This window comes from Halichoeres trimaculatus, unplaced genomic scaffold (assembly GCF_033239565.1).
Source record: "Halichoeres trimaculatus isolate MK-OKI-2021-1 unplaced genomic scaffold, fHalTri1.1 fHalTri1_scaffold_21, whole genome shotgun sequence".
Taxonomy (NCBI): Eukaryota; Metazoa; Chordata; class Actinopteri; order Labriformes; family Labridae; genus Halichoeres; species Halichoeres trimaculatus.
This window is the reverse complement of record NW_027437199.1, coordinates 4,161,135-4,295,000: the sequence shown is the minus strand read 5'-3', so window position 1 is coordinate 4,295,000 and position 133,866 is coordinate 4,161,135. Positions and strand designations below refer to the sequence as shown.

The 133,866-nt window shown below is 38.3% G+C and overlaps 6 protein-coding genes across 8 annotated transcripts in view; 2 read left to right on the top strand and 4 right to left on the bottom strand.

Moving 5' to 3' along the window:
* Positions 1-17,159: 17,159 nt before the first annotated feature.
* On the bottom strand, positions 17,160-43,198 carry LOC141810669 (F-box only protein 15-like). Of its 2 annotated transcripts, XM_074698423.1 has the most exons (16): positions 42,998-43,198; positions 40,930-41,034; positions 40,602-40,838; positions 40,300-40,500; positions 40,093-40,216; positions 39,831-39,913; positions 39,318-39,460; positions 38,706-38,836; positions 38,071-38,217; positions 20,936-20,998; positions 20,287-20,406; positions 19,861-19,935; positions 19,312-19,407; positions 18,108-18,221; positions 17,833-17,916; positions 17,160-17,522 (listed from the first exon to the last, which is right to left on the bottom strand). In XM_074698423.1, exons 1-16 carry the CDS (start codon positions 43,120-43,122, stop codon positions 17,439-17,441), a joined length of 1,932 nt encoding a protein of 643 aa, XP_074554524.1. In that variant the 5' UTR covers positions 43,123-43,198; the 3' UTR covers positions 17,160-17,438. The 2 variants fall into 2 exon arrangements, with proteins under 2 accessions (XP_074554524.1, XP_074554525.1); XM_074698424.1 differs by lacking the exon at positions 38,071-38,217.
* On the top strand, positions 32,343-36,203 carry LOC141810773 (uncharacterized). Its single transcript, XM_074698578.1, has 3 exons — positions 32,343-32,483; positions 34,519-34,807; positions 34,993-36,203. The coding sequence occupies exons 2-3, from the start codon at positions 34,528-34,530 to the stop codon at positions 36,084-36,086; spliced, it is 1,374 nt and encodes a 457-aa protein (XP_074554679.1). The 5' UTR covers positions 32,343-32,483; positions 34,519-34,527; the 3' UTR covers positions 36,087-36,203.
* A 2,958-nt stretch (positions 43,199-46,156) lies between the features above and the next one.
* On the top strand, positions 46,157-76,522 carry dyrk2 (dual-specificity tyrosine-(Y)-phosphorylation regulated kinase 2). The gene is made up of 7 exons (XM_074698070.1): positions 46,157-46,251; positions 59,256-59,359; positions 64,475-64,817; positions 64,914-65,077; positions 66,725-67,114; positions 67,190-67,280; positions 69,188-76,522. Exons 1-7 carry the CDS (start codon positions 46,212-46,214, stop codon positions 69,835-69,837), a joined length of 1,782 nt encoding a protein of 593 aa, XP_074554171.1. The 5' UTR covers positions 46,157-46,211; the 3' UTR covers positions 69,838-76,522.
* Positions 76,523-92,168: 15,646 nt separating this feature from the next.
* On the bottom strand, positions 92,169-96,694 carry LOC141810756 (interferon gamma-like). Its single transcript, XM_074698554.1, has 4 exons — positions 96,519-96,694; positions 95,528-95,599; positions 93,214-93,456; positions 92,169-92,342 (listed from the first exon to the last, which is right to left on the bottom strand). The coding sequence occupies exons 1-4, from the start codon at positions 96,636-96,638 to the stop codon at positions 92,190-92,192; spliced, it is 588 nt and encodes a 195-aa protein (XP_074554655.1). The 5' UTR covers positions 96,639-96,694; the 3' UTR covers positions 92,169-92,189.
* Positions 96,695-105,976: 9,282 nt separating this feature from the next.
* On the bottom strand, positions 105,977-109,218 carry ifng1 (interferon gamma 1). Its single transcript, XM_074698605.1, has 4 exons — positions 109,006-109,218; positions 107,889-107,963; positions 107,167-107,394; positions 105,977-106,262 (listed from the first exon to the last, which is right to left on the bottom strand). The coding sequence occupies exons 1-4, from the start codon at positions 109,123-109,125 to the stop codon at positions 106,164-106,166; spliced, it is 522 nt and encodes a 173-aa protein (XP_074554706.1). The 5' UTR covers positions 109,126-109,218; the 3' UTR covers positions 105,977-106,163.
* A 23,163-nt stretch (positions 109,219-132,381) lies between these two features.
* LOC141810751 (uncharacterized) overlaps positions 132,382-133,866 on the bottom strand; it is a 4,349-nt gene continuing 2,864 nt past the window's right edge. For both annotated transcript variants that reach the window (XM_074698544.1, XM_074698545.1), the window contains 2 exons: positions 132,752-132,811; positions 132,382-132,666 (listed from right to left, as the gene is read on the bottom strand). In XM_074698544.1, coding sequence (XP_074554645.1) covers positions 132,562-132,666; positions 132,752-132,811 — 165 coding nt within the window. In that variant the 3' untranslated portion in view covers positions 132,382-132,561. The remainder of the gene's footprint in view (positions 132,667-132,751; positions 132,812-133,866) is intronic.

Genomic DNA, 133,866 nt, shown 5'->3' with positions numbered 1-133,866 from the left:
ATCCATCCTATATGGGGCAGCAGTGTTAACCACTTCACCATCATGTTGCACTTGTTAATTAATTGCTGTAATTTCTGAAACACTGTTCTGGGAGGAACCAATCAGATCGGCCTGAATCAGACTGAACATGAGAGCGTGTCACAGACTTCAGGGAGAGTCCACGTCTCTCAGGAAGGAGAGAAGTCTGTGTCCAACCTGCACAGTGGGTTTTATTTCAGCCCAGGTTTGAATACGTGATGCAGGAAAATGTCAAAATAAAGTATGTCTGACTCCACCTGCATCCCCTGCTCGGCTGCTGCTTCCTAACACAGGTATTTTACACAGCCAGGCATTATTCAAACCGTATTCAAACCTACAGACCCTCATTTCAAATTCAAGCCCAGGCGCCAAAGTTTCCAGCAACAACAGCACAGCTGCGATGTCGAGCTGAATGTATGTGCAGGAAACAAAACCCAGGACATTTGGAGAGCTGCATTCTTTGCAGAGCCGGGACGGCAGAGTGAATATTTAATTTTATGTTGAGGGAGCAATGGCAGCGCAAAGCAAGACTGAGGAAAGTTAGTTTGTTTATGTCTTTGAGTTAAAGCTGCAGCTCAAGGTGAGACTTTCTACCTTCTGAGGAAAAGATCAGCACAAACTTTCTCTTTCAGATGAATCCGTCTTTCTGGGATAAGGAGGATTCTCCTGCACCGTAGAAATCTGTAAGGTTCTGTTTTCAGTTTTAGAAATCTGGGGTTGTAGAGGGCACGAAAGGTCAACAAAATAATGTTTTTATCCTTTGAGAATGTTGTTTTCATCAGGAAATGTTTGATAAAAACTCATTTTCTTTTTTTGAATGTAAAAAAATCCAGAGACCAGGACTCCCTTTGCTCAGGGAGGAGTCAACCTTGGGTCTGGTGTCAGAGACTGCTGGGCCATCATGACGTCTTTCCATCGATCCATCCAGAATCTGATCATCTCTCTCTGTCAGTGAATGGATCGATCTACTCGTCTATCCGTCTATCACTCTGTGCGTTCATCCATCATTTCTTTTTTTTTTGTGTGTGGACCACTTTCTCTTTTCTTCCATTTCTGAATCTCTCCATTTCTTCCTAAACTCTCTCAACTTTCAGACACACGGTTAACCGTCCATCTGTGGAGAAGAACTCAATCAGCTGATTGATCAATCCAAGCATTAAGTAGTTCATTTATCCATCCATCCTTTACCAACAAATTCATCCATCCATCCAGTCATCCCATCGTCTAATGATCTGTAAATCAATAAATTCATTCATCGTAATGTCTATCCATCGAGACATCCAATCATCTATCCAACCAAGAGTCCAGCAATTCATTTAAAAATCTGAATTTGTTCTACCAACAAATTCATCCATCCATTCATCCATCCATCCATCCATCCATCCATCCATCCATCCATCCATCCATCTATCCGTCCAATCATCTATCCAACCAGGCGTCCATTAATTAATTTGTCAATCTGAATCTGTTCTACCAACAAATTTATCCTTCCATCCAGTCATCCCATCATCTAATCATCTCTAAATCAGTTAGTTCATTAATCAGAATATCCATCCATCCATCCATCCATCCATCCATCCATCCATCCATCCATCCATCCATCCATCCATCCAATAACCATTCATCTGCCTATCCGTATGTCAATTCAGCTATCTATGTAGCATCCATCCATCACGCATCCTCTCATCCATCCATTAGCCACCCAAGCTTTGTTCTACCAACACATCAATCCATTCATTCATTCATTCATTCATCCATCTATCCATCAATCTAGTCATTGTTCCATCCATCCAGACAGCTATCCATCCATTAATACATTTATCTCAACATCCATCTGTCTATCTATATAGCCAGCCAGCTAGCCAGCTAGCTAGCTGGCTAGCTGGCTATAATGCATCCCTTCACACATCTATCTTTCCTCAAACCAAACACCCACCTCTCCATCCATCCATTTATCCATCCATTCATTCATCTTAATATCAGTTTATTCCTTCATCCTTCCCTATCTATCTATCTATCTATCTATCTATCTATCTATCTATCTATCTATCTATCTATCTATCTATCTATCTATCTATCTATCTATCTATCTATCTATCTATTCATCCATCCCTTTATCAGTTGATTCATCCAGGTACAAATGTTGCATCCATCCATCCATCCATCCATCCATCCATCCATCCATCCATCCATCCATCCATCCATCCGTCTCTTGAATCAGTTAATTAATCCAAGTGCATATGTCACATCCATTCATATATACATCCATTTATCTTAATACCCATTCATTCCTTTACTTTCCTATCTATCTATCTATCTATCTATCTATCTATCTATCTATCTATCTATCTATCTATCTATCTATCTATCTATCTATCTATCTATCTATCTATCTATCTATCTATCTATCTATCTATCCTGCATCCATCCATTGAACCATCCATCTATCATCAATTTTTTTCATTCACACATCATCCATCCATCCATGCATTGCTTCATCCATCTATCCATCCAACCATTTTCCAGCATCTGTCCATCCTTCTTTACATCCACAGCACTCTCGGCCATTTCTGACCTCAGAGATGTTTTTAAACAGCTCATTATTACATCACCCACAGGTGTGCGTGTGTGTGTGTGTGTGTGTGTCTGAGAGTGTGTGTGTCCGTGTTTGTCTGGGAGTGTGTGCATCTTAGATAGAGAGATGTCAGATGTGAATGATTTATGAGTATGCAAATGAGAAAGCTGAACTGTTGAAGGACAGTGAAGAGCACAACCGCACACACACACACACACACACACACACAGACAATTACACATAATATTCTGCTCTGTCAAAGCTGCCAATCTGAGACTCTGTTTTTTTCTGCGTTTCATATTTATAATAAACATTCGCTGTTTCTCAGGCAGTCAGAATTATCATAATCTAAATGATGTGTTTACATTACAGCCAGCCAGAGCAGACAAAGGCTGAATCTAAATGGGCTTCTATGGAGGAAACACTGAAGACGCTGTGTTATGAGCAGGAATATAGACTCATTTGAGATTTGAGACGAGAGGAACGAGAGTGTGAAGCGACAGCTGCACAGAAACTGTTCAGTGTGTGTGTGTGAGTGTATAAGAGACATTACGGTGCGATCCAAACCAGCAGAGATACATTCGAGACTGAAACGAACATAAAAAGCATTAACAATGCTGCTGCATGAATAGAAATAAGAGCATCTCCACCCTGAAGACCTTCCCCAGGGTCAGATAAACAGATCAGAGAGCTCTTTGTGGAGGGGCATTCACCAACGCAAAGGATGCATTCACGGAGAAAACACTCATCGCCACGAGGCTGCCTGAAGACTCTCCCTGTACGATACAGTTTAACCACAAGGTCACCGCGCCATGGTGCATGATGGGGCCTTCACTGCGTATTTCCAGGCCTTTATCTGGAGAAGTACGTTTATACAGACTTCACCAAAAGAAGCATTTTCCTCTTCTTCGCTGACAAATGCTGCCTCACTTTCATCACACACCACAGAATAATCTGCACCGACGCTCTCAGAGCTGCGTTTCACCGCCTCCGGCTCTGAACAGCGTAGGTGTTTTTTGTTATTGACATATTGTTCAGTTTTTGTTGAGAGACGACTGCACGGGTCGAAAATAATGATAATAATGATTGAGAGTTTAAACGCCGGCTGCCAGCCGCTGCTCGCTGTAATTCCAGGGCAGCAGCATTGACCCCTTTATTAAATCACTTCTTCATACTCGTGCGCTCGTCTCTCAAAGAAAACACAGAGACACAGCGTGTTTTAAGAGCAGGAGCCACAAAAGGGCTTGAAGGTGACTGCGTACCAAGAGGAAGTCGACCCTGTCTGCAAACAAACGGCGAAAGTTGAGCCGAGTTTGGAAGGACTCTTCGTTCAGACGGGACGAAGTTTCCAAAGAGCGAGAAAAGTCCGAGGTCAGAAGTGGTGAGAAAAGATCGAATCACAGAGAAAAGATTTCTCACATAACCTTCAAAAATATTGACATTCTGTTACATTCTTTACAGAGAGACTAACTTTAATTTCATGTAGTTTTTAACCCACGCACCATTTTTCCTTTCAGAAGTCTTTTTATTGGACATGAATACCAATATAAAAAAGTTGATCATGCAATGACAACTTTTTCTCCTAATGTATAACAACACTGTTCACAAAAAAACAACAACCAAACATAAATGATAGTGTAGATACTCTTTCACACACCCAACAACCCGCAACATCAAAAAGTAGTGAGGGGTAAAGTCATATGAACAAAATAGCGTCATAATAAATAATAAAAACCAAATACATTTTAAACAAATGATCAAAATAGGCAGAGAAATTTTCCAGAAAGTAGTAAGTGCACAAATAACAACAGGAAAACAAACCAACAAATAAATAAATAATAAAAAAAAACCCACAAAACTTTTCAGAAACCAAACTTCAGATTTTCAAAACTTTAACCATATCATCCGCTGAGGAAAATTTGCTTTACAGGCAAGAAAACAAAACAAAACAAATAAAAACAGAATAAAAAACAAAAAACAATGAATTAATAAATGAATTAAAAAATAATTAAAAAAAACACAAAACTATGCTTTACGGGGCACGAAAAAAAATAAATAAATAAATAAATAAATAAATAAATAAAAAATAAATTTAAATAGAAATTAAAATAAAAGTAAAAAATAAATAAATAAATAAATAAATAAATAAATAAAATACATAATACACACTTACGTTCAGGCACCACACTGACATGGAAAAATACTCAAAAACCCTGAAGGACAACCGAAGGCAGGACCATCATTACATTCCTGAGAAAACAAATGCCTCATAACTGTCATCTCCAAAATTTGAGTTTTGTTGAGCAAAGTTTTGGTAATGACTGAATTTTTCATCCTGTTGGATTTAGCCTCTGGCGATCTAAATCTGCCAGAGGGTAGGAGCTCAAACTCAGCATGGAGGGGATGATCAGGGCTCTGAATGATGTGCTGAGCCTCAGAGTTTACCCTCCTGCAAAAAAGGTTATAGGCAGATCAGGTAGTAACACCAGCAAATCTATTAGCAAGTGTAACAACAACAAAAAACATGATTAACAAGAGGACACATCAACAAAAAAGGGTCAAGGTCAAAGTAAACTTTACTATCCCTGAGGGGTAATTTGTTCAGCAGTATCACAGGGGCAATAAACCAACAATAAATACACTAAATATTCCATTAAAGACATTCAGCAGAACAACGGCTACTGAAACCAAAGACTTCATCATCTTATTGGTCTGACATATAGGAACGCTGTATCTACAACCTGATGGAAGCAACCTGAACTCATCACGCAGGGGATGACAGAGATCGCCAAGGACTGACTGAACCTTCTTCACAACAACAGAAACATAACAAAAGTAAGAACATGACAAGAAAAAAAAAATGACGACAGAAGCATGAACAACGAAAAAGGCTGAAAAAACAAAAACCATGACAACCCAAAAGACAAAAAAGCAAAACAAAACAAAAAATAAATAAATAAATATATTAATTAAAAACATGCTAATAAAACATGACAATGAAAAAAAAAATCAAACAAAAAATTAAAACATGATAATCAAAAAAAGCAAAAGCAAACAAAAAAACACACAAAATCAAACAAAAAAAATTAAAACAAAAAAAAACATGACAACCAAAAAAAGCAAAATCAAACAAAAAACAAACAAAAATCAAACAAAAAAAATTAAAACAAAAAGAAAACGTGACAACCAAAAATAGCAAAAAAAAAAAAAAAAAATCAAAGAAAAAATCTTTAAAACATAAAATAAACATGACAACCAAAAAAGCAAAGGAAAAAAAACTAACAAAACATTAAAAACAAAAAGAAAAGATGATAACCAATAAAAGCAAAGAAATAAAAAAAAAAAAAAAAAAAAAAAAATTAAAACAAACAAGAAAAATTTAAACATGACAGCCAAAAAAAGACAAAAGCATAAACAAAACAAAAAATTATAAACAACAAAAAAAGAACATGAATATATGGAAAGATAGCAACAAATAGAAGAAAAAATAAATCATTAAGTAAAAGATAAAAAATATGAAAAGAAAACTGAAAAATAAAAACACAAGAACCTCATATACATTTGACATTAAAATGACTTTTAGTTTCAAAGTGTTTGGGATTAGTTGAGTAGATTACCACTGTGACACGTTGTAATCTCTAGAGAGCCGATGTACAGAAAATTCCTTGACCTTTGCAGCCTCAAGTGGACACTGATGGTACTGCATTTATTATTATTTTTTGTTCACTTCTCAGCTTTTATTTTACCACACCACTTGAATCCACTGAATTATATCCCCTCAACATAAATCACTGTCAGTTGACATATTTGATTGGTCATGTTTGTTTTTCACGTATGAATCGTATTAAACGCTGGTGAAAAATTCTTCCACAGCAGTTTGAAAGCGTTTGGTTTCTGTTCGTCACTCACGCAGCTCCACATGTAAAAATACTCGCCCCAGGTAACAAAAATAACCCTCTAAAATCTGTCGTCACCGCGTGTGAGGAGTGAAAAAGAAGAAGAGAACTCCATCCTGACACCGCCTGCCTGCTTTTAAAGGCCAAATATTGCCCCCATACATCATCAGAGCGATACGGAGCCCATCAATCTGCGCGGGCCACGTGTCACACTCTGAGGGAGTAAATGAAAAAAGGTAGAAGGTAACACAATAAAGGCAGTGGGATGCAAATTGAAACGTATGTGACAGTGGAAGGATATAATGAGGCGTAGTGCTTTTACTGTAGGTTGTTATTTAAAAACCCCCGTTTGCTCCTGACGTTGTTTTCATGCCGCACACCCACTCCCCACTCTTCATTTCTTCCTGTGTGAAAACCCTTTCCTCCTCACGTCAGAGTAATGAAGCCTTGGAGGAGCCTGAGTAACAGCGTGCTGTTTCAGAGACGAGGCAGCGATCCAACGTGGCGGCCGCTCAAACCAGAAAACCTTTAGTCCGACAAAGTCAGAGCGAGACGTTGTTTTTATCACAGGTAGAGGATTTAAAAGCTTCAGCTGACGTCTAAAATCAGCATAACATGAGATGAATCACCCGGGAATTAAGATTCCCAGCAGCAGACGGTTGAAGCCTCGATGAACTGTATTCACCGACGCACCAATCCATCTTCCTGTCTGTGAACACGGAGCAGGACTGGAAGTGCGTATTGATCGGAGGGAATCATACAAAGCCAGGTTCATCTTCTCCGCACTTATGGATGAAACACATTGAGTCCATTAAGGGGAAAAAAAGAATATCTCACTTACGTCGATACGGGACTTGTTAACAAGTCGACCAATAAGCTGAGAGAGATTGATTAGGCTGAGCTGCGAACGCCTTCTGAAGATGTTCCTTTAAACGATCCATACAGGGCTTCACTTATGGAAATATGTAATGTTTTAGGGGGGAAAATACTGAATAAAAGCATTAAAATTATCTTTGAAATCTAAAGCTAAGTTGACAGATCTGCAGTTCCTCAAACAGCCACTAGAGGCTGTCTCCAAAAACAAGTCAATCCACATAGAGCCCCACATTAAAACTGCAAAATTTACCGAGGATTAAATCACATTTTTAAGTTATAATTCAGTGTGAAAATACCACTTTTTACCCCAAAGAGTTTTGTAATCTTTGTACTTGAAGCGGATCATTACTTTGTATAGCTAATTTTTTTGGTCGTGGACACCAAACTGGTTTTGTCTTCAGTGGTATTTTTTTTTACTTTTGCTCCTGTGTTTGTCTGAAGATCCTACATGTAACCATGGCTGCATTGAGTGAAATCAGCTGTTAGCAGCCTGCAGCCTGTCAGTGCTAACTGGTGCTAGGCCGGATGTTTCCCCTCAAGGTGAGGAGAAAGAGGTGAGGATGACGTGCTGGTTCTCAGGTGTGAGCTAAGAAGTGACAACATCGTTATTGGGAACGTAAGATCTATCTCCAATAAGATGGACGAGCTAGCCGTGCTAACCCAGCAATAGAGGGAATACCAGAAGGTACAGTAGCATTATGCTATTCACAGACATGGCTAACAGGGCTAACGCCAGACACCAAGGCCACATTGGAAGAGCTTCACCTGCTGTGAGCAGACAGGATCCAGGAGACAGAGACTGAACAGACTGCTGAAGAAGCTCAGTCCTGGACCCTGTGGAGGTGGAGGCTGGCTAAACTGGTCCATGATGGACAATCTATTTGATCTATTTTCTTATGGAGCTTTTTACACTTTCTATACACTTCCTTACTTTTGTTTTCTTGATTGCTGCTGCGACTCCTGAATTTCCCCTCAAGGATAAATAAAGTATTTTCTATTCTATCCTAGACAAGAGCAAGATTTCCTGTCTGCTGTTGCATCTGGAAACAAATTAATCTAAACTTCTTTTTGAGTCCGCTGAAGTAAAGACTATAGCCCCATTTCCACCAAGCGGTTCAGTTTGTTTTGTCTCAGTGTGGCAGATCCTCTAATTACCGACCCATACCGTCCCAGTTTTTGGTTCCCTTCTGTCGGGGTGCCAGTTACACCAATCCTATCCCAGAATAAGGAGCTGAGCTAGAAACACTGCAGTCCGTTGATTTGCCAAAAGAATCCTCACTTCCTGTGTAACAGCTTCATTGTGCTTTTTAACAAAAAGCCACAAAATTCCAAAGAAGACAAAATGCTGGATGTCTTCCATCGTTGCTCTTTGTTTACAATGTCGGCTTGAAGGTGAGTTCACCACGAAAACTGCTCCCCCTGGTGTCTGGCTGCAGTATTGGTCAAAACATCCATCTCCCCAGTCATTCCAGATGGGCTGTGGTCAAACTTTAAAATATTAATACACCTGGTAGAAATGTTTCTCACGTCCGATTGTTGTGGTTATTTGAAGATAGCATTTGGCTGCCTTGTATTCAGGTCCTCTTGTTTCAGAAAACTTTTGATTTCATTAGTTATGGGAGGTTAAATGTCACGTTTATCGATGATTGACAGCTGCTGTTGTTGTGTATTTTTTCTGGGATTGTAAAATATGTCGGGAGGTAGAGCCAAGAAGTGATTAGACTGGTGAAAGACCAAACCGTACTGATCCAAACAGGACCACTTGGTGGAAATGGAGCTTATGATTTATACATGGACTGTAAAAGATGCATCTCCAGTCGTGTCAACTTGCGGTCCAGCTGTGTCCGATACAAAAGGCTCTGATTTTGCTCCTAAACTGGGCATGGAAACCATCTCAAAGCACCCTATGACTTTCAAAATAAAAAAAAAAGTGTGTCCAAACACAGAGGGTGTTCCTCTTGACTACAACAACAAATCGACATCATGAGTGGAGCCAGACCAGGAGCCAACAGGTTTGAGGTTTTACAGCCCAACATGAAAAAAGTGAGGATCATTATTGGGTTGGGAATCAAGTGACTCGGACTCGGACAGGTCTTGATACATGCTGGACTAAGCTGACGGTGTATCTATGCTCATGTTTCGAATTGTGTCGGCTAAAAAAATCTACCAAACACACGTCTCCTTACTTTTCACATCAAGTTTATGTCGCTTGTTTGCACACGTCAGTCGCTGTGTGACACATTTCCCTGCGAGTATCAAAAACTATACGACAGACTTGAAACAGTGCAGATGCCAAATATGAAACACAAAGCAGCGAGCTAATGAGCTACAGCTCTGCAGGGAGCCAAAGCTCAGAACAGAGGATGTTTCCTGCTGCTCTGTGAGCTTAAGAAATGTTTTGTCCTTTCACAAATGTTTAATCCAACACAATGTGATCTTATTTTGGCTCACAGATATTCAAAACCTCAAACAAAATGAAAAGACATGTCAAAAACACTGATCCATGTTGCGTCTAATCTAACTGGAGCTCTGACGTCCTGATCAGGGAAATGAACCCATCACTCTGCGCATGTTAGTGCCTTGCTCTACACACTGACCCACACAGGCAGGGGGAGGAACCATCAAAAGTCGCCCAAGCGGAGCGTTTGAAGGTATCTGGGAGAAATGGCGGGGGCGACTGCAGAGGGCTGTGAAACAAAGAGCAGGTAGATTGATGATTGATTAGCTGTGGCTGTCTGGCTGACTGAGACTCATTGGCAGCCGTCACTTTGATGAATTACACTGCTGAGAAAAACACACTGCACTCTGATTACTGCCAGTAAAAGTGTGTGTGTGTGAGAGTGTGTGTGTGGTGAGGTTGATGGCCTGTGTATATGCTCTGTTAGGCCATGTTTGTATGAAGAATGCATGCTCATGTGTGTGTGTGTGATATACGTCCCTGCACGGCGGTGAATTGCTCTGCTGGGATTGTTTTTTTGTTGCCGCTGTTGTTTCCATGTTAATCGCTCTCCTGTGCGTCCACGTTCACACACCCCAAAAATCCTTGTTTAGTATTCTGCTGGAGGAGGAAGCTCATCCTCACTTGTCTGGCCCAAGGTCCTACACCACCCGTATACAGAAGGCGATTTGTTCATATTTAACAAGCTGGATGGCAGGAAGGTACGTATTCATCGGCCCTCAGCTCCACCTGTCACGGTATGCTCTGAATAATTTAGCCAGATAAAGAGCAAGCTGTGTCTTTTTGATCCCACAAAGAGCAAGATCTGAATGAAGCATTAAGATTACAGGCAGTTTGTTCAATAAAACATTTCAGAGGACGGTAAAAAGGTGTGTGACGTCTGGAGGTAATGTGGGGGAGGGAGGCTGCTGACGGATGATATTTAGAGCAGAAAGTGTTTTTTGAATGTGCTGATTTTTTTTTTGACTGAAAGTAACATACAGCCATGAAACAATTAAAGTTATTATATGGTGGCCCTGAAGTGCAAAACACAACAACAACAACAAAAATCAAATCAAATCAAATAAAAGAGAAGAGCACAACAGAAAAAAACGTGACACCAAAAAATAACCCGATAACTAAAGGGGAAAATGAAACAAGAAAATAAATTTAAAAAAAGCTGAAAAAGACAAAATCATGTCAACAAAAAAAGGGAACATAAAAAATGTGAATACTACAACAAACAAGCAAACAAAAAATAAACACCACCACAACAACAAATGATGATAGCAGACAAGCAAAAACATCAACAAAAAAAGAAAACACAATGACAAAAAACCAAGCTGTGATAACAAATAAGAAAACAACAGTTAAAGGAAATAAAAAACTAAAACTAAAGCATGACAACAAAGGGAAGCCAAAACAGCCAAAAAGTGAAAATGTGACGACAAAAGATGAAAAAAACAAAAACAAAAAAACAACAGCAACAAGAAAATTTAAAAAAGAACCTGACAAAAAATATAATGTATCAAAAAAGAAAAAATGCACAAAAACAAAAAAAAAATGCAAAAAAAAGAAAAATACTTAAAAAAAGGAAAAAACATGACATCAAGGAAAATTCAACAAGAATAATCAAAACAGGACAACAAGAAGAGAAAATTTGCCAAAGAAAGAACAACAATAAAGAAAATACAAAACTACAAATCAGAAAACATAAAGTAGAAAAAAATGTGACACCTAAAAATAAATTAATTAATAAAAAGAAGAAAATAAATAAATTAATAGCCAAAAATCAGTAGATAAATATTAAAAATAAATAAAACTAAAGCAAAAAATCAGTAGATAAATATTAAAAATAAATAAATTAAATTTTTTTAAAAAAAGTTAAAAATAAATAAATAGAAAGTAAAATCAAATAAATAAAGAGTTAATAAATAAAGTAAAAATAATAAATAAAAAGTAAAATAAAATAAATAGAAGGTAAATAAATAAATCAAAAGTAAATCATAAATAAATAAATAAAAGTCAGAAAAAAAGGAAACATGACACCAAAATAAGAGAACATGACAGCAAGAAAATGAAAGATACCAATAGATAAAAGAAAAACATGAAATCAAAAGATGTTCACAGATTGAAAAATGAAACAGTTAAAAGAAAAACATCAAAAGGGCCTGGTGTGATTAAAACTTTGTCCTTTTCCTTTTGAAATATTTTGGTTCCTGGTTTCAGTAGACAGGCTTAAAACACTTTTCAATATAGAATATTCAAGATGGGACATATATAAAACAATGTGTTCAAGCTGTTTAAAACAAAAAAGAGAGAAGAGTAAAATAAGTTTTGCCCTTACATTTCGCTGCATTCTTCATAAGTTGAACCTCCAATATGATAAAGTTTCATTTTCACTTTCTGCAGCAGACATATAGATAACATTACTGGGTTTTTTGGTTTCTCTTTCTCCGACTGTGAACAAAGTTTGGCTGAGACCCAAACCTCTGTAATCCCTCCTCTAGACGTCCTTGATGAAGCCCGAGTCTGCCAGTCTGAACCCAGAGCGTCCTCTCTGGCTTCCCGCCTGAGGTCGCCTCTAGTTTTTGCTGAAAACAAGAATCCACGCTCAGCAGCGCTTCCTGCAGAAATAAATAACTGCACGTATGATATTACAGCATGTGAGGACGCTGCTTTCATCTGTGACCTGTCCTCCAAGCTCGGAGAGATAAACACGATGAAGCAATAAATCAAAGGGAAAGTGTACAAAGAGGCGCTTCAAGCAGAAAATACAGTGAAAGGGCAGAAAAGTGTTTGTTTTCTTGTTAGCAGAAAGCACAAGCAGAATTAAAATGAAGTCTAACACAACTTCTGTAGCCTCTGGGGATGAGAAAGAATAAAACAGTCACAGCTTATGAAGGGGGAAAATGAGAAATAGGCACAGTGTCTGTTAGACGCATTATAAGCAGCTACTGTGCTGGAGTGACTCATGGAAGTTCTTCATATTTTATGGATGTTATATGAAATATTATATGCTGATGGTATGTAACATAAAACACTCTTTGTATGAAAATACACTAGGTTTCTGTTTGTAATTTTTTGGAACAGCATGTTCAAGTATGGCAAGTTTGATTTCTGCTCAGCTTACCAACTAAATCAAGACAAGGCTGCCCTCTGGTGGTCAAAGTGATCCTTCTGTGAACCTTACATACAGCAATTTAAATCAAAACTGCTCTCTTTACAACCTTGAACTCCCTCTGGAAGGGGACTGAGAACAGATACGGCGGCGGACACACAACAAACATAGTTGGATAAATAGATAACTAGGCTGTAAACCTGAAACATCAGGGTGCCGCCCCGTTGGCTACGGCTGCCTTTTGCAGCTGTTCTCTCTTTTCTTTGTCCATTTCTTGTAATTTTTCCGTCTCTTTTTCATAATCTTTATATTTGGAGTGGATCATTTGTTGGTCATAGACACCAAACTGGTTTTGTCTTCAGTGATATTTTTACTATTTTTGCTCATGCGTTTGTCTGGAGATCCTACATGCAACCGTGGCCGCATTGTTTACATGTGAAATCAGCTGTCAGCAGCCTGTAGCATGTCAATGCTAACTGGTGCTAGGCCGGATGTTTCCCCACAAGCTGAGGACAAGGAGGTGAGGACGACATGCTGGTTCTCAGGTGTGAGCTAAGAAGTGACGACATGGACCTGTCCTTCCATCCATCGTTATTGGAAAGTGAGATCTATCTCCAATAAGATGGACGAGCTAGCCGTGCTAACCTAGCAACAGAGGGAACACCAGAAGGTACAGCTTCACCTGCTGTGAGCAGACAGGATCCAGGAGACAGAGACTGAACAGACTGCTGAAGAAGCTCAGTCCTGGACCCTGTGGAGGTGGAGGCTGGCTGAACTGGACAATGATGGACAAGCTGTCGCCATTTATTTTCTTATGGAGCGTTTTGCACTTTCTATACACTTTCTTTCTTTTGTTTTCTTGATTGCTGCTGTGACTCCTCCTGATTTTGTTGTACTTGTTACAATGACGATAAAGTTCTATTCTACTCTATTCTATTCTATTCTATTCTATCAACACAAAAAACTCAAAAATAACTTAAAAAAAATCCCCTTCATCTGTGAAACACAAATCCCTCCATAAACAGAAAAAAACTCACTCACTGACACATCATCCCAGTTCTGACGATAAATCCAACGAAAATGAAACTTAAGGATTCCTAGCACATGGTGATAGCCCTGCCCATCCCACTCATACGGCACGCGATCACTGAACATCGAACATCAAAAAACTAAAAAAGTTATACACTATTTTGAGTTTGAGATACAAGTATGCAAAACACAAAACTACTTTTCTGAACAGCAGAATAAAAAATATTAAACTGGATATTTAAATTTATGTTAAACTTGAAACATTCGCCTGCTTATCAATCTCTAACTGCATAATCAATCAATAAATCTTGGATATAATAAAGAAATCCTGAACCTTGAGCCACGGTTGAAGTGAATTTGTAGAGAGATGCTCTCCCCAGCTCTGGTGTCTGTGTCTGGATTGCAGGACGTTGCTTCACTTTTCTCTATCAGAGGTTTTTCTTGCTTCTTTCACTATCCTTTTTGCCACAGCGTCAACAGGCAGAGAGGAAATAGACCCGACTCCTGGATGAGACACAGGAAGAGAAAAGTGACACAGAGATGAGCTGTGGCTGTACACACTGACAGGACAACAACTGTAATTTGATGTTTACAACTTCTGACAACCCTGAATCAAGCGTATCAGAGATGTGACGCTTCATGTGTTTGACTAATTACGATGAAATGACCTTTGGATGTGTATCTTCATTCATTTCTGAGCATTAACTATCAAAATAAACTCAAACTGACCTTAACGGCAAATTTCTCTGACCTAACTCCACGCGAGCAGGTGAGATAAATGTTCAGCAGAGTTTGTCAGTAAGGAACCCGAGCAGCATCTCCTCACACACTTTGTTTTCCGTCCCCCTTCCTCTCCTCCTCATCATCAAACCTGCCTGTGTCTCATCTGTTTGAGATAATGATTAAAAATGGAACTAATTTCCTTTAATCCACAGGAATTACGCTGCGCTCAGATTGGCGTTCTTTCATTAACGGCAGGCTGCCGTCGAATAACAGGCTTCGCCGAGCAGAACAATCCAATAAGAAAAAAAAGTTGGGATGGTTTATTAAATGTTTCCTGCCTCCTGCTGTCTTTCCACTAACCTTCAAGTGTCAGAGGGAAATAAGAATGCAGCATCATCTCTCGGCTGACGGAGGAAAATGTGAAACATTAATGAAGGATAATCAGGTTTTAAATCTTTGTTCATTTAAGTTTGGATCTTAATTTTGAGTTATCGCTTTGTTGCTGAAACATGACACCAACTTTTCACATTCAGAGTCACCAACAGGTGGCAGCACCAAACCAAAGTGTGAGGGATGGTGTGTTTGTGTGCTCTTTTCTTTCTGTCTTTGTGAGGACACATGAACTTTCTGGAAATAAAAAAGATTAGCGACAGTTTAAAACTTCTGCTGAGTGACTTTCTGCTACAGAAAGTTAATGCTTTAACTTTAAATATAGGTGTCCTCAGATTTCAGCTCCGACCACGATTAGTCCCCACTAAGATAGAAATATAAAACACACACACACACACGGTGGTCATTTTCTGCCACATTTTGGGGACTCTGTAGTAAAAACTAAAATTAATACTTCATAAACTTAGAAGTCAAATTTATGTTTTGTGCTACATTAAATGTTTTCTGTGTGAAGGAAGTCAAACTTTTTTTTTAAGTTGGGATTTACTTTTGAAATTTGATACAGTTTGAAAAAATCTGACATTTTTATTAAAGGAGTATAGAGAGAGAATAGACTGGTCCTGAATCCAGGCGCATTACCAACCATCCTCCAACAAACCTGGGACCCTGGAAATGTGAGTATTTTAAATGCTGTGTGCTGTGGAGCAGATGGAAGAGCTTTTCCTCAGTGTCTCCCTTGTCTCTGTGTTAGCTTCAGGATGCTAACTTTAGCTGCGGTTAGCCTGTTGTTTTAGCCTGTAATGTTACGGTGAACGAGCTTCGCTGTTTTCTAAACATTGTGCACTCGGAGCTCGTGGCGCCGCTCTCAGTGACGTGGAAGAGCGGGGCGGTATCAGCGGTGGCTCATTTACATATGAAGGCCACGCCCACTAAATCAGAGCGTTCTGAACAGAGGGGCTATGAGAGCCTGGAAACAATGCTGCTGTGCTTGATTTATTGGCTTTTTGGACCAAAACATGTAACTACCATTTCATGAAGACATCAATGATCCATATTAAACTGCAGAAAAGGAGCAGAAGATGGGACCTTCAAAATCGTGATGTTCTTATTATTCCTTGATTCATCCTGAGGGAGACATATTGTATAGTTTATTACAATAAAGCACGCGGACACACAATAACTGTAACTTCCTGAGAACTTTAAGGAACATTTTCCATAAATAGATGTTTGAGATAGACAGCTACAGCAGTTTGTGTTGTCAAAAAATGTGTATGGAAGACCATTACTGCAAGAAATCCTAAATTGGAAGGAAAAATAATAAGTGAACTTCTAGAATCTTAAATTCTGAAATGTAACTAAAATCCTTGATTGTGACTAGAATTCTGAAATACCACTAAAAATCTAGAATGTTGCCTGGATTCTAGAATTTAACTTGAATTCTGGAATGTTGCTGAAATTTCAGGATTTTACAGAATTCTTGAAGGAAACAGATTCTGTGGAATTTTCCCTTAAAATGTGGAAATTCTCAATTTTTACCAAAATTCTAGAATTTCACTGAGATTCTAGAATGTTACTGTAATTGTTGAATGTTACCTTAAATGTTACTGTATCTCTTTAATGTTGCTAGCCAACAGTGTCACAAAAGGAAAAAAATATGTTACTGGAATGTTGCTCAAAATCATACATCAGATTTGACGATACACAGAAAAACTAAACCTAGAGGTAGGTTAATGCTCTGTTGTTAACATTAAATGTTGATAAGGGTATTTTCTAACTTCAGCTTGCCAAGTTAAGATGAACCCACTAAACTGAAGTTTTGGCAGTAAAAGGCTTCCATACAAATAAGCTCTAGCCATAACAAATCAGATCATAACACGTTTCTGACACGATTTTGTTCCTTGAGGCCACAGCATGAATAGAAACAGACTAGCATTATCGTATCACTTGCTAAAAACAAAGAGATATCCATCACAGATTGTTTTCTACATTTAAAGAAACACTCTGATATTTTGGGAATGCGCAAAAAAAAGTATAAAAAATACACACACAAAAACCTTATGGTAAAAACACTTTTTAATTCTTATTTTACAGGAACTTTTACATCTAATTTCTTCTGGCATTCGTTAATCTATAATATTCTCCACATGCATTATTCATATGTTTAACTGTTTCCGTGTACATTCACTACACACCAGTTTGGGGATGAGCTTTATTTATGGTGCAGAATATCATCCAAAATATCAGCGTGTTCCTTCACAGTAAAAGTTAAAGTCATGGTGGCACTGAAGATACATGGTGCTTGTTTAATTGGTCATCTGGTAACTGCTGATTGGCCTTCGCCGGGCAGTAAGGGGCGTGGTTAAATGTGGATGTTCAAGCGTTGGTGGAGGGACTGGTGGCGCCTTCCTTCTTGCCGATTTGACAGTAGAGAACCATAGAAAAGGCCATGCCAAAAATCTGTAGAAGAAAAAAATGATCAGATTACCATAACACATCATAATCAACAGTTTCTGTCTTATGGCGTTCCTCAGGGCTCCGTTCTCGGTCCTCTTTCCTTTTATTTTCTCTTACTATGGCTCAACCCCCCAAACAAGTCATCAATTCTCTTGTTACGCAGATGACACTGTGTTATATACCTGCTTCTCCTGATTATCTTAACCCTGTTTCCCATCTTCCAATTAAGACTGATGACATTTCAGCTCTTTGTTGGCAGCAAAGAGCCTCAGTTATCGTGTGTGTAGGTGTGTTTGTGCGTGTGTTTGCTAACCAGCAGGACGGCAATGGCGAAGGCGATTCCCACCACAATCTCCATGTTTTTCTCCATCAATTCCACAATTTCGGTGGTACAAAGCTGCAGGAAGAAAAGTGACACAGTTACTCAGAAGCATACTTGCTTTGTGTTTTGTTTTCTGAATTTCTGAATAAAGTTTTAACCAAAACAAAAACCTGCAGCTAATTTTTCATTTTTATGATTTCACACTGGCCTGAGTTTAATATCACTGGTTAACAGCCCACAGAGAAGTGTCTGTTTCCTGATCTTACCGTCTGGTGGATGGCACCAGGTGTGCAGCCTGTTGCTAATGTGGCATTGCAGCGGCAGGAGCTGGGTACCGTGTCCCAGTCCGATGGTCCGTTCACGAGACCACAGCATTGCAGCTAAAAGAGAAAACACAGCGCCACGTCAGAATCAACAGCTTAAAGGATTGAAGCTTCAACCCAAGAGCAGAGTTTTTCACTATTGGTAACTAACCAATCACTTTATTGACAGTATGTAATCAATAATATTTGAATTTAATTAAAAGTTTTATTTCTAACATGTAATATGAAAATAAAAAGAAAAGAAATGAAAAAAGCAAACAGAAATGGTAATCACAGACGACACATGCGTCCACAAAAATAACCCAAACAAACAAGGCAAACTGTCGACCATTTCCTGCATGTGCTGTAAGTCTGCACGTTCAAAAAGGAGAAGGTAGAGGTCGACACATATTTAATCCTACCCCTTTAAAGAGGCTGTGAGGAGTTTGAAAGTGATCTTGAAAAAGTCTCCTTTCTAGATATCTGCCTGATCGTAATCCACACTTTAAAATGAGATTATCAACATTGCTGGTTAGAGGTTTTTTTAAAATGCTACTTCTTAGCTTTGAGATAAAACACAGAGATCAGTGTGCCAAACTGTCAGGCAGAAAAAGGACAGAAGAGCAGAAGAAAGATAAACAGGAGAGTGATACAGCCCGAGCTAAAGGTTAATTAGCCTTTAGCTCGGGCTGTATCACTCTATAACACAGGGGCTAAACTGTTTGTGCTAATGTTGACTCCAACCCACAGTCAGCAGTTATTCTGCAGTGGTCTGTTCAAACTTGAGAGTCTATCAATAAAATGAAGAGTGAGGTTACGTTAGCTCTGATTGGTAGATGACTGGTAGGACATAGCTAACCTGGATTTACTACTGTTACACATTACGGACATGTCTTAGAGCACCGGGCTGCCGGCTATGCTAAATATAAACAGGTACTAAACTACTTACAAACTGACAGTGTTTACTTGTTGTCACATTTGCCTACAGATACATCAGAGCACCATTTAATTCCCCCCCAAAAAACACACCTCACTAAAAGTAATTTATGACAGTGTGTGAAGACTCCGGGCCACAAGGTGGCGAGGGAGTGCAATCAAAACAGATCCTCCTCATAGCATCTTTAAGTTTCGATAAATGCTCCTTTAACAAATAAAACATAAAACACACCTCTCGCTGTAGTTTCTCCAGGTCATCCCTCACGCTCTGCGGTTGATCCGACAGTGGCGTCAACTTCTGCAGACGCTCCTTCACCCAGTCCTTCACCTGCACCAAAAAAAAAAGATATTTCAGTAACGACCGTTATCAGAGACTTCAGTCCTGCAAGGATATAAAAAATTAGCATGCATTATGAAAATACACAGCACTTGTTCAGGTTCATGTGGCGACCACACCCTGAAATCAAATGTAGATCTATAAAAGAAACTTTCAAAAAGCAACCTAAATATCAAATTCTACACATAAAAGAGAGCAGAAAGAGTATTTTTGAAAACAGACATTTCAAAGGTTTGTGTTTCTTGGACAAAGACAATAAAAATGTGAAAAAGAGAAAATAAGCGTTGAATCTAATGGAAAAGCTCAAAACTGGTTTTTGACCTATCCCAAGACAAAAAACGACAAAACGAAATCAGCACTTGGAGAAAAAGAGGTGTGCTCGGTGCAATAAAGTCAGAAAGAGTTGTCGATCAAATAAAGCCACAGAGTAAAGTCTTCTCTAACCTTGTCTGTGCCCACAGCTCCCAGGATTCCTGCTGCCAGCAAGAGGATGAAGATGATGAGGAGGCTGATGAAGAACTGAGAGGAAAGACAAGTAGGGTTAAGAATTAAAATGTGCCATTAGGTGAAGATGACTTAAAGTCTTCTTTAACTTTTTTTTCAACCTCAACTAAATATGAAACTTCAAACTTTGTGTGCAACATCTTTGGGTTTTTCTCACTTTAAGTCTCATAAAGCAGCAAAAAAAGGTTTGAAACTTCACTGTTACATTCAGAAGCTGTTTAAATGACAAGCATGACTGTTTTTAACTGGAGGAAAACTTGTGACTTTGCTAAGTCTTGTTCATAAAAAGTGAAAAAAAATAATAAAGACAATTGGTTTTCAGTAAAATAATTTGACACAAATAATCAAAGTTTCTGTTTTCCCCACCAGCAGCAGCATGCAGCGGTTCTCCCTGATGGCTCCACAGCAGCCCAGGAAGCCCAGCACCATGACGATGACTCCGATGGCGATCATCAGGTCGATGCCAGGAATCGATTCGTTTGTGATCTGAGGACGGGAAAAGGCGAGAGACGGCTTGTAATTACTCATAAATATTCTGACTGCAGGAAAAACAAAGATTACTGTGAGATCAGAGGAGCTAAAGCTGGATTGTTGGCCTGATGCTAACCTGCTTTCAGTGCGCTAAAACCTTCATTATATTACAAACAAAAAAAAAAACATTAAAAAAAATAATTTAGTCCGGAAAAATGTTGATTTAAGTGATCAAAAATCAAGTGGAAAATTGCTTTTACTTAAAACAAAAATAAAAGTAAGTTGAGTTGGAAAAATCTAGACTCAAAGGGAGACTAAAGCTGAGAAGGTGTGAACAATTCTTGTTAAAAAAAACTCAACCAGAATAAAAGAAATAAAAAAACATCTTGAGAAGCTAGAAACAAAGAAAAGACAAATAACAGAGGAAAAATCGTAACTTTTTTTTTAATCTGTTTTATCCGGTTTAGTTTAAAAAAAAAACCTTGACTTGAGAGACACTTGCAAAACAATCAAATGATAATGATAAAGAAACCATAAATCTCACCGCGTTCCCATCTTTGTTCACTTTCAGGTAAATGAAGACGCCCAGGATGATGCAACCGCTGATCTGTAGAGACAAAGAGACAAAAAGTTTCAGCGCAGAATGTGAAACAGGCAATGTCATAGAGAGCCTTTATACTTTGGCGACAACTGGTGGAGAAAACCTGCAGTGCAATCATTTTTTTTTACCAGAAGTAAAAAAGTAAAAGTAGTAGACTGTAGAAAAACTGGGAGTTACTTCGCTCAGCTTTCACTGAGGTCTCTACAAAAACTGCTCCCCCTGGTGGCTGGCTGCAGCATAGGTCAAAAACTCTGTCTCCCCAGTCATTCCAGATGGGCTGTGGTCAAACTTTAAAAATTTAATACACCTCATAGAAATGTTTGTCTCATCTGTACACTGTGGTGATATGAAGATATTATTGGGCAGTGTTGTGTTCAAGTCATCTTTTTTGCTGAAAAGTTTTGTTTTCATTAGTTATCTGACATGAAAAACGAGGTTTCACGACACGTTTAACGATGACTGACAGCTGACTTTCTTGCATAAGTTTTTTGGGGAATAGTAAAATATGTTGGGAGGGAGAGCAAAGAAGAGATTAGATTCTTCAAAGAAAAATAAACTTATTTCTGTTGCTTGGCTCCACTCAGATTCTGTGAGGGGCGTATCATGGCTTTTAGAACATACAAAGGCGGAGCCTCGCTGTCCATAACATACACAGTCGATAACAGATAATTGGCATTTATTATTCAACACCCTGACAATTAGCTAACACACACACACACGCAGCTGTGAGTAAGTCTTCATCAATATTTCATCCTCAAATCATCAGAAAGAAACAGAGTGCAGTGAACGAGGCAGGAAACAGAAAGGTCAAAGGTCACGACTGGATGCTCGTGAAACAAACAAAAGCAGCTATTTTAAACTTTTATTTTCATAATAAGAATTTATCAAAAAAGTAATCTTCAACACTTCAGGTGTGGTTATTGAATTTAGAGAAACTGATGGATCATTCAGATTTCTGAACGAGCGGAAACGAAGCAGACAAGCAGAGAAAGGTCACGACCTCTAAAACACACTCAGCTCCTCCATACCCGCAGCCTGTTTGTTACTCATTTCCAGGAAAGCTTAATGAGCATGTTGAACTTCCTCCTGTGTCTTTGACCTTCACAGACACACACCTGACCACAGAATCATGCAGCCATGACTTTGATGATGTTTTTAACCAATCAGCATCAACCTCGGCTAAGTGCCAGAGACTGTGTGTTAATGGAAAATCGACGAAAATCAACTTTAGTGATTAAAACAATAATTCTATAATATTTGAGCCAAAAAACGTCTGAAAATGAGAAGAAAAATAAAAAAACAAAAACAAATGAAAAGAATGTCAAAAAATAAATAACTCATAAATATCAAGATTAATCAAACTCAAGCTTTTTTTTGGCAGCTGCAGCTAAAATTTGGTTTGTTGTAACGACAAACACGCACAGCGTGCTGGTAGAAACAGAGTTTAAGAGCCAAACCGCCCCCTGGGGTTTGTTTTGGAGACGTTTGCCCTCATAAATCAAAATTATTAAAGACAAAACTCCTACTACAACAGCTGTGCAAAGCGAGTGTTTTTTTGTCCAGTTAAAAAACTCAGGTCCAGAAAAACTGTTTATTTTTGTGATATGAAGGAAGGAAAGCCTGAATCAAAAAAAATATATAACTGCAAATAGCTAAATTAAAATAAAGGTTAGGTTTCTTGAATTAGGAAATCATTGTTAGGCAAGATACTTGATGAGTAAATTTTTTTTCGACATACCACAAAGTGCTTTAAGTTGTTTGGTCACAGGTGCTGCCATCTAGTGCCAGAAAGAGAGTTTTTTTTCTTCTAAGTCTATAAGATTGTCTTGAATCAGAAACGACCTCAACAAACATCTAAGACAACAAACGTGTCAAAAATAAAGCTTCCTTGATGTTGATGTTTAAGGTTTGATGAATCAAAGCAGAGTCACTGTACCGTATCATAAACTGAGAAAACCTGCAGAGTGACATAGTGATCCCTGAGCTCAGCAGGGCTGAAAAGCAAACACACCCTCTCTGATGTCATGGTTTTAACGACAGGGGGAGTTACAGGACGGCGCCTGATTCAAGTTTATTAGGTCATCTCTAATTCTCCAGCTGATAAACTTATTTAATTTTCCCACACAAACTAGATTGATGCTCATCCTGTCAGGTCAAGTGTAGGCGGGTGGTCAGCTCCTCTGCAGTGACTCACAGGAAGTAAGTCACCTAATCTGTCCTTTAACCACTGGATCCCTTCAAAACCACACAGGACGGGGTTTTACAGTCATAGGGTTCAGTCTCTCCGGATCGACAGGCAGCTGAGAAACTTCTAGTTTAACCGCACTGCAGCTGAAGTCAGACACATTAGACCCTGCCTGTTGACACTGTGGTAAAAACACAACATCCTATATCAGGGTTCTAAGTACGGAAGCCCCAAAAGGTCACGAATCAATACATTTTAATTTTTGGTATTTTCTCTACATTTACTTTCATCGTCATCTTGTGTTCTCAAGTTAACGTTACAATTTACCTCTTAATCTCACGGAAACAAATGTTGAGTATGGAAGCCCAAAAAGGTCATGATAAACTACTGTTGATTTGTTTTTTCAAGACAACTTAATCTTGTTTTTTTCCCTGTGATCTCAGCTTATTTTGCTTAAAATCTCAAGATAAAGTGATAATTTTCCTCAGTCTTCGAGAAAACAAAGCTTGAGTAAGAAAGCCTTGAAAAAGTCAATTTAAATGCTTTTTTTTCCAATTTTTCCTTAAGATAGTGATTTAATTTATGCCGTTTTCCGTTTATCTTATCTTAAATATCGTCGAGCCTGAGTACGGACGCACAAAAATCTCATGATTAAACACATTTGGTCTTATGTCTTCAAGACTATGATTCCATTTAAGTTATATTCCCTCAAAAATATTTTCCCTAATTTTCTCAAGAAGAAAGAAGCTTGAGTATGGAAGCCAAAAAAGGTCACGATAAAATACCTCTTTCACAGAAGTAGTTTTTCAAAATGAGTTTATCCCAACAGCTATCTTTAGAGCTATTTTGAGAAAATAATTCTTGTTTTTTTTCAAGATAACTGGATAATCTGTCTTCTTATCTCGTTGAAACAAAGAGTACAGAAGCCCTAAAGGGCCACGATAAAATGTTTTTTTGTTGTTGTTGTTTTCTGTTTTCTCAAGACAACTACTTAATGTGTTTTTTTTTTAACTCAAGAAAACAAATCATTTTGTAAGGACATTAGGGTAGTTTTTGTGGTTATCTTGAGACAAGAAACTTGTTTTCCAGAGTCAAAGAATTTTTTGAGGTAATGAGAAAATTTGCTGGGGTCTTAAAATTAAATCAGTGGGGTTGATTGCAATCATTATCGACGTGCCAGACTGCTGATCTGATTTTTAAATTACCTACTGTGGACAACTGAAATTGACTTGTGATCTGAAGAAAACTGACATTCAAGGGCTTACGTATCTGAGATTCAGGGGAAATAGCAGTTTGTGGACTGTTTTATACTTCTTTAAGATCATCTGAATGTTTTTAATTTGCACAGAACTTGGTATGAAAATTTCCTTCGGGAGTAACTTCCTCCTTCTGTCTTGTTTATGTCTAAAAGTTTAATAAAACATAAAGAGTCCTGTTTTACAACTTCAGCTGATGCATTCAGAAAGGTAATACATATTTATTTACTGCCCAACTGTGAACTACTCCAGTGCTAAGATGTGTTTTTGTACCGTTGAGATCATCTATTTCCGCTGCAGGGACGGTCCCTGAACGCAGCATCTATAATTCATGGTGTAGATGACCACTCTGTTTCTGTGCATTAATGCCGTTAGCAGAAAGCAGAGCTGCACATAATTAGTTAGTTCTCCTCCATCATCTGTCAAAGATGCACTACATAAATGTTCTGTTAGCATTTAGCCACATAAACCACCGCAGACAGAGAGACTGCTCAGGAGTGAAGATTTTCTAAAGTGTCCATGTTTGACTCATGCTCCTTTTCCTGCACTGAAGCCTCATTACGGGGGATTATTTCAGGGATAGGAAGCATCATTTCCTAATCAGACTGCCCCAGCAGATCCACAGGTCTGAAACTCCAGCTGAGAGGTTTTACAGTAAACAGAAACACAACCCCACCCACACCATCATCATCATCATCATCATTACACAAACACATGTCCATCCTGTCCTCTGAGCGCCGAGAATCAAGTTATCATTGATTTCACTTTATTTCAGGTAGCATGAGGGAGGACTGAAATAACTGCAGCAGACAGTTTAGAAAACACAGAGCTAGAGGTGGATTTCTGATCTGGATCATTTGTAATATTTAAATCAAATGTTGTTTGTGTCACTTTTGGAGTTCAAAAAAACTTCTCATAATAAATATTTCTTAATTTTACACTGAAAAAAACAGAAATCCTATCAAGTGTTTTATCTTATGTTCAGTAGAAAATGCCTTTTTAGACTTAATATGAGCCACATTCACTTACCAGTCTAGAAAAATATCTTGTTTTAAGTTATTTAAAGACAAAAATGAGGTCTGAATTGCTTATACAAGTAAAAAAAAATCTGCCAATGGAACAAGGGAAAGTTACAAAATTTAGCAAATTTTCAAGGGAATTATTCTTGTTCTATTGGCAGATTTTTGTACTTGTTAAAAGCAATCCAGACCTCATTTTTGTCTTCAATAACTTAAAATGACACATTTTTCTGGACTGATCAGTTGAATGTGGCTCGTATCAAGTCTAACGACAATTTTTTTTTTACTTAAAATAAGACAAAAACACAAATGAAACCAATGGTGACGACTTTGTAGCATGGCAGCAGCGGAGGAGGACTCTAGAATGCTACTGGCAGCCTGTGGACACTTCTGTAAATGTTTGTCCTCAGCTTCTAATTTTATGTCGTTACAGACTTTGGAGAGATTAACCAACATCTGTTTTTACGATTACATTATCATCAAATCACAACTTTAAGATTCAGATTTAAATTTTATTATTTTATATACTCAAAAGTGTGGGAGTTTATTCTTACAAATTATGATTTTTTTTCCTCTTTTGACTGTCTCAAAATAAATTCTTAAAATTTGCTTTAAAAAAAAAGAAAAGAAAAAGACTTTGTGAGGCTCTAATTCTCCTTTTTAAAGCGGTAAGAAGCTTGGGCTTGACAGTTAGCTCCCAGTTAGCTTGTTAGCTAGCCTGTTAAACCAAATGTAATGGTAGTCTGTATTGATTAATTTGTGCCCTATACAGCCTTTCAGTAATCCTTCAAGCACTTCTTCCTAACTTGATAAAATCCATCAGTTGAAAGACAGGAGTTAGCTGTTGGAATGTTGTATCTACGTCATGCTAAGCTAATGAGCTATTCTGACATAGTGTAAACAATTTTCTGTGTAAAAGATTGAGTTTCAGGCTACGTTTACATGGCTAACTTGTGCTAACTTCACTTACAAGCTGTTTGAAGTAAATCAGATGACTTAGCCTAGCCTAGCATACAATTTCAATGATGATTTGATGTAAAATGTGACTTTTACTTGTATTGGCAATCAAGCTAAGCTTTAAAGCTAGCTTGTTATCTCAGTGCTAGCTTAATTACGCTGAGTCATTCCGCTTCTGGAATGTAACAGTTCACTTATTCATCCTTATAAGCTTTAGCCTAGCATGACTGTAGCCTCACAGGCTTGAAGTAAATACACCACCTGTAAATCTGAGGCAGTTTGTAAATCTTTCTGTTGGTTTTTCATTCAGAGCTGTGAGCAGATAAAACCAGCATGGCTTGTTTGATTAGCTGCCTCTGGTTTGTGCCACACCTTCACCTTTTTAAGAAAGATAACGTATGGATTTCTAAAGCCTGAGACAACAAAGCTCCAACAAGTACTGTCAGGTTTGTGTGCGCAAGAAACCATAGATCAACCTAAAGCAGGAGGTTTAGTGTATCTTTAAAACACTGCTCTTCTTTACATTAAAGTTTTAATGCCGTATGACTCCAACCACAGGCTGTGGAGTAACATGAAGCTGCAGGAGTGGCGATGCGTGTGGCTGAGCGTGGAGCCACGCCCTGAAACTGGACAAATGTTTGTTTTTTTATGGAGGGAGAGGCATTAGAGAGCCGACACAACCTGTTCTGCACTACGGAGCGGTTGACTGGAAAGACAGAAAGGACTGATTGTTTGTATGCAGGTGGTTATACAAGAGAGGAGCAAGAAATGAGTCCCAACAACCTGAATTCAAACTGGTTGATTAGAATGAACAAACCAGTGAGAAATGTTGGAAACAAAGGAGAGAGGTGCAAACATACAGGACAAGTTGAAATGGAAGTAATTGTAGCTGCAGGTACGGTGAAAAAATTGAAGTTCAAGTCAAAACAGACTGAAAAAACTCACCTGCATTGAGAGAAACAGAGACAGAAATGCAGGAATAACAAAAGATAAGTTATTCTATAGCATGCAAAAGTTCTAAAACTAGAAATGGGTTTACATATAAGAGCAAAAATTACTGGACAGTTTTTTGATTTGAAGCTAAATCCAAGCCCCCGAGGCACACCCACAAGCCGAACCATAGTGTAATGAATGAAAATGAACCAAATTGAGGCAAATTCAACAACTTCCCTGAACATTTGCAAACACATAAACTCAAATATGCAGAATTTAAAAGTTTGAAAATATAGATTTTCTAAGACTTCAGTATGTTTACACATTTTCTTTGTTTATCTGTGAAGTCAAAGAGTTAAAGATGCACAAAATACCACAAAACCCATCATTTTGTTTTCCAGACTCACCCAGAACAGGAGGTTGAAGAAGAAGAGGAGAAATTTGATGCATTTATTCACAGCCATGGTTCGGTTTCTTCCTCAATCTGTCTCTCCTCAGTGACTTCCCCGTCTCGACCCGGCTGTCTGTAACAGATGCAAACTTTCCACACAGCGACACACAGAGAAAGACTCCCACAGGCTGGTAAACAGACCAGCCTGCTCTACCTGTTTCCTCTTGCTGGGGGTGCGTCCCATTAGGCTCCTTTTCCTCCTCCTCCTCTGTCTCCTCCTTTTGTTCCTGCTTCTGTTTCTTTCATGTTTCATCCTCTGCTTTCCTTCCCTGCTTCCTTTTGTTCCTCCCTCCCCTCTCTTTCCTCATTTCTCTCATAAAGCTTAAGTAAATAAACCAGAGGATGAGCCTTCAAGCCTCGAAACTAACCTTAAAGCTCACTTGTTTGACATATTTACATGTGTTTTGTACTTTTGTTGTTGTAGTTTAAGAGCTGTTTTGGGAAAAGGCAAATCAGCTGTGGCTGTGGGGCATTTGTTTACATCCTTGATGTTTTTGTCCCTATGCAAATTAAAATTTCAACTATTGATAACAGCAATGCCAGACACAATGATCACACAATGACAGGAGGATATTTTTTCAGTACAAAGGTTAAACTCATCTGACAATAAAGGCAAATACCTTCCTTTGGAAAAACATTGGGAAGAAATGGTTCAGATCAACTTGGACTCTCGGGACCCTCATGATCTCAAATGCTAGCTTTTTGCTAATTCCAACAAAAGAATCAGTTAGCATAAAATAAATTCCCTCAATAATCTGTGTTCACATCCTTAACCTAAACTCAAATTAACAAGTGATTATGTCCCTCAGAGGATGGCTTGTTCATCTGTTACTGTAGAGTCTCAGTTTCACAGTAAACAGTAAGTTACACAGAAGCTTCATGACTTCCATGGTATGAACCTGTGATAGAAATCCCTTCTAATGTAGTAAAGGGGTCTTAGGTTTGCTTAATTAACCTCATAAAGCCGATTTGGAAAGAGATAAAGATCCATTGTCACTGGTGCTTTCAATGAAGACAGGAAATCGAAACGCTAATTGTTGGGGATGGGTATTGAAAAGATCATATTGATCCCAATTTCCCTATCGTTTCTGTTTATTGAGGCGGTTCAAAACTGTCAGATCATCGCTGCCAGAAGCCAGGATGTCATTAACCTCGATTGTGTTCTGCCTGCTTTTGCTCTCCATACAGACTGTTCTCCTGCAGACGCCAAAACCTGCTAAAATCCACCACCAAAACAAGTATATAGTGTTATTTTGATGTCAAGGGCCCAACTGTTCATCAGGTTTCATCAGGATAAGAACAAACTAAATTCAGATATCCACTTTGTTTTTCTTTTGAGGTATTTTGGGGTCATTTTTGCCAGAGACAGCGAATGTAAGGAGTAGAGTGAAGAGTGAGACATGCAAGAAATATCCATGGTCAGATGACGAGGATGGGCAGTTGAAAGGCTTGGACAAACTGCACAAGAGAAATCCACTTTCTTAACTTAGAATCAGGTAAACCAGTTTACTTTAGATCTGGGATTTGAGGTTAATCCTGACTGAGCAGTCCAGTGTAGTTTTGCATACTCTTTAGGGATGTTCGATTCCACTTTTTTCAGACCAATACCAGTACAAGTACTCCCTCTTGAGTACTCACCAATACCGAGTGCCGGAACTACTAGTACTTTTTATACATAAAATTTTAATTAACAGTGACAGATCATTTTGAACAAAGACAGCACAGTCACTCTGACACTGAGTCCAAACAAAACACAAAAAACTCTCTCTGAGTTTAGAACTTTTTTGATAAATATTTGAAAAAAAATTATTAAAAGTGCACAATAAAACTAAAATCTGTCAGAGTTTAAGTATTTTTTAAAGTAAACTAAAGTGCAAAATAAAAAAGTTTAATTGTTAACTCTCCCTGGTTAGTTCATGTTGTCTGAACAGGCCCTGGCGCACATTTCAATTAATGGGGAGGAGGAATTACTCGACATGAGATTTTCTTGCCTCGAATATCTGCTGCTGGTATCTACAGCCTTCACAAGTACTGATACCTTGATAAAAAGGCTGGTATCAGGTATACCGATACCTGGTATTTGTATTCGCCCATCCCTAGTACTTTTAACTTATAGCTTCCAATGACATCTGTAAATGTCTATTATGTTCCTCAGTGGGTCTGGCGAACAGATAGTCCATCAATATCAGGCTTCTAAGCTAGCGTACTGACAAAGTAACCCCTGTAGGTGACTCTAGGGGTCATAATCATTAAGGAAAGATGACAAAGGGATGGAAAGGATGGAAACGAGGGTTAAAAATCAATCAAAGTGAATTTTCTCTCTCTTTTTTTGGTGGTCGAAAAAGGTGTTTTTGGTAAAACCACCCAATGTTCTACATAGAAAAAGTCAGGAAAAAAAACTGTTTTCATGATGACAGAAAAGAGCCTACTCTTTCGTTTGGTAGTTCCAGAATTTACATAATCAGAGATCACAAAATTTTATCTACACATTATATATATATATATATATATATATATATATATATATATATATATATATATATATATATATATATATATATATATATATATATATACAAGGCTCTTGGCTCTGAAACATCTGGCAGTAAATGAGTAAAGGATCCCCAAATCCAGATTACTTTAGATTACCTTTAAATGCTGCATACTTTGTCCACAGGGGGTTGACCAAGGTTACCTTAACCTCACCATTGTTTCTGATTAAATATCTTATTTATGAAATTAACAACTACTTCTTTACAATCTGTAACTCTAATTTAACATCTCTGTTCATGGTTAAAACTGAAATGTTATACTTCTACAGTGACAATGTCTACAGTGTCATCATTTTAAGTTTTTACACCATTCCTTAAGTCCAGATTGAGTCCAGATCTCTGCAGGAACAATGAGTCTTAGTTCACTATCATGTGTTAAACCTTCACCAAATGAAAGCAGTGGAGCTCAGGAAGTTAAATAGCATGAAAAGGACAATCAGTGCAAGAGCTCTTGAGCACCATCTAGTGGTGTCAGTAAGAAACTACAAACACAAAGACACACCTTTCCACAGTCTCCTCCCTTTATGACGTGACTCACCTCCGGTCAGGTAACAGTTAAAGCTTTCAGAGATAAGAGGATACACAAGGTCAACGTTCAGTGTTTCTACCTGGCTGCACACCTGCACAGGTAAGTCACATGATCACTTTCAGGTTCACTTTTCTTATGCATTAACAAGCTTTAAATGCTCAAGCGCTATTAAATGACTTGATGGAGTTTGTTGACACAATTCTCTTTTTTTTAGAGTGACTGTTTGAAAAAAATTATGGAGGTGTCCACAAAACGATTTAACAAATAAAAAACGTTTGAGCTGCACACTGGAGACTGGATCTTAATGGTTGTGATTAAGTTTCAGTTTCTAGTTCTATGGAAACCGAGTGGTGTATCATCCAATCAAGTTAATTAATTTGGCCTCACAAGTCAAAGAAGTAAAACATACAAAAAAAACCAAACAAAAGAGAAAAGGCAGAGATGAAGAAATTAAAGAGGCCACGGTGCTTTAATCTGATGTACTGTCATGTATTTTTTATATATAGATGTGTCTTTCAGAGAGTGGAAACAGAGGAAGAGGAGGGCTGAGTGGAGCAGATACAGAGTGTCCACGTGGCAGAGTGAGTGGGTGGAGAAGGAGGGGATGTTTACTGAGTGAATGGATGCAGCTGCAGGAGAAAAAGAAAGCGTGTCTGGAAGAGTTTGGGGGTAATGTCCTTATCTGAGAACAACTGCATCACATTCTTCAAACTTTTTCAGTGTTGTCCCTTTTCCTTTTTGTCGGAATCAACTTTATCTCTGCTGCTCTGCTGCTTTTGGGTTATTTTCTGTGGATGATCACTTTTCATTTTCACTCTTTCGTTGTGGAACTAGTTTTTTTTTAAACCCTGGAGCTTTGGCAAGAAAAAAAAAGACTGATGCTGTGGAGCGGTAATGTTTTTGTCATGAACAGATTATTTTTGTCAAATCTTTGGTGGTACTAATGTGAATTATTATATAACTAGAAACTAAATTAAGTCTTGTTTTATGCTGCTGATCCATCTCAGCAAGGACTCTTAACCTTGCAAGGAGAATTGTTCCTTGATCACAATATTCCCAGTAAATAGAGGTTCAATGAAATAAAGCAGCATCCAGTCGTCTGACAAATCCATTTGGTTTCAGTTTCACTTTCTTCCTCTCAGGCTGTGGAAAGGATGGTTTGCCATTGCAATTAAACAGATGTAAACACTATGAAACAAAACATTTAAAAACAGGATCTTTCAGTTTGGAGGATTTCAGCGCCCCCTAGTGGTGTACACTCCTATTTCTAGCACTAGAACTTTGGTCGTCTTTAGACTTCTGTTTCTGGATAGGGTTGAAAAACACTAAACTTTAATTAAATCAGGATTAACTAATATTAGACAGTAAAAAAAGATCATTCTTGTGAAGGCTCCACTTTTTGAAAAAACAGGTCCAGACAAGTGTGTGAACCTGTTCTTCTAACACCTCCGTTAGAGGGTAAGCTCATTGGTTAGTCTGGCATGATGTCACATTTCCGTTTCGTAGGCTGAAAAGAGGAAGACTTCTCAGAAACTGAGGAGACTGAGAAGAAGAAGAAGCAGCACTGGGGGAAAAGAGAAAGTAGCTGTGACCTCATCTGCACAAGAAGGTAAGAAAACTTTCAGGCAAAGTTACTGATCTGTACTCTCTCATAGCTCGAGGTAAATTAAGTGCAGCTGTGTTTGTTTTTGCTGCACGTGTCTGTGTGTGAAGTGCTCTTGTGAAATAATGCTTGTCTGAACTGGCCTCAGAATATTATGAAAAGCTGTAAGGCAACAACTTTTCCTTTTTTTATTTTCTATTTTCTGTATGAGCACAGTTGATGAAAAAAAAAGCAAATGTTAATGCAGAATCTACGTTATCATATAAGCAGAGTTTCTAAGAAGTTTGATTTAGGTTTTGCTAAATGTCTTCTGTTGAGTCAAATGTTTCCGTAAATGAAATGTTTGAACACTTACACCTCAAAGCCACCGTACGTCACAGGCTCTGTGAGGACTTCACAAGTGGTCTTGAAATAGTTGGGGCAGTGACCGCTAAGGGTTGGCATCAAAAATATGCTTCAGACTCGTTAAAAAAACTTGTTCGATGTTTTTTTTTATTGTGTAGTTTGCATTTCAGTTGGTATCATATTTTCTTATGACTTTTCTAACATTTCTAACCATTTTTCACCAATAAAAGACAAAAAGTTATGCAAGTTTACTGATGAAATAGTATGTCATGAAATAGAATATCAAGGTTTATATAAAATATTTCATTTCTAAACTTGATAACATGGGTTTTGTTGTACTGAGTGACTCAGTATGCTATGTGTTTTGTCAAGCGTTAAGTAAACATTTTGTAAGAAAAGGTCAGATGCAATAAGATCTTTTTCTTTCTGCTTCTTTTCATTCATTTCACATTTGTTTCCCTTATATTTATATTCTATGTGTATATCTTTTTATATTGAATGAAATAAAGATCAACTTACTAACTAAGGGGACGACAACATTTCATCCAAAAACACCAAAACGCAGTGAAAATAAATCTGCGTTTACAAAGAAAGGCAGAGTGACTGAAAACACTGTAGTAAGCACTCCAGACCTGTGGTTGGCGCTCTAATTGTCTTGTCCAGAAGCAGCTTTTCAGGTCTACACTCCTTCCCACTACGCTCTGCTTGTGAAAGACGCCTGGTGCTCCTTCCCTAGTGCGGCTCCAAATCTCTAGCCAGACTCTTCTCCTCTGTTGTTCCCAGATGGTGGAATAAATTACCAAACTCTAAACCATCCACAGAGTCCCTTTCTACTTTAAGAGATGTCTGGAGACTCATCTGTTAAGGGAACACTTAGGCCCTTAACCTGAGCCTTCTCCTCTTTGTCCTCAGAGGTAGAATGAGTCAGAAGGTCTCAGACCCAGCTCTTAGTGAATTTTCAGCAAAAACTACTGAATGTTGTTGAAGGTTGACGCATATTGTTGCAGCAATTGATTTTGCACTAACTAGTTTTTCCTTCTGTCTGAATCCTTGCTTGTGTTGAACGTCTCTTTGGACAAAAGCCTCCTCTAAATGAAACTGTACAACTGTATAAGTGGAGAAACGATGCACATTTTGTTGAAAGACAGAAGATTCAGCAGCACAAGCAAAACATGGTAGTCCCAGACGATCGTAACAACAGTACTGTTGTTCTGTTGTATGCTCGTGCGCGAGGCGGAGTGTGAGGTCAGCGTTTCCACTGAAAAAGCCGGCTTACTGTTTACACAGCAATGGTGTTGGCAGTGTTCCAGAAAAATCCCAGTCTGGAGGACGTTTTTGAAAGTTTGCGTGTTAGGTTGGCTAAAATGCCATTTCTGTGTCAATGCAAGGCCAAAACGCAACGATACTTCAGCGTTTCACTCTAAAACCATTGTCGTGCAAACAGCAACTATACCGCAAAACGAGTAAAAGCACCACTGGGAACAAAAATAGTTTGGTGTCAATGGCTAACAAATGAGCCATAAGAAGTAATGGCAGGCTCCAAATACAAAAACCACAAGAAATATCAGAAATCAAAGGAGAAAAAAAACAATGAAGAGAGAGCTGTTGCCACTCCAGCGGCGACTAGCTTCAACAAAATGAAATGTCCTGAATCGATCGTTTAGTACTCCCATACTGTTTTCTTTTTCTCACACAGGAAGCCCTGATGGCGAAAGTGAAGGAGCAGCTTTGGGAAATTCTGCAAGACTTAAAAGAAGAAGAATTTGAGATCTTCAAGTGGTTCCTGAAACAGGATGACAATGTGGAAGGCTTCTCTGGAATTAAGGTTGCTCAGTTGGAAAAAGCAGAGAGGCAGCATACGGTGGATCTACTGGTGCAGAAATATCAGGGTCACGGAGCTCTGGAAGTAACCGTGGTGGTTTTAAAAAAGATCAGCAGGAATGATCTAGTGGAGCGTTTGCAAAACTCTACCTCGGAAAAAAAAGGTGCGTCCAAGTGTAATTCTCTGCCAAATTTCAGGGGAAGATGGCGGTTAAGTATCTTGTCTTGACTAACATTGGGTTTACAAATTGGAAAAGCCATTTCTGAATGTAAACAGTCATCTCCATTAATGATATAAGACGGTTTCTCGAAGGCTAACCAGATGTTTGTGTGCTCTGCTTCGTTTTAGACTTCAAGTCCCATCAGTCCAGTGCTCTGAAAGGTGAATTTGAAAAAAGGAAAACCCAACTGGGGGCTAAACTCAAGCTGATGATCCAAGAGAGACAGGCGAAGATCAAGGAAATCAAAGATTCAGCAGAACTAAGCGGAAAATCTGCAGACAGACAAATCTCAGACAGTAAGAAAGCTTTTTCTGAGCTGCTGCAGACTTTACAAGAAAGTCTGGATAGTCTAATTAAGTCCATTAATGAAAAGAGAAAGACGGTGGAGAAAGAGGCTCGAGAGCACATCCAGAAGCTGGAGCAGGAAATCTCTGAGCTTTCCAAGAAGAGCGCTGAGGTGGAGCAGCTCTCACCTACAGAGGACCACCTCAACTTCATCCAAAGCTTTACTTCCCAGAACATTTCTCCTCCTGCTAAGAACTGGACAGAAGTCAGCATCGCTCCACCTTCATACGGTGGAAGTTTGGCCACTGCTATACCCCAGCTGGAGGAAAAACTCAAGGAACATATGGAGAGGCTCATCGCTAAGGGGAAGCTGAACAGGGTCCAGCAGTTTGCAAAGGATGTGACGTTAGACCCTGACACGGCACATCCATCCCTCATTCTGTCCGACGATGGGAAGACAGTTTGCTGTGGTGATGCAATACGCTTCCAGCTAGAAAACTCGAAAAGATTTCTTTCTGCTGTTAACGTTTTGGGAAAGCAGTGTTTCTCCTCAGGGCGATTTTATTTCCAGGTGCAAGTCAAAGGGAAGACTTCCTGGGATTTAGGTGTCGTCAACGAGTCCATTGAAAGGAAACGATCGATTACAGCAAGTCCTGATAACGGATACTGGACCATCTGTTTGAGGAAGGGACAAAACTACCAAGCTTCTGGAGTCCATCTCAAAGTGAAATCTGAACTGAAGACAGTTGGTGTGTTTGTGGATTTTGGAAAGCGCTCAGTTTCTTTTTTTGACGTAGATTCAGCAAACATCATCCACAGCTTCACTGATTGCTCCTTCACGGAAAAACTGTACCCATTTTTGAGTCCGGGTCTTCTTCAGCTTCATCTTGGTGGTACAAACTTCCCGCCTCTTGTTATCACTCCCGTTAATTACTGATTAGATTCCCACATTTTCCAGAGTTTATGGAAGGTTTACCGTAATCTATCATGATTAAAATGGTTTTAAAATCAAACTGTGAAGATGTATTTCACATTTGGACTGAATTATTTTGTGTTGCCAAGGTTTCCTCGTTTGCAGATGATGGCTTAGTCTCATTTCCAAGCTATACTCCCTCATTTGAGGTACAAAGTACCCCAAAAAGGGGGGTTTGTTAAGAAGGGCATTGATGAAAAAAGTTTGCCAAATTCACTTGTGAGACAAAATTCATAATTGGCTATCAGCAGGGCTGATTATTCACGCTGATATTCAACATTTTGAAGCATATCAGCATCAACCTTTTTTTTAATCCAACGGCATATACACAACAATTTAAAGGAGGTACTGGAAACATTCCTCAGAGAGTTTGGTCCATATTGACATAGCATCACACAGTTGCTGCAGATTTGTCGTCTGAACATCCATGATGAGAATCTCCCGTTCCACCACATCCCAAAGGTGCTCTATTGGATTGAGATCTGGGGACTGTGGAGGACATTTGAGTACAGGGAACTCATTGTCATGTTGAAGAAAGCAGTCTGAGATGATTCCAGCTTTATGACATGGAGCGTTATCCTGCTGGAAGTAGCCATCAGAAGATGGGTACACTGTGCTCATAAAGGGATGGACATGGTCAGCAACAATACTCAGGTAGGCTGTGGACTTTAAACCATGCTCAGTTGGTACTGAGGGGCCCAAAGTGAGCCAAGAAAATATCCCCCACACCGTTACACCAGCAGCAGCCTGAACCGTTGATACAAGGCAGGATGGATCCATGCTTTCATGTTGTTGAGGCCAAATTCTGACCCTACCATCTGAATGTGGAGCAGAAATCCAGACTCATCAGACCAGGCAACGTTTTTCCAATCTTCTATTGTCCAGTTTTGGTGTTGCTGTGTGAATTGTAGCCTCAGTTTCCTGTTCTTAGCTGACAGGAGGGTCACCCGGTGTGGTCTTCTGCTGCTGTAGCCCATCTGCCTCAAGGTTGGACGTGTTGTGCGTTCAGAGATGCTCTTCTGCAGACCTCGGTTGTAACCAGTGGTTATTTGAGTTACTGTTGCCTTTCTATCAGCTCCAACCAGTCTGTCCATTCTCCTCTGACCTCTGGCATCAACAAGGCATTTTGTCCCACAGAACTGCTGCTCACTGGATATTTTCTCTTTTTGGGACCATTCTCTGTAAACCCTAGAGATGGTTGTGGGTTAAAATCCCAGTAGATCAGCAGTTTCTGAAATACTCAGACCAACAACCATGCAACGCTCAAAGTCCCTTAAATCACCTTTCTTCCCCATTCTGATGCTCGCTTTGAACTGCAGCAGATCATTTTGACCATGTCTACATGCCTCAATGCATTGAGTTGCTGCCATGTGATTGGCTTATTAGCAATTTGCGTTAACGAGCAGTTGGACAGGTGTGCCTAATAAAGTGGCCGGTGAGTATACGTTTTGAAGGCAAGTTTAGGTAGCAAAATCGTAGTAAACATCCCAGTCCCATTTTTTTAAAGTTTTCATTTAACGTCATACTTTGACTTCACTTGTATCATTCAAAATTTTGACGCCAATATTTTCACTTTTACTGCAAATGTATACCGGCCTCCTAAATTACTAACAACTGGTATCAACCCTGAAAAAACTATATTGGTCCATCTCTAATAGTAATCAACGATCCTCTGTGGTGATCCCGAAAAAGTAAAATCAGAAAGAAGAATAGTGTTGTCTCAAGCCAGATACTTCTGTTCGTACACTTACATGAAGTACTGGTATTTTCAGAAACTGGGAACAAGAACAAGAAACGTGAGAACCAAAAACTAAACTCTGAGCAGCTTTGCACAGTTTCAGTACTCCGTACGGAAATGTTTATTAACTTTTGAAACAGGAATGTAGACGTTGAGGTTGATGATAAAGAATTGTCTCTGCTCCTTCCACAACACCAGACTCATCTTTACCTGACCCTCCAGGTCCTTGTACTTCATCAGGAAGTGCTCATGACTTTCGTCGTAGGACACTGCCATCTCGATGCCTATGGGCGAGCTGACGCACCAGAAGGGTTTCTGGGACTCGTCCAGCAGAGTCAGCGTCATGATGCAGCAGTTCTATGTGGCGAAAGAAATAACTATCAGAGCAGTTGAAAGGGATGTTGCCCCTTTTTCCCTCCATTGGCTGAATTCACACTTAGACTGTGACGATTTTGCTAAATTTTGCTTCTGATGGCTACTTCCAGCAGGACAACGCTCCATGTCATAAAGCTGGAATCATCTCAGACTGCTTTCTTCAACGTGACAATGAGTTCCCTGTACTCAAATGTCCTCCACAGTCCCCAGATCTCAATCCAATAGAGCACCTTTGGGATGTGGTGGAAATGGAGATTCTCATCATGGATGTTCAGCCGACAAATCTGCAGCAACTGTGTGATGCTATCATGTCAATATGGACCAAACTCTCTGAGGAATGTTTCCAGGACCTTGTTGAATCTATGCCACCAAGGATTAAGGCAGTTCTGAAGGCAACAGAGGGTCCAACCCGGGTAGCAAGGTGTACCTGATAAAGTGGCCGGTGAGTGTATTGATGTGGTTGAATGTACCTCCACTGAGCACTCCAGCCCCCCACCGCTCCAGCAAAGCCCGATGTTCCCAGGAAGGGGTCTGTGCTGGGACTGGTCGGCCTTGTCGATGGCTTTTAGCTTTATCATGCCCGATCCATATCTGATCCGACCTGGACGCAGCAACACATGAGGTATTAACCAACACTCGTCAAAAATGATTACACATCCTCCCTCCAAGAAATTTTGAGATTTTTTTATTTCCCAAGTGCTGTTGAACAGATCACTGGATTTCAACCACAGCTTCACCAAACATCCTAGTTTTATTTTTGAAACAAAACAAAAACTACCAGGGTCAAAGTCATGAGCACCCCTGATGCCAACAGTCAGCTGAGTGTCCTTTTTGGTGGATGACAGCATGCAATCATTTGTTTGAGTTTGTAACAAGTCTCTGACCCATTGGCATTGCTGTTAACCAATATATCCACCAGGGGGCACAGATCAGAGTCAGGCTTTTACACTGTGAGTAAAGTGTCAATATATTTTTTAAAATTTGTAACATTTCAAAGAAGGAGCTCATCATTTTGACCTCAACTGTAGCTTGAGGTTAGATGGAGTAATTTATATAAAATGATGGAAATGTAATCAGATTACCTCTGTGACAGCAGAGCGGGTGGAAACATCCTGACATGATCTCAGTACTGGTTTGGTGAAGGGTGAAGTTCAGAGTGTAGCCATGCAGACCGCGCTCAGGGACCGAGGTATCCACCAGTCCATGGTCAAGCTCAGTGTACGGGCTGCAGGGAGGGACAAACAGTATTTTCTATATCAAAAACAAAAAAATATATTCATAATTTTCTTCTGTTAACTTAAGAAATATCTCAAACTTGCAGAACAAAACAGAAAAAATATTTAATTTTATCCAAATGTGTAAACTATTTGTTTAGATCTATAGTTTTATTGGTCAGAAGTACTACTCTTGATGCATAAGTCTGCAGTGCTGTGTTTTGAACAGCAGGTGGAGCTCTCACTTCACACTTCAGGTGACCACAGCGAATCCACTCAGCAGTTTGCACAGATCATGTTTCACAAAATCAGTACTCTGGATCAAAATAAATTTAAATTTTGTTCCTTTTCCATAAAAAGCTTCAAGTCAAACTGTTTTACCTGGATGGGAACCCGAGCAGACTTCTCTCCACCAGCTTATGGAAGTGCAGACAGACTGCGATGAAGACCACCGTGTTGTCAGCCTACAAAACAAAGGGAACAGTAATTGTATCATTGTGCAGAAAAAAGACTAATTCCAGGCAGAGACTCAATTCTCCAAACATACAATTATAACTCTGCTAAATGAACCTGGCAGTGATACCTCAGTGTGTATAAAATGATGCACGAGCCATGCAGGTCATTTATTCTGCTGGACACTCACCCTCCAGATGACGACCATTAAGCCAGGTGCCACATGCATCACTTTGATCAGATTGTCTGAGCCGATAAGTCCATAAGACTGAGCTTCGAGGTCCACCTTAAAGATCAGGGAGTGCCAGCCCAGCCTGAGGGAGAAGAAGAGGAGGAAGGAAGAGTGATGATTTGTTGGAGCCTGACTGGACTCGATGAAGGATGGAGTGTGCGTTACTTCTTTTCCTTGAGGCCCGTCTGTGCCTGCACCCTGACTGCGTGCACCTGGAGGGTTCTGATGTGATAGTATTTGAGGAGCCCTACTCCGCTCCAGCAGACGATCATGGACGACTTTTGGAAGAACAGCTGGCTCTGCATCAGCACGTGCTCCCGTCCGTTTTTTTCACTCACTGTGAGCTCCCAGTTCAAATTCAGGGTCCTGAAATAAAATACCACACAGATATGGAATTCAGCTTTTGAGATCAGAGGCTCCTTTTTCTTTACAGTCCTGAGTGTTGTCCCAGATAAATCATACCACACCTGAGGACCATCTCTGTCAACATCGGCAAACCAGTGAGTGGGCTAAGTATTCTCAAGTGCTTCCTAAATTTATACATTTCTCGTCCAGTGACAGTGTTGAGGTACATCCTCCTCCAGTGACCGGCTGGCAGATCCCTCGGCTCCTCAAAGTCAACGTCTTTTGCTGCACAATGCGCCAACTTTGGCTTCCATGTTTGACTCCCAAACTCTGACGTGTAGAGCTTGCGCCACACGTCACTTCAATGAAAACCAGAGAGAACATCGTTACAAATAAAAGCCAAATAAAACTGTTCCTCTTCAGGTCTTGAGTGGATTCTGTCAGACTTACTTCTCACTGGCAATCTGGTGGAAACGTTTGCTGACGAAGATCACGTTTAACAGCGATGAGGCGTCCAAGTAAGACAGAATCTTCATCAGGAGCTCTGGTGGTAACCTAAAAACAAATTACCAACTTGCTTTAAAGATTAGCATCAAAGTTAATACTCTACTCATAATCATACCTCACAAACTCAAATTTGAATTTGGAGAAAGAAACTCTGTGGCCCAGATTTGCAAAAGCTTCCATCCAAGTTTTATTATCTTATAATCTAGCTTACTTCTGTCCTAGTTTTTAAGATTTCCTGAATATTAAAGAAGACGTATTTCAGCCACCGGATCTGGATACAGACTTAAGGGTGACCAAATCCAGATTCATATTTCTTTGTGAGAAAAGAAGCCTCTTTTTTTCTTTCACAGTGCAGTTAGACACTATTCAAAATTGACATTAAAGGGGACATATCATGCTGATTCCTGATTTAATACTGACATATAATATAATTAATCTGAAAACAAGACCTTACACCCCCTGCATTTTCAAAAAATGAGATATTGTATTTTTTCTGATATCATAGAACGAGATTTGATGCCTCTGAAAATAGGTCATTGACATTTGGCCGCGAGATTTCGACTGTAGTAACGACACGAGGATCCTTTCTTTTTATTGGAGTAATCTGATAAAGCAGCTCCTCCTCTGTGATGTCAGTTAGTCACACAACCGCCACCAAGGGATACACCCACCAAGAGCCGAGTATAAACATATAAACTACATGTTACAGTACCAGTTTGACTCACCACACTGAAGCGTCCTGAGATGATCTGTGTCGTGGTGGATTTTCTTCCTCCTGAGCTGCAGAACCGTCCGGGTCTGACTCGGGGTCCAATACAAAAGGACGTATCCTACACTCTTCCATTTTATTAGTGCTATCAATGCCTTACGGTGAAGTTTTGGCAAACAGCAAACTCACTCGGTCTGCCCCATCCTATGTGGCGATTTTTAAAATACTGCCATGCTGCAAAAACTGCCCCCTGGCTCTACCCCCTCTGCCCCTCTGATAGAACTGACCAATCAGAGCACAAAGGGCTGTGACATTGCAAGGTTACTGGAGGTCATTCTCCAAACGAAGCGTTTCAACGAGATCTTCAGAATGGCCTAAAATGAGGATATTGAGAACGCTATTGTGGGGCAATGAAGGAACTAAATGACTTGTACTGAGGGCAGAAATGCTTTACAGGCATCCTAGTCTGGCATAGTGAAAAGGAGAAACAAGCATGATATGTCCCCTTTAAAGATGCGATGAGGGGGAACTGTTTTAATTGGACTGCCGCCACCTTCTGGCCTGGAGTCTATCATGAAGACATGACTTTTAGAAAGGTTTGTGATGTTTTGGAATTTAATGAAGATTGTTCAAGCCAACTTTTTGCTGGATACAATGCAACAAGGTACAGTATTTATGTAGTGGTACAGTTTAAAATGTGACAACAAGAAAACGTTATAGCTGCTATATGTATCTCTACTGGCAGCCCAGTGCTCTGAGACATGTCCATTATGTGTAATCTTAGTGAATTCTGGTTTTGTCCTGCCAGTCATCTACCAAGCAGAGCTAACATAATCTCACTATTCATTTATTGATAGACTGTAAAGTTTGAACAGACCACTGCAGAATAACTGCTGACTGTGGGTTGGAAAGAACATTATCATAAACAACTTAACCAGCGTTTCAGCCTTTAGCCCGTGCTCTATCACTCTCCTGTTTAGCTTTCCTCTGCTTTTCCGTCCTTTCTCTGTCTGACAGTTAGGCTCCAGTGTCCATTATTAAAACAAAATTAATAACAGAAGTTACACAGATATCTCTTCTCATGACTAAACTTTGTCATTTAATTATTCTTAGGTCTTTTTATCAATTAAACAAATTATATGCAAATAATGTCTGAGCAGTTAGAATGACGTTGTGGTTGCAGGATTACGGTGGAATAAGTATTCACTTACGTTTTGTGTGTAAACGAAAAAATACCACTACGAAGAAAACCACTCAGGGTCAGGATCGTCACATTCCAACGTTAGCTGCTAGTCACTTTACCTTTCTATGAAGTTTTCCCGATTTACAGAAGCTTCTGGCGGTGGTCGTTCCTGCAGTTGTAGTCTCCTCAACAGATCCGATGGTGGTCGTCGAGGTTGAAGAAACTCCACTTCTCTAGACGCCATCGTTCCGGTTTTCGGCTGCTAGCCAAAATATGCTACCATTACGGTTTCTCCCGGTCTGCACGAGGTAGTTATTGCGCACGCGCAGAGATTACACTCGCGCCTACATGTCTGTTAATTATTTATTTATTTATTATAACTGTTTCTTACTCAATAATTATAACGGCGTATTAGGGCCACCTATTTTTTTAATATTGTTATTATTTTTTTAAGATTTCAAGAAGAAAATCTCGAAATTTTTCAGTTTTTGAAGTCTCAAATTCACTAGTTTGTGAAGTCACAAATTTATGACCTAAAAACTAGTAAATCTCCGACTTTACAAGTCCATTTTTCCTTATTATTTTGTTACAATTATCATTATTCTAAAAGTCTCTAGTTTGCCTTAATACACTGTCGTAGAAGTTTAGAAGATAATCAAATGTACAAACTCCTGTCACTGTACTTGTCAAAGGCAGAAAATCCTAAATTGTAATCAAAAATATTTATCACATTATTGCCTAAATAATTCTCAATTCATTCTAATAACTCCATTAGCCTATTTTTTATTGCCCAAATCAATATAAAAGCAGCTTTCCAAAAGATCTCTAGGCATGATGTAAAAGTCCAGGACAATGTTTATACTTTCCTCAAGCTTGAAAGAAATACAGTAAAAGAAATATGTGTAAATAGCAGGTCCATTAAGGTTCTCCCGGCGAGCAAGAGGTAATTATTGCGCATGCGCAGAGATTACACGCGCGCCTAGATGTCTTTTTATTTATTTAAATATTATTACTTTTTCTTACTCAGCAATTATAACAGCGTATGAATATTTTTAAAAAAGATATTTAAAGATATATATATATATTTTTAAATATTTCAGTAAAAAAAACTCGAACTTTTTGGGCTTGTAAAGTCTCAAATTTTCTAGTTTGTTAAGTCACAATCTTCCCTATGTTTTTTATATAGCATATTATATAATATTATAGTTGGATCAGACTTGCCCTGTTATACTAAAAATTGTGCTTCAAGACAACAACGTGTGATGGCAAATTTTTAAAAAAGATTTCAACAAGAAAAACTCGAAAATTTTGAGTTTGTAAAATCTCAAATTTACTACTTTGTGAAGTCATAAATTTGTAACTTAAAAATTAGTACATATGTGACTTTACAAGCCCATTTTTCCTATTTTTTTAATTATGATTATTAGTATTATCATTTTTTCATTTTTTTCGAGTTTGCCCGTATACACTGTCGTAGAAGTTAAGAAGATAAAATGTACAATGTACAAACTCCTGTCACTTGTCAAAGGCAGAAAATCCCAAATTGTAGCTAATCTTAAATATTTATCACATTCTTGCCTAACTAATTCTCAATTTATTAGAATAACTCAATAAGCACATTTTTATTACCCATATCAATATAAAGGCAGCTTTCCAAAAGTCCAGGACAATGTTGATACTTTCCTTAAGCTTGAAAGAAATACAGTAAAAGAAAAATGTGTAAATAGAAGGTGTGGTAATGTCCTGCAGATTCAGTTACTTCTGTGAGTGCATGTGTGTGTTACATAAGCCTGCTTCTCTTTGTAATTTAACTAAAAGCTGTGAAACCTGAGAGCACACGCATTACACACACTTACACTTTATTGACATCACTCAAGAAGCAACAGCAGAAGCTCTCAGGTGTTTACATGTTGTTCGTCTCTTAGCAGCCAAATAAACAGAAGTAGAATGTAAATGATGATGATCTGACTACGGAGGAGGCAGAGCTGGACCACAACTTCATCATCAGCCAGGCCATGACTATCTTTGTCCTTTGAGGTTCCAGGATCATCAACATCACTTGTCTGAGATTCTTCTAGATAAAGTGAGTATGAGCACTCTAACAGTCATAAATGGAATAAAACTTCTCTTTTGCTTGCATTGTTTCCAGTAGTGTTTGATTTTTAAAACCTTTTCTTAAGATGTGTAACAAAATGTTTGTATTAATATCTGTGGGTAATTGACAAAAAGATCTTAAACCAGTTTTTTTCTAGCTTTAATTTACCTTTTTGAGTACTATTTATAAGAACTTTTGAGTTACAAATGCTCACAAAACTGAGGAAAATTGATCCCTGGAGTCTGATGTGGTTTAAAGAGTATGTCTGGATAAAATTACAACATTTGCTGCATTTATGGGTCTTTTTTTCTTTTTTTCCTTTTTTACATTTCCTCATCTAAATGTTGCAACATTATCCATTTTTGTTCAATATTTAATCAATGAATATGTAAGAATATATCACAGCTCAGGTTTAAAGAAGCTCTGCTGCCCCTGAGTGGCCAAAACATTTATAGCTCTTTCAATTATCATACAGTTTGATTATTCAATAGTTTTAGTATCTATTAATGTATATGTAGGCTACTTATATTGTACACAGGGATATGCAGTAAAACACATATGTAAAATGTGTATGTATTGATTATATTAATACAAAGACACTTGAAAAAGAATAAAAAACGAATTCACTTACCTAGCTATGAAATACAAAGGCTTTACTGGTCAAAATAAACCAAGGGATAATAAGACTAAAATTACCAAAATAAAAAAAACAAATATCCCTTTTAGCACTGCGATACAACTCTAATGCCAATTATTTAAAATTGAAAAATACACAAGTAGAGGTATGTTAAAAAGCAGTTTGTTGCAACTCTATTAAGATTTTATTCTGAAATCATTAAGCAAAATTAACTAAATAAAAGAAAAATATGGTAAACTAAATGTTATGGTTGGATCAGACTTGCCCTGTCATAATGAAAATTTCGCTTTAGGACAACTTATGATGGCAATATTAGTAATATCCTATAAGTACAGCCTGGTTTAAGGAATAAGGAAAGGGAAACACACGTTTTAAAAAACAAACTTTTTTTCACAATACAGACAGTGACATGAATGAGGAAGTAGATTTTGAAAACAAAGGGTAAAGGGTTTGTTTTGAGGTTTCTAAAAGCAGTGAAAGGAACAGGGGGGATTAGTTGTTAAGAAAGAAGGAGGAGTACTGAGGAGGAAGAGGAGGAGCTGCAGATGGAGGAAGAGGAGGCGTCCTATCCGTCTGTGTCCAGAGGAGAGGAGCGGCCGCCATGTTAACCAAGAAGCCCGGAACCTCGGTCTTCCCGACGGGTGAGCACAGCCTCTCTAGCCGGCCAAAGGGTCGCCTTAGCCCGGACAGTGTTGCAGGGACACACCGCTGATCCCCCTGCTTCTGATCGACCCCTTTTGATCCATGTAAATGAAAGCAGTAATGCGTGAGAAAGGGGTGAAAACACAGAGGGAAGGAAGGGCTGGAACAGAAACAGCCTTTCTTCTGGTTGTTTATTTGATTATGAGTAATCTTGTTAAAAATAGTGGGACGGACAGAGGAGAAGATTTGGTGTAAATGTTCAAATTCAACGTATGAGAAAGAAGCAAACTAAAAGCAGCTCCAGACGTCTCCCTACCCTGTCTGTCAGGTTTATTTTTAGCAGATGAGAAGTGACAGCAGCAGAAGAAGCAGGATTCCCGGTGTGTTTACTGCATGTTTATTCCGGGGTTAACCCCCGTAATAAGCCTTAATAACAACACTAATGTTGTCTTAGGTGAATGTAAGCTAATTCGCCGTGTTTAACGTCTCTGTGTTGTGCTAGCAAGTGATGTGTTGCTCGCGGACGATTCTGCTCCTTTGAACGGCTCCTTTACGCGAAATTCCTTATCTGCTGTAATATTATTTGTTAACAATTTCAAAACGCGAAAGTCATTGAACAGAAAAGCTTTCCAGGATAAACAAGTGGTGATTTTTGGATTTTGGTTTGGGCTAAATGAGCTTGAACCCCCAACATGCCCTGGAGTCCTTTCACAAATGGTGATCACTGTAGTGGCAGTGTTCTGTTTATATCTGCCATAACAGGCATATTAGAGTACTGTTTATTAATGATAACACTTATACATTTGATTTTGTAACTGAGCACTTTTTTATGTTGACAGAAGAATCCTTTGTTTGAACAATGTTGACTATGAAGATATAACATTTAACTGATAAAAGGAACTTGTTAATGTGAGATGAAAGAGGACCATTTGCTAATAAGAGCTGCTAGATATTTTATCTAGGATCTTTTAGGTAAAAAAACAAGAAACATAACAATTTGTGCTTTAAAGCATTTTAAGAAACCTGTAAGGACTTGGGCAAATCGCCTACAGTTTTTTGGTAAGAGCCGAAAAGGTTGGGTCCCAAAAAATGCTCATATTTCCCATCACCAATGTTAATTATGGTAGCAGTGGTGTTCTGTGTGTGTGTGTGTGTGTGTGTGTGTGTGTGTGTGTGTGTGTGTGTGTGTGTGTGTGTGTGTGTGTGTGTGTGTGTGTGTGTGTGTGAGTGTGTTTTCTTGGGTAATTTTGGCCTCTAGGTCTGGCAACAGAAATACAGCTCAGTTCAGTCAGAGGTCAACATGTTTTTCCTTGTAAGTGAAATGCAATTTTGCCAGCTGTTTTTTTTTTTTTTTGGAGTTCCAAATTAAGTTTCTTGTTTAATTGAAATTAGCTTGACAAACACGCTAATGCTGATGCTAATTATGTGATTGTTTATTATTGGTAGTTATTCAGGCTGCTTTGTGCTAGCATAAAGTTGTGGGGACTGTTACGGTTTTTAGGATTAGCTGATTAGCTTTGGCCTTCAGTTAGTGGTGTTTCGTCAATTGGTATCAGACATTTTTGGAAGGTTATTAACATACCAACATATGAATTTGACATAGTGTGATCATGGGTGGTGTTTGTCACTCTAAGCCATAGCTCAACAGGTAGATAAATCAATAGCGTGTGTCCTACAGCTAATGGCTGAGTATTGGCAGCTATGGTTATTAATCAGCATTTTGAGTACAGCTAGCTTGTTGTTACTACTTGCTACTGCCAGTGTTCTTGTAGTATGGAAATGGGTTGTTTTTACATAAATGCAGTATGCCAACGAAGCTTTATATTCATCATGTGTTTCCTGAACAGTGTTTGTATGTACATGCAGACAATATTATTATGATGTGGACTTAATATAAGAGAAATGAGAACATCCTGTATTATTATGTGTAACTAAAACCCAGCGTTAGCTTCACTAGCTAGCTGTTTGCATGATGGACTTTGTCAGTATAGCAGTTTGTCTAATAGCCTTTCTTAGCTCAACACTATTAGAGTAATACTTGGGCCGCTTATGATCTTTTTCCTCAATTGTGAAAAACATGTTCATGTGAGATTTTGACCTTGTGGTATTTCAGCTCAGGTTTGATCTTTACAGCAGGTTTTTCCTACAACTTTTTGCCTGTAATCCCTGCCTTTAATCCCTTTACAGCATTCATTCACATGTCTGTGGCTTTATAATCAGTTCATTATCGGCTTGACTCTGTTGGTGTTTTCTTCTGTAGGCTGTGCGGAGACAGTTTGTGCTGCTTCAGGCTGCACTTTCAGTTCTGTTCCAGTTTATGTGTCCCAGTTTAATGCCACACTCTCAGCTCTATAAAACATGCATTTTATGTACTTGCATCAAGATAACAATCAATACATCTCTGTGAAAATAGCACTCAAGAAAAAAAAGCAGAGCTCCATTCTGAAAGCAGAACACACATCGAACGAGTGGGGAGTTTTCTCAGTGGAGATATAGTCAAGCTTTTGCTAGAAGCACACCACCACAGTCTTGCAATTTTTGACTTTTGTCCAGCTGTGAGGAGCTCCTCAATTTAGCCTCAGCAGTGGGAAGAATGTCCAATAATACATCCAGCACAAGCTATTTTTAAGGCCTCAGCAAGCTAAAAGCACACTGGTGTGTAGACGTTTCACATTTCTTTGTATTCCTGAAATATTCAGCGCTTGGAATGGGGAATCCAGAGCGCATTTTTAAACTCCTTCAAGGACTTTTATGATGTTTTGAAAGTTTTTCGAGCCACTTACTTTCACACCTCTACATTTGGCGAGCTGCTGCATCTGTGGGTGCAACTGTCAAACTGTCTGTTCTTGAAATTGCAAACATTTCTTCATGTTATCAGCATGTTTAAGTGAAGTTGTTGTCCCTGCCAACTTTTTGTAAGGGAAAGAATTCAGAGGATGTTTCTCTGAAACCAAACAGAAGTACAAGCATAATTAGTGGTGGTGTATTTATTTCAGGGCTCTAATATATGCCACAAAAGTTTGTCTTCCATGCTCGCAGCAAAATACAATTTCAGAAGACAGTCAGAACAAACTGTTCTCCATATATCCCCCAGACTTCATAGGAAAAACTGTGACTTAATCTTCCATACTTAAGGAGTTACTGATCTGTTTCTGCTTCAATTTGTGGGGAAATTTATGTTACGTTTTGACATTTTTACCCATGTATTTGGATTTATTTGGCTTTGAAGAGAGCGATGTTATAGCTGTTTCTGGTTTTAGAAAAGCAGCTTATGTTAGAATGAAATAAATATCTTTTATGGGACCTTCCTGTGATTTTGTTAGGCACACCAGTTTGGCTAAAACCAGACTTTTTTGGGCAAATCTTACATGTTGCAGCCACAACAGCCTGTTCAGAGCTGCAGGCCTGAGCAACCTGCTGAAACAGTCCAGAGTTATTCATTAGTTCATTCATTTAAGTCCCAGAGATATTAAATAAGAGAGCCAAGATTAGAAATGAAAACCAAGACCAATAAATATTATGCAACCAGTTCTGCTACAGTGGCCCATGAGGGACAGAAATAACAACATCAGCAGTTCGGAGTGGAAGAAAATGAACTCCTCCCACCAGTAGTTTCCTTTTCTCTTTTCCCTGAACTTTTATTTAGCCTTCTTTTAAACTCGCCACCTCTGTTGGTCTGTGACCTCGCCGAGCGTCACATCACTGAACGCAGCGGTCACGTTGTTGCAGGTTTTCCCCACTCGCCCTGTCGAGCAGCATGCCGGGCGTGCTCGCTGCCGCTCTGGCATCTCCAGCTCGGTGTCAGGTTCACATTCAGCATGCTGCTTTTCCACTCTGCTAGCATGCATCTGTTGGGCCCGCAGTGAGGTTTTACTGCATGTGCTTTCTCTGCAGTATGGATCTGTGTAACATTATCATATGTCCTGTTAAGGCAGAGCTCAGCGTCACACACTGCAGAGCTGTAGGCCTGTGTGCAACCCCAGACTGATTTAATCAGGCTCTAGTGATACTGTATCCCTCACTGAGGTTGTCATTTACAAAATTGATTCTTAGAAGAAACTTTATTTATAACCACACGAGAAATGCAGCTTAAAAACTAACATTAAGGCAAAGTTAGAGAACCATCAAAACATGAGATTAACTATGTTAATTGAGACAGGAAAACAATGAAAATTTAAATTTAACATAAAAAAACTTAACTTGAAAAAATGATGAGGTGGTTACAAAACATGAAAAAAAAATCTGCAAATTTGAGTTTGTGAAGCTGAAACTGGAACACATTTGTCCCTTCCAAGTTGCGTACATGCTCATATTTTTACAAAAACATCTATAACTGCCATTATCATAGAGTCAGCTCAAATATTATCAGTTAAACTGTTAGCCGTGTCTTTGAATAGCATGATGCTACTCTCCCCTCTGGTATTTCCTCTGGTGTCGTCCATCATATTGCAGATAGATCTTACATTCCCTATGATGATGGATTAAAGGGCAGGTCGTTGTCCTCTCTTCTTAGCTCACACCGCAGCACCAGCGCATCATCCTTCCCTCCTTTTCCTCAGCTTGTAGGGAATATCAGGCCTAGCACCAGTTAGCACCGGTTAGCACTGACATGCTGCAGGCCCGCAAACAGTGGCCTACTTGTAAAAATGATGAGGTGGAAATTGTTCTGTTACAAAACATGAAAAAAAAATCTATAAATTTGAGTTTGAGCTGAAACTGGAACATGTTCCTCAATGTTTGTTGAAAATTTCCATTAACTATTCTGATTCCTCACAAACAGTCCCTTCCAAGTTGCACACGTGCTCATATTTTTACAAGAACATCTTTAACTGCCATTATCATAGCGTCACTTCTACAGTTATCTGTTATACCGTTAGCCATGTCTGTGAATAGCATGATGCTACTCTCCCCTCTCGTATTCCCTCAAGTGCTGTCCATCATATTGGAGATAGATCTTACGATGTCCCTTCTTAGCTCACACCCCAGCACCAGCACGTCGTGCTTGCCTCCTTCTCCTCAGTTTGTAGGAAACATCAGGCCTAGCACCTGTTAGCACTGACATGCCACAGGCCGCTAACAGCTGAAGTGTTGTGTGTAAACAATGCAATCATGGTTACACGCAGGATCTCTAGGCACATGTAGTAACAAGAAAAGTGAAAACCACCACTAATGCAACTATATTAGTGTCAATAGAAAAAAAATAGCCAAAAAAAACAAGACATAAAAAGTGACAGGCTCCAATAACGAATGTAAATAAAAAGAGAAGGCGGTGCTATGATATGATTTGCTAAAATAAAATAAAATAAAATGTACTGCTATGCTATGCTAGGATATGATACACTACTCTAGGATATGATACAATAAAGTATTTTATGATACAGAAGGAAAAAATGCAATATGATATGATTCACTCCCTGGCTGTGATAGAAAAAGCATCACAGTACACTCTGGTTTTGGATGATGTCCTGCACAGACTTGAACAAATCAGCTGTTCTTGTTTTCTTTGAACAGCCATTAAAGTTTTGAAATTCATGCCCTGAGAGACTCTGGATGTAAAAAAAAAAACTCATGGTTTTGAATTTCTTTTGTTCTTCGATGTTAAATAGCATTTTCAATTGTTTGTATTACTCTTTAAGTGGCTGTCTGAAGCCTTAATCATTATAATATCAGAGAAAATATGTATTTATTGATGTATTGATGGATATTTTCCAGGTTAAGTGATAAAAAGTTTAGGCTATAGTGCTCGCCACAGCTCAGATCAGTCTTTATTTTCTGTCCTGTTGATCTGATGAGTGTAAATATATTCGATTTAAAGTGTCAAACGGTGAAGTCAGTAAGAATAAGGAACCAGCTGTCACTTTTTACGACTTAATAAACAGAATTATTAGACAGTTAATCAGTAAAACTGCTTCTGTACTGGTCTGTGGGGCAGTAAATAAACTCTCCTGGATCAGGATGGCAGCAGAGCAGATGGAGCTTATAATCAGGTTTAAAGTGTATTGATAACACTAATATTGATTGTTTGTGTGGGTCATTAGTAGGATTACAGCACGGCTTCATGTTTCGCTGCAGAGAGTTTCTGCTGACTCCCTCGTACATGTTATCCCTCTGCGTGTTTTGGGTCATGTAAATGTTGTACAGTGTGTCTCTGTGAAGCTGCAGAACGTGCTTTGTGTATCTGAGTAGTCCTCATTAGCAGGATTACAGCGAGCGTTCAGATTAGAGACCATCTGTCTGTTTGAACCTGCACGAGAGCAGGACGGTGGCCTGTGAGGGTCCATTCATTCATTTAATCACTTTCATATATTTTATTCCAGCACAAAACCTCCAGATGTGTGCAGCAGATTCAGAAAGCAGGGCTGAATTTTGATGGGGGGATGCAGCTTAACTGTTTTGTAGCTGATGATGAAAAAGTCAGTTTAATGATTTTTAAAGCTTTGCTCAGCCTCTCACTCTGACTATTTTATCTCTGTTGCAGCTGTTTGTCTTTTTCATAGCAGATAAAGTGTGTTTTACTTTTTAAAGGCCTTGTTAAACAGCATTAGCAGTTCAGCTCCTCTGGTGTGAGTTTTTATTTGTGGCTATTTTAAGGGATGAAAATAAAAGTATTGTAATGAAAAGGTGTTTTTTAATCTCCTTTAAAAGATAAAAAGCAATACATTCTTAAAAAGATATTTTAAAGGGAAAGTAAAGTAATGAAAATGACTCACAGCTCTGCTTTTGACGCAGATTTGACATCTTTCTCTCCCACCAATTCGGAGGTTTAATGAAGATTATAGTCGCTGTCTATCTCCTCAAGATTTTTGTCATGTGCAGCTTAAATTGTTCTGTACATCCTAAAAGAAGTAATCCCCCTCACGGCCTCTGTCGCGAGCAAAGAGAAACAGCTGGAGTCCGACTGACGCTGAGGGAAAGTCGGTCGAAGAAGAAAAAACCCAAACACCCCTGTTAGACATTTATGATAGGGGTCTGCTGTGACCTGTGACCTTTGACCCCCCCGTGCTGTGTCTGTTGTCATGTAGCTGTGAAAGGAGGTGAAGCAGCAGAGGGAGGGGAAAGGGAGGTAGGCGGTGTATGGGGATTATCAGTCTGTATTAAAACCTTCATCCTCCTTAAACTGGGTCAACCTGCTGGATTCACAGACTCCAGACTGGACCAGATCTCTGACCCAGGTCAGACGGGTCCAGGACTGTGTCAGCTCAGTTATACGCTCCGTTACACCTGTGGCATCATAACACAGCAGCTCAGCTTGTTGCTGATTTAATTTTGTGTTTCGATGACGTGTGGACTGATATCTGGAGCCTGCAGTGTCTGCAGACGGTGATTGTTTGTTTTTCTTTAATCAGCCACGTGAGTGAAAATATGTGACTGTTAGCTTCCTGCTAGCTATGTTGGCTCTGATGACACAGAACATGTGTCACTGCCTGAGCATGGATTGGCTCAATAGACCAGACCTAGAGAATAACATCACTTATTATGTATGATTACATTATCAGTTAACATTTACAGATTATAATAAAATATCAAGACCAAAACTTGTCAATAAACAAGAAAACTCCCCAAACCACAGACCAAAAGTCTGAAAGCTGGGTCATAATAAAGGATCCAGAAAACTATTTCCAGTAGGGATGGGAATTGATAAGATTTTGTCAACACTGATGCCCTTATTGATTCTGCTTATTGATCTGATTCTTTATCGATTCCCTTATCAATTCCTGTTGTGAATTTTCTTGGTCCAAAAAGTAGCTTTACAGTTTTTTTGTGTCAACAACAAGTAGGCTATCCAGTGTCTCAAAGTGGTTATAGCAATGGTTTAAGTTGTTTGGAACCTTTCCATAGTTATGAAGTCAGCCATGTGCCTTTCATTAGCCTGTTAGCTTTTGTAATTTGTAATTCTCAGTGATATGTTTCTGTGACGAAAGTTGAAATCCTATTCTGAAGCGGAACTTATGCTAACTGCTAGCATATCAATGCAGTTTCCCATGTACGTTAGCATCAAGCTATTTTGTTATATTGGTAAATAAGGTGATTTTTACCATTTCAAATGTACTGAATATGAATCTCCTGAGAGAGAGTGATGTACATTTCTTTATGAAGTCAGTTCTTCAGTAAAACTTCAAGCTGAAAATCCTGAATCAGTTTCTGGGGAAACGTTATCTAACTGCTAAGCTAAGCTAGCTGCAGCAGACTAGTCGACATAAGGCCTGGCGGCTCCGGCACAATGTAGAGTATTGATAATGGAAATGTTAAGCAGAAAGGCTAATGATATCGATGAATTGAAACATTTCTTATTGATTCTCAACAGGAACCGGTTTTCGATTCCCATCCCTAATTTCCAGACAGATCAAAATATAACATAATAGTAATGATTTAGTAATTTGGGATTGATAACTAGAATAGTTAATAGTTTGATAACAGACTGTAGTTTTACTGAGAACATGAAAATGTGTTCCTGTTGATCTTAATTCATATGCTCACTTAATATTTGGTCATAACCTCGACTCCAAACCAACTTTTTCATGAAGATCACAAAATAAGAATTTCTTATTTACAGTCAAACCTGGTTAACTGAGGCTGATACACAAATGTATTTAATAACTCACAGACACAGATGTTAGTGTTATTTTAGTAGTTTGACCACAGCCCATCTGGAATGACTGGGGAGATGGATTTTTTTGACCCATACTGCAGCCAGCCACCAGGGGGAGCAGTTTTTGTGGCGACCTCACTTCGAGCCGAGCAAGATGACGTCCATTTTTTTTTACACTCTATGGGTCATCAGCATCATCCACTTTGTCTCGAGTATAGATTTCCTGTTTTAATTGAAATGTCTATTTTATTTTGTCTGTACTGTTTTCCAATGATTATGAAGTATAATACATGTATTTAGATAGTTATTTAGAGATTTAGAGGGGTATTTAGGGTAAAAGTTCGACACGCCGTAGGAACGAACTAAGTGTAACGTTATAAACATTTATATTATTATCTCGCAAGCCTCAAAGTTAAATGAAAGCTAAAACCGGTTCCTGTAAAGAATTGATTAGACATGGTTCAATCCATTAACATCATTAGCCTGTATGCTTAATGATTCCTTTAATGATTCTTTACATTACGTCAGAGCAGCCAGACCTCGTGTCAGCTAATATGCTGCCCCAGCTATCTCAGCTTAGCAGATGGCTAACAGTTTCCTAAGAGAACTCTGACCCAGGATTTCCCACCTTAAGTTTTACAGTCAACATGTTATGACTGCATCTCCTTATTCACCAAAAAGATAGACAACATAGTGCTAGCTTGATGCTAACGTATATGGTAGGTTGCATTGATATGCTGGCGGTTAGCATACATCAGCATATCTTCAGTTTTGTAATAGAATTTTAACTTTCATCACAGAAACATATCACTAAAATTTACTAAAAAGGCAAATGTTTTCCAACAGGAAGAAAAGTTACTGCAGGCTCATGGCATAACTATGGCAAGCTCGATGTTCCAAACAGCTCAAACTATTGCGAAAACCACGTTAAGACACTAGATGCCTTATTTTAGTCAATAACATATAATGAAACATACATCAACGAATGGTTTTTACTTATTTTTATTTCCAGGGATATTCAGATCAATTGACCAACTTCGTATTTATTGACTTATAACATTTGTACAGAGAAAATTCACAGGAAGAATTCATTAAGGGGTCATTGTTAAAATGTAAAACCTGAACCATCTATTCGAGTATCAGAAAATGTCACAGGATGGTATCAGTGCATCTTTTGTTACTAAATAAAGTTACTCCAACACGTCTAGCCAAGGACTTTGTTAAAAATGTAGCAGAGGTTGTCGGAGTTCATGATGAGCTGTGATTAGTTTATTTAAGGAAAGATTTATGCTCCTATGACGGTCAGTTTGCTTACAAAGCTGTTCTATATTCAGAGCAATAAAGACCCTGTCTGGATCTGTCACTGTCTATAAGTGTGTGTACGTGTGTGTGTGTTTACGTCTGTTTATGAGTGGACCCCAGACATGTCTAATCTAACACTGATTAGTTTTCTCTCTGTATAAACACTGAAGTCTTCTGCACTCAAATAACCTGCAGGGATTTTCAGACATTTCAGCAGATTGACGAGTGTTCCTGATACCCATGTGTGAGGCTGTGAGGGAGTGTGTGTGTGCGTGAGTGTGTGTGTGTGTTACGTAAGGAGCTCTTTTTGGTGGTCTCAGTCATGTGATCTGTGGTATGCTGAAGAGAGGCAGCGACACAACTTGTACTTCCAGTTAAACATCACCGGCAACCCCGCTGTGAGGATTTTAGAGCAAAGTCAGCAAATAGCTGCAATGCTAACTACCGCTAATAAAAAACAAAATGTTTTCTCTCTCTTCACACGCTCCTGGAGCTATTTGAAGGGAGTTTTAATAGAGCTGTGCTAGTGGTTTCCACATGTTTCTAGTCTAACAAAAGACATCACTGTTGCTCTGTTATTTATAATTAAGCAAAACATAAAAATGTGTCAAAAACATCATTTCCAAGCCATTATTTGTTAAATGCTGAAAAAAACAGATTATGTAAATCATTTAAAGCCTTATTAGGTTGAAATTGCACGAACATAACAAATCAAATATTGAAAAAACTGTCTGTAAACATTTGGGAACAAAGGAGATTTGAAAGTGAAATGTTGCTTATTTCAAAAGGAGCTGAGTGTTTGAAATACCTGGACTCCTCTACTACTGAGCCATGCTGTTGTAATCAATGCAGAATGTGTTTTTCCTCTCCACTGGAAAAGTCATTATCTAGATGGCTGAATGTGATACTTGAAACCCGTTTACATGGATCAGCATTTAGTGATTTCAAGCCCATGCGGTGACTTCCACTACAGAGTCGTGTCTTTTTGTTGATGCAGTGCTGCCTGAGGACTTTGTATCACAACTATCCAGCTCTGGTTTTGTTCCCTGTCCCTTTTTACAGAAATATCTCCTAAATCTTGAATCTTAAAGTAAAATTTTGTTCTGTAGATGACGAAATCCAACAATTCTTTGCATTTTGCTGAGGACATTTGCTTCTCATCGCTACTTCTGAGAGACACAGCCTCCATGGAAGGCCCTTTTTTACCCAGTCATGCTAAAAAAGTTTTGTGGGACCGTGACAAATAAGTTTGAATCAAAAATATACTTCAAACTTGTTCAAGCAACAAGTTAGATATTTGTTTGAATATGTAGTTTGCATTTCTGTTGGTGCCACAAAATGTTATATGTAGTGATGCACCGATATGAAAATTGTGGCCGATACTGATATCCCATATTAGTATTGCTGTTATGGCCAATGACCAATAATTACCGATATCAATATTGGTAAAAAAAAAAAAAAAATCTGGGATAATGTGTCAAGGTACTTCAGAGTAAGGATGGGTACCTTTCACATTTGAAACGATACGGTACTGATGCCTGGTACCTGGCAATTGGTACCAGTATTCAACTGTAACAATTTTCAGTACTTTTTTTTTGTTTATATGGTAAAAAAAAATCAATTTTTCTAATAATAAAGTATGAAAAAACTTTCAATTTAACACATCTATTCTTCAATATATAACCCTGCGATGCTGTGTTCATGTCCAGCATGGAAAATCTTCTACTCTTCAAGTCCCTCACAGTCAAAAGGATACATTTAGGTACCTTAACATGGCACCTTTTGATTTTTCGTGGATCGGTACCCAGTACTTTTGACAGAATTTGGTCGGTACCTACAAAAGTACCTAATTCGGTACCCATCCCTAGTTCAGAGAGAAAGAGCGGCGCGATCGTGAGAAAAGTCGACCATGGAGAGGATCAAAGGATGGAGCGCCCAAGTTCGTTTTTGTCTGTTTTTTTGTATCAAAAACAGGAAGAGAGGCATAAAAAAGAGAGTCCACTCTTCTTCGGTAGTTTTGGTGTTTACACAGTCAGAGAAAACAATATTATTTGGGTCTTGAAAGATCGTTCAAGATGCTCCGAAAATGGCTGGCAGCGAATGAGTTACTACTACTTTACATATCGGCCGATACCGATAGTGATACGGATATATCGTGCATCCCTTGTTATATGATATTATATATGACATTTCAAATCAAATTTAACTAGACATGCACCGATTGATCTGTGCCTATTTCCTTAATTTTGGGGGATCTGTGATTGGCCCATCCTTACGTATTAAACTGATCTTATTTTCCTCCAGGAAGGTCTGACAGCCAGCCGTTGTTGCTTTTTGCTCTGAGACCTAAAACTCATGACATTTTAATGGGTATATAAGTTAGATTTTAAGATTTTATAGTTTCATAGGTATTGTTCGATGATTTTCAAAAAATAAAATTGGAACATGGAAGGTTTATGCTGTCATTTATCAAAAATTCAAAGTAAAATCGTTATCAGAAAATTGTGCACCCCTACATATAACATTATGGCATTATATGACAGAGAATCAGTCCCATTGAACTGTCAAATGGTGTATCCACAAAAGCATGAAAAGTATTAAATAATTCCCCTTCCTAGAAGTTATGAAAGTCTCCTGATGACATAAGTTATCATCTCAAGGTGTGTCTGAAATATTTCATTTCTAAGCTTGGTAATGTGGTTTTGTTGGACCAAGTGAGTCAGAATGCTAGACATTGTTGTTTTTAATCCATTTTTGGGTTTGTTGGTTTGAAATCAATCTGATTTTCTTTTACAGTGTAGTAGACTGATAAAATCTTTAACTTGTGCAATATCAGATTTTTTGATAAGAAACATTGGTTGTACCAACTGGCCTCATCTTCCTGTCTTTTTGTCGTCATGTTATGGCATAAACTAACTTTTTCAGTATTTTGTCTCTTTCCTAACTTCTTGGAAACTTGATGCTGGCATAAAGTTTTAAAGAAGCTTATTTTCTTTTACACATGGTCCCAACTTTTTTATCAGTTTTTTGTTGAAGTTGATCAGTTCATCATCATCAAGTCTTTGTAGCGTGTAGACGATAAAACTTGACGTCTCTGTTTTTGTGTTTCAGGCAAAGGAGGCGAGCCGGTCTACTCTCCCGGTCACAGTGGCTCTCAAACGACCTCCCCCGTCGCCCTGCCGCGGCTTCATAACAACAATCAAAACCCTCTCACGGTATGTGCACATAAGTATCAAACTATACTTCTCTGTAAAATAGAGCTAAGTGTCTGTAAGTTGACTTCTTCATAAGTCTCTATCCTGTGTTTGAGGTTCATGGTTATTTGGGTTTATTATCAGAAGCTCTGTGGTCCTGGTTCAAACCACGAACTGAAGTCATTCTTGAAGTGTGATCTGTGTGCTTCTGTTAGCGTGTTAGCCTGCTGTTTGCTCTCTGGAGCAGCGCTCCTCTGTAACAGTCAGCTGTAGCCTCTCAGCTAAGAATAACCCTCTGCTCCTGGATGCTTTAAACAGCTGATTGGTTTATAGGCTGGTGTGAAGGACACACACACACACACACACACATACACACACTCACACACACGTACTCTGACAAAGGGCTAATGGTATAACGAGACTGATGCAGCATTTATTTAGCCCATTAGCTTCAGAGTGATGCCCTTCACTGTTAGCATTAGTATCGATTGCTGTAACAAATCACCGTGGAGGCTTTTATGTGGTTTAACATCATCTTTTAGGAGGCGCTGTTTGATTTCAAGACACATTTTCATGACAGAGGAAACTTTTTACTGGCTGGAGAAGATTTTACAACCAATCATGACCAGTTACTTGAAAAAAATTAAAATAAGCTCTTAACAAACAATGATTCTGTTTTCCTGCTCTGACTGGTAACCATTAAGCAAATGAACTGTGTCATAAATCATGTTTATTTATAGAGGGAGGATTAATATTTCCTGTTTGATTAAGTGGCTCCTCTCATTCTTCCTTGAGCTCATAAGTAGAGCGTAATGATAACCGATAACACTCTGCTCCTGTCTACCAACACTGTTTGTATTTCTGTCTGTTTTCCATGTCCGTGGTCAAACTTCTGTTATAAATCAGATTGTGTTGAGATAACATCATACAGGGCAGTACCAACTCGATTTAAATTGCGATTCTTTGATATTTACAATTTTTGTGATTTTTAGTTTGGTTTTTTAACACCAGACCATGTGAAAAAGTTAGATGCTGATAAAGTCTACAGACTATATCAGGAGCCGTATTTTCCCATAAAATGCACATTATGTGAGTCAAAACATTTCGCCCCCTGCTGGAGAAAAAGTGGGAACTTTTTTTTCCATTCCAGTTTATAAACCAAGACTGAAATGAAGAATTTAAATAAGAAAAACAATCAAATTTTGATGAAGAATCACGATTCTGATATTGTCAAACATAAAATCCTGATGTATGGGTTTTCGATTTGTTTCTCCCACCCCTACAGGCCAGGTAGAGAAACATCCTCATAAGCAGCTTCGACTCAGAATACCGTTATTAAAACACCGTTAGCTGTTGAAATCCTTTTTCTTCACTGAGATTAAAGTTTGTCATCAAGTTTTTTGAGCTAACAGATTTTTTTGCTAATAGCAAAAAAAATCATTTCAATAACTTTTCCTTTTTTTAAAAAAAAAAAGCACAATTTTGCAACTCTGCACTTTAACTCTTATCTTAAAATCTGTTATAAAATCTGTTTCACTTTTTTTTAATCTTATTTTGTTTTGTTGAATCTTATTAATATCAATCTGCTTTTTAATTAAGTTTTTAATTTTTTTTTTTAATTATTTGTTCTGTCTGTAAAGCACTTTGAATTGCCTTGTTGAAATGTGCTATATAAATAAACTTGCCTTGCTTTGTTGTTGATGCTAGCTGTAGCTCCGGCCGCTTCCTGTTTCTTCTCTGTTGTCATGGTGACTTCAGATCAGTGCATCTATAGTGGCGGGTGTTATCCTTGTTTGAAACAGTGAAAAAAATCCACACTGGTGACGCGGTTTCCACCCTCTCTCTGGCTTCCAAGGTTCCAAATCCAACATCTGCTCTGATCGGATACTTGGGCTCAAGATTTGAACTTTCCTAATAATTATATTTGAGTTAAAGGTTGATGATTGGACGAAAAGGGAACTCTGAAGGCGCCTCATTTATTTAATTGTTTATTATTTATTTTCCCAATTTATTTTACTTTTTTATCTGCAAAACAAGGTATAAGGGATGGGAACCTTTCACATTTGAAACGATACAGTACAGATGCCCATTACCTGGCAATCGGTACTGGTACTCTACGGTACCAATATTTGGTACTTTTTTTGTGCTTATGTGGTAAAAAATAATAATACAATGTAGGTTTTTTTTACTGTTAAAAAAATGGTACTTTTGACTGAATTTGGTCGGTACCTCTAAAATTACCTAACTCAGTACCCATCCCTTCAAGGTATTGATCATATAATCTGCTAAGGGACTAGGAATGGGTACCTTTTACATTTAAAATGGTACAGTACCAATGCCTGGTACCTGGCAATCGGTACCAAGTTTGGTACTTTTTTGTGTTTATGGGGTAAAAAATATTTATTTGTTTAACAATAAAGTATGTTTTTCTTTCAATTCAACATATTTATTCTTCAATATATATCCTTCCAATGCTGTGTTCATGTCTAGCATGGAAAATCCCCTACTCTTACACTCCCTCACAGTCACAGGGAAGCGTTTAGGTACCTAAACATGGTACCTTTTGATTTTGCTTGAATTAAACCTGGTACTTTTGTCAGAATTTGGTCGGTACCTATAACAGTACCTAATTTGGTACTTATACCTACAAGAGGCTTTGTGTGTGTGTGTGTGTGTGTGTGTGTGTGTGTGTGTGTGTGTGTGTGTTTTGTCAATAGTTACACTGAAACATGAGAACCAAGTGTTTGGTTTTGCTGACTACTCCTTCCCTGACAACACCTGGTGACACACACACACACACACTACCCCGTATGTGTGTGTTTTAGTCATTGTTTTGGTTTCATCACTTCCTTTCTGTACACCAGACTCACCTCATTGGCCAGATTATGAAACACACACATACACACATACACTACCACACACAGACACTCACACACAGCTGCTGAGTTCAAAGAGCTGCCGCTTTGCACTAAACAACAATGTGTCAGTGTGTGTGTGTGTGAGGGAGAGAGTGTGTATGTGTGTGTGTGTGTTCACTGAAACCAAATGCACCTCTGTTATCTGAAAGGACCCAGGTGTTGCTGCTGGCCGCCATGACAACATGAAGTGACTCACCGAGCGAAAGACACTAAACAAGACGGAGAGAAACAGCTGTTTGTTTTTTACAGTGGGGAAACTAATCTCTCCTTTTGTCTGGTCTAAATACTCTGCTCATGTTTTCTGTTGCTCATCTCGGGCAAGTTGCGAAATATTCCCAGAGAATGTACAGTAATGGTATGAATCAGGTTGTTGTCAGAGGAGTTTGTTGGCTTCAAAGAGGGAGATGTAACACCTTTTCTTTTGGTTGAAGCATCTCTATTTCTGTGTTGTTAGCAGATACTTTCAGTTTATATCTGAACCTGTTGATGACAGACACAAAAAATAACTTTAAGGGGTCAGACTTTGGCACGGCACAAGAAATCTTATGGTATCAGCCAATGTTGGTCATTTTTTCTAAATATCGGCATCTGCTGATGTGTAAAAGTGGGCCGATATTAACATCATTGGCTGCCGGCCATTTCCAGAGCATCTTGAACGATCTTTCAAGACCCAAATAATCTTGTTTTCTCTGACTATGTAAACACCAAAACTACCTAAGAAGAGTGGACAAGGAACAAGGAAAACAAGTTTGAAAATAAAAGGGAGATATTTAAAAAAAAATCAGTTTGCATGATTTTCAGTATGTTCACAATTTGATTATCTCAGATTATTATTTTTTTTATCAATATTGATATTGTTAATGTTGGTTATCAGACATAACAGCAGTATTAATATCAGATATCTGTATCGGCCAAAATTTTCATATCGGTGCATTCCTAGGTATTGGTACTTTTTCAGTGTTTTTTTTTTTGTGGTAATAAATATTAATTTGATTAAACAATAAAATCTTAAAGTTTTTCAATTTAACATATTCATTTCTAAATGTATAAACTTGCAAATCTGTGTGCATGTCCAGTATAAAAAATCGCCTCTTCCTCCACTTCCTACCCATAAAATAATAATAATAATAATAGTAATACATTTTATTTTTAAAAGCGCTTTTCTGAACACTCAAAGATGCTTTACAATGGATAAAAACAGTATATAAAACAACACACAGTAATAAAACATGAATTAAAAGAAGCCGAGGAGAAAAATAAAGTGCATTTAAAAGACAATCAAACATTAAAAGCTTTTTTAAAAAGGTGGGTTTTGGTTAGTGTTTTGAAGGTGGGGAGGTCGGGACAGATACGGATGTGAGGTGGTAAGGCGTTCCCGAGATTGGGGGCGGCGACAGAAAAAGCACGGTCCCCCCCAGGTTCGGTGCTTGGTGGCAGGTGGTAGGGAGAGGAGATGGGCTTCAGCGGATCAGAGGTTACGGGGTGACGTGTAGTGGTGGAGCAGGTCGGTGATGTAGGAAGGAGCCTGGTTATGGAGGGCTTTGTAGGTCAGGAGGAGGATTTTGAAATGAATTCGAAATTTTTGAATTTGAAATAAAAGTACCTAACTTGATACCCATCCCTAGTTAGCACAGCCACAAGGTTGAGAAATCTGCTGTAATATTTTTGTACATACCTGTCTTTCATACCCCAAAACTGAGATAGGGAGACATTAGACATAAGAGAGCAATGTTACAAAACTACGACTTTCTTACTTCCTGTCTCAAAAGGTCAAAATGTAGGGGTTTAACAAAGTTCTGGTGGAACAAAAACATTTTTCAGACCAAAATGTTGCACAAAAATTTTTTCAAGAATTACAGTCTGAGTCGCCCTGCACTTGGCTCCTGGACTTATCTGGACTTTAACCTGAGGAACTACATGTGAAAGTCCTAATCAGTCGACCTGGATTTGAAATGGACTTTAACCTGCCAGCTAATGGGTTCAAAGTCTGTAATATCCTATGAGCTGATGTTTGAGCAGAGCAGGTAGAAGACTCCCTGTTTGGGTAATGTTGCTGTGGTGGTTACTGATAAAAACAAAATTACAAAAAAATACAAACCAGCTTCTGCTGTTCCAGGTGTTTGAAAAAAACATTCCTCGAAGCCAGGGCTCAGCTTAGAAAATGAATGAAGGTTAAACTTTTCCCCAGCTGATCTACCGTCTTTATGTTTGCCCTCAGGGAGGCGCTAAAGCCACCATGTCGGACGCCGTCCAGCTCTCATCGCAGTCCCAGGTCCATGTCACCCAGCTGTACGAGGAGAACACCAACAAGCGTCCGGTCCTCACCTCCCAACCCAACGGCCTGGCTCCTCTCAGCTCCGTCCGGCCGGGCCTGCCCCTGCCCGACCGCCAGACCTCCACCTCCGAGACCCCCCACCACTGCCGGCAGGGCAGCGCCGCCTCCAACAAGTCGACGGACAGCAAGCCAAAGCCTAACACCCTGTCCCCTGAGCAGGCCATGAAGCAGTTCATGTCCAAGATGTCTTCGTTTGAACACCACGAGATCTTCAGCTACCCAGATGGTGCGTTCATGGTCCTCTGTTCAACACTGATAACAACACAGTGGTTTTATCTGACGGCACTGAAATGGTTAAACATCGTCTTCTTCTGCTCCTCAGTGTTTTTTGTCGGTCCAAACGCCAAGAAGAGGTCGGGAGTGATGGGAGGAGCCAATAATGGTGGATATGACGACGATCAGGGATCATACATCCACGTTCCACACGACCACATCTCGTATCGCTACGAAGTCCTCAAAGTGATCGGCAAGGGCAGCTTTGGACAGGTACGAGGTCTGAGAGTCTTTACAGTGAATATGGAGCCAAAATCGGCTCTTTGACCGCTTTGCAGAGGCTCCTTGTAGCTTTAAACAAATATAATTGAAATAAAGAATTTTTATTTTTCCTACAGAGGGTACTGATGTTTGAAAACATTGACTCCAAAAAAAATCATTCATTAACATTTTGTTGGACTAAATATGCATCGGCCCTTGGAATAAAATATTCAATTTTTATTTGAGATTTCTTGCAAATTTCTTTGTCATTTTTTCAAATATAGTGAAATTTTTTTGAAATTTGACATTTTTGACATTTGTCATTTTTTCACTTGAGAGAAAAAAATTTGAAATTTGGCATTTTTTCAGTCAAGAGAAAAAAAATTAAATTTGGCATAATTGACATTTGATATTTTTTTCATTTGGAGAAAAAATGGAAATTTGACATTTGCGACATTTTTTACATTTGACGTTTTTTTCAATTAGGAGAAAAAATTGAAATTTGGCATTTTTGACATTTTTGAAATTTGACATTTTTCTAAATTTAGAAAAAAAAATTGAAATGTGAAATTTTTTAACATTTTTTACGTTTGACATTTTTTTTCAATTTAGAGAAAAAAAAAAGAAATTTAGAATTTTTGACATTTTTGACGCTTGGCATTTTTTTAATTCAGAGAGAAAATTAACATTTTTGGAAGATAATACAAATGATTGAAATTCATTTTTTTCTAAGTGAACATTTTTGAAAATTTTACAATTTTTTGAAAACTAAGCTAACTTTTGAAAATGTATGATGATTTTGAAAATGTCCTTTTCTTAAAAAAACTTTGCAGTTTACGAAAAACATAATTCACTTCTAGACGCAGAAAATGGATGTAATCAAATTGATGTATATAGACGTCAATGGCAGCCAATAAGTTAAAGGAAGTCCTTTTAGTGTCATTTTTGGACATCCAATTTTAAAAATTAGTTTTGAATCAAAGTAATATATCATTTTTTTTCAATTTCCTGTTTCCATTCTTAAATGGTGATGTGTTATCCTCTAGCACTTAATTTTCCTGTGGCTCAATTTGGCTCAGCAGCAGCTGCGAAGTAGAAATGTATAACTACAACGATTCTCATTAAGCTCCTTCTTTCCCAGCTCTCCCATGTGCCACAGAGTTAATTATTAAACCACATGAAACAATAATTTGTGCAAATCCAGAATTTTTGTGTAATAAATGAAGCAGAATTCCTGTCGATGGATTGATTTTTCAACCAAATCCCTCTTTTTCAAATCTGGTTGTTTCACCAGCTAATTTTCACTGAGAGGGTTTTGCAGGAAAGTTATTGAAACTCTGTAATCCAAGTGACTCAAATTTGACTTGGTTTGGAAAAGTTTTGCTTATCCTGCTTCAGGAGAGCAATGCCTGCGAGCCAGTTCAACCAGTAAAGTGGGTTTTTGTTGTTTACACACACAGGTAAACCCCCAGCTTAACTCCACTGTGTCTGAAAATGACAGAGTTTGGTCTGAAATAAAGGTTTTCTCTCTTTGCTGGAGTTTTGAGTTGAAAAACAAAAGTTTTGAAGGCATGAATCAGGTCTTGACATTGTTTAGCCATCTGACTGAAGGGGGATAATCTGAGTTTATTCATGTGTGATGATTCTCCTCCCCTGCAGGTGGTGAAGGCCTTTGACCATAAGTCTCAGACCCACGTGGCCCTGAAGATGGTCCGCAACGAGAAGCGCTTCCACAGGCAGGCGGCGGAGGAGATCCGCATCCTGGAGCACCTGAGGAAGCAAGACAAGGACTCGAGCATGAACGTCATCCACATGCTGGAGAACTTCACCTTCAGGAACCACATCTGCATGACCTTCGAGCTGCTCAGCATGAACCTGTACGAGCTCATCAAGAAAAACAAGTTCCAGGGTTTCAGCCTCCCGCTGGTCAGGAAGTTCGCCCACTCCATCCTGCAGTGTCTGGACTCGCTGCACAAGAACCGCATCATCCACTGCGACCTGAAGCCCGAGAACATTTTACTCAAGCAGCAGGGACGCAGCGGCATCAAGGTACGGCGGGAAATCCAGACAGTGCTGCTAAAAGCTCAAACGCCATCTCTGATACGGTTTTTCTGTCTCTTTCAGGTCATAGATTTTGGCTCTAGCTGTTACGAACATCAGAGAGTTTACACCTACATCCAGTCCAGGTTCTACAGAGCGCCAGAGGTCATTCTGGGTAAGAACAAACTAACGCTCGACATCCACTGGAGCTTGTTTCAAGGCTGATGGGGGCAGCTTCCTGAAGTTGATCCCTGAACTTGTTCATGCCTGCAAGTCTTTAAATCCCAAGACTTTTTTTTTTATAATCAAGAAGCAAGTTTAAATACACCAAAGTCCCCATTTAAATAATGTTAAAATAAAACCATCTTATGTCCAAAAAACAAGCTGGAGTGGGTGATACAGAAAGTGAACAGGTTCCATAATTTATTTAGCTAAAAATGCAAATCATGTTTTGGAATTTGCAGTTTTTGTGCTGTCCGGTTTCTCAAATGTCAAGTTTGCTCTTCAAAATCAACACTAGAATACATGTTTGTGTTTATTATTTTCAGCATTATTTGTTTGGAATGATCATTAAAATATGACAAAGGTGTTTTAAAAAATATTTTAAGAATTTATTTGGATAAAATAATTTATTTTGTCTGTGTCCGAGAAATCAGTGTCAACCGTGTTACCCATTAAAAAAAAACTATAATTCAGCAATGGTTTGCTCTAAAGTCACATGACTTAAATCAATTAAAGGGGACATATCATGCTGATCCCTGATTTAATACTTACATATAATATAATAAATTTGAAAACAAGACCTTTCACCCCCTGAATTTTCAAAAAATGAGATATTGTATTTTTTCTGATATCCTAGAACGAAATTTGATGCCTCTGAAAATAGGTCATTGACATTTGGTCGCGAGATTTCGACCTTCGTGATGACACAAGGATCCTCTCTTTTTACTGGAGTAATCTGATAAAGCAGCTCCTCCTCTGTGATGTCAGTTAGTCACACAACCGCCATTGAGGGATACACCCACCAAGAGCCGAGTATAAACATATAAACTATACATGTTACAGTACCGGTTTGACTCACCACACTGAAGCGTCCTGAGATGATCTGTGTCCAGGTGGATTTTCTTCCTCCTGAGCTGCAGAACCGTCCGGGTCTGACTCGGGGTCCAATACAAAAGGACGTATCCTACACTCTGCCATTTTATTATTGCTATCAATGCCTTACGGTGAGGTTTTGGCAAACAGCAAACTCGCTCAGTCTGCTCCATTCAATGTGGTGATTTTGTAAATACTGCCATGCTGCAAAAACCGCCACCTGGCTCTACCCCCTCCGCCCCTCTGATAGAACTGACCAATCAGAGCACAGAGGGCTGTGACGCTGCGAGGTTACTGGAGGTGATTCTGGAAACGGAGCGTTTCAACGAGATCTTCAGAATGGCCTAAACTGAGGATACTGGGAACGCTATTGTGGGGCAATGAAGGAACTAAATGACTTGTACTGAGGGCAGAAATGCTTTACAGGCATCCTAGTCTGGTATAGTGAAAAGGAGAAACAAGCAGGATATGTCCCCTTTAAAGTCAAACTGTCAAGTCAAAAAACCAAACTGTGAAGAAAATGAGCAGAAATATGAGCTGATGGAGGTCAGGTGGTGGCATGTTCAAGGTCTGCAGTTAGCACAAGAGTCAAAAAATTGAGAAAATGTCGACACTGTGTTACTGTGATTTTTGAGCCATAATTCTTTTAAATTTTGTCTAAACTGTGATAAAAATGATGAAGGACATTTCTAGGGAGCGTAGTCTGACAGAGAAATGTAAAATAACTATAAATTCAGTATAATCTAGATTTAAGTTGAAAAATAGTCACAGCTTTTGTCCATAACACGGTTGACAAAATCATGCTCCAGATTTTTTGTTGTTACTTAAATATTTAAGAATTCGTTAGAACTTAAGCTTGCCAACGAATGAAATAAGTACATCCCAGGTATACACTTTGCAAAACAGTATAGTATGAAACAAAAAAGCACAGATTTTTTCCTCCTAATTATCAAACCACTCAGGTAACCTCTGTTTCGTCTCCTCCAGGCTCCAGGTATGGGATGCCGATCGACATGTGGTCTCTGGGCTGCATCCTGGCCGAGCTGCTGACCGGTTACCCTCTCCTGCCAGGTGAAGACGAAGCCGACCAGCTGGCCTGCATCATCGAGCTTCTGGGCATGCCCAGTCAGAAACTCCTCGACGCCTCCAAGAGAGCCAAGAACTTTGTGTCATCTAAAGGATACCCTCGGTACTGCACTGTCACCACGCTGCCTGACGGCACCACCGTGCTGAACGGCGGCCGCTCACGGAGAGGTAAAGTACGCGGCCCACCGGGCAGCAAGGACTGGAGCGCGGCGCTGAAAGGCTGCGACGACCCGTTGTTCCTGGACTTCCTCAAACAGTGTCTGGAGTGGGACCCGGCGCTCAGGATGACGCCGAGTCAGGCGCTTCGCCACCCGTGGCTGAGGAGGCGACTCCCCAAACCGCCAACAGGAACAACCACGGGGGAAAAAACCTCCTCCTCCTCCAAACGGGGAACCACCACTGACGGCGCCATCACCTCCATCTCCAAACTCGCCACCACCTCCTCAACCACCACGTCCTCCTCCTCCAAAACCAGGACTAACTTGGCAGCAATCACCGATGCCAACGGAAATATCCAACCTCGGACGGTTCTGCCCAAGCTGGTCAGCTGAGAGTGAATGCATCCCGCCGGCTGTGGCGGGAGACTCATACTTAGATCACAAGCATCCGTTAGCAGTCAGCTGGAACTGAATAAAACTGGTTTGATCCAGTTTTTAAGAGCGTTTGTTTTTTTCACGCTGGTTTTCTCAGCGTTGTTGGAGTGCTTTCAGGACAAACACAGCCATGGAAACTTAGTGTTGGAGCGTTAAAATGTGCAGAACGGCCAGGCTGGGATGTAAGCGGAGCTGAAGGAAACGTTATTGATGGATGCGGGGTGCGTTCAGACTCCTCAGTCTTATAGCAGGAAGAGTAACACGGTGTTTATGTGTGAGCAGTGAGGCAGGAGTGAGGAGCTGCTCAGACAATCAGAACAAAACACTGAAACACAAACACATAAAAACATGGTGCTGACAGAGGGAACAAGACTTTTTTATGCTTTTGTTGATCAATTAGACACCAAAAACAACTTTTTAACGACCAAGGTCAAATCTGCAAAAAATGCTACAGTTAGCTCGCTAGCTTTCTTTTATATCTCTACAGTCAAGAACAGTAGATGGTTGTTTTTTGACTTAAAGGGGGGGTGTTATGCTCATTTTCACGCTTTATCTTTTCCTCCTTATCCAAAACCCTGCACTCTGGTATCCCCCTCCGCTGTTGCCATGTTCTAAAGCAACAAATCTCCCTCCAAGTTTCTGTTTGGTAAGTGTCCCGTTTATTTTGCTCTTTAAGGTGGCGTCACTGCGGTCTCATCGTGAGGTTACTCCAGCAAATATTTACCTCACAATCTGAGTTTTTACCCATGTTTTGTATAGAAATCAAGCATTTTAGCTTCATGATTGCTTGTAATGAAAGAAAAAGCAAACACAACACCCCCTCTTTAACTTCACACCTCACTGAACACCCTGAACTGTGGCATGTTAGCTTTTTAGCTTCATGAGCTAACAGTTGTTTTCAGTTTCCTGCATCAGTTTCTAGCTTTAATTGCCCATTTTAGGTTGTCAGACAGCTAGCTCTCAGTTAGCCATCAATTTACCATGACACTAGCAGTTAGCATCATCTTACAACATATTCAGAGAAAATCGCAGGGGGGATCTTTAATTAACTCTTCTTTTTTTTTTTTTAATTCAATAACAAAATAAAAAAAAACACTTTCTAGTCTTGCGTTAATATCAAAATGAGGTGACATAGTTTACGTCAAACCCTCACCGAAAGATCATCCTGTTAGCTGGCTAACTTTCTTAGCTAGCAGTGTTTAGCTGGCCTGAGTTACCATGCTAGCTTTGTGCCTATTAGCGGTGTTATCATAGACAGCTGTTTTTGTCTTTAGCTGTCACTTTGCTACTGAAAATTGGCTAGCAGGTAGCCTAGCAAACTTTAAATCAGTCAGCTAGCAAAGCTGGCTCACTATTTGCCTTTTTTGGCAGTCTGGTGGCTAGCCATAGCCTTTCTTAGCCATAGCCTGTTAGCTCTCCACTGCCAGGCCTTATGAAGCACAGAGTTTTTTAGGGTTAGTGAAGAGAAAGAGGGTGTTAGAGGAGAAAAAGACTTTAAAACGAGGCATGTTTGTGTTTATTTGCACCATTTTGTTACTTTTTTGATTAGCAAATCTGATTATTTAGGACAAAAACGGCTAATCGAGAAAAAAGTGGAGGGTATTCAGTTTTATAAGGACTTATAAATCATATTAAAACTAAAGGGCTCTTTCAAAAAAACACATCACCAGTAGATAAAAGTAAAACTGGCTGTTGTGTTAGCTGAAATAGCATGCTAGCATTTAGCACTGTTGAGCCAAGTTGAATGCTTAATACGCTGGTAATTGATTTTAAAAGCTATTCCACAAATTTTTGTCAAGACCTCAATCTGAGAGGCTAATGTTAGCTTAAGCTAACTGGAGAAGCTAAAATAAGAGCATGCTAGCAGTTAAATGTGCGTAAATGTTATTGAGTGGCATTTTAACCCTCAAGTTTTACAATATTAGCAAATACTGTGTTTGTAATTTGAATTTAACTAAATTTAAAGTAATATTTTGACGCAAGTGTAAGGATGCAAACAAGGAATGGGAGTAGGAGCAGGCGTGACGATTCTGGAAGATTTTAGACACAAAACATATCTTCTACACACATCACTAAATAGTATCATAACAACAGGGTCCTGTCGCATAAAGGTGTGTTCGTTGCAGTGATTTCCATGTATCTGTTGAGATGTTTTAGCATGCATTGGCAGGAATCCTAAATTTAATCAAAATGTGGCAGAAATTTCACCAAAGTCCCAGGAAATCAGCAAAAGAATAAGATCAGATTTCTAAATATATAGGTGAATAGTGAGCAGGTGGTTATGTGACCTAGAATCCTGACAGGGTGAACAAGACTTCCTCTGTTTACATTAGGGTTTGCTCACCCTGTCAGGATTATAATTTGCATTTATCACACTACACCTTATCCATTTTATAGAGCAGCAATTACTTGATGGTGGTTTGGCTTGATTTTACATGTATGATCAGGTTATCTTTAGCATCACTTTTCCTGTTATCCCATTTTGACCAATCAGACTTGAGTATTTAAAACAGCCGGGGGCTGATTTTCAAAGGTCAGTGGAACAAATTAAGTGTAGTGTTTTGGCTTTGACATCCCCTCACAGCTCAAAGGTTAGGTGTATTTTGAAGTCTAAATTGTCCTCCGACCTCATTATGAGCTTAACCTACATGTCTCGGAAGTAGCGGAGTAAACGCTGACTCTGCAGTGATCTGTTTTGATAAACAGCGTTTGTTTTATACAGGTAGGAGAGGTCAGACACGGATTGTGTGCACCTTGGAAAAACATGTTCAGACGTTATATCACATCAGTGACAGTTAGAGGCCTTTAATCCCCCACTGAGGTAAATAAAACATCAGCATGATACCTTTATACACATATTGTTAAATCAAATTTGCTCTTTTTTCTTCTGATTTTATCCTGCTCATTTCTCAAATCATCCACCTCTATAAAAGCTTAGATCCATTGAGGGTTTGCTTGTGTTATGACTCAGTGCAGGAGTGAACTGGATCAGCCAGTACACCCAGGTTTATCTGTCTTTATCTGCCGCAGCGTGTAATCTCAATATCACATGAAGGATCACTGCTTAGGGACACTTCCTGGTGCGACCGTGACCCTGATTCTGTCAGACAACAATGGTTTACACAACAGCAAGTACGGAAGATAATTAAGGCCAGGGATCGTGTATTCAAAAAAAAAAAAAAAAGACGGATAAAAGATTTTTTTTTGAGAAGAAAGAGAAAACCCTGAGAATTTAGTCAAACACAGTCTTAAGTACGGTGGCCCAAAAGGTCAACTGCACAAAAACCTTTGTGGATTCAAACAATTTTTTTCTTTGTGAAGTAAAAACAAAAGAAATGAAAAATTAAACAAGTATTTCATGAACTCCAAGATATTTAATTTAATTTTTTTTTGGTTTGTAAATATTTAAGAACAGCAAAATTCGTAAAATTCTTTCTAATTTTTACTTTCAGTTTTATTAAAAATTCCAATATTTTTGGTTTAGTTAAAGTCTTTGCATTTAAAAAATATAATAGATAATTATAGTAATAATAAATTAAAAATGATATATTAAATAAAAAATAACATAATAAATAAATAACAATATAATAAAACAAATCATTGCATTTACTATTTTGGAAATGTTTTTGCAGTTATTAAATGTATGGGCAGTTGGCCTTCGAGGCTACCGTACTTGGCCATGTGCAAAAAAAAAAAAAAAGGAAAAAATACCCTTGATTTATTTAAAAAATCTAAATACCACACCTTTGATTTAATTTCTTTAAATTTTCACAATTTTCTTAAAATATTTAATATTTTTCTTCTACCTGGCACCATTTTCCTCCAGTATGTTCCCATTTTTAGCAAAAGAGGATAAAAATATGTGATGTTTGACTTTAAAAAATTAAAAACAGATGGAGAAAAAATGTTGAAATGTTGTGTAGACATGCAGTAACTCTCTGATAAACTGACTGTTAATGTTTAAATCTAAAATTAGTATTTAAAAAAAAAAGATGATTAAACGTGATCAGGTTGGGGCGGGGCTTAAAGATACTTCTAATTTATTCAGCACAGTTTAATTAATATTTATTAATCTAATCTATAAATCAACTATGACGTGCAGTTCACAATGTATACTTGAATGTGTATATGTTTGTGTGTGTGTGTGTGCGTGTGTGTTACCGTCTGTATGTGCAATGTTTATTTTTTGAAGCATGTTCCCTCACTAAAACACAAATACATTCAACTTAGACACACACACACACACGACATTATCTGAACGCACTCTTGGCTCGCACAGTTTGGCTCCACCCACACAAAGTTGAGTCACACTGAGATAAAGATAAAGAGGACAAAACGAGGAGGAGGAGGATGAGGAAGAGGAGGAAGTTGGTTGCCGTCAGCCTGGCAAAGGAAGTGTAATGTAGCACATGAGGAAGAGGACGACCGTGACGATGACAGACCGATGGAACTGAAAATGTAAAACACACAGACACTACCTGCTCCGCCCATCTCAGGGGAAGCTCCGCCCCCTCCTGGACCTAGACAGGAGTCAGGAAGTAACTGAACAATGAGGAGGAGGAGGAGAAGGAGGAAGTGAGGAGGGGGCGGTCCTCTCTGATGTTCTCTTTGTTTGTTTTCTAAAGATTTGATTGGTTGATTGTGTTTTTTAATTTTGTAATTTTTTTAGTGAGACGAGTGCTGAGAGTCGTAACTTTGTGCCTTCAGTATCTCATCGCCATGCCTCACCCGCCCAACACTCACACACACACACATAAACACACACACTCTAATATGTTAAGCAAAAACTCAGATTTTTAAAAGAATCTTTTTTTAAGAGCAGCTCACAATGATGTCATAAAGTGAGTTTCGTGGCCAAAGCCTGCGTTCTGATTGGCTCCTTGTTCATATCAGCAAAGCCCAAAGATGCCATGTCAACTGTCTGACCTTTAAATCCCCGACCCAGGTCTCCGGAATCCTCAGAGTGCTGTGACTCTGGAGGAAGAAAAACAAGTCTGACGGGCACCAGTGTTTACAAGATCTTCCCAAAAGAAAAAAAAAAGAGGTCAGAGAATGGGAAAATTAACGAATACTTAAAAGATACGATAAGAGATGTTAATTAGAAAGTTGGGCTAGATGGTGCCAACTTTTTGGGATATAAATACACAAGAGGTTGTGGTCTTAACTGTTTCGATGCAGTGTGTATTTATCCGTGTTGAAACAAAATCTAAAAAGTAGGGGCAATTTTTTAAAATTATTATTCTATTTAATGAATCTCTTTTAAATTTCGCCATATTTGTTTTTTATCCGTCTTTTATACCCTAACATATTCTTTGGGTCGGATCACAAAATGTATTAACGTGAAAGTCCTCGTCCTGCGACGCTGATTCAGTATTACATTTTCTACTTAAAGCATTAAAATATAAACTTGATCAACAATGACTTTTACTCATCACAAGCATTTCTGTCACTCCTGTTTTTCTATAAAATCAGGCCTCGGTAGTGTTTACAGAGCTATCAGGGCTGGCCAATGCAACAACAACAACAACACATTGTAGCTTTAAACGAATCAACATCTCTGTGTGTTTGTGTGTCCATGTGTGTGTTGGGGATGAGGTGGAGGTTTATAACATGGCTGCACAATGTACAGACACATATCAGCCAACTGTCGCCACTTGTCACCTCGGGACAAACACGCGACACCTGCTGACGACAGGGCGAAGCTAACACTAGCCGATTGACCGCTAGCGTCCGGCCGCTAGCTGCTGCACTGACGTTTTCTCTACAGTGAAGCTAACACTAGCCTACTGCTAACCGACTGCTAGTAGCACCTAGCAAGTTTTTACCCGCTAGCTACAGCTGCGTCGTAGCCACACCACGGGGCTCTTGCAAGCTGTTAGCATTAGCATTAATGTGGTTTTAAAGCATTCTTTTACATGTTGGTACCTCAGACTGCTCAGTTATTATCATTATTATTATTATTATGATTATTACTGTTGTCATTGTTGTGACTAACACCCAGGGCATTTGGTTGAATCTACCAAAGTGCATTCCTTTACAAAGCTAGCAGAGAGCTAGCAGCTCAAACAGAAAGACAGATAGGTAGTGGAAGGTGGGACAGGAAGGAAAAGTAAGTGGAGAACAAAGGCAGGAGGAGGTGAAGCAGCAGCTGCCTATCAGACAAACGGATGGAAGGAGAACATGTGATGGTGTTTTGTTTTTTCTTTCTATGTTTTATAGGCTGCAGTCCTACAGGAACATGAAGTCTTTAACTGACCTCTTGGTAGCATAAGTGAAAAAAAAAAAAAAAAAAATCTGCTCACATGTGAAACCAGCTGTAGCCTAACTAGCCTGCTAGCTCGTTAACATGCTAGCCAGTTAGCCTACTAGCTCATTAGCCATTTGGCTTCTATCAGGAGGTCTCTGCAGCCAGAGGTTAGCCGCAGTTAGCGTGAAGCTGCGCTGTATTTCTGTGACGTTTGCCAGCTGGGTTTTATTGTGGATTTTATCTGTAAATAATGTGGAAAATGTTTGAATAATAAAGTTTTTGGGTTGAATGCGCTGCTGTGCCACGTCGCGGCCAGTTTTACAATGTACTGTATCTACTGTACAGAACACAGAAGTTGACACTTTTTCTAGTGAGCCTTTGTTAAATTTTATTGTGGTGGAAAAATTATTATTATTATTAATAAAACAGTTTTATTGTTCACCTGTTGCACAGTGTTTTTCAGTGACTCATTGTTTATTTTATAGCTGAACCCACATTTTTAATACTAACAAATAATTTTAAAATTTTGAGACCCGTCAAATTGTTATTGTTAGTTTGGAGCAGAATGTAACTTTTAGACATCTTATTTTTTTTTAATTATTAGTTAAATAAAGTCATATTTTGTTTTGTTTATATATTTTTTTCCAATTCAAAAATGATGATTTTTGTGTTGTAATTTCCTGTAGCTTTATTTGGCTAATGTTAGCTTTGTAGCATTTAACCTCATTATACTATTTTACCTGTTGTGTAACTGTGATATCTCTAACGTGATATTTAGTTTGGAAGCATATGATGCCACAATATTAGCTTAACATCTGCTATTAGCATATACTTATACTAGCTAACCAGCTTCAGTGTAGATTTAGTTGAAAATACACAAATATGTAAAGGGTAAGTATATTTCTAAAAGATGACTTTAGCATGTTGATACTGCTTGCTATTAATTGCTATCTGCCAATGCAGCCTCTTTTGTTGACTTTCTGAAAAAGCTATGCATTTTTAGCTTTTTTGCTTAATGCTAAAACATTAGCCTGACATTAACCTTGTTTTAGCTTACATAAAAGACAGTTATCAAAATATATATGTTAAAGGAATAAAACCATCTTAAAGGTCCCATATTATGCAAAAATCACTTTATTAAGTCTTTTAGTGAAATTTGTGGGTCTTTGTCTTTCCTCCCAGCCCACAAAATGTGATATTTAATGACAAAACCTGTACGTAGTAGTGCTTGTGAATGTAAAATCCTGACTGTTTGGATTTTGGGGATTTGCAGACGTCAGCGATTCCCTTTTTTGACCAATCAGGAGCAAGTCTGATCTGATTGGTCCACCAGAGCAGATATCCCCGCGCCCTCTCCATGCCCACTCCCCTCCCTGCTGCACTGCTCTGTTTTTGGCTGTAAACAGCCACATAGTTCCATGCACAAGCTTCCCATCTCAGAAGAAGACAGACTAAGTGGCTAGAGTTCATTTATCAAGGAAATGTTCCAGCTACACTCAGTGAAACTGTGCATGTGTGTGCTAGTCACTTCATGGCCGACTGCTTTTCAAACTTTGGACAGTCCAACAGAGGGCTAGCCAATAGACTGGTCCTGAATCCAGGCGCATTACCAACCATCCTCCAACAAACCTGGGACCCTGGAAATGTGAGTATTTTAAATGCTGTGTGCTGTGGAGCAGATGGAAGAGCTTTTCCTCAGTGTCCCCCCTGTCTCTGTGTTAGCTTCAGGATGCTAAATTTAGCTGCAGTTAGCCTGTTGTTTTAGCCTGTAATGTTACGGTAAACGAGCTTCGCTGTTTTCTAAACATTGTGCACTCGGAGCTCGTGGCGCCGCTCTCAGTGACGTGGAAGAGCGGGGCGGTATCAGCGGTGGCTCATTTACATATGAAGGCCACGCCCACTAAATCAGAGCGTTCTGAACAGAGGGGCTATGAGAGCCTGGAAACAATGCTGCTGTGCTTGATTTATTGGCTTTTTGGACCAAAACATGTTACTACCATTTCATGAAGACATCAATGATCCATATTAAACTGCAGGAAAGGAGCAGGATATGGGACCTTTAAGTGTAAGTATCCGTAAAAAGATGAGTTTAGCATGTTGCTAATGTTAGCTACTGAATGTTTACTGCCAACAACAAAGAGCGAATCGATGGGAAACAATTTGAGCATGTGTTTCAGTTTCAATACACATCTCCTAGTTTTAGCTAGATAGTTGTTAAACATTTTCCTTAACTTAAATCCCAGAGACGCGCAGAACTCTCCAAATAGTCTCTACACACAGAGTTGAGGGGTTTTTTTTATATTCAACTCTGCAACTCTGATGGTCCTTAATTTAGCTCGGGATTACCATGACAACTCCGGCTCTCACAGGTGGTAATTAATGCAGTGTGGTTGAGGCGGAGGATGTGACATCACAGCTCTGTGACACACAGCCAGGATCATAATAGATGTGTTATGTTGTTAGATTGGTGCAAATGACAGAAGGAGACACATCCAGCCCACATTCACACCGTGTGCAGGTGTTGTTCCTCCAAAAATAAATCTTTACAGAGACTTTTATTAACTCAGCTTTTTGTAAAATCTCTCAAGAGAAGGATTTCAGACGAGCTGAACTCAGCTTTGACCCTTGATTGACTGATATTGTTGTTTCCTCCTCCACACACACTCCTCTCTGTCTCTGTTCCTCTCTTCTCCCGTCATTGACGAGACAATTAGTTCACCATGGTAATCAGGAGCAGCCATGTGAATGGAGCAGCTGTGTTCCATATTAGGCAGTGAGGGGATTAGCAGGAAGGACATGGCGGCTAATTATAGGCGTTAGCATGAAGCTAACCGGCTAACTGCCCAGAGCAGCTGCTGCCTGGCTCAAGGGCTTGGAGGATTCTTAGAGATGTCAGCTTAGAGTTTGCTGTGGAAAAGAGAAAAGGGTATAGAAAACCACCTGTTGATGCAGATAGTGTCAAATAAGAATAATGGAATGGAAATACTTTTATTTTATTTTATTTTTTTACAGCTGTTAACCTCTCAAATGGGAGTAATGTTTTCTACAACAAGCAGTTTTTTGCACACATATTTTTCCTTTTAATCGAGAAAAGAGCATACAGGAACTTATTTACTTTAAAGGCCTTACATGTGTGATTTGATTTTAAAGTTTGACCCTTGACCCTTATGTTACCACAAAGGGGGCGGGGCTTCATGAGCTGTAATACAGGCAGTCAGTAGGGGGAGCTCTAGATGTATCAGCTTCATTTTTGAGGAAAGCTCTATTTAATCTGTAAGCATCAGTATCACTTTCTCCTGACTTTCTGCTGAGTCATTGAACGCCTCTTGAATGATGAAGTTGCATTCAAGGTTAATCCGGATCTTTTTGTGTTTGGGTCGATTCCAGCGATGATCCAGAGGATTCTCCGTGTGACGCCTTCATCTGCAGCGCTGATGTCAAACAAACAAGATTACCTTCCCAGATCTGTGCGTATGTGCAAGTGTGTGTGTGTGAGAGTGTGTGTGTGTGCCTATTTAAAACTGGATGCAGCTCAGAGCCCAGCAGGAGTTCATTACAGCAGCAAATACACACACACTCACACTGGTAACTTGATAGAGTGCGACCTGCTGCAAAGGATTATGGGTCCAAATTAATATCCACTTACTGTACAAATGTCACAGCACCTTCACCCACAACATTGGCTGTTGGTACACACTTTAGTTAGGCTCTACTTTACAACGAAGCAGCTGTGTAAGCTCCTGGCAGCAGCAAATTATTGATGAAAATAAATATAACGCCTGTAAAACTTTTGCTTTTTGAGAAAATTAGTTAATTTTAATTTTGTTTTCCTTATTTAATCTCAGGGCTTTTGAAAGACACAAGTATTAGACTTCCCTTAAGTAAGAATAAAAATTGATATTGTTCTTAAACATCCAGTTAATATTGTGTAATCAATTTGTTCGCACTAGGGGGCGATAGTGGCCCCTGACACTAGTTGCCATTTGCAATTATAAGGAAGGGAAGTGAAATAAATAGAGAAAGAAGAAGAAAACGAACCAGAAATAATATATCATATTATTTTTAATATTAAAAAAAAATCCTTATAAATTTGGGATTTTTTTTTTTTAAATTTCCGTCAAAACGATGGAGTGTTCGTAGATACCAGCTGAAAATGTTTTAGACTTTTTTTTAATGTAATACATAAATTCACGTAAATTTCGAGGTGCTATCGTATGACGGCATATTAGGGCCACTAAAGAAATAAAAATAAATAAATAAATTTTCGAGAAAAAAACTTGAAATTTTTGAGTTTCAAAAGTTGCAAATTTACGACTTTAGAAACTCAAAAATGTGCATGCTCATAAAGCGAAAAATGTACAACTTAATAAACTGGTAAACTTGTGAGTTTATGAAGTCACAAATTTACGACCTTGTTAAGTCACAAGTCCTGGATGTTAGTTGATGCACAGGGGATGCCCATGCCAGGTTTCAGAAATGCAGATTTGATAAGCTGAAAAAAAAGGCTAAACTGAAAAAAATAAAATAAAATCTTGTTTTGATCTTGAAAATTTAATTTAATTTAATTTAATTTTTTGAATATTTTGAATTTTATTTATTTATTTAAGTGGCTCTAATATAATAATATTGTCTCCTTTTTAAACCCTCAAATTAAATCCAATATGGCCGACTGAACACTGCACGTACTGCATTAATACTCCATGTATTTGTACTTTAAACTATGCTACACGTTAGCTGCATTCACACATGCTCAAAAACTGAAAATTACAAAAAAATTTTGGGGTTGACTGCATGTGTGAACGCACTTACTGCTGACTAATTTTTCACAATTTAACCCAAGCTGGGTCCTGCCAGGCCCATTGGGAAATGTCTGCAAAGAGATGAAGTGAGATGGCTTGAAGATGTAGCATGGACTATTCCGTAAAACTCAAAAAAAGTGGGCGGAGTTATGATCTTTATATCATACAAACAGTGAAAACTTGCAGAGTGATGTTTAAACAGGAAGAAAAAAAATGTAAATTGAAGGAAGAGGGAAACATGTCTGTATTTCCTCACCCAGGAAAGGTTGTGAGGGGCACGTGAATTAGGAGCCATGGAAAATTTGAGGGTGGGGTAGTGGTGGTCGTTTTTAAGGAAATTTTAGGACACATATCCGAAAGATTTTGGAATGACATGATTTCTGAAGAAGCCAAGCTGAGCAGGAACACACACAGGGTTACTCAGCGAGTCAGCGAACAGACGGATAACGGATCTTTTCTTGATGACAGGGAGCTGAGTTTGCACCTCAGGCTGGCACGCACTGAGCTGTCACCTGAGCAGGTGTGGGTATGGAGGAGTCTGACCTACAGACCCAGATAAAAGAGAGAAAGGAGACAGGGAAGGATAAAGTTGGAGGTCAGGAGAAAGTGTAACACTCAGCAGAGTCGGTCATGCTGACTTCTCTGTCCTGCTGATTTCTTGGTATCTGGTTTGAAATTTCTCCAGAAAACACAAATCCTTTTACAACTAATCACGAATTATTTTTCCGTCTTTTATCAGTTACAACTCATCCCAAACTGTTGTTGGAAGCAGCTCATGGCGCTGGAGTTTCTTCTTTTTTTGTTTCACCCCTGCAGACGGTTTGAGCCCCTAAATATAAATCCAGTCATGGAAACTGTCTGTCTACCTGCCTGTCTCTCTGGCTCTACATCTCTCTTTCTGGATAATTGAATATAGACTCCAGCAGCCGCGCGCTGATCTGCTGCGAGGGTCTCTGAGTTCATGGCTGGTGGAAAACTATGTGTGTGTGTGTGTGAGCGCGTGTGTGAATGTGTGTGTGTGTTTTCAGATGGTGTCAGATTTGTGAGGCCAGGGGTCAGTTTATTTCCAGCATCTCTCTTCATCGTTCAACAGTCTTTCTCTGTCACACACTCACACACATTCTCATCTCTCCACAACTCTTTTTAATTTAAACAGATTAATAAATAATTAATATATTGTTAACATTTGTGTCATTGCACTGTGTGAGAAGCAGAAGTTTAAGTGTAAAAGTTGAAGAGTCAAGCTACAAATTCTGATTTTTAGTCCAGACTCTACCGCCCTCTAGTGGTTAAAATTTGCTGCTTCACAGTGTAATAGTCACAACTAATAAAAAATACACCTTGATACATTTTGAAACAGGTTAGGATTATTTTTATTTAAGTTTTACAGTGCTAATTGATGAGTCTGAACAAGAATCTTTCAATTTTCACTTTTTTTGTAAATGTATTAAACCAAAGTCATCTGGGACCTGTATATATATCTATATATGTATATAGATAGATATATATATAAATATTTTTTTTTCGTATCTTATTCAACTTTATTTCACTTCTGTTTGCACCTCACATTGATTTGCACTGACTGGAGGGCTTTTGCAATTTTGTTGTACATGCAGTTTTACACCACAAAAATACAAAAACAAGACAAAACAACAGAAAAACAACAATTTAAATGCCATTAATAATAACTTTTTAATGTTTTCTGAATCCAGTTTCTCTTTTAGATCATTCCTTTGATATAAAATTATTAATTTTTATAAAAACAAAAATCTTGGGTTGCCTTTTCTAGAAAGACAGGTTACCTGTCAGTCACGTGAGCTGCTCCCCTGATTGGACAAACTTGTGATCTTAATATCGTCTAAAACCGCTGTTGCCCCTTGAAAATAATATGTTTTAAAAACCACTGAACTCTGCTGCCATCTAGTGACTGAAAGGCAAAATTTCAGCGCTTAGATCTTAAAATATTTAAATTTCTTAAGTAATTTTTAAAAAAGTGAATTAAGTTTGTTGCAGCTTTAGCCTGAGTCCTGCATGTTGTTTCACATTCTTTCCACTAGATGTCAGCAGAGACGTACTTTGACAAGATTCCCCACAGAGTTCAACATTATTTGTCATTTTCAATTTATTTCCACCTTAAAGACACCTTAAATGTGTGTATATGCCCCATAATGAGAGTAAAATATTTGAGCTTGCAATAAAAAAGGTCATCTAAGAAATGTGAACTCCATGACCTTTCATCTGGTGCCACCTTCAGGTTTAACTCTGCTTTTCTCCACGAGGGACTTTGACATTTTTATTCATTCTTTTGTTTCTTGTTTTGTTTCTAACATGTGGAGAAAGGAGAAAAGGTCAAACTCCACAGGATGAAAGTTATTGACATGACCTTGATCATGCATTTTGTGTCCTTGAACACCGACTCTTCTTTCTACGCTCTGCTCTCTATGCTACATGGCATTTTGACATGAAACTACGCTCATGCTGTGTGTGTTTGTGTGTGTGTGTGTGTGTGTGTGTGTGTGTGAACCCACTCAGAACTTCCCCTGCAACAGGAAACAACACATAACTTCATGGAAATGCCACAAGCTTTCAGTCTGACATGTTAATGAGCTTTCAGTGTGTGTGTGTGTGTGTGTGTGTGTGTGTGTGTGTGTGTGTGTGTGTGTGTGTGTGTGTGTGTGTGTGTGTGTGTGTGAGACTGATGTTTCTTCTCTCTGTTTCAACAGTCAGCAGATTTACTCTGAATCATCACTCACATGATGCTGCTTGGGTTTTGTTTAATGCATCATTTTGCTCGTTTATTCAGTCATAAATTTATTGTTGAGCTGAACAAAAAAGAAACTTTCATTTCGCTGCATTTCAGCGTCTCTGACTTTACTCTCAGTGTGTCCCAGTGACCCCTGACCTGCACTCTGAGCTGCTGGCTGATTCAAAGTCTCTGATCTTTGCAGTGCACCCTGCACAGATCAATTTTTGTGTTGTAAAGAAAGATTTGAAAGTTTCTTATAAATAACTTAATTCAAAAATCCTTTAAAGAAAAGTGTTTTTTTCAGTGTTAAAAACAACTGACTTTTCACATCCTCTCACCAAATAAATATTTAGCTTTGGTACCAATTATCCACCATTTATGCATCAAAGGTTTAAAGAAAACCATTCTGACATTGTAAAATCAAGTTGTAAATTTAAAAGAATAAAGTTGTAAACTTAAAATAATATGTAATGTGTTTCATTTCTGTATTTAATGTACTTTTACAAGAACAAGGTTGTAAAATCATTAGGATGCTATAATCTCAAACAAATGAATATATAACATATTAGAACAAGGTTGTAATTTGGGTAAAAAATAAAGTTGCAACATTTAAAAAGAACAAATTGTAAATTTACAAGTGTGGGTTGTGAACTAAATGCTGTAAAGCTTGTTAATTTACAAGCGCAAAGTTGACAAATTGTTTGAATAAAGCTGTAAATTTGCAAAATAAAAATTATAACCTTATTAAAGAGCTGTGAACGTACAAGTGTAAAGTTGTAAACTTAACACTTTAAAGCTTGTTGATTTACAAGTCCAAAGTCGACAACTGGTTTGAATGTAGCTGTATATTTGCATTAATAAAGTTGTAAGCTTATTTTAGAGCTGTAAACGTACAAGTGTAAAGTTGTGAACTTAACACTGTAAAGCTTGTTGATGTACAAGCGCAAAGTTGACAAGTTGTTTGAATAAAGCTGTAAAATTCAAAAAGTATAGTTGTAAACTTATTCTGGAGCTATAAACATACAAGTGTAAAGTTGTAAACGTAACACTGTAAACCTTATTTGTTTACAAGCGTAAAGTTGACAAGTTGTTTGGATAAAGCTTTAAATTCGCAAAAGCAAAGTTTTAAACTCATTCTAGAGCTGTTAAACAATTATAAAGTTGTAAACTTAACATTGTAAAGTTTGTTTATTAACAAGGCCAAAGTTGACAGCTTGTTTACATGTAGCTGTAAATTTACATAAAGTTGTAAACTTAGGCCCATTATAGAGCTGTAAAAGTACAAGTGTGGAGTTGTAAACTTATTTGAGCAAAGTTGATAATTTACAAAAATGTAGTTGTAAACCTGTATGAATTAGGATGTAATTTTACAATGATGAAGTTGTAAACTTACGTCTATATTCACCTTAATTTACAAAAGCAAAGTTTACAAACTGTTTGAAAACAGCTGTAAATTTACAAAAAAAGAAGGTGACACTTGTAATTTTTAAAGAATCCAGTTGTGAACTTGTGAGTATATTGCTGTAAATTATGATGTAAAACCTGCATTCTAAGTAATGTCACAAGAAGCAGGTTTCTGATTGAAAAATTTAAGAAACTAAACCTTAAAGAGGAGTCTTTTGTGCATGTGTCTGCAGCTGCTGCTTTTCTGCAGCTTGTGTCTTTGACTTTACATCCACGCTCCTCATTTCAGTGCAGAGTTCTCTGATATCACCCTGATGTGGTTTGACCTACATTTAGATTAACCAAAGCCCATAATTACTTCTTCTTCTTCTTTTTCATTAATTAAAACATATTTATTTTTAGAATTTGATTTATCAGAAACGTAATCAACTCATCCCTTAAACCAGCTCCCTACGAAGAGGTCAAGGGTCACAGATACACAGCAAACACATTTAACAGTTTAACTTCTCTTCTTCTGAGTAATTTCACAAGTTTTCAATTTGTCTTTTATCTCTTCTTCATCGTGCTATCTTCTCTCAGTGGTTAGATACAGATCTGAGAGACGTTTCCTGCTGCTGATATAAGAAGCTGTTTAGATTTGTTCTGAGTCATTATAACTTTGTGTTATGAACACGGTGACCACAAACTGAGACAAACAAAAAACAGTGTTCAAGTGTTTGGATTGTAAAAGTCTGATCATGAAACCTGTTGACCCTAAATCCTGTTTCACACAGAGGAAAGGGACACAAGAAAAAGGACAGGGAAGGAAGAGGAACAAAGCCTGTCTGAGCAATCATTCCTTCCAAGCAAGACTGAATGCCCTACCTACCCTATCTTCCCCATTTCTACAAGAGATGAGAAAGGGAAAGAGAGAAAAAACAAGAGATGTAGAAGATAAGGCAGAGCACCTTCATGAGCCCTATTTACCATGTTCACCTGCCTGGTGAAACTGGATGCTCTACCTGCCTCGGATATTCCAATTTTATGAGCCAAGAGAGGAGAAAAGAGAGAAAACAATGGAGAGTTTATGTGTGAAGACAGAGATGGGATAAGGAGGCCTGTTTGGGCTAGCATTTATCCCTGCCAGGCAACACTGGATGCTCTACCTCCCCCATTCTCATTATTTTCATGAGAGAAGTGTGCAGTGAAAGAGGGCAGGAAATGCAGAGCCAAGTTATGAGGCCAAGTTGGCTTTGAGCTACACCTGCTTGGTTTAACTGTATACCCTACCTTTTCTCGCTTTCACATTTTTTTACACAAGAGGAAAGGTGAGCAAGAAAACTGAAATTAGAGAGTTCAGAGATGTAAAATGAGGGCAGGGAAGGCAAAACCAGGATTACTAACCTGATTGGGATAGCATTCATCCCTACCAGGGAAAGCTGGATGCTCTACATACCCTGTCTTCCCCATTTCTACAAGATATGAAAAGGAGAAAGGGGGAAAAAACAAAGAAATGTAGAAGATAAGGCAGAGCACCTTCATGAGGCATGTTCACCTCCTTGGTGAAACTGGATGCTCTACCTGCCTCGGATTTCACAGTCTTATGAGGTAAGAAAGGAGACAAGAGAGAAAATAATGGAAAGTGTATGTGATAAAGAAGACAGAGATGGGATAAGGAGGCCTGCTTGGCCTAGCATTCATCCCTGCCGGAAACTGGATGCTCTACCTCCCCCATTCTCGTTATTTTCATGAGAGAAGTGTGCAGTCAGAGATGTAAGACAGAGGGCAAAGAAGGCAAAGCCAAGTTATGAGGCCAAGTTGGCTTTGAGCTTCACCTGCTTAGTTTAACTGTATACCCTACCTTTCCTTGCTTTCACATTTTTTACACAAGAGGAAAGGTGAGCAAGAAAACTGAAAGTAGAGTGTTCAGAGAGTTAAAATGAGGGCAGGGAAGGCAAAACCAGGATTACTAACCTGATTAGGATAGCATTCATCCCTGTCAGGGAAAGCTGGATGCTCTACCTCCCCCATACTTCTTTATTTCTATAGGAGAAGAATGGGAAAAAGGTGAGAAAACAGAGAAACATGCAAAGAAACATGAATGAAAGAAGACAAAAAGAACCAGGGTGCCTTTGCCTGTTTTTCCTGGTGACGCTGCATGCCCTACCTTAGCTTACCCTTGCAATAGTATGAAGGAAGACTTAAGAAAAGTGAGTTGCCTGGTCTGATGTATTGTGGCCAGTAACAGCTAAAATGCATTTAGTTTGTATTGTTTTTTGTGTATGTTAGCATGCCTGTGTTAGCATTTAGCTCAAAGTAGCCTCACAATTAATCCAGTTGGTAATGAATCTAGCAGAGGCTCAATTCAGTTATTTCTGAATTTAGCTTCTGCAGCGTGTTTGCAGCGTCAGCAGAGCAAAGTTCATTCTTTCAGAGTATCACAGACGTGCAAGTCGTGCTTCCTTTCTCCTGCAACAGAATCTGCAAGATGCTGACTAACACTGAAACCCACACACTAAACACCAGAACACACACACACAAACACACACACACACAAATACACACAGAGAGAAAGGAGGTGGGGGCTAAAGTTGACTTTCAGTGTCTCCAAGTTATCAAGGTTTCGACCGCCACCTGTTGCTGTTGCAGTGCCCTTTACAGCCGCGTTAGTCCACCCCCTCATTCCCCCGTCCCTTAGACAACGACTTAAGTAAAGTCAAAGAGATCTGGTCCAGTCATCCAGTTCTCACCTTTAACCGTCGTTTAACACCTCCAGCTTCTTGATTATTTCACACATGATTACAAACTTCCATTTAACTCTGACAGGTTCACCACAGTCAGGTCTGCGTTTTTTCTTATGTCCAGCAGAGGGCGATTGTAGTGATGGTCCTACATCTCAGTTAATTTGTTCCCCAAGTAAACAATTTCCCAAAGAGTTTATGGTCCCCAACTTTAGTTTGAAGCTTTTCTTTCCAAAACAGAACAATGCTCAAAAGGGAGTTCCTAACGTTCCTTAGCCTGTGACCCCACAATGGACACATATGAGCAAAAACAAGGCCTAAAAAACTTAATTCAGTTGGCTGGTAGAAAATTTAGACTATTTTTGTGCACTTATTGCTTCATTTCTTAAATTTATCGATACGGTCAACAAAAACATTTCTAAAAAAAAAAAAAAAAAGTTTAACTTAATATTAAAAGTATTTTTTGATTGTTAAAGGACATTTGTAACCCCCTATATCAGTGCTTAGTGACTCCCCCTGGTGGATCCTGACCCTACTTCGGGAAGCAATGATCATGAGGATGCAACCGTGTACGATTTTATATATTTTAAGACCAAAGTTCTTCATCAGTAAGATCTGGTTGTAAACTTATTAGAATGAGGCTGTGAATTTATGAAGAAAATGGTTAAAAATTAATTAAAATTTACAAGAGTAAAGCTGTAAACTTTACAAAAAAACACTGTAAAGTAAAGTTGTAAACCTTTAGGGATGTTGCTGTAAATTTGCAGGTATGAAGTTGTTTTTTTTAACACTAATGGTTTTGTAAAGCTTAAACACTAATGTTGTAAATCTACAAGAATAATTTTGTAAATGTACAAGGATAAGGCTGCAAACTTTACAAAACGCTTTACACTGTAAAAGTGCAAGAAAAAAATGCATTCATCTCAAGGCAAATTTCAGCTTTCTTTGTTAATTCAACTTGTGCGCCATTCCTAGGATCTTCATCCTCTCCTCCTCCTCTCTTTGTCTTTATGTCTCCATCTTTGGACCCCCCCAAAGCGTTCACACAGTTTGCATACACCTCTCACTTCCAGTGTACTGATGTTATTTTAACAGGCCGTTAATTATAGTATCGCCCACACTGATAAGGAATTCACACTTGCCTGTTTTAACATTTTAAAATAGAACCTTCTTTTTTAAAATGACTCATTTCAAGCATTTCGCCTAAACCAATACCTGTTGTTATGCATATGACCGTGTGTGTACGATGGATACGGCGCTTGTGAAGCCCCTCTCAGACTCCTTATTGACCACAAACACACACCTCGTCTCTACAGCTGCTGTGGGGAAGCACAGCTCTCCTTTCTTAGAAGTCACAACCTCGCAGCTTTGCAGAGCGTTCAGGGTGCATTGTGGGTACGAGCCGCAGTTACAGTAAAGACAGCAACCCTTCGTTTACCAGAAGTGATGTCACAGGAAGTGACATCACGACTTTGGTACAGAAGGAGGAGTAGGGGTCTGAGTTTTCTAGCAGCAGCAGCAGCAGCAGCAGCAGCTCGACCCTGCCTGTCTGCAGAGGATCGTGGTCTCTGAGCCGCAGCGCCACAGATAAAACTGTTTGCATGTTTCATTTCTGCAGAACAGAGAGTGTGAGCATGGAGACGCTTCGTGTTTTTGTTGATTGTTTATGTCGGTCAGTAATGAGAGCTGTAGTTGTAGCAGAGGCCTCAAAAGCAGAAGTAAACCTGGACATTCAGATTTTGAGCTTCCACAGACATTTTTTCATCTACTATTACTTCATACTTTGAATATATCATTTAAATAAAACTTATTCCATTTTTTAGGTTTTGCAACCCAGTTGCAGTTGCAACCCAAGAAACTTTTATCAACCACTCTCAAATATTTTGTTTTTTTTCCTATCTTTTCCTTTTTTTCTTTTTTTCTTTTTTTTTCTTTTTTAAAATTTTATTTACCCTTTTTTATTTTATTCTATTTCATTTTTATTTCATTTCTTTATTCTTTAATTCCTCTCTAATATTTTCTATTTTATTCATTTAATTTTTTCCTTTTTTTATTTTCTTGAACCTTTTATTTATTTTATTTTTTCATATATTTTTTAAATATTTTTTTTATTCCTTTATTCCTCTCAAATATTTTCTTTTTTATTTATTTAATTTTTTTCCTTTTTTTCTTGTTTTTTTTAATTTTCTTTTACCTTTAATTTATTTTATTTATTTACTTTATTCTATTTTTTTATTCTTTTATTCCTCTTAATAGCGATTTCAATAACGAGCCGATTTATAACATAATAACAATACTGATCATAATACAGTTTTTCTCAGTTGCTTTGGTGCATTTCTAAACTATGAGAGCAAACTGCAAAACCTAGTAAATAGCCTGCAAAAGTGTGTCACTTGCTCAGAACAGATCATTAATTCGTCAAAAGCAAGTATTCATGTCAGCGTCAGTGTCACCAAGATTAAAGGTCGTGACACCGTTGTTTATGCACAAGAAAGTCAAATGGCTTTGACAAGTTTTCATTGTTACAGTTTAGTCTACAAGTGTTTTCAAAGGAAAAATAAAAACAGTCAGATTTTAGTGACACTACTGAAAATGAAACAACACAATGAAAGCAGCAGCAGTGCAATTTGTCGAGTGTTACTTTCCTGTTCTTCCATTGTTGAATCTCCCAAAGCTTGGTTGTTAAAAACTGCAGTTCCGTTAGTGGCCACTAGAGGATTGCTCAAAAGGCTAAATGGCAGGCATGTTTAAATGTTTTTTTTTTGTTATTGTTGTTGTTTTTTTGTTTTGTTTTCCATTTTGATCGTTTACAAATTTGTTTGGACCATCATTTCTACCACCATTAGAGTTCAAAACTGCACGTTCATGTTTCATAGAGTCTATGGTTGTGACCTTCTTGTTCTGTTTTCTGACCTCTTAGGGTTCTCTTTTTTTCTATTATCCTTTTCTTTATCAATGCAAAAAAAAGATATATGAGGTGATCCCCAAGGCTCAATAATGGGGCCTGTTCAATTTCACATTCATTAGTGCAGGTCAAACCAAACCCATTATTCATACAAACATTTTAGTATCAGATCAAACCTTATGCAGATGATACATAGATATGCCTTGAGTAAAGCTTCAAATGATGAGACATTTTCAGCTGATTCTAACCACTTTTTCCGCTTTAAAGGTGGAAAATTTCACCCAAATTCAAAGGAACCTGAGTATCAGAACTCCTGTTCTTCCTTGGCAGTGATTCCTCTTGCAATGCTTGATGCTATCTGGCATGAGGAGATCCCTGACACTCATTTACTGGGTCCATTTTGGGCTTGAATGCATACAATCAAACATTATGCAGTTGACACTCAGACATATATAGCAGTGTTATGGTTCGTCTAGACTCCAGTCAGCTCAGTAAAGCAATTTTTTATTTATTTTTACTATTTTTGTTGTTATTTCTGAGCTTACTGGCACATCACCTGAGGAAAGGTAAATTCTGTTCAGGCTGAAAATATCTTAAAAAATAAATAAATAATAAAAAAAAATAATAAAAAAAGTGTCCAGGGCAAAAAAACATAAACAGTGATGCATTTCATTTTACTTTATTCAGTTACATTTGTCTGCATGTTCCAATCAATAAATTAATAGAATAATACATTCACACAATAAATAAATCAAACAGTTTTGTCAAAACATACAAAAATAAATAAAAAAAATACGAAATGTTATTAAAAAAAACCTGAACTTTAAAACACTGAAGTGTTGAAACTTCGTATTCAGAGGATCTGTCAGCATTAAACTCTTAAACTCTTGATGTAAACATTATCACCACCATCACCACCATCATCATCATCATTATTATCTTTATCTTTTTCAACAACTTTCTGTAACACTGATAAACTTAATTTTTGGTTTTAACATTGAGTTTAAACACTTGCAATGAAGGCACACATGTTCTTGTTTGTTTTTTTTTAAGTTACAAATTTTGCAAATATTATTTTTAAGAATCCAAGTTAAACATGAGGCATTCACATTTAAAAATAGCAAACCTGACATATTATCAGAGCAATAAATCAACCAATTTAACAGTTTTCATAAATAAAGAAATCAAGTATTTTCAGGTTCCACCGATTTTATCTGTAAATCTACGATGTTTAAAAAGTTACAGTGATAAAACTGTTTCACTGGCTTCAAGTATTCAGCACCAAACTTGATTTGATAAAATACAGTTATACAAAGGTATCATGGTATTAGGCTTAGACTGCTGGTGAAAGTCTATAAAATATAAATATTCATACAAAAAAGTCTCTGGAATCTAAATATTTCACTTTATCTTATCATAAAATAAACTTTTTTACTGTTACTTCTTTTTGTTTTTGAGTAGTTGCTGTTGTTGTTGTTGACTCTTCTGTTCAGGCCTGTGGACGACTCTTAAAGCGGCGGCGTGCTTGCCGTCTACGCCGCAGCTGCTTGATGGTGCTGTTGGTGTTGACCAGAGAGCTTGCCTCCTCATACAGCCAGGGCAGCTCCCACAATGCTTTGCTCTGGACCTCCAGGCTGTCCATCTAGAAGAGGTAAAGAAATGGACATTTTCACAATCTTATCCCTGGATGTAAAAGACACTCTACTAAAATCCCCAAAACACCAACAGAAAAAAAGGCTTAAAAGCCTTATAATTCCCCCTTAAAAACTTAAAAAATAGTCTCTTAAAAGTGTTTAAAATAGCTGTTTTAAACCTCAAAATAATGTTTGAAAAGCGTTTTAAGCCACTAAAATATCAACCTTAACATCTATGCTGTCTTAAAAACTATATCTGAATTAGATACAAACATTTTAAAGCCTTTGACACTTAAATGAGTCACATTCCACAGTTTTAAAGTTTTTAACGAGCCCTACTTAAGTTATATAGTGAAAGCTTTTAAGGATTCCTGTATAAACCCTCATGTAAACATTATAAAATCTCTTTCTGCAGTGTTTCTGAAATTCAATATATACAACTTATTTTGTTTTTACATTAACCCTGATGTAATTAATTTAAAAGCTTTTAAACCCCTTTTTAAAACTCAAACATAGGGTGTCACAAGTCTAAACAACTATGCCAACATTATTATTGCATTCTTGAAACCCCGACATCCAAACATAAAGCCTTTAAAAACATCTTAAATGCCCTTTGTATTGTCTTAAATAAACATTTAAAAGCTGTTTTAAAAGCTTTTAAGAAACTCCGACGTAAACATTTCAAAAACCCTTTTTGCAACGTTTATAAACTTCGCTATGTACAACTTTTATCGGGTTAACCTTAACCTGATGTTAACAGGTCAAAAGCCTTTTGTTTAGCCTCACATTGCCTAGCAAGAGACTTAAGAAAAACCTTTGTAAAGAAATATTTTACAAGTTGACGTAAACTTTGTATGGTTGATGTCGCTGAGACTCTACCTTGATGTGTTTGAGGCTCTGCAGGTTCTGCAGAAGCGTCTCCTGCTCCTGGTAACGGTGCTTCCTCAGGTCATGGACCATCTTCAGGATGTAGCCCAGCTTCCCTCTGACGTCATCGTCACCGTTGTTTTGGACCACCGCGTTCCCGGCCGTTTGGGGACTCGGCGTGGGCTGCTGCTTTATCATGTGGCTGAAGAGCTTTTCGTAGGTTTCCAAAACGCCACCTAGGTAGACTTTCTGCGCCTGAGGGAGGAAGAAACATGAAGTCAGAGACCATTTCCAGCTTCTTGACACTTGAAAACTTTCTTTGTAACAGGTGAAAGTTCAACTAGCATCACTGAAACTTCAAAGACAAAGAAAGTTTGAAGTCTCTCAAAGCTGGTGTATGAGACGTAAAAGTAAAGATTTGAGAAGTTGGTTTTAAATTTAGAGTGACCTCTTGCCTTGTTTGACAAACTTCTGCATAATGGAAAAAAAAGTGTCTGTGGTTTCCCACACAGGAGCTAAATTGAGCAGAGAAGAAGGCCTTAAAGGGCAACACCACTCTGACATAGAAACCAAACTGACTGAAACTCATCTGGATGCACAGCTCTTCCCGTGATAAAACCCATGTAATGTACAGATTCAGTGTGTAGTGTTGATAGAGCAAAGTTTAGTTTCACTTCATAAAACTTGCAATGAGTTAACCGACGTGTTAGACTGGAAAAATTCTGAAGAGCTGACAGGTTAACACCTGTGTTATCATGGTGAGGAGAAACACACAATGGGAAAACCCAGAGAGGAGTGTGTGTGGGGTTGGTGTTAATGCTAAACACCACCTTCTATGCAACAACCTTTTCTTAAAGAAGCATCATAGAGGAGTACAAAATCCCACTCTCAACATTTTTCCAACAAGCAAAGTCTCTGATTTAAGCCACAGTTCAACTAATATGAGCTAAAGTCTTATATTAGCTTCTTTAGCATCTTTGCCACGACTTTGGCAATAATTGACTGCTTAAATAAAGTTGTTTTCAATACCTCTTCAATTAACTTTGATTAGACTAAGCTAAAGAGATAGAGGACTAGCACTTTAGCTTCAGCTCTTCTGTTTAAAGCCAAGTTTTTTATCCAATATCCTGATTAGCATGAAGCAGACAGCATAAACAAAAGCCACACACCACAGAACCTGTACCTGACACGCTGTGATCTTATCTCAAACAGACATCATCTTGTAAACCGCATCTCTACGTCGCTGCAGCGCCTGCAGACTGCAGCGTACCATTGGTTTCCCAAACCGGCCTTTGAGTCTGTTTCATCTTTGTTGTTGGAGATTGAAAGTTTGATCTGGAGACGGCGAGGAGCTGTGCAGAGGAAACCCACACCAACCTCAACACTATCTCCAACACCATCAACAGTAATAACACATGGAAAAACCCAGGTGTGTGCTGACTCATTGGGTAGCAGCTAGCTTAATGTTGGCTGCACCACTTTGATACACTTATACACCAAAGAGGTGTTGGTTTTGCCTTTATCTTAACTTCCAGGCTAACAATAACTTCCACACAACTTTAATTGAAAAGGAAAAAGAGCCTAACTTCCTTTTTTTCAAGCTTGGAGAACCAATATCCAATGCATTTGTGTGTCTTAGCTGCACAGTTGTACTGCTAATTGGGATGGGTACCTTACACATTTGAAACGATATGGTACCGATGCCCAGTACCTGGCAATTGGTACTGGTACTCAACGGTACCAATCTTTGGTACTTTTTTGTGTTTATGTGGTAAAAAAATCAATTTGTTTAATAATAAAAAGTATATATTTTTTTAATTTAACATGTGAATTATTCAGTATATAAACTTGCAATGCTGTGTTCATGTCCACCATGGAAAATCACCAACTCTTTCACTCCCTTACAGTCACAAGGATGCATTTAGGTACCTAAACATGGTACTTTTTTGATTTTACGTGAATCGGTACCCAGTACTTTTGACAGAATTCGGTCCGTACCTATAAAAGTACCTAATTCAGTACCTATCCCTGATTGCTAACGCCTCCTTAGAGCACTGAGGGTGAAGATGAGGGTTATTATGTTGCGTTTCTCAGGTAGAGTTTTCAAAAGTTATATTTAAGTTTTTAAAGTTGTATCTACCAAGAAATGAACCAACCATTTCCAAATTTAGGAAAACTAACCCGTTACAGTTTACTGGACACTTTATTGAATCTATTGCCAGCTTCTCCACGGCATCCGAAGAGCTTCACTGACTGTTTTATGGGTGATTTTTCACTTGTTTTTTAGATACTTGGATGCTAACTTTAAGCTAATTTTAATCTTTACCTCCATTTTGCCGGTCAGTTTTTCCCTGGAGAAGACGGGCTTCCCGCTGAGTCTTACTTCTGGTGGAAGGTCCTGCAAAAAAAAAGAAAAAAAATCAGATTTATAATATCCATTTTTTAAAAGATTTTTAGCCTCAATTCAATTCAAAGAAACTTCATCAACAGTAAACAGTAAATCAACAACAGCGCAAAATACCTGAATGTTTTAAACCTAAACATAAAGTGTCAACGAAAGTGAAACTTAAGTTTTACACTTTACTTAAAATACAAAATATAAAAGGATCACCAATCATGCATACTCTGCAAAACTGAGAATAACTTTTTAACGTCACTTTTAGATGGAGCCATATTTGTAAGAAATGTGCAGTTATGTCCAGTTTGTGTGTTGCACCCATGAAAAAATCTGCAAAAGCTGCTCTTGCTAATGACTTTTCACCTTATTTCTAAGAGTGCAACCCATATTCACAGCTCTATTTATTGCTAAGAAGCATTTTTACAAAAAATAATCATCCAAACACTTTTTTTCACTCTTGGAGGTTAGTTTAGTAGTATGTATACAGATTTTTGGAAATTAAGAATGCTAAATAAAAATGTAATAGTAGTGATGTGATTTTTTTTTTTCTTGGTGCATTCAAACACCTTTGGATGTTTCCTTCCTTTTGAATCCTAAGGGTTCTTGAACGCACCATCAAGGCCAGAGTTTCTGCCTCCCCTGCTGCATCACCACCAAACTAGATTGTTTTAAAATGTGTGAAAGTATCAAAAACTCCAGAATAGCCCTTTACAAACACACATCCTCAGAGCACAATGTGTGTGCGCATGCGTGCGTTTGTGTGTTTGTGGTGAGAGCATTAGCGTGTGAAAGTACCAGGAGGAAACAGAGGGTTTGTGCCTGTGTTTGAAGTATTTCGCTCTACAAACTGAGACCATGATAGTAATGATAATTCAGCGCTCAGATTAACAGAGTTTGTCGGGGTCAGTGAAGTACTCACGTAGTGCCTCATGAGGTTCTGGAGAGTTCTGTTCATCTCTTTGGGGATGTGGGATCCTCTGACCTGACTCGCAGTCAAACAGAAGCACAGAAAGACCACCGTCCTCACCATGGCAGCCATCGTATCACCGCTTTACTTGACCCTTTCTGGCAAAGTCGCTGGTTCAATTCCCAACTTGGTCCACGCTCGGTGTTAACGCTGGTTTCAATCCCTGTGGGAGCGGATCAGAGCTTGGAAGCAGGCTGGTTGCAGGCTGTGATGCTCTGAGTGACTCTGTCTCTGTCCCTGAAGTTCTCAGTCTAACTGACTTCTCTTGAAAGGCTTTATTTATATCGCAAAGCGGACGACAGACACAGACACACGGCGGGGAAAGAGAGAGAGCGCGATGCAGCGATGATCTAGGTGTGAAAACTGTGGTTTGCCTAGTTTCCTTTAAATCACCAAACTTCATAGAAGAGTGTGAGGGGTCTCCCACCTATGCATGTCAAAGAGGCATCATCCGCCCCCTGCAGAAATCCACCAGCTGTGGTTTTGATCGTGTAATGAACAGACATGGAGCTGTTAGGGATGAAGTGGCGGCCTGAGTGTGCAGAGAGGCTTCAGGTGGGAGTCACTGGAAAGTGTTAAGAAACAAACCTGCAGCTCTCAACAGGTGGTTAGTTCAAGTGCAAAACGATCGGAAACTGTCGTAACGCCTGATTAATATCCGTCAAATCATGGAATTCCTGATCGTAGGTCATGAATTCATTGAAACATCAGTCTGGCCAACTTCAGGATGAATTTTGCCAAAAATAGACTCAAATGGTTTCATTCATATCACCAAACTTGTACCAACTTTGTAACCCGGTCAGGCAGCAGGTAAATATTTGGTCCTTGGAGCTGATGCATTGGAAGCAACGTGAAAGTGATAGAAACAGGAGTTTGCCGAGCGGCTCCTGGATGGACGCTTTGGCAGGGAGCAGGAGCATCGTAAGCCAAACTGACGCCAGGCCAAAACAAAGTAGACATTGAAGCAATCATAAACATATTTTCAGCCTGGTTTAAAAAGCAGTTTGGGTCTGAAAAGCTCATTTCTATAACAGGACGCAGTGTAAGTGAACTGGTTTTTGACTTTAAAAAGTGAAACAAATGTTGAAACCTTGAAAACGATTCAATCTAGGGTTGCAAAATTCTGGGAATTTTCAATTTTGGAAACTTTCCATGGGAATTTTGGGAACTTCAATAAAGCAGGGGTTTGTATACTGTTGATTAATTTTGGCTAAAACCACCAGATTAAATCCAAGCTCACATTACCCACAGTGCAATGTGACGTTGAAATGACATATACTTAACGTAATTTTTTGACATCTAAATCGGGTCTCCTGAAGGCGCAGAATGAAAGTTTTTTTCACGTCTCTGAACGTCACAAAATGTCAGATTTAGATGTCAAAATTTGTTCCTATTTTGCATGTTTCTCTGACGTCTAGATATGGTCTTCAACAGACTGACCCTTTGGTGGGTAATATCTTTGCTCTTCCTTGACCACGTTGCAGCACTTTGCGGACTGCAGAGTGACTGTGCATGACGCCACAGCACCAGATCATTAAAGACTCCACCTGAGGACGACATAAAGTCAAGGAAGTTTTGATGAAACAACATTTTTACAAATTTAACAAGCTGGACTTCCCAAAGGAAGTTTGTGGAAAGTTTTAGGAAATTTTAAGGAAACTCTCTGCCCCTTTTGCAACCCTAATTGAAAAAAAGAGAAATAAAATGAGCAATATATCCTTATTTTGAATTTGATGCCAACAACATGTTTTTAAAAAGTCATGACAGGAATATTTTTTTGAACATCTCCTAAATGTTGAGGTGAAATTTCAGCAAGTTAGTAACTTGAGAGGAGGTCTTGGTCCCCATGAGGTTCGTCCTTGAGCTAGTGGCTCGGTGGCTACAGTGAGGCCTCATTTCCTCAAAACGGTTCAGTTCATTTCCATTGACTAATCCCGGGACAGATCCCCAAATAACAGAGACGAGACGTCCCACTTTTTGGGACCCTTCTGTTGGGGTGCCAGATTAAATCCAAGAAGGTGGAGCTCCAACACTGCGGACTGTTGATTGGTCAAAAGAATGGTCACTTACCGTGCAACAGCGGCTGTATTTCTTGTGGCACACAGACTTCTCTGAAACAAATCTTGATCGCGCTTTGTTCCATCCTTGCTCTTTGTTTACTGTGTCGCGTTTTCTTCTTCGTTGGATTTAATAGAGTGGTAAACTGTGTCACGCTGCTTTGGCGTCACGTTATTATGTTACTGATGCAGCTATTGGCATCCAGCTTACACATCGAAGGCACGGTTGGTTGTGGAAATGCAAACAGGACCAAACTGCCTGATCTAAACCGGACTGTTTGGTGGAAACTGGGCTTTAGATTTCATCGTCCAGAGCACATAATACCATCAAAAGATTCAGAAAGTCTGAGAAAATATCTGCTCCAAAGGGACAGGACTGTAAAACAGACATGACTCTATAGTGGACATCACTGCATGGGCTTCTCGGAAAACCGATCTGTGCCAAAATATCCAACAAATCTAAATCTGGCATTCTTTTTGGAACTCATGGATCCTTAGTGTAAAAAGTCAGTCTTGATGTTGTTACTGGGATGCTTATATGCTCATGACTTGGGTTAGCTGACACACCTTAGGAGGTTTTATCAATGTTGAAGAATATACCCAGCAAAAAAAATGCTTCCACTTGCATTTTTCTATTTAGAAAAACTGTGACAACCACAATCTGGAAAAAATGCAACAGCCCTGCTCTGTAGTCGGAGAGTTCAGGTGCTAAACTGGCGGAACTGCAGCCTTAACTTTCCACCTTTTAAAAACATTCAGGGCATCATGAAACAGAAAACGTGGAAAAGGAGACCTCAGCTGAAGTCTTACATCAGGCAGGAGTTATTTGACCCTCCAAACTCCAGGAACTGGAAGAAACGTTTCATAAATGACTAAAAAAGATGGCAATTGTTAAAACAAAGCGTCATGATTTCATGCACAGACAGATGCTGACAAAGCAAACGGAAATAATGTCACCAAGCAGACACCCTGACTGGGTGTGAGGTGTTTCTAGCAAGTGCAACATCTTACCTCATTTATCTTAAAGGAAATGTAATATACCAGGCCTTTTCCTGTCAGTTTCATGCACGTCTATTTCAGGACGCTCACGATCAACGTGACATAATTGTGTGGAAAGAAAGAGAAGGCGATTCCTGGGTAGCAAGAATTTTTAAAATATCAGCCCAGTTTGTGAAAGGTGGGAAATACCTGCCAAAGAGATTAAAGGAAACAAAAAAGAAAGTAAATGTGAGGAGGGAGGGGGGTTCTGTGCTTCAGAGAAAATGTTTTATTGTAAATGACAAAGAGATGCAGAGATGTTGACCAAACAAGAGACAAAGCAAAACTTACATTGATAACGTAAAAAATATAGAGTTGGGAAAAATCGGAAAAAATGCTTTCGTCGCTAAAAATTAGCATGCTAACTGAAGCTAAAGTTTGAGCCACATTCTTGCAAATATGATGCTCACTGACCTTTCAGTCTACAGTATGTTGTCTATGAAACAAAAATAAATGTGCATGTTTTTGGGTTTCCTGAACTTTTTGGACACACCCTCAAGTGGACACTCAGGGAACTGCAGGTTTTTCTTACTTTTTCTTTATATTTTGATATTTGAGGGTGCAGCTTTGTTACATTATTATGAGTGTAGCTTAAGCTTTGTGGCGATAGCAACACACCTTTACAACATTTTAACTGAAGAAGACAAAAACTGGAAGGACGCCGCAGTCATTAACATTTAATTAGCCTCATCACAACAACAACAACAACAACAACAACAACAACAAAAAACAAACAAAAAAAAAACTAAAAAGCAAAAACCTATTGAGACAAAAGAGGTTGGTTTATGCAGAGTTAAAAAATAACCTTACTTTCCCCAGTAACAGAACAGCTAATGGGACAAGCTGTCAAAAAGCATGCTAGCTAGCTTTTTGTCTCTAATTTGCTTTTGATGAAATAATCCTGAAACCATCTTTGCAACAAAAATTCAAGGAGAAAGTACTTAATGGTATGAGAAAAAGATGAGCTCTAGCTTCTGCTTCAAATACCTCCTGTTAGCTAGAATGCTAGCTCAGTAGCCGTTAGCTTCTTATTTAGATGACAAAGAATAAACTGTTGTTATTGTTGTTGTTGTGTTAGCTTGCAGGGTGTTTGAAACCCTTAATCTCACAAGATTTTTGCCTCTTGAAAACTCATCTTCTACTTTTTCAGGAACCATTTGAATTTTTTTTTTCGCTTGCTCAAATAGTACAAGAGTTACGGTAATGAGAACAGCTTGCATCAATTATCATCTGTGACTTTAACGAACTCCTGTGCAGTAGCCTGACATAAAGATAGTACCGTAAAGCCTGTCTTTTCTTCTTTAAGGAGCTGTTAAAATGTTTTCACTGGCCCAAATAGTTGAGGAGTTACGGTAATTTAAAGAGCACTTGTAGTACGGGACCAATGGATTTCAAAGAGTTCACCACAATAATATTTTTTTTACATTTTCTGATTTCAAAGCTAAAAACCTGTAACTCCTTGGATTTATGTTGTGCAGATGTAAATCTACAGAAAAAAATCAGCATCAAATAAAACTTAAGAAAAAAAAAACAGCATTCATCTCAAAGATTATGAGACCTTTGACCTTGTTTTAGGCTTCGGCATAGTTTTGAAAAGTGAAACTAAGCTCAGCACGAAGCCGACTGAAAAAAAAGCAGGAAATAGAAAGAAAAAGAGACAACTGGCAGGTAGACGACAGCTCCTGGATATCCCCTGCTCGAACACACCGACACAAACAGGAAGAGCCCTCACAGGTGAAAATGTGTCTTTATAAGAATTCACAGCCTTTTCTTTCAGTGGCATAGTTTTTTTTCACCTAAATTTCTGCTGAAACAGAAAAAAAACCTGATACCCAACGTGCCACTTTACCTCAAAGCAGTTTGTTTTCACCGATGAAATCCACTGTGGTTGTAAACAGCTGGGTTTTGTGAATTTTTGTCATCTGTTTTTATGTTTTGGTGGTGTTAAAAAACTTTCCCAGGACTTGCAGCTGATGTCTTTGCAGCAAAGTTGTGCTCATCCTTTTACAAGAATTTGCACCAATTACATTTGCCAAATCTTTTCTAATGCCAAGCCAGGTCAGCTGAAGATCAGTGGCGCGACCACCACATCATCCATCTTCATCTATCACTACAAACCCATGAAGAAAGATTAGCTACGTGAATGTGTCGTTAAGCTAGCTGTTACAGCTTTTAGAAAATAACAGTAGCACAGCTCAAACAAGCTAATGTTTATGTGTTCTCAATAAAATGCAAAGTGTCTTAAGCTAACTTATTAGCTTGTCAAATGGGTAAGACGCTAACCAGCAAGGGACCGTTTGCTAACATGAATGCTAACATAGCTTGTTAAGCCTTAAATTCATCTGTATTCATCCTTTCCTGCTCCATTGATAAGCCTCTCTTCTAAGGATAGACCAATTATTGGGGCCGATATTTGGCATTTTGAAGCATATCGGCATCTGCCTTTTTTTTAATCCGACGACCGATATGAAACCCACTCAAAACTGTGTTGTTTTGGCTCTGATGCTTCTCTGTACAGAATTTCTCCCTGTCTACACTGTGGAAGCCCTGGATGGTAATTTAAAATCAGTCATGTAAAACCAAACAGAGAATTAATTCAACTGCATTTCGTGCCTGAAAAAAAGGCAGCACAAATTCACATCTGTCCAGTTTTATTGCAGTGACATAGAAATTTGGGAAAACTTTTGCTATTTGATTTATTTAAGTTTTCATTTAACTTTATAAAACCTGCTGCTAAGCCTGGGAGATGTTTAATAAACATTTGCTTGAAAGTATTTAAATGACGTTAAATGTTGGAGTTGGTATTGTTTTTTACGCCATTATTTTTTCACTTTGACTGCAAATTAATATTGGCTTCAAATATCGGTTATCAGCCTTCTTGCCTGCTAATAATCAGTATCAGTATCAGCCCCAAAAAATCCATACTGGTCTATCGCTACACCTCAAACCTGTTGACTCTTGGTCTGGCTCCTCTCATCATGTCTGTTTGCTGTTGTAGTCGAGCTAAGGGGCCATTTACAAGACAATGGTTTTAGGCTGAAACGCAAAAGTTTTGCTGCGTTTCAGCCTCTCGTTTACACTGAAACAGCATTTCAAACTTTCGGAAACGGCCTCCATACTGGATTTTTTTGAGACGCTGCCAACACCGTTGCCGTGAAAACAGAACGCTGACGTCACATCTCGTTATGCATGAGCGCATACAACAGGACAACAGTACCGCTGTTACGATCGTCGTGATCTACCGTGTTGAGCTTGTGCTGCTCAATCTACTGAATCTGCTGACTGCGTTCAACAAAATGAGCATCTGTTGCTCCATTTCTGCCCTTAGCATTCACCAATACACCAGGTGATCAGCTCAACTCTACTTCAGTGGAAATCTACCAAAAGCTGCTTCTGGACAAGACAGTTATAGCGCCACCTACAGGCCTGGCATGCTTACTACAGCATTTTCAGTCCCTCGGCATTTCCGCAGATTTTTTCACTACGTTTTAGCATTATCAAATGAAACTTTGTCGTGTGAACGTATGAACTATTTTTGACATGGTTTGCTTTCTTTTTGAGAGCCACTGGGTGTTTTTCTTTTAGGTAGTTTCTGGTCAATATGATAATATAATATGATGGCTACATATTATCCGTTACAAGATGGACCTGCCACGCAGACGGCCCACAACGGAGTGGATCCAGTGTAAGTTGACAGAGTGACTTGAATGGAGATCTGTTAATGTTCATCTGTATTGATCAAATTTAAAGCTTGGACAATTTAACCCTCACCATCTTTACAGCATCACATCTCCTCAGCCAATGTGTCCGTTTGATTCACTATTAAACAACGTTTTCATTAAAGCATGGCCTGATTTTAACTGCTCCAAAGGTGGATTACAAACTGACTCAAAGAAAAATACACAAACCTGATTTTTCCAAACCTCATCTGATGATTCACTTTTTCTAAACTTTGGAGCAACTTGTGGACCTTTTCTTCAGCTCACGTCACCTTTTCTCTCCTCCAGTTGAAGAAAAGTCCCGTCCTCTCAGGGGAAACCCCTCAGACCCTGCAGCCACAACACCTGAGTAAAAAACTGTGGTTTTTAAAAATACTATCAGATCTAACATGATCAGATAACTTCTGTGACTGAGATCGCTGAGATTTATTCAAACTACTTTAATTAATCTGTAAATGATCTAATACTTATTTCTCAGTCTATGTTTACGGCTGTTTCTTCAGAAATCTGGATTTTATCAAAAAAGAGAGAATATAAAATGTGTTGTTTTCTATAATTTCATCTTCCTGACGGTGAGTGTGAAGTTATAAACAGTTTATTCTGACAGTGAACTGACAGGAAACAAAGAAAAGGAGGAAACGTAATAAATGTGGTCAGACTAATGTCAGAAAAGAAGAGGTTAAAAAGTTTAGGAGTTTCACTTGGAGGAGTGGGTGAAGAGTGAAAATCTGTAGGTGAGGGGAAATCCCGCCGTCTGATTGGTTAAGGAGCTGCTGATGTCAGAGTGACTTCACCAAAAGGGCAAATCAGTAATTCCAGAAATGTGAAATATCTTTCTCTAGCTTTCCTTCTCTGTTTCTTTGTTTCTTTCACTTAATCCTTCCTTCTTTTAATTTCCATTAATTTTTTATCATTCTTTCTGTGCTTGAATTTTTACTCCGTTTTTTTTTATTTTACCTTTCTGTGTTTTTCTGATTTTTTACTCTTTATTGTGTTCTTTCTTTTTTAAATTTTCTCTTTCTCATTTACTTGTCTTTCAACTGTTTTTTTTTCTTCTTTGTTTTTTCTTCTTTGTTTTTTTTCTTACAGTATTTACTTAATGTTCCTTTATGTTGTTCTTTCTTTACTCATATCTTAACAGTTTCTTCTCTTTCTCTATTCTTTATGTCTTTTTCCTTTCTTTCCTCTTTTTCCTTTTACTTAACTTCTTTACTTTTGTTTCTTTTCATTCTTTTATTCCTTGTATGGTCACTTCTTTCCTTTTTCTTTTTTTCTTTCTTTCTTTTGTTTTTCTTTTTTCTTTCTTCGGTCATTTTCCCCCCATATTTTTCTTTCTTTGGTCATTTTCCCCCTAATTTTTTAATCCTTTCTTTCTTTCTTTCTTTCTTCCTTTCTTTCTTCCTTTCTTTCTTTCTTTCTTTCTTTCTTTCCTTCCATATTTTTTTTTTATTTCCTTTTTGAATTTTTCCACTTATTGCTCTTCTCTCCTTCTTTTTCTTTCTTTCTTTCTTTCTTTCTTTCTTTCTTTCTTTCTTTCTTTCTTTCTTTCTTTCTTTCTTTCTCTTTTCCCGTATTATTTTTGTTTATGTCATTTTAAATTTTTCTCCTTTTTGCTCTTCACTCCTTCTTTTGTTTGTTTTTTTCTTTCTTTTTTTTTTTTTTCTTTCTTTCTTTCTTTCTTTCTTTCTTTCTTTCTTTCTTTCTTTCTTTCTTTCTTTCTTTCTTTCTTTTCTCCTCCTGTACTATTTTGTTTATTTCATTCTGAAAATCTTTACTTTTTGCTCTTTAGCCCTTATTTTTTCTTTCTTACTTTTCATTGTATTTTCTTTTTTTTTCTTCTTTTTTTTGTCTTTTTGCTTGATTGCCATATTGACCAGAATATAATAAAAAAATAATCAAAAATAGTGTATAACAGTGGGAGGGATGGTCGTCTTCTAACTGGGGTCTAACCATCGACACATGCTGACAGTTGTCTAGAGTCACTACACGACCACAACAGCAGAGGGCGCCGGCTTTTTGTGAATCCAGTGGTCTCACAGGGGCTGCAGTGATCTGTCAATCACAGCAGAGAGAAAAGAAGTTGGGCAAGTTTTTACTTTAACGTGTTTTACTTTTCAAATCACAACTTAAACCTCGAGAAGGTATTAAATCGAAAGAGTGTCAGTCCTTGTAAGTTTAATTTGCCCACTGTGAAGCCTGTCTCTGTGTCTTTTCAGTTTCATGAAGTTTCTCTTCCTGTAACGATCATTTGTTTTTCAAACATCCTCCAGATTACTATCAGTGTGAGAAACATACTGAGTATTAGGTGTGAAAATGAGTGAAACTGACGCAGCAAGATTTTTTTTCACATCTTTTTCACCACTGAGAACCTGAAATACTCAGCGTAATGTGTCACAGTAATTTCCTCCTCTTAACAGCAGAACAAAGAGGGAGAGTAGTTTAATAAAAGAGAAGAGCAAAACAGAGCAAGTTTCATGATGCTGATTAACTTTATTCAAACAAAAGAAAGTGTCGAACACAGAATAACTTAAGTTAAATTAAACATAAATTAGTTTAAATAACCATTAACATAAATATAACTAGTTGAGTGGCTGGATTGGAGACTGAGTTTTAAATAACATTTCAAATACACCGCACTGTAAAAGTTGAACTGATGTGTTGGTTTGTGTTTACAGAAAATAACTTAACTGAACATACAGAAACAAAAAAGAACATTTTAGATCGTAGTCAAAGAAAGATGTGGAACCAGATGTTTCTCTTGACGTCCGTAATTCAGCGGATGATTAGTGGGCGGGGCCACATCGTGTGCCCATCAAATCAGCCAACTTGTAGACCTCTCCGAACGAAGCCAGAGCTTTTTTCTGGACCACAGGATCATCCACCTGCAGACAGAGAAACAAAGAGATGAAGCATGAGACAAAGCTCCTTTACAAGCATTTGTTTTGGTGTTACTTTGAAGCTACTTTGAAATAAACCTGTATGTCATCGACGTACAGGTTTATTTTTGCTTTAAAAGACTTGTCATTTCTTTTCTTTTTTCTTTTTTTTTTTTGGTTTTGAATAAAAAAAATTAGAAAATAATAAATAAATAAATAAATCAATCAATCAAAATAAGAAAAAAATAATAAATAAAATGAAATCAAATAAAAATAATGATAATTTAAAAAAAACCCTTTTCTTTTCTAACAAATGTTGGAAGCCAAAGATTAGTTTCCCTTAAATTTAAGAAAAAAAAAGTGTAAATAATAGTAATTGTCCCTTCATTTGCCTTGAAGATTACACTGCAAAACCTAAACTTCAAAATATATATTTTTTAAAATATGGCGTATCTTTTGCAGAGTCATGAATTCAGAAAATGTTGTAATGACACTGCTCACTCAACATGCAAGAGCTCTACCTTCTTCCACTGAAACAAAACTAACAAGATCTCAGAAGTTTATCAACCGCGATCTTTTATGTCATTACATTTCTGAACTGCACCACGTATGCTTTAGACTGAGGTGATGGCAAGAAGGAACAAAAAAATAAATAAATAAATAAATAACTTTCAAAAGGTTTAACCCACATGCCCAAAATTTAACACAGTTGTAGCTCTGATAATGTTTAAAGCTTGTGCCAAATTTTATAGTTGTACCTTTAAGGATTTTCTTGTAGGTGCACCTCAAATATGGCGGCAAAATAACTGCATTTTTTCAGTTGTGTTTCAGCTCCATGATACGTTTCTTTAGATTTTTCATAGATTAGATTATGCCAGAAACTAAGGAGGCTAAGTCTGCTAAACCTCACCTGAATACTGTGCAAATCACGGAGCACATCCTGTTTCTTGTGGTTCAGGTGGCTCAGGTGTCTCTTCTTCTCCTCCATCTTCTGCTGGAGCTTCAACAGGTGCTGCTTCACCTGAGGATGGCCAAGCATGGTTGGGGTCTCAAGGTCATTGCTGCGCTCCAAGATGCTGGAGAAGATCCGCTGGTAGACGTCCAGAGTGAAGTTGATGAGCTGGAAGTCTTCTTTTCTCTGGGGAGGACAGGAGGGGATGCCTGGGAGTCAGTACTCAGGGCTAAGAACAGTTTCCCTTACTTCCAATATTCTGTTTTGGTTAATGTATCTAAAAAAAAATGTTATTTAATATATATATACTTTTTAAAAAGGCCATCTTAAATTATTAGAAAAAAAAATCATCCATCAGAGATGTACTGTTGGCTTTCATAGAGGTATTATTATTATGTCATTTTTAACCATTGGGACCGGAGTTCCTCAGGGCTTAATCTTGGGTCCTCTTTCAATTTCCAACAACTTTGTTTGGAGAAATTTCTTGTTATATTGGTTTTATTTATTTTTATTTTTTGAAAGTTTTTCTTGAGAAGGAAAATGTCTCTGCTTTACTGACTCATGGGTCCACTTTTTTTTTTTTTTTTTTTTTCCAAAATTTATTTTATATTTTTGTTTTGTGATGAAAAAGGCTGTGTGTGCTTTCAAAGATCTTTCAGTAATATTAGTTGATTATTTACCAAGCAGGAGATGTTGATGCTGGTGAAGACTGATTGGAAGGGAGAGTGGTCGCTGATCCCCGAATTCTTCAGCCCCTGAAAAAGAAAAAAAACAGATTGTAAAACAAGCATTTTAAGTAATAAACATCTATCACTTTAGTAAAAATGTTAATTTGTGCAGTGCAGTTGTAGTATACATCATCCAGTACCTTTTAGTTTACTTTTCACTTTTTATAAACTTTTAGTTTGAGGTATTTCATCTTGTCTTTTTTTTTACTTTTTAATTACAGATTTCGATTTAATCTGTTTTTATTTATATTCGTAGAAAATCAAACATTTTCAACTGTGTTCTGTTTTTTTTTTTTTTTTACGCCCAATGTTACTGAAAACTCCAACCCGTCTCTTTGCAACAAAATGCAACGAAACGTATTGAACTCTAATACTTTTCCACTTGACTCTAACCTTTAAACAGAGTTTAATTAATCACAATTACTTGAGATGAATAGAAATATTTTACAACAAAAAGAGTGTATATATATTTCACCTAGAATTTGACAACTGTTATATATTTTCCTTTTCTCATTTTTTTAGAATATTGTGATATTTTTATGGAAATATTGTAAGATTTGATGCTAGTATTTAAGATACAAAGAATAAAGACTTTTCATTAATGTCTTCATATCATCACAGTAAAAAGAGAGTTTTTAGCGACTATGGTAAACAAACCCGATCATACGGACTAGTTTCATTTCATATGTTTTGTAAATCCTTTGTAGTACATCAGAACCTAAATCTCTAAATTGTCACATTCAGGAAAAAAAAAGATGTAATTTGTAGCCAAAATTAAATGAATGAAACTGAAAGCATGTGTCACTACAACAGATTCTGTGACTTTATCTAAATGTGAAACCAACTTTTCTAGGTCACAGAGGTGAGGTCTTGCTGCAGAGCGTAAACAGCACTTGATTACCTCTTTGATTAAGCATTAACTGTTTTACGCAGACTTTGATGTCAACATATGTTGTTATGGAAAACATTTCTGAGCATTTAAACTTGAATATAAGTGATGAAGGAAAAACTGACGGAAAAACTAAAGGATCAAGAACCGTTCCCTGAGGAACACCACGGTTAAACTCACCAGCTCGTTTACCACAGACTCGTAGATCTGTTCCAGGTTCTCGGTGTGGACAGGACTTCCAAATGCCAAAGCAGCTCCCAGAAAGACCAGTAGACACACTGAACCACAGCTTGAAGACATGTTGGACCACTTCGGCGCAGGTTGCGATAGATCGTAGCGTAAAAAGATCGTCTTCTGAGGAAAGCTGAAGAAGCTCTGAGTGTGATGATCTTATCACTGATGAGTCTCTCTGTTGACCTGTGGGCCTTTATATACAGCTGTCTTCATCCCTGTTTGTCTCATTGTACGTCTCTGTGCATGTGTGTGGTTGTCTGTCTGTGGTCTGTGGGCTTTCAGCAGCACCAGAAACAGCAGCATCGACAACCGTTTTCCTCTAAAAGTCTCTAAGCTGCTGCTAAAGATGCACACCGAGGAGACTCCCTGGTCAGGTTTCCATTCACTCCAATCCCTCGAACACCTACGCATGCGAATCGACTCTCCCTGGTCAGAGTGGTTGTACTGGAGAAAGACCAGTTCGTCATAATTGCCTGAGTACGCCAAGCTGATTTCAGGTTAACCAGTGCCATCAAAATCATCAATGTGTGTGTGTGTGTGTGTGTGTGGAGGGGGGGGTTCAAAGAGTGCACAAAACCTCATTTAAGCTTTATGCAACCGTGCAGACCTTTTGTGTGTGTTTGCAAAATGTATGCAAGCTTGTTGTGCATGCACACACAGGTATCATTGGAAACGATCTTTCAACAAACTGATTTTAATGATAAGAGACAAAAACTGCTTCTGATCATCAGTTCTTGCCTTTACGTTCTGTAATTTTAGCGTCCCCTAACGTCGGAATTTGGTTATTTCTCTGTCTTTCATGACTTTTGCCTGAAAGTAAAGTTGAGATTGCAAGAAAAGCAAATCATCACGAAGTATCTCAGACACTGCGTTTGTAGGGTTTCAGTACAACACTTGAACAAAAATACTTTTACTTTTTTACTTAAGTTCTGAAATAATAAAAGTCAGTCAATAATACTGATTTAAGCTCCAAAAACTTTCTTCTTTGAGGCCTAATCCTCTTTCACACCATGTACGTACATGAATGTGTGTGAAAGTCTTTCTACATCCAACGTGCATCAAGCCTCTTACAGCTTGGGGGGGGAAACAGTGGGGAAAACAAGTATTGAACGCGTCAACTTTTTTCTCATTACCCTTATTTCCAAAGCTGCAATTCAAACAAAATTTCTACCAGACATTGGTATTAACTCAAATAATCCACACATGAAAAGAAATCACAACGTTCAGGTCCATAAATAATGATTATGTGGAATTAGGTACAATAACACAGGAAAAAAGTATTGAACACACCATGGAAAGGCTGTATACTTTGGCAAGGAAATGCACCATACCACCTGAAATCTGTCAGTCATTATTACTTGAACTTCCAATTAGTGCAAACCAACATCAGCTGGGCTAGAGCAAATTGATGGTCCTATAAAAAAGGTGTTTTTTCACCAAGCAGTTAAATGCCACACACCTCATGATGGGTAAAGGCAAAGAGCTCTCTGAAGACATTCACAACCTGATTGTTGCTCAGCATCAGAATGGAACTGGTTACAGACTTATATCAAAGCACCTGAATATTCCAGTCAGCACCGTTGGAGCCATTATTCACAAGTGGAAGAAGCACCACCTTACCATCAACAGGCCACGCACAGGAGCTCCTTGAAGATTTCTGACCAGGGAGTCAGAAAGATAGTCAGAAGAGTACTCAACGAGCCAAAGACCACCCTGAAAGTGCTCCAGAAAGACTTGGAGGCAGCAGGTATAGCTGTTACAGAGAAAACGATAGGCAATGCACTCCACCGCCATGGCCTCTATGGACGCTCAGCCCGCAAGACTCCATTCCTCAAGAAAAGGCATGTTGAAGCTGGTTTAAAGTTTGCTAAACAGCATCTTGACAAGCCTGTAGAATACTGGGAGAATGTTGTCTGGTCAGATGAGACCAAAACTGAACTTTTGGGCTGTCATACTACAGACCATGTTTGGAGGAGAAATGGCTCTGCACATCAGCCAAAAAACACTACACCAACAGTGAAGTTTGGAGGAGGAAGCATCATGGCATGGGGTTGTTTCTCATCTCATGGTGTTGGCAAACTTCATATAATTGACGGAGCAATGAATGGAGCCATGTATGGGGAAATTCTTGATCTGAATCTGCTGCCATCCACCAGGATGATGAAGATGAGGCGTGACTGGACCTTCCAGCAGGACAACGATCCAAAGCACATGGCAAAGTTGACTCTCAAATGAAGAAAATCAATCTGTTAGAATGGCCTAGTCAATCACCTGACTTCAATCCAACTGAACATTTGTGGAAAGAAGTAAAGAAAAGGGTTCACCAGAGGGCACCAAAGAATATTCCAGATTTAAAGACAATCTGTGCAGAGGAATGGGCCAAAATCACACCTGGGCAGTGTGGGCCATTAGTTCAAACATACAAGAAGCTTCTGGAAGCTGTCATTGCATTGTGCGAATGTCGACGTCCATGTTCCTGAAAGTATCTGAAGTAAAATCGTCCGTCTATAACCAGCCAGTGGCGTGGCGTGGAGATTTTTTTTGAGGAAGCCAAGTGAGACAAAGCCTGTTATCTGGTTATCTGTATTTTTTTTTTTAGGGAGTGGGGTACATAAAAGGCTGTGTTGCAGTTTGTATCGCTATTTCATGTAACGGACCTGTTAGAGTGCCCAGAGAGCGCTCGTTTTACTTACTTTGAACACCGACACACGCCCTTTAGCTCTCCCACCCTCACTCACTCATTCACACATGTACATTGTCCTCTTGACTTAGCTTAAACATCTTATTAATTCATTCAACCGCCCACTTAGACACACAACCGGCCGCTTCACGCACACTGCTAATGTGCCAACCTCCCTGATTTCATTCAGTGGCTCGATGATGACGATACTGTGATTTGATTGGTTTGAGGCCAAAGACGGGGTGGCTTCCCTTGGCACAGTCTTGGTCAATCACAGATGAGCAGTGTCATGACCACGGCCTCATCTGATTGGTTAATCATTCTTGTTTTTTTTCACCAAGGGATGCCAACTCAGCTTGGCTTCCTTGCGGACAACAGCGTGCAGTATCGTATTTTCACCACGCATTCGCCACAGAACATTTAGGAGGGCGCTGTTTTACACATTGTAAAATGCTCAATAACTAGAGGAGAGGAATAAGGAAGAGATGACTGACAAAACACAGAAGAAGTATCGAAACTGTTAAAAAGGAATATTTTCATTAAATCACAGCTACAGTCTAAAAAAAAGAGAGGAAGCATGGCTTCCCTTGGCCTCCGGGAGAAAACGCCACTGTAACCAGCATGTCTCATGTTACTCCTGTTTCAGTGTTTCATCTGATCCACATGGAGCTCATTTCCCACAATCCACCTGCTCTTCTCTAGATGAATGTCTTATGGCACATTTAAAAACACAAAACCTCATTACGCTGTTGGAAGAAACATGTTCTGTCGTTTCATTAAAAACGAGACTGCGTCACAGCCTCGCCCACCGTGTGGAAGCTCTAAATAGGTCAAAGCAGCTGCTGTTTACTTTCACTCTGACGGTGTGTAGACCCCCAGGGCTGCAGGAGAAAGCCCCTCTGAAAGGTCCTGAAGACATGATGCAAGTTATTATGACTCTTTTTTTTAATAAATCATATGTAATGTGACCAGCGTGCCTATCTGGCCTGTTTGTTTTTGCGCTAAGCTAGGCTTAACCGCCCCAGTAGCTTTTATTGTCATGAGATTTAACTGGCAAAAGATGTGATAGCATGTAAGTAAAGATGTGTTTGTGTTGGTTTTTGTACAGTCGGTATCTTAACTTGCTAGTCTCGCTTTATTAGGCTGGTTGTGTGTGTTTTTGTGGTTATATGAACTAAAAATGATTTGTGATGTAAAAAAAATTGGGTAGTCCTGCAGAAAACTGAAAGCTGTCCATCTTTTGGATGCCAGAGCATATCTTTTCATTTCTTTTTATAACGCAGTCTTTGTTTTGTTTGTTTTGGTTTCGCATAAGACTTTTGCTATTTATCAATACAACCCATATATCCCAAACTTTGATTAAAAGTATAAACTTATGTTCAGACTGATGAAATAAATTGCTAAGAAAAGTGCAATAAACCATAACAAAATTCAAATTTGGCCCTGCCTTTCTAAACACAAAAAATGTCATGGTACTTTCGTTAAAAAAATGTAAACTAGTTTTTCAAATGTGTATCCTACAAATCGTCAAAATCCAAGATTGAGGTCCAATTTCCAGACTTCTTGTTGGGAATTCACTTTGGTCCTAAGAGACTTTTTTGTAGGTCTTGGCATGAAAATTAAAAAAAAAAAAAAAAAAAAAAATCCAGGCCTGTAAGTTGATTTCTTAGGGGCTAGGGGGCGCTGTGGAGCATATATTGGCATGAAAACACTGCAGTCATAAATTCCACATGGGGCTGTTCAAGGCACATTATCTGGGTATTAACTGGTGGAAAAGTTCGCCTCGTTACCTCATCCAAACTCAAACGTTTCCAATCTGGAATGCAACGATAGGGTTTAAAACTCTGTATGAGAAACAAATGGGTGATGTCACTACGTCCATGTATTGTATTGTGCAGGCGATGGGTGTGACTTTTAGCCATAGACTGTATAAAACATGGGCGTAGTCTCCTCAACGTCATCGGTTATTGCAGCCATACTGGAAGTGTCAGGGGCTTCGAGTACAGCTATAGGGCACCTGTCGGTCACGTGACCTGAGCTGTGCCTCTGATTGGGCGAGATTGTGATCTTATGATCCTCTAAACTGCCGAGTTATAAAAAAGTTCACCCCCTATACAGAGTGACCGGATAGTAAAATTAGTGACTCAGACAGGAGACGTTTTTTGAACCTGACTGTAAATGGGTTAATTTCTGCTTTGAATACAGTAAGATAGCGTTAATCTGGCCTTAACTCCACCTTTGCCAGGGGCTGCTGGGTGAACAGAAGTTTCAATCCAGCAGCCGCCATCTTTGGACTTCAGAATGCCTCTTGACATGAAATCACTGAGACTACTTTGATTTATAGGGTCTAAAATGAGGAGATAAGGACAGCACTGTTTGACGTAACCTTTGGTAAAAGTCTGAAACCAGATAAGCTGAGGATGTAAAAGCTGAAAACCAGTGTTTAAGCTCCTGGAATGATGTGGTACCCTCATATGAAACGGTGACGTATTGGTTCAATCACAAACTTTCGAACATTTTCTGAAGAAACGTTGCAAACTCATCCAAACTGCTGTAGGAAATGCATTCATCATTGTGGGTAAAGACGCCGCGGCAGCGGTGGAACTGTGAGCAACTCGAGGTAAAAGTGTGACTGATGAAAGTACGCATGTCGTCACAGCAGGAAGGAGACCTGGACCCGATCGTCACTGCTGGTGGAAACATCACCACGAGGCTTACCATGAAACCTGAATCATCACTGAAAGGTAGAAACACCTTTACCATGAGAAGACAACGGTTCTCCAGTGACTCTCACAGATTCCAGCTCTCAAAACGGTCCCGAGTTTTCACCGTGGTGCAACTGCCAAAGACATAGGGTACAAAATTATGTCGTTATGTCATGAACTGAATATGACAAGTCAGTTTAACCCTCTTTGACCCATAAACTATGAATATATCAAGACAAAAAAGGACATTTAGGCCCTTTCAGTTTCAGAAACATACCTTTCACTCATACATCTCACAGCAGGAGGTTATTAACTGATGTGTTGTACGCAGTCTTGCATCTTGAAATATTGGGTTTTGATATAAATGAGGTGGGGGCGTAGTAGCATAAGGTAATATTTAAATCGATACCACTTTATTTTTTGTAAGCAAAGGTTAGCTTGTAAAGATTCTCTTACAAAAAATTGAAAAACTTCCAACACTATTCCAATTTTCCTGTATTATAACCCTAATGTTCAACATTATGCAGATGATACGTGATTCTATCATTCTGTTTATTCAAACAATCCTGGACTGAGGAACTGATTTTTTTTTTATTTCTCACTCTTTAAGACACAAAAACAATTTTTTTCAAGGTTCAGTGTATCTTTACTGTCAATTCTGCAATATGTATGACACATACAGAGGATTGAAATTACAACACTCTGGGACCTGTGGTGCTATGGTGAACATGTAGTATAGATAGTATTTAAAAAAGTAAAAAGTATAATATAAAAATGAACAATACAGAATAAAAAATAAATAAATAAATTGTAAAAAATTGTAAAATGAGACAGAAAGATTTGTGCAAAAATTTTTTTAATTTAAATTAAAAAAAGATGGTACAACACAAGTAGAAAAAAGGTTTCAAGGCATTTACTGCGTAACATCCTTAGATTTGTTTATTTTGTAGATGTGTCATAGAAATAATAGTAGTAATAGTAATTGAGGAAAGTTAAGGGTTGTCTAGCACAAAAAATAGGCAAGGCAAGTTAATCTATAAAGCACATTTCAGCAATCCAATTCAAAGTGCTTTATGGACAGAAAATATTTAAAGAAAATAATTAGAATTCAATTTGAAAGCAGATTTAAAACAGATTCAATAAAAAAATGAGATTAAATGAAAAAACATCCAAAAATTTTAAATATATATATATACAACAGTGAATCATCTGCAAAATGTTGAATATTAGGGATTGAAACAGATGGATTGTGGGATTATATATATATATATGTATTCAGTTATATATAAAGGAATGAGTAACTTTTACATTTTAAACAAAACCATATCGATTCCTGGTACCTGGCAATCAGTATCGATACTTATTGGTACCAATTTTTGGTACTTTTGTGAGTTTATGTGGTAAAAAATATCAATTTGTTCAATAATAAAATGTAAATTATTTTCACTTTTACATATTTATTCTTCAGTTTGTGGGCTTGTTATGCTGTGTTTATTTCCAGCATGGAAAATCACCTACTCTTTCACTCCCTCATTGTCACAAGGATGCATTTAGGTACCTAAACATGGTATCTTATGATTTTCCGTGAAACTGTACCTGGTACTTTTGACAGAATTTAGTCAGTACATATAAAAGTACCTAATTCGGAACCCTTCCCTATATTTATAAATCATCAATGAATCAATCAGTATTTTTTCTGACCATCCTTAAGTATTCATATAGAGATCCCTTTGTGATGTAAAATAGCTAAGAAAAAGAATGACATTGATAAGAACACTTCCTGTGGTAGATTAAAGCGAATTAAAACATCAGTCAGGGAAGCCTTTCAGCTGACATGTAACTCATTGGAATAGAAAACGCATCACTGCATGGCCTCGTGTTTACACTCATGGTTTATGCACAACAAGCTTATTTCTTGCATTAGCTTGAAAGCTTTATAAACTTATATTCTGCCTATATAAACTGATGTACTCTAGTAGGTTTCTTTTCCTCGAGTTCATCAGTGGTTGCTGGTTGCTGGCTTTCTAGGTAAATGTTTATTAACTGGAAGTTACCGATCCCCTCCCACATTAAAAGACACATAATCTGCATGAGTTACCAAGAAGTCTCGATCAGTTTTTCCTGTGGGCAAACCGTTGAAGTAGGCACCACACTCACACCACACCATCCTGTGTGGTGGAGAAACTGAATGGAAGTTGAATTTGCAGATACTCTGAATGAGTAATCCTGTCAGCTCCACTAATAGATCAGGGCCCGTGACCCCTAAGAACCAAAACTTATGATTGTGAAACTTCAACTTAAAGTTTCTAGCTGTGCCATTTTCAACACTATAATATGATGAATAAAAAAACGATGCTTTACTTATTTTATTTACTCTATATCAGTTCCATTAATCTAAAGAAGTGTTTGTATTAGCAGTTAAGTATGTCTTTGGTCTATTTTTGCTCCATTTTTGGTCTCCACCACCTCCCAAATCCATTTTATGTCACTTAATGTCCCTGAACTGATCGCTTTTGTTGCATTTGAAGTTATTTTAAATCCAGAATTTGAATAACTGAACCAGCTCTGATGGCGCTAAGTAAACGTGGAGATATTGATGATGGTGCACTCTGCACAACGTTGTGTCATCGCGTGGAGGCGGAGCCATGTGGGCGGAGATCTCTCTGAAAGTTTCAGCGGTTAGCGTGAGTCTTTGGCGGGAGTTTCCACAGACAGGTAAGTCAGTGGATCATGACTCAGTTTCGGTTTTTGGTTGGTTTACTCCCTAGATCCTTCCATTACGTTGTCCAAATGAATTTTCTCCTTTCCTTGTTTCCTTTACTCAACTTTTCCTCGCTTCCTTTGCGTTTTCCTCGCTGTTTTTAGCCCTGGAAATTATAACGTGTCTTGACTTCTCCTCGCCGTCATTCACATAAAATTGGTCTTTTTTTCAGCTTCTTTTTGTAAAACTTCTGTCCTTTTTTCATTTGTCTTATTACATAATCTCCCATCCTAATTTAATCTCCTCCCTTTCTTTTCCTTTTTCTATTTCTGTCTTGTTCCAATCTTTTTAATCTTTCTTGAATTTCATTCATGTTGCTTTTTTAATAGTGTATATTTTTAGTTCTATTATTTTTTCTATACTTCTTTATGTTGCTTTCCTTACTTTTATTTCTTTTACTTTCTGTCTTTAACTTTCCTGTATATAACTTTAAACTTTACTTACACACTTGTATGTGAGTGTGCGCTAGTACCACATTTTGACCAGCAGAGGGGGTCAAAGCTCAAAACTTAAAACATCTCTTGATTGAAAGCAACACTAACCACAAGAGACAAATTTTTAAAATTTAAAAAAAGAAAGTTTATTCCAAAAAATACTTTGAACAATTTCAGATAAATACAACTTGCATAAGTTATAAAAATATGCTTTGTATAAAGATGTAAAATCAATATATTAAAATACTTTAACACTCTGAAATCATCAGATAATACTGAAGGACAATAAATATTCTCAAACAAATAAATTATTTTGTAAATAAAGCAACACTAACAACAATATATAACATGAAAAAAACTTTAAAACAACTTCATTGACCTTTTTTGAACTCAGCTTTTGAGGATCATGATGAAAACATAAATAGGGGCACAAATAATGCACTGACTTTTACAGACCAAACTTTCAAAGTTTTCACAAGTTTTGTGTTCATAAAAGTCTAAAAGGGGATGAAACATGTTGAAAGTTATTATAATATGAGCTGAGAGAAGCAAAAATCTTGTTTAAAATTGTTACAAAAAAATAAAAGTAAATAAGGTTTTTTTTTGTTTTTTGTTTTTTAAATTGAGAAATACTAAAAAAGCAGAAACTTAAATATGATTTTAAAAACGTTAATACTGGAAACAACTATGTCGGTGATGCCGTCCATCTGTAGATGCGGTGCTCTGCCAGCTCGCTGATCCACCTGAGGACGTAGGTAAATTCCCTCACAGCTTTCAGCGCTCTGTCTTCTCTCCTCCCCTGCAGACACAGACGACAGAAGCTCTTTTAAAGCAGACAGTTCACATCAGCAATAAGTGGTTGATGCTAACTCCAGATGCTCAAGTAGTGTGTAAACAAAAGCAACTGCAATTATTGAATTTTCATTTTTTTACCTTCTTTATTTTTCTCTCTAGTTTCCTGATGGTTTTGGACCATCTCAAAGGTTCAGAAGAAGTTACCTGAGCACAAAAAACACAAAACTGATGAGTTACTGTGTGTTCTGTTTGAATGATTTAGGTATAAAGTGTTGTACGCATCAATCAGGTTAATGGTTGTGTTCTTACGCAGTGCTGCAGTGCGTGCTGCAGGCGGTGCAGGAGCTCGTTGTAATGGAGGGGGAGGAGCTCCTGAACGACCTTTCTCCTGAACACACTCTTCTGGTAGACGTGGATCAACTCCTGAATCTCCGGCCAGCCAATCTTACGCTGAGGAGGAGAATGAATGTTTAAAAAAAACACAAACTACTGCAGTTCCTCACATGACCACTGGAGGCTTGCTCCAAAGGTGAGTCAATCACAGCAAGGTTCTATATTAAAAAGCCCAAATTTACAGCAAGATATAAGATGTTTATGTGAAAAAGCCAACAGTGATTTTTAACAAATGTATCTTCTGGAGCTTATTTCTCTGTTCCCAACTGAATTTTGTTGTTTGAATTCTTCTTTTTCTTTTGTTTCTAACAGTAAAAATAATATAACTGTGCATATTTAGGGGCTAGGAGTAAATCTGGCAAGAAATAATCCTGAGCTTCAGGTAAAGTTTCAGAACTTTTCAAGCTGAAAATAAAAAATACAGATAAAAAATGAGGCAAAAGTCTTTCACATTTTTGGCCATAACAAGTCGCAGGATTTCATTTCTTTGTACTTTTTTTTCTTTGATATTTCAACATTTTACACTGGTTTCATTACATTTACTGAGAAAAATCTGACTTATTTAAAAAAAATAATAAATTGAAAAAAAAAAAATCATGCAGTTCCCCAAGTGGCCACTAGAGGCTGGTCCCAAAAGTGGAGCCAACTTCCATTAATGATAGGTTTTTTTTTTTGTTTGTTTGTTTGTTTTAATATGCTGGTTTTAATTAGCTGTTCACAATTTTTCAATAGGTATTATGTATTTAAATTTTCCTTTTTTCACAAAATAAAGTTTAAAAATTTTGCAAATTTTCTGGGTTTTTGTGACACCTTCTCCAGTGCACTAAATGAAATTGTGTAATCTTTGGGAGTAGCATATATCATTTACATTGAAGTGAATCAGTAGAGAAACAGTTTCAAGGCAATCAAAAATGAGATGAGGAAAAAAAAATAGAAATTAGACAAATGTTGAGAAAAAAATGTAAAAATTTAACAACTTCTTTAATTGTCCTGAATTTTGATAAAAAGAAAAAACACTTTTTTTTTCATTAATCTGGTTGAGGAGCAGGAGCATCTGTTACAACCCTATATTATACCTTAATATTTTTATTTTTTCAATGTTTTCTTTGTGTTAATACATTTTAAACCTGTTGAAAATGTCCAAATAGAAGTAAACAAAGCTAACAGCAACGACAACACACTTCCAGTAAGACTACATTTTACCTACTACCAAATTTTTAACCAAAGCTAATCACATTTTTACACTTTTAAACAGCCACAGATTGAAATAAAGTGGATGAATGAAACAAATCAGGAGTCACTTTCCTAGTTAATGTCATATTTCTCTCTGTCAGATTGTCGTTCATTAATCAAACCCTGTGGGATTGAAATAATACTCTGTCGAGGAAATGCTCGTGTGAAATGCTTCCTCTTGAAGTCACACCAAACACTCCACTGGACAGGAACGTCAGGGTGTGTGTAAACACCTGTGGATCACTGGTGTGTGACAGTGGTGGAGTGTGTTTCAACATTAGGTTAAAAAAGGTTTGTTCAGGCACAGTTTTCATCTGGAGTTGGCAAAGTTTACCATGTGGTTGTGGTTGAGGTAAACCAAGCGGGCACCATCATGGCTGGAACCGAAACACCGCAGCGAAAGATCGTCTGCTCACCAGATCCAGGTTTCATTCAAGAAAAGGTGATTTTTTACTGAAAAGAATAAGAAGCAGGGAGGAAGATTTACACACCTCGTTACATTTGGTGCAGAATCTGGGCAGCAGTCGTCTGGAGAAGTGTTGCTCTTTCTGTAGACAAAAACAAAAACTGAGCGTTACGGGAGGAAAGCTAGTGGAAAAAAAATGGATCTGGGTTGTTTCTGGGTTTTTTCATTATTCCACAGTGCATGCTGTTTTTAATTAAGACATGTCTTTAATATGTTTGTCTTACATGTCCTTTAATTTCTTAGTAAAAAAGAAATCCATTTCCAGTTTAAACCCTGTAGTTATGACCTTGATAAAACGTAAACAAACACGTTAAAGAAGCGCTGTGTAAGCACTGAGTCAAGTCTTAGTATCAGATAAAATATGCAGATTGTCGTCAAGAGGAAAGTCTTTGATCTTCTCGGAGCGTTGACCTGGTTTTAAACAGCATCGTTCTCTGACGATTATAATCTACATCAACCACCCACTCATTATACATCGTCTCGCTGTAACACAGTTCAATAGGTTTGAAAATAAATTATTTATACTGAAAAAATGAAGATGAATTATTATTTGACAGATTCTGCTGCTGGTTGGTCTTCTGAGGAAGCAGTATGGTCTTGTTTTTGTTCATAACACCAAAACATTCATGTTTTTATTTTTTCTCATTTTCATTTTTTAATTCATTTTATTGATTTATTCTTATTAATCTGATTAATCTGATTCTAAAGCCTGACCAATTAATCGGCCTGATTAATCGGTGGGCCGATTCCCACATCCACCTTTATCCAATGTAAGATAATACGGCGTTTTGACGTCGTGTAAGTTGCTAATTGTGTGTTTACAGTTTGACTTCTTTATTTATTGTGTTTACAGCTTTTTTATATTTATCATTGGTTTACACTACAGTTCTTATGTTGACAGTTTTATAATCAAAGTTCCTTGTTTTAATTTAATAGTGTTCTGTCTCTGTCTTGAATCATATGGGTATTAAAATAATTTTTGCTCACATACAGTATATATCCTGTTCATATCAACAAATTTATTATCTATCAGCCGATATATCGGATATCGGCTTTTTTTGCCCTCAGTATCAGTATCGGCGTGGGAGCCACAAATCCCATCGGGCTCCATCTGGTTCTATAACTTTTTAGGTCATCTCCTTTTCTCTCAGCCAACCTGTAACCCTGACAGAGTCCATGCTTTTTTCTGTTTTACTTTAGTTTTTTTTTTTTTTTTTTTTTTTTGTCTTCGATATTCTTTTTTAAAGTTTAGAATCAAGAGTCCCCTGCCTGACCTCTGACCTCTAGATTACAATAAAATCAAGAATCCCATCTGTGGTCTCAGATTTTTTTTTTTTTAATGTTGTTTTTTATACTCCATTATTATTATCATTTTTGAATTATTTTATTTAATTTCCTTTTTTGGGGGCTTTTTATCAAGGACAGCAGATAGAGCAGGAAACAAAGCAAGGCATGACTTGAAGGAAAGAGGCCTCAGGTTGAACTTGAACCCAGGCCCCCCACGCTAGGGTGAATATCATGGAGCGTGACCCAAACCACTAGACCAGCTGCACTGCACTTTGATCTCAGAATCTTAAACTAAACTATTTTATCAAGAATCCTCGAAACTCTAGAATTCCAGAAATGGTCCTAGATTTTAAGAATTTAATCTAGAATCATCAACTTCAATTTTAGAGTCCCAAAATTTGGGAATTTTACCAAGAATGCCAACTTTGACCTCATAATTGAAGCATTCCAGAATTTAATCAAGATTCCCGTCTTTGATCTCAGAATTCCAGAATTCTACTTAAACATTAAGAATCCGGAGTTTGATTTCAGAATTGTAAAACTCAAGGTTTTTTTTTCAAGTTTTCCAACTTTAATTTTAGAATTCTAGAATTCTACATTTAAATCAATGATTTGTTTTAGATCTCAGATTCCCATAATTCAATGTGTTAGAGTTCTGGAATTCTATGAATAAATCTAGAACCCCGACTGATCTCAGAGTGATAAAATTAAGATTTTAGATTAAAAGCCAAAGATTAATAAAGCCACAGAGCTCAGAACAGAATTCTGGCTTTAACATCCAAATATTGAAATTCTAGAAAAGTCTTTTCCAGCAGCTGTCGTCCGTTAATGATAAATATAATAATCACAAACATCCATCAGTTGATCTCACCATCATGAGGCTGATATAAACACAGAGTTCTGGATCTTACCGGCAGAGTCTGGACCAGCTGATTGGTTCTGGTCCACAGCTCTCGGATCAGCTTAGCATGAACCACCTGTGGACAGGTGATGCTGCTCTCTGCCGTCGCCGTGGCAACGACTCCCCCAGCCAGGAGGAGGCTGATGAGGATGAGAGAGGACGTCCTGACGAAGAGGAAAAACATCTTTGAGTGCAGCAGTGTCACTCCTCTCTGCTGACTTTATACCTCCTCCTCCTCCACCTCCTCCCCCTCTCCTCCTCTTTTTCATTCTCCCGCTCCTTTCTTCCTCTTTGTTTCTCCTCCTCTCCTGTTTCATGAATTTCCTCACGTCATTGAGTCACACCTGCAACTTTTCCAGGACTCCCCGTGATGATGTCATCAGTTCTCCTCCTCTCCTTTCCTTTTTTCTCCTTTTTTCTTTTATTTCCTCCTCCTTTTCTCCTTCTTATCCCTTTTTCCCTCCTTTTCTTTCCCATCTTTTGATCAGTTCTCATTTTCCCCTCCTCTTCTTTCTTCTCCTCTTCTTCTTCTCCCTTTTCATCCTTTCTTATCCTTCTTTTGACTTTTGATTGCCTTTCTCTCTCTCTTCCTCATTTCTCCGTTATTCCCTCTTATTGCTTTTCCTCACTTCCTCCCTTTTTTTACTTTCTTCTTTTGTTTTTGTTTCTCCCTCTCTTCTTTTTTTCTTCTCCTTCTTTTTACATTTTTTCTCTCTACTTTTATCCTCACATCCTCACTTTTCTCTCTTCTCTTCTGTGACCTCTTCCTCTTTTTTTTCAGATCTTCTCTTCTTTTTCAATCTCTTTATCTGTTTGATGCTCTTTCTTCTCCTTCTTTCCTTCTTTTCCTTGATGTTATTCCTGTCTTTTTGGTTTTCCTCTCTTCCTTCCTGAATCATCTTTTTCTCTTCATGTTTTCTCTCTTTTTTGCTGATTCAGCGTTCTGGTGGCAGCGGCGGCGATGATGATGATGTTATCTCCTATCGCGGTTTGCTGTTTTGGGTAAAACCTGGTTTTTGGTGTTTAGATCTGCAGTTTGATAAAACTAGGTTGTGGTTTTCTGGTTTTCCACATCGGCAGGTTTCAGAAGGCGCCGAGTCGTCCTCCCTAACCCAGATTGGACACCGGCGTCAGGGTGACGGCACCATAGAAGAAGAAGAAGACAGAGCAGGTACGTGCTGAGCAGAAGTTCCTGGAAGACAGAAGTTTAACCAGGTCAGAGAGCCGCAGCTCAGCTCAGCAAACACTCCTACAGTCTGTGGAAGCTTTAACAACAGGCATGAATATTTTTAATCAGCAGGTCAGAGGTTGGTGCAATGCATTATGGGTATGGGACCCTCTAAACTGGCCCTGAAAACTGAAAACTTTGCTTTTCAGGAAAACCAGGCACCGCTTTCATTGTAATGTTAAAAGTCTGAGAAGTACCGTCTCCTCGTCTCATCGCCGCCTCCGGCAGGTGAGCTCTGAGGACGATACCTGCTCCTGCTTCATGTGGTGGGACAGGAACAGAAAGCTAAAAAAGCCACAGGGCTGAAAGGCCTCTGAAAAGAGGGAAATCCAGGACCAAAGGAACCAAAACCTGTGATAAACATCATCAGATGTGGGTCAACTCAGAAAAATGAGCATTTCTTTGAGTTCAGATAACTTTTGTACACTCTCAAAACTCCTTGAACTGTGAGGAAGACCAGACAGTTTCTGTAAGGGCTCACTCAGGGCATGATCCTTCAAAATAAGAGTCCAGGAGAGGGCGTTGTGCAAAGATACAGACCCACATTACTGCCACGCCGGAAAAACAATACATAACAAAAAACAAACTTTTTAACAAGAAACTGAATTAACATGTGATGTCATGATACTGAATTACGACATCACTGCAGTAAAAATCAAATACCTGGGAAGGAGACTTTGTGTGTTAGTTGCTGCCAGTCAAAACAAACAGAACCTGCACCCGTCTGTTGTCCGTTTCTGCACTGAGCCTCCAACCTTCTACAAAATCCAACGGCGATTACAAGATACATTTTATTTGGTGTTGGACTGGTGCAGCTTGTATTCATGGACTTTTCATGCTCTTTCAGCTTGTCGACGATAAGTGTAACGACCTCCAGAGGGTTGAACTGAATGAGCCTCATGTGTTTCGAATGTGTCTTAGTAAACCCGTCCTTAGCATTAAAAAAAGAATCAAATCAAATCATTATGAGTATAAAAATAAAATGTATTAATGTAAAAATGTGATTAAAAATTTAGTATGACATCAAACCTATAAGTTGTGTTGTTGTTTTGATTTTGTTTGATAGGTTTATTTTTCTTGCAAGGCAGCAATAGCCTACAAAGTCCGTATAGTGACTGACGATAGAGACATATAAATCTGTCATGGAAAAAAAAAAAAAAAAAAAAAAAAATATATATATATATATATATATATATATATATATATATATATATATATATATATATATATATATATATTTATATATAAATATATATATATATATATATATATATATATATATATATATATATATATATATATATTTATATATAAAATTTATTTATATCATTTTTTTCAAATTTTAGTCATTTATGCAAATATATATATATATATATATTTTTTTTTTTTGTTCATTTTTTTCATTTTGCATAAATTACTAAAATTTGGGTTCCATCTTTAAAATATGAATAAAGTAAAAATTAAATTCAACATCTGGCAAAACCTGTAAACGCATTTTTATTTTAAATTTTTTATTTTTTATTTTTTTTAGGATTTTTATGCTTATTTTTTTAGAGAGGACAGGTCAGTGGATGGGGCAACATACAACATACAAAAATATGTCTGCAGATTTAGGACAAATCAATCAAGGGCTGACTTAATGACACCAGCATCATAGTAGACACCAAATTTAACTAAAAACAAAGCCAAGATGACACAACAAATTTTGAAACTGAGCATTTTTTTTTACAATTCTTATGTCAAGCATACACTTCCCTTACGAAAGAAAAATATATTGCAGCATATTGGAAAATATCATGTCATATATTAGGTAGTATATTCCCATATATGAGATTCAGTGTTTATATTTTCCAATATATTGCAATATATGGAAAGTAGCAATCATTTGTATATTTTGCAATATATTGCAATATATTTCATGAATATATAATATATATATATATATATATATATGTGCCCTCAATATATTATTCCATGTATATCATAATATATCATAATATATTACAATACATTTCAAAAAATACATTGGTTCATATATTTTTCTTTCGTAAGGGTTGTTTGGAATTTGATGCCATCAACGGGTCAAAAAGGTACAACAGGGGGAAAAAATAAAACACTGAAAAAGTGGTGAAATGCTAACAAGAGAAAAAAAAATCTCAGCATTTTAAAAAAGTCAGAGTGCAACAGGTCAGTGACATGAATGGGAAACGTCAGAGTCTAGGAAGAGGTGAAAGAGTGTGCGAGCAAATAATCCAACAATTTTAGAATCAAATTCAGAAAAATATGAAAGATCCTGCACACCGGCCAACTTCCAGAGAAAAAAAACTTTAATGGTCATAGACCTTTGTCAAGCAAATTTGGACTGTTTGGTCTTCATCCAACACACCTGCCTGAGGATTCAGAAACTGTGGAGAAAATCTGTAAAGATAGGGACAAAGCTCAAAACCGATACTGGATTGTGACACTCATCAGGCCCGACATGACTCTGTAGTAGGGGTCACTGCATGACTCCCAAAAAAGATGTCTGTGAACACAGTTCATCCACTGATGGAGGTCAAAACTGCATCGTGCATCATCTCTGATTTTCAGATCTGCAGCTTTTTTGGTTTTAGGATGAAAATCTTTGAGTTGCAACGTCTTGTCAGAAAGTAGAGATTTTTTAAAACATCAGATTGTGCTCAAAGAAATAATCTAAATTGATTTATATTCACATTATATACTCAGAATAAGCAGCTTTAATAGATGCTCAGGGGTCTTGGATATCACATTTGTCACGTGGCGTGTGTAGACTTCCCAGGTGAGTTCAAGTCTCAGGTTTTATGTTTCTGCGTGGTCGGGGTAAAGTAGGTTGCGGCTTTCAGCGAGATCGCCGGGAATCGGTGACTGTGCATGTTTGTTTTCCACGCAGCAGATTTCAGAAAGTGATGAGTAACTGTTTGACCCATTAAAAAAAGAGCGGTTTGAATCTCCAGTCGACCACATGAGAGAATCCACGTAAGCTATCCGCTCAAAACAACCTCGCAGGGTTTGCACCGTGCATCAGGAAGCTCCAGGGTTTGACCGCTGTGTTTTTTCCTGTGTGGGTTTTCTTTGGGCTGTCCAGTTTTTTACTGATGCGCACAAATAACAGGTTAATCAGTGACATCCAGGAAGTAAAACACAAAGAATGTCACCAGACCTGAGCTGAGGGTAACTGAACGTACGACCTGGAACATTTCCAGGCCGTCATTCTGCAGGAGCGTTGGAGTCTGTTGCAGCCACTCTGACAGATACTCTCTGAACATCGCCAGGTGACTCCCTCAGGTGTGGCCCCCCCTGAGTGTACCAGCGTCATGTGATCAGATCTGTGTCAGCTTCTGTTCGACTTCCTGTTTCACACAAAGACCACGGCTAAATATAGCTCCCTGTTACACTCCCACACACAAAGAGGCAGAGTGGGGAGTTTGCTGATGCTGCTTCCTGGTGACACCTGTGTGGGAAATCCCCTGTGATGACATCACACAGGTAATGCGTGCCCGGCTGCAGGTAGTGTCCTAAATAAACAAAAACTCCACCTACGTGTTTGCAAACGTCTGCTTTGAGTTAATGAACGGCCTGAAAAAGTGGACTGAGCAAATAATCTCTTGATGAGTGGATTTCTCTGATTCATCACAGTGTTTACATTTTCAGCTCCAATGGTTTTTATGCTTTCATGACAAAATACTCCATTCATGGTGATGCAGTTCAAAAAATTTGTGACGACTGATTTAAGTGCAAGATAGCCTGAGACTGTTTTTGTAGCCATGGTGGAAAATAACAATGTAAATTTACTGACTTACTTATTTTATGTGGTTCCGCGTGTTGTTTGTCTTAGGTCCCGTTTACATTTAACATTATGACAGAAAATGAAAAAAAACATGGTAAAAAAAATCTGTGTTTGCACTGAAAATGCAGTAATATGCACGCCAGGCCTTTACAGCATGTAGACCAAAAGCTACTCAAACAGCACAAAGCCAAAAAAGTTTATTCAAGGGAAACAACTTCTGTCTGTTATGATTATGATTATTATCATTTTATGGTTATTATTATTCATTTATCTATTTATTTAATATAATTTTAATTGTTATATTTATAATCATTATTATTATTATTATTGTTATTATTATTATTATTATTATCATTATTATTACTTTATTTTTATTTTATTATTTTTATAATAATATTATTATTTATTACTTTTATTTATTACTATTATTATTTTTTTTATTATTATTATTTTTTATCTTTTTTAATTATTATTATTTTTATTTTTATTTTTGGGGGGAGAAAGGGATTCCTTGGATTACTTTTGTAGTGATGGTGGACACTGGAGCTGGGCAGTCAGAAAAAAAAGACAGAAGAGCAGCAGAAAGATAAACAGAAGAGTGATAGAGAACAAGCTAAAGGCTAAAATCAAGCGGCAACCTCCGGTCTAAGAATATGAGACAATGCTGAAGAGCTAAAATCTGCTGTTTCTCCAGTGTCCACTTGAGGCTGAGGAAGTACAGGAAGTTACAAACACCCCAAGCCAAAACAAACTGTTTTCAAAGCAGAAATTAACCTATTTACAGCCTGGTTCAAAAAACGTCTCCTGACTGAGTCGCTAATTTTACTATTAGCACACACTGTACGGGGGTGAATTTTTTTGCCCAATCAGAGGCACAGCTCAGGGTCACGTGACCAACAGGCACCATATAGCTGTACGCAAAGTCCTTGCCACTACCGTTATGATGTGCTCCATTTTCCATTTCAGAAACTAATGGGTGACATCAGGGAGACTAGGTCCATGTTTTATACAGTCTATGGCTAAAACACGAGCTAAAGGCTAAAACACAAGCTAATGGGCCAAAATTATAGACTGTATAAAACATGAATGCTGTCTATGTCACCTGTCTGTTCCTGATACCTTGAAATGAAGCCAATCCTTGTTTTATTCCAGGATAGCATATTGCACCAAACTGTCGGTGCATGGGATAATTTACCTGCTGTGTTTTTTTCTCAAGTTGGTGGTTTGGTAACTGTACTTCTTATTTTGGACCTGCAAATCAGAAAATCTGCAACATGCAAGCTCAAAAATGTAGAAGAAATTTTTCCAAAATGACCGTAATGCCTGAACACATTCGTCTAAAAACAACACAATGTTTTCACTGCAGTGCTTTGAATTCTTGGAGCTTTAACTCAAGTGATGAAGACATTCACTCCGTCCACGACTGTTGTTAATTCGTGCAAAAGTCAGCCACACACTTACATTTGTTTATACACACACTCTTAGTGTACAGACTTAATTAAGCGAGCCGCAGCCATCCTACGTAAATGAAAGTAGGTCTCGTCTTCTCGTGGCTTCTGCAGCTCTCTGCACCAGTTTAATACCAGTAGGTCATCTCATTCTTGCAGCGTATCAGAGAATTTAGCGTCACCTGGCAGCAGACACATGCCGCTTACGATTATGGTCAGTTACTACAAATATCTGCAGTTTTATTTGTTGTTTCATTTCTTATTTTAGTTTTTATAAAAGAATCATTCATAGAGAGCAGGTTTCTCACCCTTCAGATTTTGATTTACATAACGAGCAGTGGGCTAACAGAAGTGGGTTAAGATGTTTGGAGCGCCTTGGGCAAACCACTAAAACAGTTCTTAAAGGTATCTCAGAGACAAATGACTCAACACACTCCCACACACACACACACACATACACACACGTTTTCAGTCTGGTGGCATACTGGCAGGCTTGATGCACCACTGTCCTATTTTATATTGCTAACACTTTAGCGAGCTATTCCTGGTATGTGTCAAACGTTTGGGGGTCTGTTTCTCTTCTAACTCAGAAGACTCTAAAGAAACTTTCCTCAGAGATTCAGATTGTTAAGAAAAGAAGTATTTAAATTATGACTTTTTAGTGTTTTCAGACTTGTTGGAATAAAACTTTCCACAATCAACATCTGAAATGAAGAGTTAAGTTTAAAATTCTGTTTCCTGTTATTCAGATTTGGAGTAGAATTACATGAGCACTGTTATAAAACATATAAGAAGTAGGACAACTAGATGTACCAACCGGCACGCTATTTCTTCACGCACATAAAGTGAAGCATGTTAATAGAAATTTGAGAGCATGCAGCAAAATGTTTTTCTGACCCTAACCCCGTCTCCACAACCCCTGACCCATACGTATCCATACGTGTCCTGAAATTTAGCTTTAAAACAATCCAGCGCTGGACTAATGTAGAGCACAATTTTTGGCCTTTAAATAGCTGAGCCCAGACACTTTTTCCGAAGTCTGAGCTAAACCCTTAATCTTGCCTTGATAAACTAGCCCAAGCACCCTCTTCTAACCCTAGGTCTAACCCCACACCTGAGCCTACACTTAACACTAAATTAGACCTCAAACCCTTTTTCCTAATCATAACCGACCACCTTACCCAAACCTCATCCTACCATTGATTTGGCCCTAAGACCCCATCCCAAATACTTTTTCCTGAACCAAATCCTCCCCCACACCTTAACCGAACCCTAAATTAAAGCCATATAACCAGCGGCGTTTTCTCCCGGAGGCCAAGGGAAGCCATGTTTCCTCTCTTTTTTTAGACTGTAGCTGTGATTTAATGAAAATACTCCTTTTAACAGTTTTAATAATTCTTCTGTGTTTTGTCACCGTCATCTCTTCCTTATTCCTCTCCTCGACTTATCGAGCATTTTACAATGTGTAAAACAGCGCCCTCGTAAATGTTCTGTGGTGAATGCGTGGTGAAAATACGATACTGCACGCTGTTGTCCGCAAGGAAGCCAAGCAGAGTTGGCATCCCTTGGTGAAAAAAAACAAGACTGATTAACCAATCAGATGAGGCCGTGGTCATGACACTGCTCATCTGTAATTGGCCAAGACTGTGTCAAGGGAAGCCACCCTGTCTTTGGCCTCAAACCAATCAAATCACAGTATCGTCATCCTCGAGCCACTGAATGAAATCAGGGAGATTAGCACATTAGCAGTGTGCACGAAGCGGCCGGTTGTGTGTTTAAGTGGGCGGTTGAATTAATTAATACGATGTTAAAGATAAGTCAAGAGGACAATGTACGTGTGTGAATGAGTGAGTGAGGGTGGGAGAGCTAAAGGGTGTGTGTCGGTGTTCAAAGTAAGTAAAACGAGCGCTCTCTGGGCACTCTAACAGGTCCGTTACATGAAATAGCGATACAAACTGCAACATAGCTTTTATGTACCCCACTCCCTAAAAACAAATACAGATAACAGGCTTTGTCTCACTTGGCTTCCTCAAAAAAAATCTCCACGCCACGCCACTGCATATAACCCCATCCCAAACCGTTGTCCTAACCCTAACCTACCACCATACCCATACCTTGTCCTAACCTGGAATTTCACCTTTAAAGTGATACTCCAGGATGGAACAAGTTGGGTCCTATCACAAGGTTTAGGGCAGAAATTACCCCTACAGCAGTGTTTTTGTGCAGCAGAAGCCCAGAGCGCTCGCACCAAACACCCCCTCCCTGCTCCTCTGCAGGTTTCCTCTGCACTCAGACGGGGCCATATTTTACTTGACCAAAAACACAAATAAACGGACTCCCACCAAAAAAATCTGATATGGGTCTGCATTCACGCTTTATTTAGAGAATTTTCAGCGCGTTACTTTCACACAAAAACACCGCTAAATAAGGCTCTAGTTCTCATCGTGTCGCAAAACGGCACTACCTCCGCTGCAGAGCCACAGCTGGCTACGAGGCGCTCGCCGCTTAGCGTATCAGTCCACGCGTGCGCGGCGTGCCAGATATAAACAAACGGAGGTAGTCTGCCAGGACGAATTATGCAATAACAACGTAAAGATGAGTGATTATGAGAGCGAGGACGACCTGCCGTACCCTTGTTCCTGAACCTAACCCCTGTTCCTGAACCTAACCCCTGTTCCTGAACCTCACCTTTGTTTCAGATCCTAACCTTTGTTCCTGAACCTCACCTTTGTTCCTGATCCTATATTAACCCCTGTTCCTGAACCTAACCTTTGTTCCTGAATGCAACCTCTCACCTTGCACACAATCCTTCCCCAACACTAACCCGTCAGGGTTTCTACCTGACCGTGACTGAACACTCAATCCTGATGTGAAAACTTCTTCACATCTTTGCAGTTTAAAGATGTGAAAAAGAGTGTCTACTGTCTTTATAAACAATGATTATTTAACATTTATCTCTGTTAATGTTTTTTCTGTAATCTGTTTCATTTTGTTGCTGGTGATGAGCTTTTATTCATTCAAACACAAATGATACAGAAAGGACTGAACTTTCATCATCAAAAAAAAACTTTATTTATCTTCAAGTAAACAGTGTAGCAAGTAATACATTCAGAACATATTAATCTATTGAGCATTTGACCCATAAATACTGTTTCTTCTGTCGGAATAATTCGACAAATACGGCGACTTGATGAGTCTTTTTGACTCAGGTAAATAAATAAATATGTAAATAATCTGCTACAGTGGAAGCACTATAAATACGTTTTTTAAAAGTTAGATATGTTCCCAATACAAATCAAACAATAAATAAAAGTCTAACAGTTGTGTAATGGGTGATAAATAAGAAATAAAAAGCATGTGAGGCGTTTATTCAGTGGTGCTGTTTTTGGGCACGACGCAGTAGTCCTGCAGGTACGCGAACAGGATGTCGATCTCTCCCATGGCTTTGACGACGCCATGTCCGCCCTCCATCTGAAACGAACAGAGTCAGGTTAGAAACAAAACAAATCAGAGCATCAGACAGTTATAATGTGTCATTTTGATTAGGGAATCTCACCTTCTTCAGCTTCTTGCTGAACTCCACGGCGTGATGATGGTCGTGGTAGTGAGTCACATTCTGCAGAGACAAACGGTGATGTAGGTTAGCGTCTGTTATCGTCGCAATCTCTACTCTCACTCTTTCTTTCAGTTTATTTTATCACATATAAAATCAACCACAGCAAAACCACAGTGAACATGCTCCAACATCAGCAGGTGCATATTGATAATTGCCTTTTATATCCCAGGTATACTGTGTAGTATCATATATAATACATATATCCAATCTTTTTATATTATAATACACCTTTTATAATACACTGTACGTTGTATTGTTTATAGTTTTGTAAACCGTAGCTTATATTCATTTACATTTTTATCAAATGTATATTTTTTAGACTACACCGTCTATTATCTTAAATTTGAATCATATAATGATTTTATTTGGATCCTGCTAACCGGCTTAAACCCATCTCGTTTAGACAGAGGAATTTTGAAACTACAAAAAAAAGACAGTTAGCTTAGCCTAGCATGAATTTGTGAAAGAAATCAAGGGTTTAAAACAGGACTGTGGCTTTAATCTGGCACTTTCTGACTATTTGTTTAATGTTTCCTAGCTAGCTTTTACCCCCACCAGGTTCTGAACTAATGCTAAGCTAACTACATGGTCTTCATGTTTTTACCTCCAGAATTTCTTGAAAAAAAATAAAAATAAAGAATAAAAGCTGGGCAAGCTGTTTCTAACCATTTTTAAAGCTCTATGCTAAGCTAAGCTAACCATTTTTTAGGTTAGCGTAAAATGTTTATCAGTGCTGAGCTTCAATCTCTGGATTTTTTAACCTTTAACAGGCCCAGGCTAACTGAAAAAAAGAAAATAAAAAACTGGGCAAGGTGTTTCTAAACATTTTTATAGTTTTATGCTAAGCTAAGCTAAGCTAACACTTTTTAGGTTAGTTTAAGATGTTTGTCAGTGTTGAGCTTCAATCTCTGGATTTTTCAACCTTTTACAGGACCCGGCTAACTGTTTCTTTCTGTGTCCAGTCTTTATGCTAAGCTAAGCTCAGCTAACCATTTTTTAGGTTAGCTTAAAATGTTTGTCAGTGTTGAGCTTCAATCTCTGGATTTTCAACCTTT

What these genes read in the sequence shown, in the direction of transcription:
- LOC141810773 (XM_074698578.1), top strand. Translation starts at nt 34,528, where the DNA reads ATGGCGAAAGTGAAGGAGCAGCTTTGGGAAATTCTGCAAGACTTAAAA. An exon ending in CTCTACCTCGGAAAAAAAAG is followed by an intron (nt 34,808 to 34,992) that starts GTGCGTCCAAGT and finishes GCTTCGTTTTAG; the next exon opens with ACTTCAAGTCCCATCAGTCC.
- LOC141810669 (XM_074698423.1), bottom strand. Translation starts at nt 43,122, where the DNA reads ATGGCGTCTAGAGAAGTGGAGTTTCTTCAACCTCGACGACCACCATCG. An exon ending in GGCTGGAGTGCTCAGTGGAG is followed by an intron (nt 38,218 to 38,705) that starts GTACATTCAACC and finishes TTCGCCACATAG; the next exon opens with AACTGCTGCATCATGACGCT. An exon ending in TCGCCATTGCCGTCCTGCTG is followed by an intron (nt 17,523 to 17,832) that starts GTTAGCAAACAC and finishes TTTCTTCTACAG; the next exon opens with ATTTTTGGCATGGCCTTTTC.
- dyrk2 (XM_074698070.1), top strand. Translation starts at nt 46,212, where the DNA reads ATGTTAACCAAGAAGCCCGGAACCTCGGTCTTCCCGACGG. An exon ending in GCAAGGGCAGCTTTGGACAG is followed by an intron (nt 65,078 to 66,724) that starts GTACGAGGTCTG and finishes CCTCCCCTGCAG; the next exon opens with GTGGTGAAGGCCTTTGACCA. An exon ending in AGGGACGCAGCGGCATCAAG is followed by an intron (nt 67,115 to 67,189) that starts GTACGGCGGGAA and finishes TGTCTCTTTCAG; the next exon opens with GTCATAGATTTTGGCTCTAG.
- LOC141810756 (XM_074698554.1), bottom strand. Translation starts at nt 96,638, where the DNA reads ATGGCTGCCATGGTGAGGACGGTGGTCTTTCTGTGCTTCTGTTTGACT. An exon ending in AACTGACCGGCAAAATGGAG is followed by an intron (nt 93,457 to 95,527) that starts GTAAAGATTAAA and finishes TTCCTCCCTCAG; the next exon opens with GCGCAGAAAGTCTACCTAGG. An exon ending in AGAGCCTCAAACACATCAAG is followed by an intron (nt 92,343 to 93,213) that starts GTAGAGTCTCAG and finishes TACCTCTTCTAG; the next exon opens with ATGGACAGCCTGGAGGTCCA.
- ifng1 (XM_074698605.1), bottom strand. Translation starts at nt 109,125, where the DNA reads ATGTCTTCAAGCTGTGGTTCAGTGTGTCTACTGGTCTTTCTGGGAGCT. An exon ending in AGTCTGTGGTAAACGAGCTG is followed by an intron (nt 107,964 to 109,005) that starts GTGAGTTTAACC and finishes TTTCTTTTTCAG; the next exon opens with GGGCTGAAGAATTCGGGGAT. An exon ending in GCATCAACATCTCCTGCTTG is followed by an intron (nt 107,395 to 107,888) that starts GTAAATAATCAA and finishes TGTCCTCCCCAG; the next exon opens with AGAAAAGAAGACTTCCAGCT.